At 44.1% G+C, this 140197-nt stretch overlaps 1 protein-coding gene, 22 non-coding genes and 1 pseudogene across 24 annotated transcripts; 6 read left to right on the forward strand and 18 right to left on the reverse strand.

Annotated features, from left to right (window-relative positions):
• Positions 1-15189: 15189 nt before the first annotated feature.
• Positions 15190-15261, reverse strand: trnap-agg (transfer RNA proline (anticodon AGG)). Its single transcript has one exon. It is a non-coding gene; the product is annotated as a tRNA-Pro (tRNA).
• A 2117-nt stretch (positions 15262-17378) lies between these two features.
• On the reverse strand, positions 17379-17450 carry trnap-agg (transfer RNA proline (anticodon AGG)). The gene has a single exon. It is a non-coding gene; the product is annotated as a tRNA-Pro (tRNA).
• Positions 17451-19567: 2117 nt separating this feature from the next.
• On the reverse strand, positions 19568-19639 carry trnap-agg (transfer RNA proline (anticodon AGG)). Its single transcript has one exon. It is a non-coding gene; the product is annotated as a tRNA-Pro (tRNA).
• Positions 19640-21755: 2116 nt separating this feature from the next.
• On the reverse strand, positions 21756-21827 carry trnap-agg (transfer RNA proline (anticodon AGG)). Its single transcript has one exon. It is a non-coding gene; the product is annotated as a tRNA-Pro (tRNA).
• Positions 21828-23944: 2117 nt separating this feature from the next.
• trnap-agg (transfer RNA proline (anticodon AGG)) lies at positions 23945-24016 on the reverse strand. The gene has a single exon. It is a non-coding gene; the product is annotated as a tRNA-Pro (tRNA).
• A 2117-nt stretch (positions 24017-26133) lies between these two features.
• trnap-agg (transfer RNA proline (anticodon AGG)) lies at positions 26134-26205 on the reverse strand. The gene has a single exon. It is a non-coding gene; the product is annotated as a tRNA-Pro (tRNA).
• A 2116-nt stretch (positions 26206-28321) lies between these two features.
• Positions 28322-28393, reverse strand: trnap-agg (transfer RNA proline (anticodon AGG)). Its single transcript has one exon. It is a non-coding gene; the product is annotated as a tRNA-Pro (tRNA).
• Positions 28394-30510: 2117 nt separating this feature from the next.
• Positions 30511-30582, reverse strand: trnap-agg (transfer RNA proline (anticodon AGG)). The gene has a single exon. It is a non-coding gene; the product is annotated as a tRNA-Pro (tRNA).
• A 14410-nt stretch (positions 30583-44992) lies between these two features.
• Positions 44993-45065, reverse strand: trnav-cac (transfer RNA valine (anticodon CAC)). The gene has a single exon. It is a non-coding gene; the product is annotated as a tRNA-Val (tRNA).
• Positions 45066-45510: 445 nt separating this feature from the next.
• Positions 45511-45582, reverse strand: trnae-uuc (transfer RNA glutamic acid (anticodon UUC)). The gene has a single exon. It is a non-coding gene; the product is annotated as a tRNA-Glu (tRNA).
• Positions 45583-52512: 6930 nt separating this feature from the next.
• trnat-agu (transfer RNA threonine (anticodon AGU)) lies at positions 52513-52586 on the forward strand. The gene has a single exon. It is a non-coding gene; the product is annotated as a tRNA-Thr (tRNA).
• A 1012-nt stretch (positions 52587-53598) lies between these two features.
• trnal-aag (transfer RNA leucine (anticodon AAG)) lies at positions 53599-53680 on the reverse strand. Its single transcript has one exon. It is a non-coding gene; the product is annotated as a tRNA-Leu (tRNA).
• A 1678-nt stretch (positions 53681-55358) lies between these two features.
• trnat-agu (transfer RNA threonine (anticodon AGU)) lies at positions 55359-55432 on the forward strand. The gene has a single exon. It is a non-coding gene; the product is annotated as a tRNA-Thr (tRNA).
• Positions 55433-56444: 1012 nt separating this feature from the next.
• Positions 56445-56526, reverse strand: trnal-aag (transfer RNA leucine (anticodon AAG)). Its single transcript has one exon. It is a non-coding gene; the product is annotated as a tRNA-Leu (tRNA).
• A 1678-nt stretch (positions 56527-58204) lies between these two features.
• trnat-agu (transfer RNA threonine (anticodon AGU)) lies at positions 58205-58278 on the forward strand. The gene has a single exon. It is a non-coding gene; the product is annotated as a tRNA-Thr (tRNA).
• A 1012-nt stretch (positions 58279-59290) lies between these two features.
• trnal-aag (transfer RNA leucine (anticodon AAG)) lies at positions 59291-59372 on the reverse strand. Its single transcript has one exon. It is a non-coding gene; the product is annotated as a tRNA-Leu (tRNA).
• A 1678-nt stretch (positions 59373-61050) lies between these two features.
• trnat-agu (transfer RNA threonine (anticodon AGU)) lies at positions 61051-61124 on the forward strand. The gene has a single exon. It is a non-coding gene; the product is annotated as a tRNA-Thr (tRNA).
• A 1012-nt stretch (positions 61125-62136) lies between these two features.
• Positions 62137-62218, reverse strand: trnal-aag (transfer RNA leucine (anticodon AAG)). The gene has a single exon. It is a non-coding gene; the product is annotated as a tRNA-Leu (tRNA).
• A 2764-nt stretch (positions 62219-64982) lies between these two features.
• trnal-aag (transfer RNA leucine (anticodon AAG)) lies at positions 64983-65064 on the reverse strand. The gene has a single exon. It is a non-coding gene; the product is annotated as a tRNA-Leu (tRNA).
• Positions 65065-83554: 18490 nt separating this feature from the next.
• trnaa-ugc (transfer RNA alanine (anticodon UGC)) lies at positions 83555-83626 on the reverse strand. The gene has a single exon. It is a non-coding gene; the product is annotated as a tRNA-Ala (tRNA).
• A 15720-nt stretch (positions 83627-99346) lies between these two features.
• trnal-aag (transfer RNA leucine (anticodon AAG)) lies at positions 99347-99428 on the forward strand. Its single transcript has one exon. It is a non-coding gene; the product is annotated as a tRNA-Leu (tRNA).
• Positions 99429-100441: 1013 nt separating this feature from the next.
• Positions 100442-100515, reverse strand: trnat-agu (transfer RNA threonine (anticodon AGU)). Its single transcript has one exon. It is a non-coding gene; the product is annotated as a tRNA-Thr (tRNA).
• Positions 100516-105445: 4930 nt separating this feature from the next.
• On the reverse strand, positions 105446-118401 carry LOC148662848 (uncharacterized; annotated as a pseudogene). Its single transcript, XR_015936397.1, has 2 exons — positions 117790-118401; positions 105446-110776 (listed from the first exon to the last, which is right to left on the reverse strand). The product of XR_015936397.1 is annotated as an uncharacterized LOC148662848 (transcript).
• A 12759-nt stretch (positions 118402-131160) lies between these two features.
• LOC148662849 (uncharacterized) lies at positions 131161-138540 on the forward strand. Its single transcript, XM_088633017.1, has 7 exons — positions 131161-131411; positions 133430-133542; positions 134185-134238; positions 134434-134505; positions 134610-134825; positions 137589-137795; positions 138076-138540. The coding sequence occupies exons 1-7, from the start codon at positions 131360-131362 to the stop codon at positions 138454-138456; spliced, it is 1095 nt and encodes a 364-aa protein (XP_088489143.1). The 5' UTR covers positions 131161-131359; the 3' UTR covers positions 138457-138540.
• The last annotated feature ends 1657 nt before the right edge of the window (positions 138541-140197 follow it).

A 140197-nucleotide genomic window follows, 5' to 3' on the forward strand; every position in this document is an offset into this window, starting at 1 on the left:
GAGCAGGCCTTTTGAGCTGTAGCACCTGCACCTGAACTGTAGTTGAGTTCCTTTGATAAGCATCACATTGAGTTACCACATAAGTGGCTACTGCTTCAAACACGGTCCCCACCCAGGTGTCCGACAGAGTGCATTTGTCGAGCTACAAAGGGCATTAGGCTGTGAGGGCATGCAGAGCGTCCAGTGTGCTGGCAGCACCACACTCTTTTCTAACCATGTCCTTTTCTCTGCTTTAGAGGCCTGAATATCCTGTAGCTGTCCCCTTTTCACCAACAGAGGTCTCACAGGGGTCTCAGACTCCTGTTCTACGAGTACTGCTCACCTGACAGCTACATCTGCAAAGTTGTTCCCTCGAGTTACTGGAAACATTTCTTTATTATGTGATTTATACTTTACCACAGCTACTTCAGCCAGTAGCTGCAAAGCTTCTAACAGTTCAGAGACAAACCCAGCATTCTTGACTGGAGTCCCTTCCATGTTGGGGAAATCCCTATTCCTTCACTGCCATCCAAAATTGTAGCATACACCAAATGTATATATACAGTCTATATAAATTGCTACAATTTTCCATTTAGCATATTTACAAGTTTCAATTAAATATTTTCATTCAGTCTGGTAGTTCTACACCAGATTATTCACAGTTTATACAGCCAGGCAGGTAGCCTGCACAACACATAAACACGGCCCCTTGGCCACCGCATCAAGGGGTCCTGAATAATAATAACCCACCAGACGATGCCTATCTCCATGCTCCTGCACCAGCACAATGGCTCACAACCCATTTCTTTCACTTACAGACAGATTACATGCAGATGATCAGTCTGAGGGAATACAGTCCAGGGCCAGTGTCTGCAAGAAAGCTTGTTTCAAAACATCAAAAACAGTTTGTGCTGCAGGGGTCAAGGCAATTTTGTCTTTAGACTGCACTACCCCCCTTAAACCAATACGTCACTGGACAAGCTCGTTCTGAGAAGGCATTCACCCTGGCTTTATCATGTAGTTGGTTTTATACTCCTTTTTTTCCTCTTTTTCCTTTTTCCCGGCCTTATGGATTCCCTAATTAGGTAAAACAATCACAATATCACATAACTCTATTGAGTTAGTTTACATAAATGCTATTTCATGCAGTAATTCCTTATAAAATGCTGCAGTCTGGGCCTAAAATAGGTCTGGGGTGTCCCCCACCCACATCAGTAGTTGAAACTGTACATCTTTTCCCAAGCAGACTGTGACAGCTTATATTTGCTTTAAACACAACCCTTGCACCCCTTCTCCTGTAGCCTCCTGTTACCCGTTAGAAAACTTTATATCACATCTTTATGCTGTTTTAGTCTAAAAACAGGACAGCTGTGCTCCTGTGTCCCCCAGTTACTGCACACTGTAAGATTATTTCACTTTTATTTAAATCCTGAGATAAATTTAGGAAGGCTACAGAGGGGTTTACTAGATTAAAACTGTTAGTTCACGCACGGCTCTCGTTTCAGCTTCTGACATGTTCTTTAATTGTGAAATCAAGCCTCTTTCTTACAATTTCTCCAAAAAACACCTTTTTTTTAGTAACTGTACACCAGCTTATTAGTAGTTTTGTCTTTGGGGTTTTATATCTCGGTATAACATTAAAGTCGCACAATAATTTCAACAAACTGGCGGCTCCCTTTTCTCCTCCTTGGGAGTCTTTTTACCCCATTTGCAGCGCTCGCACTTCTGCATGCATGCTTCACGAGTTATTAAATCAAATCTGTCTCCGCTGTCCGTAATATCAGGAAAGCATAGTTGTACATTCTTGGCAACATCAGGTTTTATCATCAGCAACATCAACCCACTCAAGTAAATTTGTTTTATTACTGTGGAAGTATCTTCATTCACTTCCTTCTCATCGGCTAACCCCGAGTATAATATCCATAAAGCTATAAACCTTTCTGTAAAATCTGAAACATCCTCACTTCCTTCTGCTGACATGCTGTCTAATCAGTTTTCGGTGGGTAATGCTCTTTCAAAAATCTCCACACTAATTCCCACCCTTCTCCTAGATTCTCTCTTAAGGCGTTCTATTTCTTCTTTTGCTGTTTCTTTTTCTGCATATATAACTTCGTTTCGTTCAGCCATTGCTTTTAGCTTTTCCATCAGAGATTTTTGTGTCTCATCTATGATATTCTGTTGAATTCTCAAATATTCCTCTAAATATTGTTTATTTTTATCCAAATGTTCATGCACTTTTCTACATTCCTGTTCAGCCTAAATTCCGTCCGACATATTTCTTTGTTTCACTTTGGATTAATCAAACTTTTTTTTTTCTTCACACCAAACCATTTTCACTTCTCCCACGCGCCCCGCGGAACCCCCCAGTCGAGACAAACTGACGAACTATCACAATTCAGGATCACGGACCAGGTTCCAAATCCTGGCTTTAAACACACAGTTGAATCGAGTTACCATTTTCGGCTCTTCTGCGAGTACAGTTCTAGTTACTACCTTCAGCCATACTGCAGTCGTGTACCAGGATGCAACACCTGGATTGTTTCGCACGGGCAGGGCGAGACGCTATTCCTTCAGCAATCCCTTTTTTTCTACCCCACCTTCACAAAACAGGCATCTAAAAACACATACACCATTAACTCATTTTTCTGTTGTACTTGCTTCAGCACCACAGCAACATGGAGAGGACAAGGGACTTTTTAGAAAAGAGGAGTCCTTACCTCTTTTTAGAAGCGGTCGCCTAACTTTTCCTCTCCATGTCCGTGTGGTTTAATTTAGATGGATACTTCTTCATCATTTGGGTTACATATCCGCCAATCTGCCTCCTCCTTTTTAGAGGACGTTGTAAACCTTTAGGAACAATATAATCTAGCAACAAGGTTATGTCACTGTAATTAGGCTTAAGACAATCAAGAACAAGGCTTGCCTTTCTTCGAAATTCTTTACGGTCATCAGGCAATTTAGGAAAAGACTTAACTAATGCAAATAATTCACTAGGAGACCAATGTCAATGTACATATGCTGGAGTTCCTTCTGGACCTGTTAAAGTCCACATTGGCATTTCACGAACAAGTGAAAAGGCTTTGGCTCCGGACCGCTTTCTAGTTTTGGTGGAGACTTTTTCTTTTTAGAAGGCATGGTCATGACTTTAGCTGCAGCTTGCTGTTCTTTAGTTTCAAGACTAGTCTTTTTTGAAGCTTCCCATTATTTCTGTGATTTCTCTTTCCATTACATAAGCTTTCCAATTCGCTTTCTTTCCGTTCTTATCCTTCTCTTCTTAGTTTCCCCTTCTTCAGAAAACTTATTTTTCCTAATTCAACTTTCCTCTGTCCATTCTGATTCACTTACAAAGATCCTTCATAGTTATGGGCCCCTAATTATCATATATAAATTATGTGCAAGTTCCCTTACACCTATTACCCTAGCTTTACAGTTCATGAACATAATTATTTTTTTTTTACTCTAACCCAGGCTATAATTGTTTCTCTGAATTTGTCGTACATGTACTTTTGCTGGACTGCTCGGTCCCATTTTCATCTTTGAATTTTAATTTCCCATTTTTACCAATCGGTGCCTTACTTAGAACCTTATCACATCAACTACTCCGCAGAGCAAAAAACACACGTCTGTGTTAAGATAAGTTCTTTATATGAGTCCCAGACTCATCAAACCCACGTGAGAACACCCCTGTGGCTCGCTTCTCAAACTATTAATTTTTAAGGATCACTTACTGGCGTCAGACAGCTGCCAATTCTCCAGACGCGTCTCTGGAAGGATAAACAATTTATCCTCTGAGGTTCGTCCAATTTTGCTAAAATTGTCAGGGTCCAGATGGAGTTTCAGCAGCCGTTCGCGTTCAGGTTTCTGATCCCGGACGAGCCCCCAAATTGTCATGGAACTATCAAGGAAGCCACAAGAGAGAGTTCTCACCTGAGTAAGGTCTTTATTTCAATATTGCAAGCCCTGCTGCCACTTCGCAAAGTGCAACCAGAGACTCAATTTGTTACAAGCAGTACAGGGTTTTTAAAAGATGTTGCGCTGTAAAAAAGCTCAGCGCTTTGTCCTTTCTAAAAGTTCCCCTTTCCCTAAGAGAAAACTGATTACATCAAAAAGCGAGAGAAGAAGCACTAGATTTGTTATTCAAAGCTAATCAGTTACTTTCAGCTAATTCTAACGACCCAGAAAGCATATATTGTTTTGGTACATTGTCTTCTAAAGTAACCTAAACAGTGTACTTTGTTGATACACTGTTTTCTAAAATTCTGCACGTACTGTAGCACAGCATTTACATCCTTGAAATATATTATCTTTGTAGATTAAGCTGACCCAGGGACGCCAAATAATGTAGGGAAAACCGGTCCAGGGACGCCAAATATGTAATCATAGTGGGTCTGTGAAGGCACCAGTTCTGTAGGGTTTGGGCATTCACTGAGACAATTATTAATTGTAGCAGTAAATCACAAAGTTGATTCTTTTGATGGCTTTAGAATCCAACCATGCGACATAACTCAAACAACGCACACACACAGGTACTAACACACGAGGATACATTTATTAATACATAGAATATGCATGTAAACCTAACAGATCTTATCGAGAGGGTTATCAGAATACAAAAGGTATATATTCAATCAGTTACAAAGTGTTACACATATCAAGAGGACATACATTCAGTATATCATTCATTAAGACCGTTTCGTAAAGTGAACTTGGTTACAACTTCTACATTAGATACTCAAACAAGTACATAACTCTTAGGAATTAAATTGATATCAACTGGTTTGGATAACAATTGAATTCTCGAGCTGTAATGCATTGAAGTTGAATACTCATCCAATCTTTGGGGATTCAGATCTCCTGCGGGCACAAAGAAACAGTTGCAGGCTGTTGCTGTCCAATCCGCGCTCTCTGGCTCCGTGCCAGGCTGTGCTGTGCGGCTTGCGACGGTGCGCTGCTGATGCTCACTGTTGGCTTAACTAGCAAAGTTTGTGCACAGGAGAAAAGATGACTGTGGGTCCCAGCAAGTCAGGAAGAGGACTGGTTCGTTCCTGATGAAGAGCTAGTTCTGAATAGTGATTCAGCTGTCCACAGTTCCGACCTGTTCACGAGGCCTGCTGCTGGTTACTCTCTGGCAACCTCCACTCTAGACTCTTAGAACAAAGGAAAGTTCTGGCACTCGGACACACTGGCCGTTCCGTGGTTGTCCGGGCTGAGTCTCAGGATGGTCAGGAGGCGCGCTGTGAGAATGTCCTGCCCTTGGGATTCTCCTTTGAATTCCCTTTAGAATTGTTGAATCTGAATCTGAATCTTGTCTGAATCTGAATCTGAATCTCAATCTCCCAGGCTCTCTGTGTTGCCTGTTTTACCTGGAGGAACTTCAGCTCATTGATTGGCTGAAAGTTCCATGGGCATCAGAGTCCCACGTGGGTTACTCGGCCCTACCAGTCCCTGATTGGTTGATCAAGGTGAGATATGAGTCACTTAGTCCTGACACTTAGTAATGCAGTCCAGATGTCCAACTGGCACTCCCTAAACAGATAGGCGCCAATGGATGACCATTGATCATGATAGCCAGGCTTAGCTAAGTGCATCCCCCTGTGGGAGCTGTCCTTATCAAAAGAAAACATCTTGCATGAATAGTTTCTCTGTGGCTGCACCACAGAGATGAACAGAGAAATGGGGCCTCATTTGGGAAGCTCAGAAACACTTAATTCTGCCTTATTATTTAAGCCTCACCGCTACATCTTAAAGCACCAATATATTTCTTGCAAAGCTCTCTACATTTTAAGAATCAATTTACTTATTAGATTTCCACTTCAAGACTTGTTCGGCTGGCGTTCTGGGAGTCGCGTTTATCAGAATTGTATTGAAATCGTTTCCCACAGAGCTCAGATGTCAAAGCACAGCAGCAGCTCTCCACAGCGATCCTCTATAGCGCCCTTTCTCCCGCAGCTCCGTCCTCATTGGAAGGAAGCAAGAGTGAAAGGCTGAAGTGAAATTGAGCGGGGACGAAGGCAGTGAAGAGAGAGAACGTGGGAAGAAGAGAAAAACGCAGGGGAAAAAAAGCAGCGTCGTAAAAGAGGTGACAGAGCTGTCCTCTCTATAAGTGGGGTGCCAGCGAGCTTTGCTCTAGCTTACGGCCACACCCCCTTGAGCATGCCTGATCTTGAAAGCTGAACAGGGATGGGCCTGGTTAGTACTTGGATGGGAGACAGCCTGGGAATACCAGGTGCTTTTAAGCGCAGGAGGTGCCCTATCCCCGCTCGCTCGCTCATTCCCCTGTTCACAAGTGCAGTGCGGCTTGTCCGTCTGTTTATTTGTCAGCTCTGGCGAGACACGGGTGCTTGTGTATTAGCGTGAGCGTTTTTTTTATTCTGATCATGAACAGTTTTACAAGTCCGCAAAGGATCGAGGAAAGGTTTATCACCAGCTGAAAAGAGACACAGCGCTTCCGCTGTGGAGACTTGTTCGGCTGGCGTTCGGGGAGTCGCGTTTTTCAGAATTGTATTGAGATCGTTTTCCACAGAGCTCAGATGTCAAAGCACAGCAGCAGCTCTCAAAAAAGCAGCGTCGTAAAAGAGGTGACGGAGCTGTCCTCTCTATAAGAAGAAGAAGAAGAAGAGGAACAGAGGATTTGTTTGTCTTAAGTTAGACTTTGTTTTTTTGTGTTTTTTTGGTGTTTTTGGTTGATTTTTGAAGCCCTCCCCTTCAGCCTAGCTCTGTTTGGGGAGGGGAGAGACTTTTGGTTTTTTTTTGTTGCTTTTTTGTTGCTTTCTGAGTCCTGTTTGTGTTTTAATGGAAGGAAAAAACATGGAGGCAGAGAATGTTATTGTAGTGTAGGTAAGAGAAGGATGAGGAATTTGGACCGACCCCCCCGGCGGGTTTTTGCAAGGGCGCATACTGTTGTGGTGGATGTGAGCGCCGTGGAGAAACCGTCTGCGGGTGCTATTATCGCAGCTGTGTACGGCGTCTGTGGGGAGGGCTCTCTTTTTGCCTGCCGCCCCCAGACGCCAAAAGAGTTTGAACTGACTCTGGACTCAAAAGAACATGCGGACGCGGTGGCTGTGGGGCTGGATGTGCAGGGCACACCCTGCTACTGCCGCTGGCTGGAGCGGAAGGAGGTAGTGGTGTCCTTCCTCCACCTCCCGGCATATATCTCAGATTAGACTATCAAGGAGAAGCTGAGTAGCTGGGGGGTGAGAGTCATTTCGGACATCAGGATGCGCCACTACCCCGGGACCACCATTGCTGATGGCACGAGGTTTGTTCGGATTCGCTTTCCCGATCATGTAGCCTCGTTGCCATACAGCACCCGCTTCGCCACGGCAGAGGGGGGGCAGTACTTCAGGGTCCTCCACGACCAGCAACAAAGGGTGTGTCATGTCTGCCTGGACTTGGGGCACATCGCCAAGGACTGCCCTGAGTTCCTCTTCTATGAGTGCAGACAGCCCGGCCATCGCGCCAGGAAATGCACCGCTGCCAAGTGCCCGGACTGCCTCCATGCGCTCATGAGCTGCAACTGCGAGCCAGAGCCGGAAGATCCAGCCGCCGCAGGAGCAGCTGCCCGCAATGCTGAGGGGGTTGAAGATGGACTACGAGTGGCCACTGCAGCTGAGCATGGAGAGTTGCTAGCAGCGGCGCCCCAGGACCCCAGTGAGCCAGCAACGCCCCAGCCGGTGATGGGAGAGAGGCAGAGGAGGCCCCTCCAATCCTGGGTACAGCGCAGCAGAAAGGAGCCGGGGACCAGCCAGCATCTCCACCAGCAGAGGCGCCCCGTTGCCCTAACAATCCTGCTGCATCCCACTCTGTGCCGCAAGAGAAGCAGAGGGAGGTTGCTCCACAACATGCGGCGGTGCAGCGTGGTGCAGCTGAGATCCTACGGGCACCACCACCACCAGAGGCTGCCCCTCAGCGTACCAGTGGGCTTTTGACACCCAAGCCTGTGCAGGGAGAGAGGCAGAGGGAGGAGGCGACGGCACCAGCACCACCACCACCATCACCGTCAGCGGTTCCCCAGCTGTGGGCAAGCCGGGGTACAACCGCCTGGGCCCTCGAAGGCTGGAATCCAGTGGCACCACGTCAGGCCTCAGCCCAACCTGAAGCCCAGTTCAAGAGTTGTCCGCAGACCCATCCCTGATGTCTCTGCGGTGGCGGAGACAGGAGGTGGGGAGGAAGCGGCAAGTGTTGGCAATGAGAATGTGGCAGAAAGGGCGGGGGAACTGTCGCGCGGGCCGGAGAATTAGTTTCACTCTTATGGCCATATGCGTGATGGCAACTTTCGCCTCTTTAAACGCCAACGGGCTGAGGGACTGAGCAAAGCTGGGGGCAGTGTTAGCTCTGCTGGGGCGGACGGATGTTGTCTGCCTCCAGGAGACCTTCTGGGACGAGGAGTGTGTCCGGAAGGTGCGAGCACAGTGGGACGGGGAGCTGTTTTACAGCAACACCTCCAGCCTGTGCAGGAGGGGGGTGGCTGTGCTGGTGAGGAGGGGAGTGTACGAGAGCGTAAGGCTCCTGCACCGCGACACGTAGGGCCAGCTCCTGCAGGTCTGTCTTGGGTTTCCTGGACAGTCCGTGCTGCTGAGCAACATCTACGCCCCCAATGGGGAAGCTGAGCGGCTCGCCTTCTTCAAGCAGCTGGAGGCGAGCTGCTTTCAGCAGCCAGGGCTGGTCGTCGGAGATTTTAACTGTGCACTGAGTGCGCTCGATGTCGCGGTTGGGATGACCTTTAAGAGCAGTGCTGCTCGCAGCTTCCTGGAGCGCAGTGCGGAAGCTCACTGGTTCGTGGATGCGTGGCGTCAGGCTTAGTGTGCGCGGAGGGACTTTTCTCGGCGGCAGGTCGTCGAAGGTGTCTTGAGACAGAGCCGGATCGACCTGTTGCAGGGGCACATGAGTCTCTTCCCGTGCCTGAGCCAGATGCGCTATGTGTTCATGACCCTGAGCGACCATGCTGTGCTTCACTTTTCTCTAGCAGGGGCACAGGAGGACCGGTGCCCCGGCCTCTGGTGCTTTAATAAGGCGCTCCTGGGGAGGCTTCATTCTGTCAGGGCATAGAAGACCTTATCCGGCAGCAGCTGCAGTGTCCCCTGTATAGGTCAGAAAAGCTGGTCTGGAGGGATAATCTCAAGTACGCCATCAAAGAGTTCAGTATCTAGTATGGCCTGTCCCGGGGGCGGGAGAAGGCCAGGCGGGAGAGACAGCTTCGGGCTCGGATCACCTCAGAGCTCGGGCTCCTGGCAGATCACGGCGGGGGCTGCGAGCTCTTGCTGGAGCTGAGGGGTGAGCTGCAAGCCCTGGAGGAGGAGAAGTGGAGAGGAGCCAGGGTGCGCAGCAGAGCCCAGTATCTGGCCGAGGGCGAGAAGAGCACGAGGTTCTTTTTCGGCCTGGAGCAGGAGAGGCAGCGCAGCTCCTTCATCGAGGAGCTGGTGGGAGAGGACGGTGTGCGGCTCTCTGCCCCCGAGGCCGTTAGGAATGAGGTGTTTTCTTTTTATAGCGCCTTGTTCTGGCCGAAGTGGTGGATGAGCAGCAGACCCGGGCCATGCTGGCTTGGGTGAGTACCCGCCTGTCACAGAGCGATCGTGAGCTCTGTGACAGTGCGCTGAGCTTGGAGGAAGTGCTTGAAGCACTTCGGGGCTCGTCTCCTAACAAGAGCCCTGGGTGGGACGGGCTCTCCTCCAAGCTCTACAGACACTTTCAGCAGTCCCTGGGGCCCCTCCTTCTGGAGGTGTTCCAGGAGATTGCCAGGACCGGCGCTCTGACCCCATCTATGAGAAGGGGGGTGATCTCTCTTGTCTACAAAAAGCAGGGGGATCCCTCCCTTTTGAAAAACTTTCGCCCGATCAGTCTGTTGAACACAGACTATAAGATACTAACTCGTGTTCTCTCCCTCAGGCTTGGGAAGGTTCTGCCCAGGATCCTGTCGCCTTCGCAGACCTACTGCGTCAAGTGGAGAGACATCGCGGACACGGTGTGCTCCATCAGAGATGTTGTGGACCTTATGCGGGAGCAGCCGAGGGGTGGATACGTCCTGAAACTGGACCAGGAGAAGGCCTTCGACAGGGTGGAGCATTCCTTCCTGTTTGAGGTCTTGAAGAGCTTTGGCTTCGGCGAGGCCTTCATCTCCTGGGTGAGGCTCGTGTACAAGGGGATCGTGAGCTGTGTCAAGGTGAATGGTTCCCTCACGAGCTTCTTTCCAGTGACCTTGCCTGGGGGCACCGCCACCTCGTTGATCTACCAATATGCTGACGACACCAGACTGACGTTGGCAGAGGTGGCGGAGATCTCGGCCATTTTAGAGGTGGTGCAGGCCTACTGCGCTGCCTCGGGCGCCAAGGTAAACTTGGAGAAGTCTGAGGTCATGCCGGTGGGGAGGGCAGACCTTGCCCCGCTCTTCGGTTACCCTTTCAGGGTTGAGACGGGTCACCTGAAGGTCCTTGGCATCTACATTAACGCTGATGAGCAGGCCACTGGGCTTCTCCTGTGGAAGGAGAAGCTCATTAAGATGAGGGCAAATTAAATCGGTGGAGACACAGGTCCCTGACCCTAAAGGGAAGGGTCCTGCTCGTTAACACACTGTGCCTGTCCCTCTTGTGGTACCCACTGTCTGTGATGCCTCTTCCTGAACGGGTAGAGAATGAGATTAGGCAACTGGTGGTGGGATTCGTGTGGGAGGGGAAGCCTCCGCGGGTCACTCATGACACCCTCATTGGGAAAATCTCCAGGGGTGGGCTGAAGCTGTGTGATGTAGGCCTGAAGCTGAAAAGCTTTAGGCTGAAAGTAGTGAAGAAGTTCCTTGACCTGGATAATGTCAGCATTTGGAAGATTGGTATGGGAAGCTACCTCGAGACTTGCGGGGGCTTGGGGCAGGAGACTCTCCTGGTGAGGCTGACTCCGGGGTTGATAAAACATCTGCCCTCCTTTTACAGGGAGGTCCTGCTGGCGAGGGGGTAGTTCATGTCCCAGCATGTCTCCTACACGCCGGAGACCCGGGCCCAGATTCTGGAACAGCCTCTGTTCCTCGACCCCCTGCTGGTGTCTCGATGGAACAGGCAGCTCTACGAGGCTGGCATATCCAAGGTCAAGGATCTTCTTTATGAAGTAAAGGACGGATTTCTGCCCACCCAGGCTATTGTCGACGCTGTGCGAGAGGTCGACGACGAGCTGCCTGTCAGTAAGATCCGTCAGGATTACGAGCAGCTCAAACTCGGTCTCCCGGACAGTTGGCTGGAGAAGCTCCATCTACAAGACGGGGCAGCAGGCCCAGCCTGGCCGGAGCTGAGGGTGAAGTGGGGGGACCGTGGGGTGGACCTCCTGGGGTTCACCACCAGCATGTTCTACAGGCTGATGGTGGCGAAACGCTTCAGAGTGCCGGTCTCAGAGGTGTTCTGGGGTAAGATCTTCCCCCAGCTCGAGCCAGGGCATACTTGACGGATCTGCTGGATGGCCTGTTTCGCTCTGTTCGAGGAGCTGTTCTTGACGGGGTGCCCTGGAAAGAGCTGTTCCTCTTTGGGTACCGCGGGTCTGAGAGGGGGGTTAACGCCATTTTAGTAAACCTCCTCCTCAGCCTAACGAGGACAGCTGTCTGGGAGAGGAGGAACCTCATGATGTACAATGGCCTGAAGCCAGACCTTGTCAGGCTGTGCATTGCCAGGGTGAAGGACTGCTTCTCTCTCAGCCTGGCCTACTGCAGGGCTGAGAGGCGGATGGCCGACTTTCGCAGAATCTTCTTAAAAAATAACATCTTTGTGGACCTGCGGGAGGAAGGCCTGTACTTCCGGCTCTGAGATGGGGGTGTCTTTGAACAAAAGACACACACGGCTCCACCCTTTTCCAACCCTGAATAGCATTGGCGAGTTGAATAGCATTCAATTCACATCGAATAGCATTGGCCCCTGAATAGCCCCTGAATAGCATTGGCGTAGCTCAGCACTGGGCCACTGGGCACAATTTCCCACCGTTTCCAGAGTGTAGTGGTTATCATGTTATCACGTTAGACCGTTACACAGACAGTTTCCATGAGACGTTGGACTTCCGATATTTAGAAGGATCCGTTTTTCAAGAAACATTTAAATTGATTCTTTTATCAAGCTCGTAGTTTTCCTTCAAATCTTGAAAGCTCTCAGTGAGAACATCATAGGTTGCAGGACGCCCCGTAACTTGATTACTTCAACAGAAAGAAGAGCAGACAGCTCGACAAATATGTGAGGCGCAGAGAGCGCAAGGCGAGCCGCACACGTTTCGGTGGCTGAGAGAGGGCAGTTTTTGCTTCTGCATTTCCCAAGTAAGGACGCATGACAACAAGCGATCGCGGTGCTCATCTACGACACAGTGGTGATAAGTTTTCAGTACGTGTTCTTTTGAACGAGCAATGAGGTTGCCGCCTTGGACAGCTGACTGCACGCTCTCATTGTGCCACGTGATGAGAATTCACCAGGCTCGTTCAGTCATTAGTCACATTCCATCGTTTGCCATAAGCAGACGCTGCGAAGTGATGTGGATATCAGTTCCCAGTCTTGTGGAAGAGGAGGAAAAGAGCACACGAGGGCTCGTCCAGGAGTTGAACCCGGGACCTTTCGCACCCTAAGCGAGAATCATACCACTAGACCAACGAGCCACAGCAGCACTTTCCATTTCAATTTGTCAGCGAGCTTGAGGATGGGGAGAGGCGCCATTCGCTCGTCCAGTCAGACCTTCATCAATAAGTCAAGAAAGCTGCAATTACACGACTGCCTTGCAGACGAAGGGCAGTGAACTGTGCCCGGTAAGAGGGGAACAAGCGGCACTAGGTGACGCCGAGGCATAAGTCCCAGCGAGGGGGGTTGGCTTGTATGGTACAGCGCTTGCTTTGCATGTGGGAGATAGCAGGATCAATTCCCGCATCCTCCAGGTGTGTGCTTAGAGCTTGATGTGCCGAAAGGCGTCCTTTAGCCTGTGGTCCCGCCTTACATGGAGAGCATCGTGCAGCTGTCAAGCGTTTCGCAGCCACGCCCCCTTTTCATCTTCTCTCTGGCTTAAGCGTCACTCCGCCCCTCTCTCTTGACATTTCATGTCAGCATGTCAGAAGTCCGAGTGACATTTTTAATGGCTGAGTGAGGGCACGATGCTGAAGCAGAGAGGCCACTTCAGCCACAGAGACTTGTGCTAGGTGAGATCTGAAAGACGGACTCGCAACAGAAACAGACCAAAAATGTATCGGTGAGATCAAAAGGCAAATGCAACATTCAGCAGAGGGCGTCTAAAGATTAGGGAACGGGCGACTGAAATCCATGTGAGGCAAACTTTCCGGTGTGTGTACTGCAGCTGGGCTTGTTGGCGTAATTGGTAGTGCGTCAGTCTCGTCATCTGAAGGGCCTGAGTTTGATCCTCACACGGGGCAGGGCTGCTTCCTCTCTTGCTCTTTTCAAACACTTGCGGCAACTGTTCGCTCATAACCACGTCTGGAATGCGTGACCTTTACACGGGCGAGAAGCAACGCCGCATCCCTTTTCTAAAGAACATTCACATTCAGAAATAAGTCAAGAAATTTGCCATTACTTTCGCTCGCACTGCTGTCAGCCTGCCCATGTTGCCAAAGAAAGATTCACTCGGCGTCAACATGACAGAACAGCGATCACTTGAAAACAATGTTCCACACTCCGTAAGCAAGAACTTCAGTGTTTGCAGTCACCCGATATGCCGATAGTCAAAGGAGCGCAAAACACGAAGCGTCAAAAGACAAGATGAGTTGATGGAAAGAGCGTTGAATTGATGAGCACAAAAGTTCAGCTCGTACAATAGGCAACGAAGGTCTCAGCGTCGTCATCGCACTTGAAAGGACTGCCTTGCAGACCAAGGGCAGTGGGCGGTGCCCGGTAAGAGGGGCAGAGGCGGTAAGACATGATGCCGAGACGCATGAAGCGAGGGGGATTAGCTCAAATGGTAGAGCGCTCGCTTAGCATGCAAGAGGTAGCGGGATCGATGCCCGCATCCTCCAGGTCTGAGTTTGGATCTCCGGAAGCCCGGTGCTCTTGTTTAGCTTCTGCGACTTCTGACAGGTGCTCCTCCGTTGCGGAGAGAATGTCCTTCAGTTGTCAAGCGTTGAAGGGCCACACCTCCTTCCCAACTTCAGTCTGCACTGAGTGCGTCTCCGGCATTTTCTCGTCCAATTTGTCAGCTAAGCAAGTGAAAAGTATATCCGAGTGAAAACAGTGCTGATAATACTCTCACGAATTGTTAGAAGACGTGCTTTTGATCATCGATTGCTTAACAATCACATTCGTTCGACTTGAGCCATCAAGCTCGTAGTTTTCCTTCAAATCTTGAAAGCTCTCAGTGAGAACATCATAGGCTGCAGGACGCCCCGTAACTTGATTACTTCAACAGAAAGAAGAGCAGACAGCTCGACAAATATGTGAGGCGCAGAGAGCGCAAGGCGAGCCGCACATGCAAGAGGTAGCGGGATCGATGCCCGCATCCTCCAGGTCTGAGTTTGGATCTCCGGAAGCCCGGTGCTCTTGTTTAGCTTCTGCGACTTCTGACAGGTGCTCCTCCGTTGCGGAGAGAATGTCCTTCAGTTGTCAAGCGTTGAAGGGCCACACCTCCTTCCCAACCTCAGTCTGCACTGAGTGCGTCTCCGGCATTTTCTCGTCCAATTTGTCAGCTTAGCAAGTGAAAAGTATATCCGAGTGAAAACAGTGCTGATAATACTCTCACGAATTGTTAGAAGACGTGCTTTTGATCATCGATTGCTTAACAATCACATTCGTTCGACTTGAGCCATCAAGCTCGTAGTTTTCCTTCAAATCTTGAAAGCTCTCAGTGAGAACATCATAGGCTGCAGGACGCCCCGTAACTTGATTACTTCAACAGAAAGAAGAGCAGACAGCTCGACAAATATGTGAGGCGCAGAGAGCGCAAAGCGAGCCGCACACGTTTCGGTGGCTGAGAGAGGGCAGTTTTTGCTTCTGCATTTCCCAAGTAAGGACGCATGACAACAAGCGATCGCGGTGCTCATCTACGACACAGTGGTGATGAGTTTTCAGTACGTGTTCTTTTGAACGAGCAATGAGGTTGCCGCCTTGGACAGCTGACTGCACGCTCTCATTGTGCCACGTGATGAGAATTCACCAGGCTCGTTCAGTCATTAGTCACATTCCATCGTTTTCCATAAGCAGACGCTGCGAAGTGATGTGGATATCAGTTCCCAGTCTTGTGGAAGAGGGGGAAAAGAGCACACGAGGGCTCGTCCGGGAGTTGAACCCGGGACCTCTCGCACCCTAAGCGAGAATCATACCACTAGACCAACGAGCCACAGCAGCACTTTCCATTTCAATCTGTCAGCGAGCTTGAGGATGGGGAGAGGCGCCATTCGCTCGTCCAGTCAGACCTTCATCAATAAGTCAAGAAAGCTGCAATTACACGACTGCCTTGCAGACGAAGGGCAGTGAACTGTGCCCGGTAAGAGGGGAACAAGCGGCACTAGGTGACGCCGAGGCATAAGTCCCAGCGAGGGGGGTTGGCTTGTATGGTACAGCGCTTGCTTTGCATGTGGGAGATAGCAGGATCAATTCCCGCATCCTCCAGGTGTGTGCTTAGAGCTTGATGTGCCGAAAGGCGTCCTTTAGCCTGTGGTCCCGCCTTACATGGAGAGCATCGTGCAGCTGTCAAGCGTTTCGCAGCCACGCCCCCTTTTCATCTTCTCTCTGGCTTAAGCGTCACTCCGCCCCTCTCTCTTGACATTTCATGTCAGCATGTCAGAAGTCCGAGTGACATTTTTAATGGCTGAGTGAGGGCACGATGCTGAAGCAGAGAGGCCACTTCAGCCACAGAGACTTGTGCTAGGTGAGATCTGAAAGACGGACTCGCAACAGAAACAGACCAAAAATGTATCGGTGAGATCAAAAGGCAAATGCAACATTCAGCAGAGGGCGTCTAAAGATTAGGGAACGGGCGACTGAAATCCATGTGAGGCAAACTTTCCGGTGTGTGTACTGCAGCTGGGCTTGTTGGCGTAATTGGTAGTGCGTCAGTCTCGTCATCTGAAGGGCCTGAGTTTGATCCTCACACGGGGCAGGGCTGCTTCCTCTCTTGCTCTTTTCAAACACTTGCGGCAACTGTTCGCTCATAACCACGTCTGGAATGCGTGACCTTTACACGGGCAAGAAGCAACGCCGCATCCCTTTTCTAAAGAACATTCACATTCAGAAATAAGTCAAGAAATTTGCCATTACTTTCGCTCGCACTGCTGTCAGCCTGCCCATGTTGCCAAAGAAAGATTCACTCGGCGTCAACATGACAGAACAGCGATCACTTGAAAACAATGTTCCACACTCCGTAAGCAAGAACTTCAGTGTTTGCAGTCACCCGATATGCCGATAGTCAAAGGAGCGCAAAACACGAAGCGTCAAAAGACAAGATGAGTTGATGGAAAGAGCGTTGAATTGATGAGCACAAAAGTTCAGCTCGTACAATAGGCAACGAAGGTCTCAGCGTCGTCATCGCACTTGAAAGGACTGCCTTGCAGACCAAGGGCAGTGGGCGGTGCCCGGTAAGAGGGGCAGAGGCGGTAAGACATGATGCCGAGACGCATGAAGCGAGGGGGATTAGCTCGAATGGTAGAGCGCTCGCTTAGCATGCAAGAGGTAGGGGGATCGATGCCCGCATCCTCCAGGTCTGAGTTTGGATCTCCGGAAGCCTGGTGCTCTTGTTTAGCTTCTGCGACTTCTGACAGGTGCTCCTCCGTTGCGGAGAGAATGTCCTTCAGTTGTCAAGCGTTGAAGGGCCACACCTCCTTCCCAACCTCAGTCTGCACTGAGTGCGTCTCCGGCATTTTCTCGTCCAATTTGTCAGCTTAGCAAGTGAAAAGTATATCCGAGTGAAAACAGTGCTGATAATACTCTCACGAATTGTTAGAAGACGTGCTTTTGATCATCGATTGCTTAACAATCACATTCGTTCGACTTGAGCCATCAAGCTCGTAGTTTTCCTTCAAATCTTGAAAGCTCTCAGTGAGAACATCATAGGCTGCAGGACGCCCCGTAACTTGATTACTTCAACAGAAAGAAGAGCAGACAGCTCGACAAATATGTGAGGCGCAGAGAGCGCAAAGCGAGCCGCACACGTTTCGGTGGCTGAGAGAGGGCAGTTTTTGCTTCTGCATTTCCCAAGTAAGGACGCATGACAACAAGCGATCGCGGTGCTCATCTACGACACAGTGGTGATGAGTTTTCAGTACGTGTTCTTTTGAACGAGCAATGAGGTTGCCGCCTTGGACAGCTGACTGCACGCTCTCATTGTGCCACGTGATGAGAATTCACCAGGCTCGTTCAGTCATTAGTCACATTCCATCGTTTTCCATAAGCAGACGCTGCGAAGTGATGTGGATATCAGTTCCCAGTCTTGTGGAAGAGGGGGAAAAGAGCACACGAGGGCTCGTCCGGGAGTTGAACCCGGGACCTCTCGCACCCTAAGCGAGAATCATACCACTAGACCAACGAGCCACAGCAGCACTTTCCATTTCAATCTGTCAGCGAGCTTGAGGATGGGGAGAGGCGCCATTCGCTCGTCCAGTCAGACCTTCATCAATAAGTCAAGAAAGCTGCAATTACACGACTGCCTTGCAGACGAAGGGCAGTGAACTGTGCCCGGTAAGAGGGGAACAAGCGGCACTAGGTGACGCCGAGGCATAAGTCCCAGCGAGGGGGGTTGGCTTGTATGGTACAGCGCTTGCTTTGCATGTGGGAGATAGCAGGATCAATTCCCGCATCCTCCAGGTGTGTGCTTAGAGCTTGATGTGCCGAAAGGCGTCCTTTAGCCTGTGGTCCCGCCTTACATGGAGAGCATCGTGCAGCTGTCAAGCGTTTCGCAGCCACGCCCCCTTTTCATCTTCTCTCTGGCTTAAGCGTCACTCCGCCCCTCTCTCTTGACATTTCATGTCAGCATGTCAGAAGTCCGAGTGACATTTTTAATGGCTGAGTGAGGGCACAATGCTGAAGCAGAGAGGCCACTTCAGCCACAGAGACTTGTGCTAGGTGAGATCTGAAAGACGGACTCGCAACAGAAACAGACCAAAAATGTATCGGTGAGATCAAAAGGCAAATGCAACATTCAGCAGAGGGCGTCTAAAGATTAGGGAACGGGCGACTGAAATCCATGTGAGGCAAACTTTCCGGTGTGTGTACTGCAGCTGGGCTTGTTGGCGTAATTGGTAGTGCGTCAGTCTCGTCATCTGAAGGGCCTGAGTTTGATCCTCACACGGGGCAGGGCTGCTTCCTCTCTTGCTCTTTTCAAACACTTGCGGCAACTGTTCGCTCATAACCACGTCTGGAATGCGTGACCTTTACACGGGCAAGAAGCAACGCCGCATCCCTTTTCTAAAGAACATTCACATTCAGAAATAAGTCAAGAAATTTGCCATTACTTTCGCTCGCACTGCTGTCAGCCTGCCCATGTTGCCAAAGAAAGATTCACTCGGCGTCAACATGACAGAACAGCGATCACTTGAAAACAATGTTCCACACTCCGTAAGCAAGAACTTCAGTGTTTGCAGTCACCCGATATGCCGATAGTCAAAGGAGCGCAAAACACGAAGCGTCAAAAGACAAGATGAGTTGATGGAAAGAGCGTTGAATTGATGAGCACAAAAGTTCAGCTCGTACAATAGGCAACGAAGGTCTCAGCGTCGTCATCGCACTTGAAAGGACTGCCTTGCAGACCAAGGGCAGTGGGCGGTGCCCGGTAAGAGGGGCAGAGGCGGTAAGACATGATGCCGAGACGCATGAAGCGAGGGGGATTAGCTCGAATGGTAGAGCGCTCGCTTAGCATGCAAGAGGTAGCGGGATCGATGCCCGCATCCTCCAGGTCTGAGTTTGGATCTCCGGAAGCCCGGTGCTCTTGTTTAGCTTCTGCGACTTCTGACAGGTGCTCCTCCGTTGCGGAGAGAATGTCCTTCAGTTGTCAAGCGTTGAAGGGCCACACCTCCTTCCCAACCTCAGTCTGCACTGAGTGCGTCTCCGGCATTTTCTCGTCCAATTTGTCAGCTTAGCAAGTGAAAAGTATATCCGAGTGAAAACAGTGCTGATAATACTCTCACGAATTGTTAGAAGACGTGCTTTTGATCATCGATTGCTTAACAATCACATTCGTTCGACTTGAGCCATCAAGCTCGTAGTTTTCCTTCAAATCTTGAAAGCTCTCAGTGAGAACATCATAGGCTGCAGGACGCCCCGTAACTTGATTACTTCAACAGAAAGAAGAGCAGACAGCTCGACAAATATGTGAGGCGCAGAGAGCGCAAGGCGAGCCGCACACGTTTCGGTGGCTGAGAGAGGGGAGTTTTTGCTTCTGCATTTCCCAAGTAAGGACGCATGACAACAAGCAATCGCGGTGCTCATCTACGACACAGTGGTGATGAGTTTTCAGTACGTGTTCTTTTGAACGAGCAATGAGGTTGCCGCCTTGGACAGCTGACTGCACGCTCTCATTGTGCCACGTGATGAGAATTCACCAGGCTCGTTCAGTCATTAGTCACATTCCATCGTTTGCCATAAGCAGACGCTGCGAAGTGATGTGGATATCAGTTCCCAGTCTTGTGGAAGAGGAGGAAAAGAGCACACGAGGGCTCGTCCGGGAGTTGAACCCGGGACCTCTCGCACCCTAAGCGAGAATCATACCACTAGACCAACGAGCCACAGCAGCACTTTCCATTTCAATCTGTCAGCGAGCTTGAGGATGGGGAGAGGCGCCATTCGCTCGTCCAGTCAGACCTTCATCAATAAGTCAAGAAAGCTGCAATTACACGACTGCCTTGCAGACGAAGGGCAGTGAACTGTGCCCGGTAAGAGGGGAACAAGCGGCACTAGGTGACGCCGAGGCATAAGTCCCAGCGAGGGGGGTTGGCTTGTATGGTACAGCGCTTGCTTTGCATGTGGGAGATAGCAGGATCAATTCCCGCATCCTCCAGGTGTGTGCTTAGAGCTTGATGTGCCGAAAGGCGTCCTTTAGCCTGTGGTCCCGCCTTACATGGAGAGCATCGTGCAGCTGTCAAGCGTTTCGCAGCCACGCCCCCTTTTCATCTTCTCTCTGGCTTAAGCGTCACTCCGCCCCTCTCTCTTGACATTTCATGTCAGCATGTCAGAAGTCCGAGTGACATTTTTAATGGCTGAGTGAGGGCACGATGCTGAAGCAGAGAGGCCACTTCAGCCACAGAGACTTGTGCTAGGTGAGATCTGAAAGACGGACTCGCAACAGAAACAGACCAAAAATGTATCGGTGAGATCAAAAGGCAAATGCAACATTCAGCAGAGGGCGTCTAAAGATTAGGGAACGGGCGACTGAAATCCATGTGAGGCAAACTTTCCGGTGTGTGTACTGCAGCTGGGCTTGTTGGCGTAATTGGTAGTGCGTCAGTCTCGTCATCTGAAGGGCCTGAGTTTGATCCTCACACGGGGCAGGGCTGCTTCCTCTCTTGCTCTTTTCAAACACTTGCGGCAACTGTTCGCTCATAACCACGTCTGGAATGCGTGACCTTTACACGGGCGAGAAGCAACGCCGCATCCCTTTTCTAAAGAACATTCACATTCAGAAATAAGTCAAGAAATTTGCCATTACTTTCGCTCGCACTGCTGTCAGCCTGCCCATGTTGCCAAAGAAAGATTCACTCGGCGTCAACATGACAGAACAGCGATCACTTGAAAACAATGTTCCACACTCCGTAAGCAAGAACTTCAGTGTTTGCAGTCACCCGATATGCCGATAGTCAAAGGAGCGCAAAACACGAAGCGTCAAAAGACAAGATGAGTTGATGGAAAGAGCGTTGAATTGATGAGCACAAAAGTTCAGCTCGTACAATAGGCAACGAAGGTCTCAGCGTCGTCATCGCACTTGAAAGGACTGCCTTGCAGACCAAGGGCAGTGGGCGGTGCCCGGTAAGAGGGGCAGAGGCGGTAAGACATGATGCCGAGACGCATGAAGCGAGGGGGATTAGCTCAAATGGTAGAGCGTTGCTTAGCATGCAAGAGGTAGCGGGATCGATGCCCGCATCCTCCAGGTCTGAGTTTGGATCTCCAGAAGCCCGGTGCTCTTGTTTAGCTTCTGCGACTTCTGACAGGTGCTCCTCCGTTGCGGAGAGAATGTCCTTCAGTTGTCAAGCGTTGAAGGGCCACACCTCCTTCCCAACCTCAGTCTGCACTGAGTGCGTCTCCGGCATTTTCTCGTCCAATTTGTCAGCTTAGCAAGTGAAAAGTATATCCGAGTGAAAACAGTGCTGATAATACTCTCACGAATTGTTAGAAGACGTGCTTTTGATCATCGATTGCTTAACAATCACATTCGTTCGACTTGAGCCATCAAGCTCGTAGTTTTCCTTCAAATCTTGAAAGCTCTCAGTGAGAACATCATAGGCTGCAGGACGCCCCGTAACTTGATTACTTCAACAGAAAGAAGAGCAGACAGCTCGACAAATATGTGAGGCGCAGAGAGCGCAAGGCGAGCCGCACACGTTTCGGTGGCTGAGAGAGGGCAGTTTTTGCTTCTGCATTTCCCAAGTAAGGACACATGACAACAAGCGATCGCGGTGCTCATCTACGACACAGTGGTGATGAGTTTTCAGTACGTGTTCTTTTGAACGAGCAATGAGGTTGCCGCCTTGGACAGCTGACTGCACGCTCTCATTGTGCCACGTGATGAGAATTCACCAGGCTCGTTCAGTCATTAGTCACATTCCATCGTTTGCCATAAGCAGACGCTGCGAAGTGATGTGGATATCAGTTCCCAGTCTTGTGGAAGAGGAGGAAAAGAGCACACGAGGGCTCGTCCGGGAGTTGAACCCGGGACCTCTCGCACCCTAAGCGAGAATCATACCACTAGACCAACGAGCCACAGCAGCACTTTCCATTTCAATCTGTCAGCGAGCTTGAGGATGGGGAGAGGCGCCATTCGCTCGTCCAGTCAGACCTTCATCAATAAGTCAAGAAAGCTGCAATTACACGACTGCCTTGCAGACGAAGGGCAGTGAACTGTGCCCGGTAAGAGGGGAACAAGCGGCACTAGGTGACGCCGAGGCATAAGTCCCAGCGAGGGGGGTTGGCTTGTATGGTACAGCGCTTGCTTTGCATGTGGGAGATAGCAGGATCAATTCCCGCATCCTCCAGGTGTGTGCTTAGAGCTTGATGTGCCGAAAGGCGTCCTTTAGCCTGTGGTCCCGCCTTACATGGAGAGCATCGTGCAGCTGTCAAGCGTTTCGCAGCCACGCCCCCTTTTCATCTTCTCTCTGGCTTAAGCGTCACTCCGCCCCTCTCTCTTGACATTTCATGTCAGCATGTCAGAAGTCCGAGTGACATTTTTAATGGCTGAGTGAGGGCACGATGCTGAAGCAGAGAGGCCACTTCAGCCACAGAGACTTGTGCTAGGTGAGATCTGAAAGACGGACTCGCAACAGAAACAGACCAAAAATGTATCGGTGAGATCAAAAGGCAAATGCAACATTCAGCAGAGGGCGTCTAAAGATTAGGGAACGGGCGACTGAAATCCATGTGAGGCAAACTTTCCGGTGTGTGTACTGCAGCTGGGCTTGTTGGCGTAATTGGTAGTGCGTCAGTCTCGTCATCTGAAGGGCCTGAGTTTGATCCTCACACGGGGCAGGGCTGCTTCCTCTCTTGCTCTTTTCAAACACTTGCGGCAACTGTTCGCTCATAACCACGTCTGGAATGCGTGACCTTTACACGGGCGAGAAGCAACGCCGCATCCCTTTTCTAAAGAACATTCACATTCAGAAATAAGTCAAGAAATTTGCCATTACTTTCGCTCGCACTGCTGTCAGCCTGCCCATGTTGCCAAAGAAAGATTCACTCGGCGTCAACATGACAGAACAGCGATCACTTGAAAACAATGTTCCACACTCCGTAAGCAAGAACTTCAGTGTTTGCAGTCACCCGATATGCCGATAGTCAAAGGAGCGCAAAACACGAAGCGTCAAAAGACAAGATGAGTTGATGGAAAGAGCGTTGAATTGATGAGCACAAAAGTTCAGCTCGTACAATAGGCAACGAAGGTCTCAGCGTCGTCATCGCACTTGAAAGGACTGCCTTGCAGACCAAGGGCAGTGGGCGGTGCCCGGTAAGAGGGGCAGAGGCGGTAAGACATGATGCCGAGACGCATGAAGCGAGGGGGATTAGCTCAAATGGTAGAGCGCTCGCTTAGCATGCAAGAGGTAGCGGGATCGATGCCCGCATCCTCCAGGTCTGAGTTTGGATCTCCGGAAGCCCGGTGCTCTTGTTTAGCTTCTGCGACTTCTGACAGGTGCTCCTCCGTTGCGGAGAGAATGTCCTTCAGTTGTCAAGCGTTGAAGGGCCACACCTCCTTCCCAACCTCAGTCTGCACTGAGTGCGTCTCCGGCATTTTCTCGTCCAATTTGTCAGCTTAGCAAGTGAAAAGTATATCCGAGTGAAAACAGTGCTGATAATACTCTCACGAATTGTTAGAAGACGTGCTTTTGATCATCGATTGCTTAACAATCACATTCGTTCGACTTGAGCCATCAAGCTCGTAGTTTTCCCTCAAATCTTGAAAGCTCTCAGTGAGAACATCATAGGCTGCAGGACGCCCCGTAACTTGATTACTTCAACAGAAAGAAGAGCAGACAGCTCGACAAATATGTGAGGCGCAGAGAGCGCAAGGCGAGCCGCACACGTTTCGGTGGCTGAGAGAGGGCAGTTTTTGCTTCTGCATTTCCCAAGTAAGGACGCATGACAACAAGTGATCGCGGTGCTCATCTACGACACAGTGGTGATGAGTTTTCAGTACGTGTTCTTTTGAACGAGCAATGAGGTTGCCGCCTTGGACAGCTGACTGCACGCTCTCATTGTGCCACGTGATGAGAATTCACCAGGCTCGTTCAGTCATTAGTCACATTCCATCGTTTGCCATAAGCAGACGCTGCGAAGTGATGTGGATATCAGTTCCCAGTCTTGTGGAAGAGGAGGAAAAGAGCACACGAGGGCTCGTCCGGGAGTTGAACCCGGGACCTCTCGCACCCTAAGCGAGAATCATACCACTAGACCAACGAGCCACAGCAGCACTTTCCATTTCAATCTGTCAGCGAGCTTGAGGATGGGGAGAGGCGCCATTCGCTCGTCCAGTCAGACCTTCATCAATAAGTCAAGAAAGCTGCAATTACACGACTGCCTTGCAGACGAAGGGCAGTGAACTGTGCCCGGTAAGAGGGGAACAAGCGGCACTAGGTGACGCCGAGGCATAAGTCCCAGCGAGGGGGGTTGGCTTGTATGGTACAGCGCTTGCTTTGCATGTGGGAGATAGCAGGATCAATTCCCGCATCCTCCAGGTGTGTGCTTAGAGCTTGATGTGCCGAAAGGCGTCCTTTAGCCTGTGGTCCCGCCTTACATGGAGAGCATCGTGCAGCTGTCAAGCGTTTCGCAGCCACGCCCCCTTTTCATCTTCTCTCTGGCTTAAGCGTCACTCCGCCCCTCTCTCTTGACATTTCATGTCAGCATGTCAGAAGTCCGAGTGACATTTTTAATGGCTGAGTGAGGGCACGATGCTGAAGCAGAGAGGCCACTTCAGCCACAGAGACTTGTGCTAGGTGAGATCTGAAAGACGGACTCGCAACAGAAACAGACCAAAAATGTATCGGTGAGATCAAAAGGCAAATGCAACATTCAGCAGAGGGCGTCTAAAGATTAGGGAACGGGCGACTGAAATCCATGTGAGGCAAACTTTCCGGTGTGTGTACTGCAGCTGGGCTTGTTGGCGTAATTGGTAGTGTGTCAGTCTCGTCATTTGAAGGGCCTGAGTTTGATCCTCACACGGGGCAGGGCTGCTTCCTCTCTTGCTCTTTTCAAACACTTGCGGCAACTGTTCGCTCATAACCACGTCTGGAATGCGTGACCTTTACACGGGCGAGAAGCAACGCCGCATCCCTTTTCTAAAGAACATTCACATTCAGAAATAAGTCAAGAAATTTGCCATTACTTTCGCTCGCACTGCTGTCAGCCTGCCCATGTTGCCAAAGAAAGATTCACTCGGCGTCAACATGACAGAACAGCGATCACTTGAAAACAATGTTCCACACTCCGTAAGCAAGAACTTCAGTGTTTGCAGTCACCCGATATGCCGATAGTCAAAGGAGCGCAAAACACGAAGCATCAAAAGACAAGATGAGTTGATGGAAAGAGCGTTGAATTGATGAGCACAAAAGTTCAGCTCGTACAATAGGCAACGAAGGTCTCAGCGTCGTCATCGCACTTGAAAGGACTGCCTTGCAGACCAAGGGCAGTGGGCGGTGCCCGGTAAGAGGGGCAGAGGCGGTAAGACATGATGCCGAGACGCATGAAGCGAGGGGGATTAGCTCAAATGGTAGAGCGCTCACTTAGCATGCAAGAGGTAGCGGGATCGATGCCCGCATCCTCCAGGTCTGAGTTTGGATCTCCGGAAGCCCGGTGCTCTTGTTTAGCTTCTGCGACTTCTGACAGGTGCTCCTCCGTTGCGGAGAGAATGTCCTTCAGTTGTCAAGCGTTGAAGGGCCACACCTCCTTCCCAACCTCAGTCTGCACTGAGTGCGTCTCCGGCATTTTCTCGTCCAATTTGTCAGCTTAGCAAGTGAAAAGTATATCCGAGTGAAAACAGTGCTGATAATACTCTCACGAATTGTTAGAAGACGTGCTTTTGATCATCGATTGCTTAACAATCACATTCGTTCGACTTGAGCCATCAAGCTCGTAGTTTTCCTTCAAATCTTGAAAGCTCTCAGTGAGAACATCATAGGCTGCAGGACGCCCCGTAACTTGATTACTTCAACAGAAAGAAGAGCAGACAGCTCGACAAATATGTGAGGCGCAGAGAGCGCAAGGCGAGCCGCACACGTTTCGGTGGCTGAGAGAGGGCAGTTTTTGCTTCTGCATTTCCCAAGTAAGGACGCATGACAACAAGCGATCGCGGTGCTCATCTACGACACAGTGGTGATGAGTTTTCAGTACGTGTTCTTTTGAACGAGCAATGAGGTTGCCGCCTTGGACAGCTGACTGCACGCTCTCATTGTGCCACGTGATGAGAATTCACCAGGCTCGTTCAGTCATTAGTCACATTCCATCGTTTGCCATAAGCAGACGCTGCGAAGTGATGTGGATATCAGTTCCCAGTCTTGTGGAAGAGGAGGAAAAGAGCACACGAGGGCTCGTCCAGGAGTTGAACCCGGGACCTCTCGCACCCTAAGCGAGAATCATACCACTAGACCAACGAGCCACAGCAGCACTTTCCATTTCAATCTGTCAGCGAGCTTGAGGATGGGGAGAGGCGCCATTCGCTCGTCCAGTCAGACCTTCATCAATAAGTCAAGAAAGCTGCAATTACACGACTGCCTTGCAGACGAAGGGCAGTGAACTGTGCCCGGTAAGAGGGGAACAAGCGGCACTAGGTGACGCCGAGGCATAAGTCCCAGCGAGGGGGGTTGGCTTGTATGGTACAGCGCTTGCTTTGCATGTGGGAGATAGCAGGATCAATTCCCGCATCCTCCAGGTGTGTGCTTAGAGCTTGATGTGCCGAAAGGCGTCCTTTAGCCTGTGGTCCCGCCTTACATGGAGAGCATCGTGCAGCTGTCAAGCGTTTCGCAGCCACGCCCCCTTTTCATCTTCTCTCTGGCTTAAGCGTCACTCCGACCCTCTCTCTTGATATTTCATGTCAGCATGTCAGAAGTCCGAGTGACATTTTTAATGGCTGAGTGAGGGCACGATGCTGAAGCAGAGAGGCCACTTCAGCCACAGAGACTTGTGCTAGGTGAGATCTGAAAGAGGGACTCGCAACAGAAACAGACCAAAAATGTATCGGTGAGATCAAAAGGCAAATGCAACATTCAGCAGAGGGCGTCTAAAGATTAGGGAACGGACGACTGAAATCCATGTGAGGCAAACTTTCCGGTGTGTGTACTGCAGCTGGGCTTGTTGGCGTAATTTGTAGTGCGTCAGTCTCGTCATCTGAAGGGCCTGAGTTTGATCCTCACACGGGGCAGGGCTGCTTCCTCTCTTGCTCTTTTCAAACACTTGCGGCAACTGTTCGCTCATAACCACGTCTGGAATGCGTGACCTTTACACGGGCGAGAAGCAACGCCGCATCCCTTTTCTAAAGAACATTCACATTCAGAAATAAGTCAAGAAATTTGCCATTACTTTCGCTCGCACTGCTGTCAGCCTGCCCATGTTGCCAAAGAAAGATTCACTCGGCGTCAACATGACAGAACAGCGATCACTTGAAAACAATGTTCCACACTCCGTAAGCAAGAACTTCAGTGTTTGCAGTCACCCGATATGCCGATAGTCAAAGAGCGCAAAACACGAAGCGTCAAAAGACAAGATGAGTTGATGGAAAGAGCGTTGAATTGATGAGCACAAAAGTTCAGCTCGTACAATAGGCAACGAAGGTCTCAGCGTCGTCATCGCACTTGAAAGGACTGCCTTGCAGACCAAGGGCAGTGGGCGGTGCCCGGTAAGAGGGGCAGAGGCGGTAAGACATGATGCCGAGACGCATGAAGCGAGGGGGATTAGCTCAAATGGTAGAGCGCTCGCTTAGCATGCAAGAGGTAGCGGGATCGATGCCCGCATCCTCCAGGTCTGAGTTTGGATCTCCGGAAGCCCGGTGCTCTTGTTTAGCTTCTGCGACTTCTGACAGGTGCTCCTCCGTTGCGGAGAGAATGTCCTTCAGTTGTCAAGCGTTGAAGGGCCACACCTCCTTCCCAACCTCAGTCTGCACTGAGTGCGTCTCCGGCATTTTCTCGTCCAATTTGTCAGCTTAGCAAGTGAAAAGTATATCCGAGTGAAAACAGTGCTGATAATACTCTCACGAATTGTTAGAAGACGTGCTTTTGATCATCGATTGCTTAACAATCACATTCGTTCGACTTGAGCCATCAAGCTCGTAGTTTTCCTTCAAATCTTGAAAGCTCTCAGTGAGAACATCATAGGCTGCAGGACGCCCCGTAACTTGATTACTTCAACAGAAAGAAGAGCAGACAGCTCGACAAATATGTGAGGCGCAGAGAGCGCAAGGCGAGCCGCACACGTTTCGGTGGCTGAGAGAGGGCAGTTTTTGCTTCTGCATTTCCCAAGTAAGGACGCATGACAACAAGCGATCGCGGTGCTCATCTACGACACAGTGGTGATGAGTTTTCAGTACGTGTTCTTTTGAACGAGCAATGAGGTTGCCGCCTTGGACAGCTGACTGCACGCTCTCATTGTGCCACGTGATGAGAATTCACCAGGCTCGTTCAGTCATTAGTCACATTCCATCGTTTGCCATAAGCAGACGCTGCGAAGTGATGTGGATATCAGTTCCCAGTCTTGTGGAAGAGGAGGAAAAGAGCACACGAGGGCTCGTCCGGGAGTTGAACCCGGGACCTCTCGCACCCTAAGCGAGAATCATACCACTAGACCAACGAGCCACAGCAGCACTTTCCATTTCAATCTGTCAGCGAGCTTGAGGATGGGGAGAGGCGCCATTCGCTCGTCCAGTCAGACCTTCATCAATAAGTCAAGAAAGCTGCAATTACACGACTGCCTTGCAGACGAAGGGCAGTGAACTGTGCCCGGTAAGAGGGGAACAAGCGGCACTAGGTGACGCCGAGGCATAAGTCCCAGCGAGGGGGGTTGGCTTGTATGGTACAGCGCTTGCTTTGCATGTGGGAGATAGCAGGATCAATTCCCGCATCCTCCAGGTGTGTGCTTAGAGCTTGATGTGCCGAAAGGCGTCCTTTAGCCTGTGGTCCCGCCTTACATGGAGAGCATCGTGCAGCTGTCAAGCGTTTCGCAGCCACGCCCGCTTTTCATCTTCTCTCTGGCTTAAGCATCACTCCGACCCTCTCTCTTGACATTTCATGTCAGCATGTCAGAAGTCCGAGTGACATTTTTAATGGCTGAGTGAGGGCACGATGCTGAAGCAGAGAGGCCACTTCAGCCACAGAGACTTGTGCTAGGTGAGATCTGAAAGAGGGACTCGCAACAGAAACAGACCAAAAATGTATCGGTGAGATCAAAAGGCAAATGCAACATTCAGCAGAGGGCGTCTAAAGATTAGGGAACGGGCGACTGAAATCCATGTGAGGCAAACTTTCCGGTGTGTGTACTGCAGCTGGGCTTGTTGGCGTAATTTGTAGTGCGTCAGTCTCGTCATCTGAAGGGCCTGAGTTTGATCCTCACACGGGGCAGGGCTGCTTCCTCTCTTGCTCTTTTCAAACACTTGCGGCAACTGTTCGCTCATAACCACGTCTGGAATGCGTGACCTTTACACGGGCGAGAAGCAACGCCGCATCCCTTTTCTAAAGAACATTCACATTCAGAAATAAGTCAAGAAATTTGCCATTACTTTCGCTCGCACTGCTGTCAGCCTGCCCATGTTGCCAAAGAAAGATTCACTCGGCGTCAACATGACAGAACAGCGATCACTTGAAAACAATGTTCCACACTCCGTAAGCAAGAACTTCAGTGTTTGCAGTCACCCGATATGCCGATAGTCAAAGGAGCGCAAAACACGAAGCGTCAAAAGACAAGATGAGTTGATGGAAAGAGCGTTGAATTGATGAGCACAAAAGTTCAGCTCGTACAATAGGCAACGAAGGTCTCAGCGTCGTCATTGCACTTGAAAGGACTGCCTTGCAGACCAAGGGCAGTGGGCGGTGCCCGGTAAGAGGGGCAGAGGCGGTAAGACATGATGCCGAGACGCATGAAGCGAGGGGGATTAGCTCAAATGGTAGAGCGCTCGCTTAGCATGCAAGAGGTAGCGGGATCGATGTCCGCATCCTCCAGGTCTGAGTTTGGATCTCCGGAAGCCCGGTGCTCTTGTTTAGCTTCTGCGACTTCTGACAGGTGCTCCTCCGTTGCGGAGAGAATGTCCTTCAGTTGTCAAGCGTTGAAGGGCCACACCTCCTTCCCAACCTCAGTCTGCACTGAGTGCGTCTCCGGCATTTTCTCGTCCAATTTGTCAGCTTAGCAAGTGAAAAGTATATCCGAGTGAAAACAGTGCTGATAATACTCTCACGAATTGTTAGAAGACGTGCTTTTGATCATCGATTGCTTAACAATCACATTCGTTCGACTTGAGCCATCAAGCTCGTAGTTTTCCTTCAAATCTTGAAAGCTCTCAGTGAGAACATCATAGGCTGCAGGACGCCCCGTAACTTGATTACTTCAACAGAAAGAAGAGCAGACAGCTCGACAAATATGTGAGGCGCAGAGAGCGCAAGGCGAGCCGCACACGTTTCGGTGGCTGAGAGAGGGCAGTTTTTGCTTCTGCATTTCCCAAGTAAGGACGCATGACAACAAGCGATCGCGGTGCTCATCTACGACACAGTGGTGATGAGTTTTCAGTACGTGTTCTTTTGAACGAGCAATGAGGTTGCCGCCTTGGACAGCTGACTGCACGCTCTCATTGTGCCACGTGATGAGAATTCACCAGGCTCGTTCAGTCATTAGTCACATTCCATCGTTTGCCATAAGCAGACGCTGCGAAGTGATGTGGATATCAGTTCCCAGTCTTGTGGAAGAGGAGGAAAAGAGCACACGAGGGCTCGTCCGGGAGTTGAACCCGGGACCTCTCGCACCCTAAGCGAGAATCATACCACTAGACCAACGAGCCACAGCAGCACTTTCCATTTCAATCTGTCAGCGAGCTTGAGGATGGGGAGAGGCGCCATTCGCTCGTCCAGTCAGACCTTCATCAATAAGTCAAGAAAGCTGCAATTACACGACTGCCTTGCAGACGAAGGGCAGTGAACTGTGCCCGGTAAGAGGGGAACAAGCGGCACTAGGTGACGCCGAGGCATAAGTCCCAGCGAGGGGGGTTGGCTTGTATGGTACAGCGCTTGCTTTGCATGTGGGAGATAGCAGGATCAATTCCCGCATCCTCCAGGTGTGTGCTTAGAGCTTGATGTGCCGAAAGGCGTCCTTTAGCCTGTGGTCCCGCCTTACATGGAGAGCATCGTGCAGCTGTCAAGCGTTTCGCAGCCACGCCCGCTTTTCATCTTCTCTCTGGCTTAAGCATCACTCCGACCCTCTCTCTTGACATTTCATGTCAGCATGTCAGAAGTCCGAGTGACATTTTTAATGGCTGAGTGAGGGCACGATGCTGAAGCAGAGAGGCCACTTCAGCCACAGAGACTTGTGCTAGGTGAGATCTGAAAGAGGGACTCGCAACAGAAACAGACCAAAAATGTATCGGTGAGATCAAAAGGCAAATGCAACATTCAGCAGAGGGCGTCTAAAGATTAGGGAACGGGCGACTGAAATCCATGTGAGGCAAACTTTCCGGTGTGTGTACTGCAGCTGGGCTTGTTGGCGTAATTTGTAGTGCGTCAGTCTCGTCATCTGAAGGGCCTGAGTTTGATCCTCACACGGGGCAGGGCTGCTTCCTCTCTTGCTCTTTTCAAACACTTGCGGCAACTGTTCGCTCATAACCACGTCTGGAATGCGTGACCTTTACACGGGCGAGAAGCAACGCCGCATCCCTTTTCTAAAGAACATTCACATTCAGAAATAAGTCAAGAAATTTGCCATTACTTTCGCTCGCACTGCTGTCAGCCTGCCCATGTTGCCAAAGAAAGATTCACTCGGCGTCAACATGACAGAACAGCGATCACTTGAAAACAATGTTCCACACTCCGTAAGCAAGAACTTCAGTGTTTGCAGTCACCCGATATGCCGATAGTCAAAGGAGCGCAAAACACGAAGCGTCAAAAGACAAGATGAGTTGATGGAAAGAGCGTTGAATTGATGAGCACAAAAGTTCAGCTCGTACAATAGGCAACGAAGGTCCCGGCGTTGTCATCGCATTTGAAAGGACTGCCTTGCAGACTAAGGGCAGTTGGAGGTTGCTGTTTTGAGACGGAGGCATTGGGATGGTGGGCCGAGATCTATTCTTCTTAAGGAATTCTTCATCGTGAAAGATCGGTCCACAGGTCATCCAAAGAACTCAGGGAATCATGTGCTACTGAATGGAGTGAAGTGCTGAAACACATGACATGCCCCCTTGATCTCACGTGCTGCAACATGCACAGCTACCGTCCACACCAGGCAGTGGGGCTTCAGCAGAATTTGCTACGCCACCTGCAATTACATATCCAGCTGCACACATATACATGGCCCTTCTTTCGTTTTCAGGATCTCAAAAAAAAGCTTAGCTTGGTTTTCCTGCCACCTGATTGACCTCATCTCCCTCAGAATGTGCCCCGCCACATTCATTGCTGAAGCAGGACGGAGGCTAACGGACATGTCAGAACAGTGAGGTTCAATGATCTCTCCAAAATATTGTGGTTGTAGTGGAAGAGATATGTTTTAAATTGTACCTTGGTATTTCAAACTCTCTCTAGAATGTTATCCATTTCTATTTTATTTTGACAGGAACTGTTAAAAGGCTAATGACACTAGATGAAAAGAGAAAAAAGAAAACACAACGTTTCAGCCGTGGAGGCTTCTTCAGGTGTGAGGGCTCCACGGCTGAAATGTTGTATTTTCTTTCTTTTCTTTTAAGCATGGAATAGACCTATTACTTGTTCCTTTGCAGCCTACACATGGTGATGCAGCTCCCCACCTGAACTGCTAATGATACTAGATGCCTGGTAGTTTGTGGTACTTGGTTATCGTCTTATGTGTGCTCAAACTGCATATGTGTTGTAGCAGCGAGGCTTATTAATAAGAAAGAATTAAGTGTTCTGAGCCTTCCCAAATGAGGCCCCATCTCTGTTCATCTCTGTGGAGCAGCGGCCCAGCACTGAGCTTCGCCAATGTGATTCAGCTGCTTCCAGTGCCTTTATTGGAGTGCGCTGATGGACCGTGCTCTCTCTCCAGAGACCAGCACACCTGTCATGGACGGAGCAGGAAAGGCGGCGCCACATTCTACAGCCCTCTCCACGCAATCGATGAAATCGGGCTACTGAAGTGGAGAAAATCGCCTCTCCAGAAAGTGCAAATATCATCTTGGAGACTATAAATCCTATTGCCGAAGGTCAGCCCTGTCTACCAGAGTAACCCTCCCAAAGCGATGATCAGCTCGTCTCACACGCGAGAAGTTTCGGTTGGAAACAAGCGCCCCCTCTTCTCGCACGTTTTGCACGTTCGAGTAGTTTTAATGCGGCTCTTTCGTACACGGTGCTGATCTTTTGGAAAGCAGGAGGCAAAACCGAGTCGAACCCGGGCCGCCTGGGTAAAAACCAGGAACCCTAACCGCTAGACCATATGGCAGCGAACAGCCATGCTGTTCCCGGCATCATCCGAGCAAACTACGTAAATATGAGAAAACACGCAAGAGAGTTGTCACTCAGAGTGTCGAAGGGTCGATGTATACTGGGGCTCAGTTGAAATGCAACGTCAGGACTTTTCCAAATTATGTCACACGAAGAGAGCACAGCCTTTTCCACCCTGCCATGCGTGTATCGGTAACTCCCCGTGATCGTATAGTGGTCAGTACTTTGCGTTGTGGCTGCAACAACCCCGGTTCGAATCCAGGTCACGGCAGAATAGGGGCGTCTGCTTTTACTACTTGCACGAATGAAGGCAAAAAAAAGCCAATCGATGTGAACGAACGGCGCTTTACAGAGGAGTACTGCCTGACTGGATCGTTGATGAGCGACAGAGGCCACTCCGACCCCTTCTTGGTTTTCTTCAATGACTTACTAAGGATCTTCTTCACATTCGCCCATGCAGGGGAAGCCAGTTACACCAAAGCAAACGCAGGAAAGTGCATTTCAAGCAGAGACCAGGAGGGACTTGTTTACACTGAGAGTGGGTGGAGAATGGAACAATGCGCCCAGCCCTGTTGCTGGAGCCGATTCTTGATGAGATTTTGGGCTCACTAAGAGGCCCCCTCTGGATGCTATTCTTTCTGTTGTTCTTGCAGGTCCTGCGCTGCTTTTGAGCCGACAGAGCTCGTCCTGGTCTGTCGGCACAGCCCAATTGCAAATGATCAGCTCCGCATACAGAAGGAACGTGCATTTGGTACAAGAGTGCATGAAGGCACCGGAAATACATTGGGAACAAATGACCGGTCGCTCAAGACCTCTGTGAAGTACAGGAGCTTGCAAGAGGCAGCTGTTTCCGCCCGGTCTCGAACTGGGGACCATTCGCATGTGAGGCGAACGTGATAACCACTACACTACGGAAACGGTTGTAAACCGTGCCCAGCGGCCCAGTGCTGAGCTTCGCCAATGAGATTCAGCTGCTTCCATTGCCTTTATTGGAGTGCGCTGATGGACCATGCTCTCTCTCCAGAGACCAGTACGCCTGTACCGGGGTAAAGTTAGCTTGAAGTTCAAAAACGATTTTGGCATGCCTGTAGCGCTTTCGCGAAATCTCTTAGAGTTACAAAAACACATGCTTTGTGTATAAAATACATTGTGAATGCTTTCTCAGCCTTCACTTTGTCATTTTTATGACATTTTTTTGACCATGCTCACATTTTCTCTTGTCCATATCTTTGCAATAGAAGCACAGAACGGCTTCGAACCAAATGCATTTTAAAGACCACAACTTGTGGATATTTCAACAGCCTCTACACCAAACTATCAGTGAGCTAATCATCTTTTTTAAAACCTCCAGTTTTTCATCGATGCGTAATTACACACTAACTGGAACCCGGGGACTGCTGTGTGCACACGTTCACAACGCGAGAAATACTGTTCAATACGGTTTCGTGCGAAAAACCCATATATGACCATAGGAAGCAGAACAGCGCAGTCTCCAATTAGCCAGACTGTAAGCACGGGAATAAAGCTTTGTTTGATTTCTGAAACCCTTCCTTTACGTTCTATTTTCATTCAGGTGTGGTTCAACTATATTGACAATACTACTGACAGCAGGAAGTTTAAAATATTCTTTTCTCAGCAGCTTATTAAAAACAGCTCCCATGATGTTCAAACCGACTTTTTACACAGAACACTGACACAGCTTTGTGTTCTGAATCTCTTTTTCTCGTGCTTTTATTTAATGTGGCACAATGCACTGGTATAGGGGTATTTTGTTAACAAACCAATAGCATTTAAACCACAGCACCCACAATGCTGCAAGTAAGTGTTTTGCACACTAAGCAGGTCCTCTGACTTTTCCCAGCTTTGTTTTGGTTTTTTTAAGATAACAGTACAGGTAAGACACTGGGATAGGGGGGTCGTCTTCATGGCTCAATAGCATTTCAAATACAACAGCCACACTGCTGAAACCAAGTGTTTTACACACCAGTCTAGCCCCCTAACCTTATACAACCTTGCTGTGGCTGTGGCACCTTTCTTTATTTTTTTATGATTTTTTGAAGATAACACTACAGGTAATACACTGGGACAGGTGGGTCGTCTTCATGGCTCAATAGAATTTCAAATACAACAGCCACACTGCTGAAACTAAGTGTTTTACACACCACACAGGCCCCCTAACCTTATGCAACCTTGCTGTGGCTGTGGCCCCTTTCTTTATTTTTTTATGAGGTTTTCAATATGGCACCATTAGACAGGCGGTACATGGGGATAGGGGGGTGCTATTCACGAGTCAATAGCTCTTCAAGCACAACAGCCACAGTGCTGCAACCAGGTGTTTTACACCAGACATTTCACCTAACCTTATACAACCTCGCTTTGAGTTGTAGAACATTTCTTTATTTTTTTTTACTGTAATCAAGTGTTGTGCTCACTAGTCAGGCCTCCTGACCTTTCACAGTCATGCTTTGTTGTGTGCAACTTTAATTATCTTTTTAGGATTTTTTGAACATGGCAACTTCCACCGGAGTAAACAGGCAGGGGTCCGAGTCCGGGAAGGCGTAGTACAGGCATAGGCACAGAATCGACAGGCGAAGGCGTAGTCGAGGTACTGGCAGGGGTCGGAGTCCGGGAAGGCGTAGAAGTTGCGTCGGTAGACAGAGGTGTAAACGAAGAGACAGGCTTGGGTCAGGATCCGAGAAAGCGTAAAACAGGCGAAGGTACAAAATCGAGTGGCTAAAGCGGTAGTCGGAAAAGCGGGGTCGAGGTCCAGGGGAGAAGTCGTAGTAAGTCAAAGGTGTAGTTAGTACATAAGCTCCGGGAGAGAATCTCAATCGTGAGCAATGACCGGGGGACAGATGAGGGTTTAAGTAGAGGACTGATTGACGCATGGACGTTTGGTACGGAGAGAGCTCGAGGGAATGCGGGAGCGCTTGCCTGCGTAAGGGAGATTCGTGGCAAAACCAACAGAATCAACCTGAACTCACAGAAAAACAAGAATGCCCCCGAGACACCTGCACCCCCCCCGGACCACTCTGGTATCAACACTCCAAAACCCATCCATACCAGCTAACAAGACTCAGAATCGGTGCAACCCTCCAACCTGGACCAAGAGCAGGAGGGGACAAGTACCTGCACCACACTACGCACCCCTCATCCAGAACAGCAGGACAGCCATACCACAGACAGCACCATCATGTAACCCCCCTGTTCATTCCAACAGAAAAGCCGAACTGACCCCCACCAGCATGGCGACGCTGCAGCTCTGGTTACACCAGCAGGCCCAATGGGCTCAGAGCTGGGGGACATACAGATGCAGCCATTCAAAATGCGTGGGCGATACCGCATTATTTTCCGGTACGCTGTACGCAGTCTACCGCAAGTTACCATTAAATACCGCGAGTTACTGGTAAATACCGCTAGTTACCGTAAATTCTCCTATAATATGACAAGCAAAATAATAGTATCCGGAATTTCGGCAAGGTGGAGCTAATAAACTCAACCTCTCATGTTTGAGCTGTGGCCATCAAAGTCTTTAACGAAGGTATTACTAAAAGTATTAATAATGAATGACCTTGGACAAGCTGTAAGTGTAAACTCAAAGTATTGCCCTGGTCAACATTCTTTTTTTCATTGACCGTCTTTGTAAAAGTAACACCACAGCATTTCGCAATCACGCATTTGTTTCCAATCATGCAAAGTACAGTAATTTTTGAGAATCGATTCACCATGCCTTTCACATGCTCATAAAAGAGATTGATTTAGGAACATAAACATATTACTGTATGAAAACTGTACTGTATACAGTATGTATATGTATATTTAATGTCTTAACTGTGCCCGTTTAAGTATTGAATATTCATATCTAATTTTACCACTGAAGGGAAATCTTAGTAGCTGAGCATAAAAAGAATAGGAGCATACTGCAACGCGTGTGAAGGCCATAAACGATATTAATTTTGGAACATAAACATACAGTATATGGCTGGTCTCGGTACTTTAAAGAAAACATACACGAAAGATGGTTTCATTATGACCAGAATCGGTCTTGAGATATTTTTAACTTGATTTACAGTATTTGAGAGGTATGTCTTAACACCGATTCTACAGTACGTAAATACTGCTCACGTATGTTTCTAGGTTTATATTATGCATTTCATACGGTCAAATTACTTTTGAGAAACTAATAAGAAGCGCGAAACGGTATGCCCAGGGCGTTTTAGTTTATTTTTACTGGAACTCTGCTTTAACAATGTCGCCGTGGATTGATTAGAGATATCAAGTACATACAAGTAATTTTTTAAATGTTGTAGTTCGTCTTGAAAAAATGTTACGAGTACATCATCTATCAACAATTACACAGGTTCTGTTTCCATATTGCGGATTTTGGTTACGTAATATGATTTTCTAAATTTCACGTTGTGAATATATGATTTGGGCAAACAGAGCCGCAAAGAAGTACATTATGGGTTGTTGTTTTTTTTTTGCAGTTTTATCTAGAACAAGCTATGCTTAAACCTTTGTCTGATTCTTGTGAAACTATCCACACGACAGTTACAGTACCTAGGAGTTGACTTCAGTGATGTCACTGATGGGATGTTTCTAAAAATCCTTCCTCTGTAAAACGTCTTCTCTAGTTGTCCTGCATATGTATTCGGTAATGAAGCTGTGTGTTCTGTCATGGAAATATAACTATCAAGGAAGACACAAAAGAGAGTTCTCACCTGAGTAAGGTCTTTATTTCAATATTGCAATATTGGGAGCCCTGTGGAGACATCACTCCTGCTCTTTGCTCAGTTCGTTTGTGACCTTTTTACAGTGGGAAGCATGAATTCAGGACACCTGGCACCCCCTCCACCTGAGCGAACACCACCTCTTTTTCCTGTCTTTCACCAGAATCCAGTCTCCTTATTCATGCATTAGTTCCTACAGCACAGGTAAATCCCTGTGGGCTGGAGCCCAGCATTTTTCTTAGGGTTTTTTTACAAGATTGGTCAACAGCTGGGTCACCTAAACAGCTGTCTATCACCCTAATAGAGAATGGCCTAAAACTGTGATTATAGCGAGGAGCATACAGTTATTTCCATTCTAATACATCTGAGTTACACTCAGACTGAAAGCAGGGCTATTTACCCATGCCAATAAACCTAAATAATCACCTCTATCAAAGGGGATTACTCCCATGAGCATCTTTTATAGCATTACAATCCCAACATGAGCTCTGGTTATTATTTGTGGCTGACTGATAAAGTATTGATTCCATATCCCCATTTTATGTAAAGTAAAGCTCCTTACACTTAACAGGTACACTGTCGCCCCCCCTCAGGAAGCTCAACAAACACAGAAACAGTGACAATATAATAATTAATGTTCACTCAGTCTCTGGTGCAGTGAATCGGTGTCGGCGCAATGCGTAGATCCAGCGATCTCATCCTGTCACTCAGATGGCAGAGTCGGTAGTCAGTTGCACTTGATATGGTCCTTCCCAGCAGGGTTGCAACATCTGGCAGGGTATATCTCCCTCACCACACCCACTCGCCAGGTATCAGGTCGTGTCTTCCCTCTACTGGAGGTCTCCAAGTGTCCAGCACCTGTTCACCAGCCCCGTGCACCACTTCAATTAACAACCTACAATACTACAATAGAGAATTAGCAAATTCAACAATCCATTAGCCAAATTCATCCCTCCAGGAAGTTTCGTTGATTGGCCTGTGATGATATCAAACAGGCTCTATTACACAGTTCTGTTTGATCCAGCCCGCATCCCATGGCGCTCCTTCAGTCTGATGTCTAGTCGATCTTTTAGAGTTCTGTTCCTTCATTCCACTGTTCCAGCAGACTGAGGGTGATCTCAGTCCATCTCACCCCGAATAATCCAGCCACAGCCTGTCCCTTGATCATAATACAAGCGGTAGGTCAGTGCCCACCGAGGGCTTATCTCCATCATCAAGTGTTTGGTAGACACAGAGGCAGTGACAGCAACCCACTGGGAAAACAGATTATAAGAGCCAAGGTTTCCCTTTACAAATGTAAATTGTAAACATTTGCTACTGCATGAAAGGTTTCTCAGGAGCAGGCCGTTTGAGCTGTAGCACCTGCACCTGAACTGTAGTTAAGTTCCTTTGATAAGCATCACATTGAGATACCACATAAGTGGCTACTGCTTCAAACACGGTCCCCACCCAGGTTTGGGTAACCAGCACACCATTTGACTCGCACCCAGGTGTCCAACTGAGTGCATTTGTCGAGCTACAAAGGGCATTAGGCTGTGAGGGCATGCAGGGCGTCCAGTGTGCTGGCAGCACCACACACTTTTCTAACCATGTCCTTTTCTCTGCTTTAGAGGCCTCAGCCTGAATATCCTGTAGCTGTCCCCTTTTCACCAACAGAGGTCTCACAGGGGTCTCAGACTCCTGTTCTACCAGGACTGCGCACCTGACAGCTACATCTGCAAAGTTGTTCCCTCGAGTTACTGGAAACATTTCTTTATTATGTGATTTACACTTTACCACAGCTACTTCAGTCAGCAGCTGCAAAGCTTCTAACAGTTCAGAGACAAACCCAGCATTCTTAACTGGAGTCCCTGCCATGTTGGGGAAATCCCTATTCCTTCACTGCCATCCAAAATTGTGGCATACACCAAATGTATATATACAGTCTATATAAATTGCTACAGTTTTCCATTTAGCATATTTACAAGTTTCAATTAAATCTTTTCATTCGGTCTGCTAGTTCTACACCAGATTATTCACAGTTTATACAGCCAGGCAGGTAGCCTGCACAACACATAAACACGGCCCCTTGGCCACCGCATCAAGGGGTCCTGAATAATAATAACCCACTAGACGATGCCTATCTCCATGCTCCTCCACCAGCACAACGGCTCACAACCCATTTCTTTCACTTACATACAGATTACATACAGATGATCAGTCTGAGGGAATCCAGTCCAGGGCCAGTGCCTGCAAGAAAGCTTGTTTCAAAACATCAAAAACGGTTTCTGCTGCAGGGGTCAAGGCAATTTTGTCTTTAGACTGCACTACCCCCCTTAAACCAATACGTCACTAGACAAGCTCGTTCTGAGAAGGCATTCACCCTGGCTTTATCATGTAGTTGGTTTTATACTCCTTTTTCTTCCTCTCAAGATCCAATACTTGGAGTAGCCCCGCCTTATGGATTCCCTCATTAGGTAAAACAATCACAATATCACATAACTCTATTGAGTTAGTTTACATAAATGCTATTTCATGCAGTAATTCCTTATAAAATGCTGCAGTCTGGGCCTAAAATAGGTCTGGGGTGTCCCCCACCCACATCAGTAGTTGAAATTGTACATATTTTCCCAAGCAGACTGTGACAGCTTATATTTGCTTTAAACACAACCCTTGCACCCCTTCTCCTGTAGCCTCCTGTTACCCGTTAGAAAACTTTATATCACATCTTTATGCTGTTTTAGTCTAAAAACAGGACAGCTGTGCTCCTGTGTCCCCCAGTTACTGCACACTGTAAGATTATTTCAATCCTGAGATAAATTTAGGAAGGCTACAGAGGTGTTTACTAGATTAAAACTGTTAGTTCACACACGGCTCTCGTTTCAGCTTCTGACATGGTCTTTAATTGTGAAATCAAGCCTCTTTCTTCCAATTTCTTCAAAAAACACATTTTTTTTTAGTAACTGCACACCAGCTTATTAGTAGTTTTGTCTTTGAGGTTTTATATCTCGGTATAACATTAAAGTCACACAATAATTTCTAAAAACTGGCGGCTCCCTTTTCTCCTCCTTGGGTGTCTTTTTACCTCCCATTTGCAGCGCTCGCACTTCTGCATGCATGCTTCGCGAGTTATTAAATCAAATCTGTCTCCGCTGTCCGTAATATCAGGAAAGCATAGTTGTACATTCTTGGCAACATCAGGTTTTAACCCACTCAAGTAAATTTGTTTTATTACTGTGGAAGTATCTTCATTCACTTCCTTTTCAACGGCTAACCCCGAGTATACTATCCATAAAGCTAAAAACCTTTCTGTAAAATCTGAAAACATCCTCACTTCCTTCTGCTGACATGCTGTTACTTTTCTCTAATCAGTTTTCGGTGGGTAATGCTCTTTCAAAAATCTCCACACTAATTCCCACCCTTCTCCCAGATTCTCTCTCAAGGCGTTCTATTTCTTCTTTTGCTTTTTCTTTTTCTGCATATATAACTTCGTTTCGTTCAGCCATTGCTTTTAGCTTTTCCATCAGGGATTTTTCCGTCTCATCTATGATATTCTGTTGAATTCTCAAATATTCCTCTAAATATTTTTATCCAAAGGTTCATACACTTTTCTACATTCCTGTTCAGCCTAAATTCCGTCTGACAGTCAATATTTCTTTTAAATTTCACTTTGGATTAATCAAACTTTTTTTTCCCCTTCACACCTAACCATTTTCACGTCTCCCACGCGCCCCGCGGAATCCCCCAGTCAAGACAAACTGACAAACTATCACAATACGGGAACACGGACCAGGTTCCAAATCCTGGCTTTAAACACACAGTTGAATCGAGTTACCATTTTCGGCTCTTCTGCAAGTACAGTTCTAGTTACTACCTTCAGCCGTACTGCAGTCGTGTACCAGGATGCAACACCTGGATTTTTTCGCACGGGCAGGGCGAGATGCTATTCCTTCAGCAATCCCTCCTTTTCTACCCCACCTTCACAAAACAGGCATCTAAGACACATACACCATTAACTCATTTTTCTGTTGTACTCGCTTCAGCTTCAGGAAAACCCTGAACCCACCACAGCAACATGGAGAGGACAAGGGACTTTTTAGAAAAGAGGAGTCCTTACCTCTTTTTAGAAGCGGCCGCCTAACTTTTCCTCTCCATGTCCGTGTGGTTTAATTTAGATGGATACTTCTTCATCATTTGGGTCACGTATCCGCCAATCTGCCTCCTCCTTTTTAGAGGACGCTGTAAGCCTTTAGGAACAATATGATCTAGCAACAAGGTTATGTCACTGTAGTTAGGCTTAAGACAATCAAGAACAAGGCGCTTGCCTTTCTTCTAAATTCTTTACGATCATCAGGCAATTAAGGAAAAGACTTAACTAATGCAAATAATTCACTAGGAGACCAATGTCAATGTACTGTACATATGCTGGAGTTCCTTCTGGACCTGGAAAAATGCACATTGGTATTTCACAAACAAGTGGCTCCGGACCGCTTTCTAATTTCGGTGGAGACTTTTTCTTTTTAGTACGCATGGCCATGACTTTAGCTGCAGCTTGCTGTTCTTTAGTTTCAAGACTAGTCTTTTTTTTTAAGCTGCCCATTATTTCTGTGATTCCTCTTTCCATTAAATAAGTTTTCCAATTCATTTTCTTTCATTTCTTCTCCTTCTCTTCTAAGTTTCCCCTTCTTCAGGAAACTTCTTTTTCCTAATTCAACTTTCCTCTGTCCATTCTGATTCACTTACAAAGATCCTTCATAGTTATGGGCCCCTAATTATCATATATAAATTATGTGCAAGTTCCCTTACACCTATTACCCTAGCTTTACAGTTCATAAACATAATTTTTTTCCCTAACCCAGGCTATAATTGTTTCTCCGAATTTGTCGTACAATACTTTTGCTGGACTGCTCGGTCCCATTTTCGTCTTTGAATTTTAATTTCCCATTTTTACCGATCGGTGCCTTACTTAGAACCTTATCACATTAACTACTCCGCAGAGCAAAAACCACACGTCTGTGTTAAGATAAGTTCTTTATATGAGTCCCAGACTCATCAAACCCGCGTGAGAACACCCCTGTGGCTCGCTTCTCAAACTATTAATTTTAAAGGATCACTTACTGACGTCAGACAGCTGCCAATTCTCCAGACGCGTCTCTGGAAGGATAAACAGTTTATTCTCCGAGGTTCGTCCAATTTGCTAAAATTGTCCGGGTCCGGATGGAGTTTCAGCAGCCGTTCGCGTTCAGGTTTGTGATCCCGGACGAGCCCCCAAACTGTCATGGAAATATAACTGTCAAGGAAGCCACAAGAGAGAGTTCTCACCTGAGTAAGGTCTTTATTTCAATATTGCAATATTGGGAGCCCTGCTGCCACTTCGCCAAGTGCATCAGAGACTCAATTTGTTACAAGCAGTACAGGGTTTTTATAAGACGTTGCGCTGTAAAAAAGTTCAGCACTTGGTCCCTTCTAAAACTTCCCCTTTCTCTAAGAGAAAACAGATTACATCATAGAGCGAGAGAAGAAAAACTAGATTTGTTATTCAAAGCTTATCAGTTACTTTCAGCTAATTCTAATGACCCAGACAGCATATATTGTTTTGGTACATTGTCTTCTAAACTAACCTGTTTCCGCCCAGTCTCGAACCGGGGACCTTTCGCGTGTTAGGCAAACGTGATAGCCGCTACACTACGGAAACCTGCAGGGGCTGCTGCTGGTGTCTCGCTTGCGTTTCGGGCTGAGAAAGGGACGCGTCACTTTAGGCAGGGGGCGCTGGAGAGAGGAACAAAGGGCGCGATGAAACAAAATGCCGAAACACGGGATCGAACCAGGGACCTTTAAATCTTCAGTCTAACGCTCTCCCAACTGAGCTATTTCGGCGGTGCACAAAGCCCACAGCCACCTGCTCCAGCCTTCCTGTGTTGTGGCATGAGCGCACCAAGAGTAGCGGGAGAGTGTTGCAGGAACGTCACTCAGAAGGAAAGCCACCCAGCTGCGCCCTCTGAGCTCTGTCCAGCGCATCTTCCTCGCATGGACTCCTGCCTGCGACGGGCAGGAAACAATTAGCAAGAACAGAACGACACCCCATGGGTGTCTCATGACCGCACCTTAGGTTGTGACACGTGCAGGTGTGAGGGGTTGCCGGGCTACTTTGGAGCAGAGCTTGGGCGGAGGGGGGGCGGGAAAGCAGACAAAAAGGTGACACCTCAAGGTCTGCACGATCACAGCTCTCCGCCGCCCCAGGCTTCCGCTCGATAAGCTACTGGACACACCCGCCCCTCCTCACACAGACCGTGGAAAAGCCCCCGAGTGGGAGGGCTCTCTCTTCCTCCCAGGAGCTCTTGGACACGACGCACAGACAGGGCGCGGGGAGCCGCCGCCTGCAAACACGGCTCCAGGCAGGACTCCACTCCGCCGCAGCCGCAGAGCAGAGGAGATGAGGGCAGCTTAGCTCCTGTGCAGAGACCTGAGCTGTTGTTGCTGTGGATGCTGTCTTTTCTGCACTCGGGGTAGGAGTGAATGTTGAGTTGCCATAGAAATGAAGCAGAGCACTTCAACGGCACGGGTGTGTGTGTGTGTGCGCCCTGGTGATTCTGGGAGACAGATCGAACCTGGGCTAAAAGAGAGGGGGCTTAGCCCTCTTCCATTTGCTAGTTCAAAGTTGTACAACCCATTTGTATCTGCTAGGCGGCGCAGTCGTCGTGCACAAAGAACGCTTTGAAAAGCGTCAAAGGCAAGTCATTCCGAGTTGGTCGTTTGTGTTTTCAGTTCAGACGCGAAATGCTGAAATGATCTCTCGGCTCCTCGGTTGTCATTTCTGCTCCGTAAAGGAATTACAGCACGCGTCGGCTTCCAGCACGGTGGGTCGGGACACGATGCTGGGGGTCGGAGAGAGCGATGTCTTCCTCGTTAGGACCTGTCACCTGTCCCCACCTGTCACGCGGGAGACTGGGGTACATCAGGACGCGCATTGAAGTGAAAGCAGGATGCGCTGTGACATGCACTGTGCAGATCTCGCCACACTAAGAGGTGAGTGGGTCTGTTCGATCACAGCGCTAGACGAATCCCCAATCCCCTTTTGTGCCTGGCGACAAAAGATGTCTGTTTCCGCCCGGTTTCGAACCGGGGACCTTTCGCGTGTGAGGCAAACGTGATAACCACTACACTACGGAAACAGTGGTAAGACATGCCCAGCGGCCCAGCGCTGAGCTTCGCCAATGCGATTCAGCTGCTTCCAGTGCCTTTATTGGAGTGCGCTGATGGACCGTGCTCTCTCTCCAGAGACCAGCACGCCTGTCATGGACGGAGCAGGAAAGGCGGCGCCACATTCTACAGCCCTCTCCACGCAATCGACGAAATCGGGCTACTGAAGTGGAGAAAATCGCCTCTCCAGAAAGTGCAAATATCATCTTGGAGACTATAAATCCTATTGCCGAAGTTCAGCCCTGTCTACCAGAGTAACCCTCCCACAGCGATGATCAGCTCATCTCACACGCGAGAAGTTTCGGCTGTAAACAAGCTCCCCCTCTTCTCGCACGTTTTGCACGTTCGAGTAGTTTTAATGCGGCTCCTTCGTACAAGGTGCTGATCTTTTGGAAAGCAGGTGGCAAAACTGACACGTTCCCATACAGGGAGTCGAACCCGGGCTGCCTGGGTGAAAACCAGGAATCCTAACCACTAAACCATATGGGAGCACACAACCCTGCTGTTCCGGGCATCATGCAAGCAAACTACATAAATATGAGAACACGCAAGAGAGTTGTCACTCAGAGTGTCGAAGGGTCGATGTATACTGGGGCTCAGTTGAAATGCAACGTCAGGACTTTTCCGAATTATGTCTGTTGTACTTGCAGGTCCTGCGCTGCTTTTGAGCCGACAGAGCTCGTCCTGGTCTGTCGGCACAGCCCAATTGCAAATGATCGGCTCCGGTTACAGAAGAAACGTGCATTTGGTACTGTTGTAACAGAAGGAATAAGGTTCTTGATCCCAAGATGAAGTAAAACAGATGAGTTTATTGCATGCAAGGAACAATAAAGCCGAAGTCTTGTTTCCCGCAAGAAACAACAAAACCGAAGTATTGTTCGATGTGCCGGTACAAACATTTAGGTTTTATAGTCCTTGCTTGCTGCTTCAGACGTCATTCAATGTTATGGTAAGGGGGGGGGTCATGGTATTTGGCCAGTTAAGAGGCCCAAATGGTCAGTTTAAGATTATGCCCCCAGGGGGTTCCTTGTTCGCATCTGGCATCCTTATCAGTTAACCCCCTTTCCTGCCATAAACCCCTGTTGCTTAGAAGTCTAATTTTCAGGCAGAACTGACTTACGTTAACCCTTTTTACATCTTATCTCTTACTTCATTCCCCCCTTATAAAATATGGCATACGTCAGGACTGCCTATTTTTACACATACAATGTCAGGGCAGATCTTTCCTTTTTAGATGTACAGGCATGCATTACCATGACATTGTGTGTTCCACAGTTACAACAAGATGTTATTGATGTTTTTGTACAAGTGATAGTTACAATTATACATATAAAACAGCCCTAATCCTACAAATACATAAAGTCCTACTCCAGGACCCAAACGCAGACCTCAGCCATGTGGAGATCTATCGTCAGGATCTTGGAACAGCAATACTGACCCAACTCCGATTATAACTTTTTGGCTTATAGATATGCCAACACCCGGAATGTATTGATACCATATCCCCAGAAATGCTCCTCAGGCCTAACAAGCACACTGTTGGTCTTAGGAAACATCAGACACAGAAACGGTAACAACATCCTTCTTTCTGTTCACTCAGTCTCTGGTGCCGTGGGTCGGTGAAAGTGCGATACGCGGATCCAGCGATCTCATCCTGTCACTCAGATGGCACAGTCAGTAGTTGGTGGCACTTGATATGGTCCCTCCCAGCAGGATTGCAACGTCTGGCAGGGTATCTCTCCTTCACCTACACCCACTCGCCAGGTATCTGGTCGTGTCTCCCCTCTACTGGAGGTCCCCAAGCGTCCGGCACCTGTTCACGAGCCCTGTGCACTGCTTCAGTTAACAAACCTACAATACTTTAATAGAGAGTTAGTTAATTCATCAGTGCGTTAGCCAAACTTGGCCTCCAGGGAGTTTCTTTGGCTGCCCGTGATGATCTCAAATGGGCTCAGTCTCACAGTTCTGTTTTCTCCAGCCCGCAAACCGCACAGGACTGCAGGTAGAGCATCTACCCACGGTGTTCCTTCAGTTGATATTTCCTTAGTTGGTCTTTCAGACTGTGGGTGATGGGGGCAATGTGACTTCTAACTTACCCCTAGTGAGACAATTACAGCCTGGCACACCTTCCCAGTGTAGTATGCCCCTAGATCAGTATCCAAGGGGAAGGGCAGTCCGTACCACGGGATCATCTTTGTCATACACTTGGGTATGTGCCAGCCCACATCCCATCATTATACAACCCCACATTTTTACACATTTGTTCTAACCACTATTAAACATCTATTAAAGCCCTCAACCTGAATTCTCCCCTTTCCCCAATAGAGGTTTCACAGGGGTCTCAGACTCCCGCTCTCCCAGTGCCGCTCGTCTGGCATCTGCATCTGCATGGTTGTTACCTTGAGTTACTGGAATTCTTTATTTATTGTGTTATTTACACCTTACTCAAGCTGCTTCTGTCGGCAGCTGTAAAACTACAAATCAGTTCAGAGACAAGCCCAGTATTCTTAACTGGAGTCCCTGCCGTTGTGAGAGAATCCTATTTCTCCATAGCCATCCAGAATTGTGGCCTACATGCAACAAATACATACATTATATACATATACAGTAACCCTTTGTCCACACTTACATATAAAGGAATGGTTGATCCATCTGAGGAAACCCCAGTCTCAGCACCTGTAAGAGAGCTTGTTTCAAATGATTACAGGCGGCTTTTGCTGCTGGAACCAAGGCAATCTTGTCCTTGTACTGCACTCCCCCTTAAGCAGATCTGTTAAAAGTTGTGCTCACCCCGTAAAAACATTGCACCCTGGCCCTGTTAAAATTCCACAATGCTCGACACAAAAGGGCCTTATTATAACTGCTTAATATTAGACACTCTAAAGCTGAAGCAACTCAGACTTGTGGGTTTCCTCGTCAGGGGAAGAACTCAGAATACCATCAACATACTGAGTGATCACAGTCAGTTGAAGCCATGTGATACCCTGTTCTGGATAGTCATTCTTTGTAATGCATAATATTCCAACCCAATAGATCTGGGATAAAACCACCCATTAAAATCTGGTACTCGGCAAGTAAAACTTGCTGCCCCAATACTCCTGTGGCCTCCTGCCGTCTCCCCATATACATTACTCTATAGCACACTGTTGAACAGAGGAGTGAAACAAGCATGACAGTAGTGCTCCAGTATCCCCTAACAGAGAAACCAACACTCCATTAACAGTACATTTTTATCCACTGGACTGGGACAGACACTGGGACTGGGAGGCTACAAGGGATTTACAGGATCTAATCGTTAGGTAAACAGATCTTCTCACAAGACGTTATTCTCCCCAGTCTCGATTCTAAACCTACAGCGTTTCAGCATGTCTGGTTTCGAGACATTCGAAAAAATCCAAATTGTTTCCACTATTGCAACTAATTGTATAAAAATACAAAAACTGTTTATCTAACTACTTTTACGTCCACCTGTACTGTACTTATACGTTTCAGACACTCTTATATTTTCCAATCTCCTTACAGATGCAGCCATTCAAAGTGCGCGGTACAGACATGTACCGGAGGTAATTGGCTACGGCTTCGTGCATCGTGACACGCGATGACGCAAAATACCGCGGTGCGTGATTGGTTGACCGACAGGGGCACTCGTGGTCCGTTGGTCTGTCGTAGAAAGACTTACTGTAAACGTCTTTACTGTGCCCGTTGTAGATATTGAATTTTACCACTGAAGGGAAATCTTAGTAGCTGAGCATAAAAAGAATAGGAGCATACTGTAACACGTGTGAAGGCCATAAACGATATTAATTTTGGAACATAAACATACAGTATATAGCTGGTCTTGGTACTTTAAAGAAAAAAATACACACCAGTATTCCATTCCTCCCTAAACATTGTAAGCTTCGAAGTCTTTAACTAACGTGATACCGGAGTCAACAACTTTTAGAATTTGATTAAAAGGGAATATAATATGGAATCGCGTATCTCAAGAATTTAATAACGGTATGATTATATCCATGTACTGCGACAGGGCTCTGTAGGGCTGTTTCGCCTGGGTGTTCATGCGCGCTGTCTTGTAACCTACTGGTCTAGGTGCGTGACTACCAACTGGCAGGTTGTGTGTTCAAATCCAGCTGGTGCTGGACTTTTCATTTGTATTTATTTATTTTTTAATCACGTAACATAAACATATTACCGTATGCAAACTGTACTGTATACAGTATGTATATGTATATTTAATGTCTTAACTGTGCCCGGTTAAGTATTGAATATTCATATCTAATTTTACCACTGAAGGGAAATCTTAGTAGCTGAGCATAAAAAGAATAGGAGCATACTGTAACGCGTGTGAAGGCCATAAACTATATTAATTTTGGAACATAAACATACAGTATATGGCTGGTCTCGGTACTTTAAAGAAAAAAATACACACCAGTATTCCATTTCTCCCTAAACATTGTAAGCTTCGAAGTCTTTAACTAACGTGATACCGGAGACAACAAGCATACTTTTAGAATTTGATTAAAAGGGAATATAATATGGAATCGCGTATCTCAAGAAATTAATAACGATATAATTAAATTCATGTTGCAAAAGAACTGCAATGGACATAAAAACTCCCTTGCTTTTAACAGAGCGTTGCATAATTTCTAACTACGAAAATGCCAGGTGAAAGGATTTGTAAACATATTTTGTTAAAGCAAGTCAGTTTTTTCCGCAACACATAAAATACATTTTTCGAAGAAAGTTTAGCCTTTGTCACTAATGAAACCACTAAATAAAGACATAAATATAGAAATCTTATTTAAATCTTATTTAATGTTGGTAGCAGGATGAACTGTCAGAGTGTATATTTTGTTGCAGAGTTGCTGCAAGATGTTAACAGTGAAAAAGCTATTTAGAAATGAGTTATTTCAAGATGAAAAAGAAAACATACACGAAACATGGTTTCATTATGACAAAAATCGGTCTTGAGATATTTTTAACTTGATTTACAGTATTTGAACGGTATGTCTTAACACCGATACTACAGTGCTTAAATACTGCTCAAATACTGCTTAAATACTGCTCACAAACACTGCTCATGTTTCTAGGTTTATATTATGCATTCCATACGGTCAAATTACTTTTGAGCAACTAATAAGAAGCGCGAAACGGTATGTGTTTTAGTTTCATTTTGTGCTGGGACCCGTGGATTGATTAGAGATATCAAGTACATACAAGTCATTTTTTAAATGTTGTAGTTCGTCTTGAAAAAAATGTTACGAGTACATCATCTATCAACAATTACACAGGTTCTGTTTCCATATTGCGGATTTTGGTTACGTAATATTATTTTCTAGATTTCACGTTGTGAATATATGATTTGGGCAAACAGAGCCGCAAAGAAGTTAATTATTGGTTGTTGGTTTTTTTTTTGCAGTTTTATCTAGAACAAGCGATGCTTAAACCTTTGTCTGATTCTTGTGAAACTATCCACACGACAGTTACAGTACCTAGGAGTTGACTTCAGTGATGTCACTGATGGGATGTTTCTAAAAATCCATTCTCTGTAAAACGTCTTCTCTAGTTGTCCTGCATATGTATTCGCTAATGAAGCTGTGTGTTCTGAGCCTGGATCTCTACATTTCTGTATGAACCAGTTTAGAGGGCTAAAGACAGCTTGTGTTTAAATTGAGTGTAAGGCAATTTATGCTTCTAAAGTCATGGTCAGCATTTATTTTTGTACTGTGCTGTAAACTTGTTCTGTGCCAAGTCACATTATTTTATAGCGTTTTTATAGTGTTATCAAATCCGGTGGCGCTGTGTGTTAGTTTACTGACTCCCATGTCACATGGTCTGTGATTGAGACCTGTAAAACCGGTTTAATTCGTCACAGCCAGCACTCTTCAGGTGTGAGGGTCTTCTGCTCAGAATGAAACGCTAAAATGTTTGTGTATATTCTAATGGTAGTGGGGGCAGGGTGTGTGGGAACAGGTTTGGTTGAAATTGCATTGGAAATCTATGTTCTTCACACCTGAAACATTTTCTCTGAAAGCATTTTCTTCGCAGTTTAACCGATCTTGTTACAGCATGTTACAGTTTACTATTATTAACCATATTAATTTTAAGTGCTTAATGTAAAATCTTGTAAAAATATATTTTCATTGTTCCAATATACATTAAGTCTGACTATCATATAATAAGTTAAATACAAAACTAAAGAAAAAATAGGGTTAAATATAATTCAAAATATTTTGCTAACAATGTTAACTGTTTATGAATAATAAAATGTATTAACTAAGGAGTAGGATGGCACAGTTGTTAGTATGTTTTTTGTTTTGTTTCTTTTTCATAAATACAAAAGTAGTACTTGATGTCTCAGTGGCTTTCAAAATTAAATTATGCATGCAAACCTGTGAACTAGAAAGATAACTAAGATATCCATCCATTATATTCCATAATATCCATGAAATATATGGCGCTGAAATATGTGTGACGCAGTGGTGGCCTGACACGGTGAGGTGCCCTGGCAGCTGTATGATGCAGTGGTGGCTTGGCACGGTGAGGTGCGCTTGCAGCTATGTGACGCAGTGGTGGTCTGGCACGGTGAGGTGCGCTGGCAGCTGTGTGATGCAGTGGTGGTCGGGTATGTAGAGGTGGAATTTCCCGCCAGCGTGGAGCTTGAATTCACAACCTTGAGACTCAGTGTTCAAGAGTCACAGAAGAGGTCAGCCTGGTCTTCAGTTTGCCAACGATAAGCTCCGGCAGTGCTCCTCTGTAAAGCAGATTGTTCGGATCGGTTATGTGGGACGGCACTTCGATACTAAGATCGTTTGCAGCACACGCATGGTTTCCCCCTTCACGCAAAAAACATAGACGAAGGAAGCTCTATTGTCTTGGGCTGCTGACTCCCGGATTTAAAGCGCTCTGGGTGCCAGCTTAGTCTCTAACAAGCACACTATAAAGACAGGAATTACACTTTGCGCACGTCACGCATGGAATGGCGAGGCTACTTGAACCAATATTATCTAGTCTCACCTCATATGGTGCCGATTCCTGGTTTTCATTTAAGAAAGAGCACTGCAAACACCGTAAACAGTGCAAAACGTGTGATGAAAGAAGTCTTTTCCCCCCTTTGTCTAAAGCAGAACACAGCGGAGTCATGCCGAGGGTTGTGAGATCAAGATTTCAGTGGAGCACTGTCGTCTACGTCTTTAGCTACATGAGTTGGACATCCTCTTGTACATGGAAAGCAGATTGAGATCCTCTGACATGAAAAGTGCCAGATAAAAGCCATTTCTCATCCTTTCTCTTAGTGGTGGAGCTATCGCATGTAAATGAGGAAACTTGCAAGGCGAGCAGGCTCGGTGCACACCGAATGCAGATGTCTCAGAGCAGTTGAGACGTGTCCATGTGGCTGTCAAAGGACAGCACTTTGCCGGCGCCGTGGCTTAGTTGGCTAAAGCGCCTGTCTAGTAAACAGGAGATCCTGGGTCCGATTCCCAGCGGTGCCTTTCTTCCTGTCTTACTGTACAGAATTTATCCTTACGGGCAAATCCCATGCCTTTTAATTCAGGTGAATGCAAGTGTTCGTTTCCTTTCTGGAACAACTTGTTTTGAAAGAAATCTATACAGCTTGAGAAAGATGAAACACAAATCTTGCTTATCAGTGAAGAAGAGGTGCTCCCAGCAGGCCAGCTAATACCAGCAAGTTTTTTTTCACCCTGACCCAGAGAATGGAGAAAAGCGAGGCGCCTGTGGCTCTGCAGTGTAATCAGTTCGGGAGTTCGGCGGTTAGCTGAAAGAGTGGTAAATGGAGCTCGCCCCAGCCCGTCCTTATTCTTTTAAAGAGGATAAAAAATTAACTTCGCCGCCACTACTACCAGCTTTAAAAGACTGCCATGGGCACGGAAAAAAACACACCACAGATGACTTTTCTGGAACCGAAGCAGAGATTCCTTTACGAACCAACTGATAAAGCTCAGCCAGTGAATACTATTAACAGAATGTGAAAGCACGATCAACTTTGTAACTGCAACCACAGGAAAAACAGCAAGAAGCAGGCTCCATTCCCCATTTAAATCTGTCGTGCGAGGCATGCTTTTTGGCACGCATGAAGTAAATCCCACGATCGCTTTTGAACTTGGACAAAGTACTTCCAAAGGAGCGCTATGCGCAAAGATTTAACAAGCTCAACCCCCACCGATGATTTGGTGTGAAGAAGCAGAACATTCAAGTTTCACAGACAGAAGCAGCACGCCAGCACAGCCAACATTAAAACGGAGGGCACACTACGATTTGCATTGACACAAAAGTGATCTGGGCAGACGTCGTTCCCTGCATAACGCAAAAAGTGGCAAAGCGCTTTTGGGTTGAGAGGACGCAAGAAGGTTTTTGTTTTGTGCCTTGATGTCAAGCTGAGAAAGTATCTTTAAACACTTTGCTTAGTTTCTCGAGAGACTGCCAAAAAGCAGTTCCCTCCCTTTCGTCTGAAGCCAGCTGAAAGGGGGTCTTGACAGAAGCACCTGGCAGCGGTGGGATTTGAACCCACGCCCCCGAAGAGACTGGAGCCTTAATCCAGCGCCTTAGACTGCTCGGCCACGCTACCCGCTGTGTGTTGTCTCTTTGTCTCATTACTTGCCCGGAGGAAGCCGGGTGGGTTTTGCTCTTGTCGCCCGACTTAGTGGCGTTATGACCGTGGAACCGACTGCACCTGCTTTTTCTGAGATGCTTCCCCTCTCATGGCGAGATCTCGACTTCTTTAACACCTCTGGATAAAGATCTTCTGTGGAGCAGGTTTCAGACCTCTGCGTACAGCACCCTTGATGTCATTTTATTTTTACAGCAGCCGCATCCGGAAAGTTGTGTCTTTTACGTTTTATTTGAACAACAAAACTACATACAATACAAACAAGAGCACATATAACGTATCAAGAAAATCGTCAGGGGCACATGCTATAATACAATTACACTTTATGAAAAACGATTACACAAGGTAAATAAAGATAAGGTCCGCACAGCTTGTTCTTACATTTCAAAAGAGTCCGTAAATACCCCTTGACGTCTATTTTGAACTGTTCAAACGTAGGACTCTTCCCAGACCATTTCACTTTATACCACATTCCTAAACGAGGATGCTTCTCCTGTTTTAGAACTATTTTGGGCGGTTTGGCTTATACAACACACCCACAGTATTCTAATGGTGGACTGCAGATCTGTGCTATAGTTCAGTCGAATTCAAAGGATCCAGCAATCGTACTGGATTTGACTGGGATTCTGAAATGTCTCTTGCAAAAGTATTCGGGTTTGCTTGAACCTTTGATACAAAAAGTGATCTGATCTGAAACTACCCAGCTTACAATCTCTGAGGTAGTTGTCACTAAACTCGGACGTGATGTGGCACACATGTGCCGTGTGCCTTTACTTTTGTAAAAAACTGGTATCGGGAAAAGTTTCTTAATATTTCTTTTGATTAGCATGCAAGAAAATGTGATCATTACCTATGGAATTTCCCGCCAGCCTGGAGCTTGAATTCACAACCTTGAGACTCAGTGTTCAAGAGTCACAGAAGAGGTCAGCCTGGTCTTCAGTTTGCCAACGATAAGCTCCGGCAGTGCTCCTCTGTAAAGCAGATTGTTCGGATCGGTTATGTGGGACGGCACTTCGATACTAAGATCGTTTGCAGCACACGCATGGTTTCCCCCTTCACGCAAAAAACATAGACGAAGGAAGCTCTATTGTCTTGAGCTGCTGACTCCCGGATTTAAAGCGCTCTATGTGCCAGCTAAGTCTCTACCAAGCACACTATAAAGACAGGAATTACACTTTGCGCACGTCACGCATGGAATGGCGAGGCTACTTGATCCAATATTATCTAGTCTCACCTCATATGGTGCCGATTCCTGGTTTTCATTTAAGAAAGAGCACTGCAAACACCGTAAACAGTGCAAAACGTGTGATGAAAGTAGTCTTTTCCCCCCTTTGTCTAAAGCAGAACACAGAGGAGTCATGCCGAGGGTTGTGAGATCAAGATTTCAGTGGAGCACTGTCGTCTACATCTTTAGCTACATGAGTTGGACATCCTCTTGTACACGGAAAGCAGATTGAGATCCTCTGACATGAAAAGTGCCAGATAAAAGCCATTTCTCATCCTTTCTCTTAGTGGTGGAGCTATCGCATGTAAATGAGGAAACTTGCAAGGCGAGCAGGCTCGGTGCACACCGAATGCAGATGTCTCAGAGCAGTTGAGACGTGTCCATGTGGCTGTCAAAGGACAGCACTTTGCCGGCGCCGTGGCTTAGTTGGCTAAAGCGCCTGTCTAGTAAACAGGAGATCCTGGGTCCGATTCCCAGCGGTGCCTTTCTTCCTGTCTTACTGTACAGAATTTATCCTTACGGGCAAATCCCATGCCTTTTAATTCAGGTGAATGCAAGTGTTCGTTTCCTTTCTGGAACAACTTGTTTTGAAAGAAACCTATACAGCTTGAGAAAGATGAAACACAAATCTTGCTTATCAGTGAAGAAGAGGTCCTCCCAGCAGGCCAGCTAATACCAGCAAGTTTTTTTTCACCCTGACCCAGAGAATGGAGAAAAGCGAGGCGCCTGTGGCTCTGCAGTGTAATCAGTTCGGGAGTTCGGCGGTTAGCTGAAAGAGTGGTAAATGGAGCTCGCCCCAGCCCGTCCTTATTCTTTTAAAGAGGATAAAAAATTAACTTCGCCGCCACTACTACCAGCTTTAAAAGACTGCCATGGGCACGGAAAAAAACACACCACAGATGACTTTTCTGGAACCGAAGCAGAGATTCCTTTACGAACCAACTGATAAAGCTCAGCCAGTGAATACTGTTAACAGAATGTGAAAGCACGATCAACTTTGTAACTGCAACCACAGGAAAAACAGCAAGAAGCAGGCTCCATTCCCCATTTAAATCTGTCGTGCGAGGCATGCTTTTTGGCACGCATGAAGTAAATCCCACGATCGCTTTTGAACTTGGACAAAGTACTTCCAAAGGAGCGCTATGCGCAAAGATTTAACAAGCTCAACCCCCGCCGATGATTTGGTGTGAAGAAGCAGAACATTCAAGTTTCACAGACAGAAGCAGCACGCCAGCACAGCCAACATTAAAACGGAGGGCACACTACGATTTGCATTGACACAAAAGTGATCTGGGCAGACGTCGTTCCCTGCATAACGCAAAAAGTGGCAAAGCGCTTTTGGGTTGAGAGGACGCAAGAAGGTTTTTGTTTTGTGCCTTGATGTCAAGCTGAGAAAGTATCTTTAAACACTTTGCTTAGTTTCTCGAGAGACTGCCAAAAAGCAGTTCCCTCCCTTTCGTCTGAAGCCAGCTGAAAGGGGGTCTCGACAGAAGCACCTGGCAGCGGTGGGATTCAAACCCACGCCCCCGAAGAGACTGGAGTCTTAATTCAGCGTCTTAGACCGCTCGGCCACGCTACCTGCTGTGTGTTGTTTCTTTGTCTCATTACTTGCCCGGAGGAAGCCGGGTGGGTTTTGCTCTTGTCGCCCGACTTAGTGGCGTTATGACCGTGGAACAGACTGCACCTGCTTTTTCTGAGATGCTTCCCCTCTCATGGCGAGATCTCGACTTCTTTAACACCTCTGGATAAAGATCTTCTGTGGAGCAGGTTTCAGACCTCTGCGTACAGCACCCTTGATGTCATTTTATTTTTACAGCAGCCGCATCCGGAAAGTTGTGTCTTTTACGTTTTATTTGAACAACAAAACTACATACAATACAAACAAGAGCACATATAACGTATCAAGAAAATCGTCAGGGGCACATGCTATAATACAATTACACTTTATGAAAAACGATTACACAAGGTAAATAAAGATAAGGTCCGCACAGCTTGTTCTTACATTTCAAAAGAGTCCGTAAATACCCCTTGACGTCTATTTTGAACTGTTCAAACGTAGGACTCTTCCCAGACCATTTCACTTTATACCACATTCCTAAACGAGGATGCTTCTCCTGTTTTAGAACTATTTTGGGCGGTATGGCTTATACAGCACACCCACAGTATTCTAATGGTGGACTGCAGATCTGTGCTATAGTTCAGTCGAATTCAAAGGATCCAGCAATCGTACTGGATTTGACTGGGATTCTGAAATGTCTCTTGCAAAAGTATTCGGGTTTGCTTGAACCTTTGATACAAAAAGTGATCTGATCTGAAACTACCCAGCTTACAATCTCTGAGGTAGTTGTCACTAAACTCGGACGTGATGTGGCACACATGTGCCGTGTGCCTTTACTTTTGTAAAAAACTGGTATCGGGAAAAGTTTCTTAATATTTCTTTTGATTAGCATGCAAGAAAATGTGATCATTGCCTATGGAATTTCCCGCCAGCGTGGAGCTTGAATTCACAACCTTGAGACTCAGTGTTCAAGAGTCACAGAAGAGGTCAGCCTGGTCTTCAGTTTGCCAACGATAAGCTCCGGCAGTGCTCCTCTGTAAAGCAGATTGTTCGGATCGGTTATGTGGGACGGCACTTCGATACTAAGATCGTTTGCAGCACACGCATGGTTTCCCCCTTCAAGCAAAAAACATAGACGAAGGAAGCTCTATTGTCTTGAGCTGCTGACTCCCGGATTTAAAGCGCTCTATGTGCCAGCTAAGTCTCTACCAAGCACACTATAAAGACAGGAATTACACTTTGCGCACGTCACGCATGGAATGGCGAGGCTACTTGATCCAATATTATCTAGTCTCACCTCATATGGTGCCGATTCCTGGTTTTCATTTAAGAAAGAGCACTGCAAACACCGTAAACAGTGCAAAACGTGTGATGAAAGAAGTCTTTTCCCCCCTTTGTCTAAAGCAGAACACAGAGGAGTCATGCCGAGGGTTGTGAGATCAAGATTTCAGTGGAGCACTGTCGTCTACGTCTTTAGCTACATGAGTTGGACATCCTCTTGTACACGGAAAGCAGATTGAGATCCTCTGACATGAAAAGTGCCAGATAAAAGCCATTTCTCATCCTTTCTCTTAGTGGTGGAGCTATCGCATGTAAATGAGGAAACTTGCAAGGCGAGCAGGCTCGGTGCACACCGAATGCAGATGTCTCAGAGCAGTTGAGACGTGTCCATGTGGCTGTCAAAGGACAGCACTTTGCCGGCGCCGTGGCTTAGTTGGCTAAAGCGCCTGTCTAGTAAACAGGAGATCCTGGGTCCGATTCCCAGCGGTGCCTTTCTTCCTGTCTTACTGTACAGAATTTATCCTTACGGGCAAATCCCATGCCTTTTAATTCAGGTGAATGCAAGTGTTCGTTTCCTTTCTGGAACAACTTGTTTTGAAAGAAATCTATACAGCTTGAGAAAGATGAAACACAAATCTTGCTTATCAGTGAAGAAGAGGTGCTCCCAGCAGGCCAGCTAATACCAGCAAGTTTTTTTTCACCCTGACCCAGAGAATGGAGAAAAGCGAGGCGCCTGTGGCTCTGCAGTGTAATCAGTTCGGGAGTTCGGCGGTTAGCTGAAAGAGTGGTAAATGGAGCTCGCCCCAGCCCGTCCTTATTCTTTTAAAGAGGATAAAAAATTAACTTCGCCGCCACTACTACCAGCTTTAAAAGACTGCCATGGGCACGGAAAAAAACACACCACAGATGACTTTTCTGGAACCGAAGCAGAGATTCCTTTACGAACCAACTGATAAAGCTCAGCCAGTGAATACTGTTAACAGAATGTGAAAGCACGATCAACTTTGTAACTGCAACCACAGGAAAAACAGCAAGAAGCAGGCTCCATTCCCCATTTAAATCTGTCGTGCGAGGCATGCTTTTTGGCACGCATGAAGTAAATCCCACAATCGCTTTTGAACTTGGACAAAGTACTTCCAAAGGAGCGCTATGCGCAAAGATTTAACAAGCTCAACCCCCGCCGATGATTTGGTGTGAAGAAGCAGAACATTCAAGTTTCACAGACAGAAGCAGCACGCCAGCACAGCCAACATTAAAACGGAGGGCACACTACGATTTGCATTGACACAAAAGTGATCTGGGCAGACGTCGTTCCCTGCATAACGCAAAAAGTGGCAAAGCGCTTTTGGGTTGAGAGGACGCAAGAAGGTTTTTGTTTTGTGCCTTGATGTCAAGCTGAGAAAGTATCTTTAAACACTTTGCTTAGTTTCTCGAGAGACTGCCAAAAAGCAGTTCCCTCCCTTTCGTCTGAAGCCAGCTGAAAGGAGGTCTTGACAGAAGCACCTGGCAGCGGTGGGATTCGAACCCACGCCCCCAAAGAGACTGGAGCCTTAATCCAGCGCCTTAGACCGCTCGGCCACGCTACCCGCTGTGTGTTGTCTCTTTGTCTCATTACTTGCCCGGAGGAAGCCGGGTGGGTTTTGCTCTTGTCGCCCGACTTAGTGGCGTTATGACCGTGGAACCGACTGCACCTGCTTTTTCTGAGATGCTTCCCCTCTCATGGCGAGATCTCGACTTCTTTAACACCTCTGGATAAAGATCTTCTGTGGAGCAGGTTTCAGACCTCTGCGTACAGCACCCTTGATGTCATTTTATTTTTACTGCAGCCGCATCCGGAAAGTTGTGTCTTTTACGTTTTATTTGAACAACAAAACTACATACAATACAAACAAGAGCACATATAACGTATAAAGAAAATCGTCAGGGGCACATGTTATAATACAATTACACTTTATGAAAAACGATTACACAAGGTAAATAAAGATAAGGTCCGCACAGCTTGTTCTTACATTTCGAAAGAGTCCGTAAATACCCCTTGACGTCTATTTTGAACTGTTCAAACGTAGGACTCTTCCCAGACCATTTCACTTTATACCACATTCCTAAACGAGGATGCTTCTCCTGTTTTAGAACTATTTTGGGCGGTATGGCTTATACAGCACACCCACAGTATTCTAATGGTGGACTGCAGATCTGTGCTATAGTTCAGTCGAATTCAAAGGATCCAGCAATCGTACTGGATTTGACTGGGATTCTGAAATGTCTCTCGCAAAAGTATTCGGGTTTGCTTGAACCTTTGATACAAAAAGTGATCTGATCTGAAAATACCCAGCTTACAATCTCTGAGGTAGTTGTCACTAAACTCTGACGTGATGTGGCACACATGTGCCGTGTGCCTTTACTTTTGTAAAAAACTGGTATCGGGAAAAGTTTCTTAATATTTCTTTTGATTAGCATGCAAGAAAATGTGATCATTACCTATGGAATTTCCCGCCAGCGTGGAGCTTGAATTCACAACCTTGAGACTCAGTGTTCAAGAGTCACAGAAGAGGTCAGCCTGGTCTTCAGTTTGCCAACGATAAGCTCCGGCAGTGCTCCTCTGTAAAGCAGATTGTTCGGATCGGTTATGTGGGACGGCACTTCGATACTAAGATCGTTTGCAGCACACGCATGGTTTCCCCCATCACGCAAAAAACATAGACGAAGGAAGCTCTATTGTCTTGGGCTGCTGACTCCCGGATTTAAAGCGCTCTGGGTGCCAGCTAAGTCTCTAACAAGCACACTATAAAGACAGGAATTACACTTTACGCACGTCACGCATGGAATGGCGAGGCAACTTGATCCAATATTATCTAGTCTCACCTCATATGGTGCCGATTCCTGGTTTTCATTTAAGAAAGAGCACTGCAAACACCGTAAACAGTGCAAAACGTGTGATGAAAGAAGTCTTTTCCCCCCTTTGTCTAAAGCAGAACACAGCGGAGTCATGCTGAGGGTTGTGAGATCAAGATTTCAGTGGAGCACTGTCGTCTACGTCTTCAGCTACATGAGTTGGACATCCTCTTGTACACGGAAAGCAGATTGAGATCCTCTGACATGAAAAGTGCCAGATAAAAGCCATTTCTCATCCTTTCTCTTAGTGGTGGAGCTATCGCATGTAAATGAGGAAACTTGCAAGGCGAGCAGGCTCGGTGCACACCGAATGCAGATGTCTCAGAGCAGTTGAGACGTGTCCATGTGGCTGTCAAAGGACAGCACTTTGCCGGCGCCGTGGCTTAGTTGGCTAAAGCGCCTGTCTAGTAAACAGGAGATCCTGGGTCCGATTCCCAGCGGTGCCTTTCTTCCTGTCTTACTGTACAGAATTTATCCTTACGGGCAAATCCCATGCCTTTTAATTCAGGTGAATGCAAGTGTTCGTTTCCTTTCTGGAACAACTTGTTTTGAAAGAAATCTATACAGCTTGAGAAAGATGAAACACAAATCTTGCTTATCAGTGAAGAAGAGGTGCTCCCAGCAGGCCAGCTAATACCAGCAAGTTTTTTTTCACCCTGACCCAGAGAATGGAGAAAAGCGAGGCGCCTGTGGCTCTGCAGTGTAATCAGTTCGGGAGTTCGGCGGTTAGCTGAAAGAGTGGTAAATGGAGCTCGCCCCAGCCCGTCCTTATTCTTTTAAAGAGGATAAAAAATTAACTTCGCCGCCACTACTACCAGCTTTAAAAGACTGCCATGGGCACGGAAAAAAACACACCACAGATGACTTTTCTGGAACCGAAGCAGAGATTCCTTTACGAACCAACTGATAAAGCTCAGCCAGTGAATACTGTTAACAGAATGTGAAAGCACGATCAACTTTGTAACTGCAACCACAGGAAAAACAGCAAGAAGCAGGCTCCATTCCCCATTTAAATCTGTCGTGGGAGGCATGCTTTTTGGCACGCATGAAGTAAATCCCACGATCGCTTTTGAACTTGGACAAAGTACTTCCAAAGGAGCGCTATGCGCAAAGATTTAACAAGCTCAACCCCCACCGATGATTTGGTGTGAAGAAGCAGAACATTCAAGTTTCACAGACAGAAGCAGCATGCCAGCACAGCCAACATTAAAACGGAGGGCACACTACGATTTGCATTGACACAAAAGTGATCTGGGCAGACGTCGTTCCCTGCATAACGCAAAAAGTGGCAAAGCGCTTTTGGGTTGAGAGGACGCAAGAAGGTTTTTGTTTTGTGCCTTGATGTCAAGCTGAGAAAGTATCTTTAAACACTTTGCTTAATTTCTCGAGAGACTGCCAAAAAGCAGTTCCCTCCCTTTCGTCTGAAGCCAGCTGAAAGGAGGTCTTGACAGAAGCACCTGGCAGCAGTGGGATTCGAACCCACGCACCCAAAGAGACTGGAGCCTTAATCCAGCGCCTTAGACCGCTGGGCCACGCTACCCGCTGTGTGTTGTTTCTTTGTCTCATTACTTGCCCGGAGGAAGCCGGGTGGGTTTTGCTCTTGTCGCCCGACTTAGTGGCGTTATGACCGTGGAACCGACTGCACCTGCTTTTTCTGAGATGCTCCCCCTCTCATGGCGAGATCTCGACTTCTTTAACACCTCTGGATAAAGATCTTCTGTGGAGCAGGTTTCAGACCTCTGCGTACAGCACCCTTGATGTCATTTTATTTTTACAGCAGCCGCATCCGGAAAGTTGTGTCTTTTACGTTTTATTTGAACAGCAAAACTACATACAATACAAACAAGAGCACATATAACGTATCAAGAAAATCGTCAGGGGCACATGCTATAATACAATTACACTTTATGAAAAACGATTACACAAGGTAAATAAAGATAAGGTCCGCACAGCTTGTTCTTACATTTCAAAAGAGTCCGTAAATACCCCTTGACGTCTATTTTGAACTGTTCAAACGTAGGACTCTTCCCAGACCATTTCACTTTATACCACATTCCTAAACGAGGATGCTTCTCCTGTTTTAGAACTTTTTTGGGCGGTATGGCTTATACAGCACACCCACAGTATTCCAATGGTGGACTGCAGATCTGTGCTATAGTTCAGTCGAATTCAAAGGATCCAGCAATCGTACTGGATTTGACTGGGATTCTGAAATGTCTCTTGCAAAAGTATTCGGGTTTGCTTGAACCTTTGATACAAAAAGTGATCTGATCTGAAACTACCCAGCTTACAATCTCTGAGGTAGTTGTCACTAAACTCGGACATGATGTGGCACACATGTGCCGTGTGCCTTTACTTTTGTAAAAAACTGGTATCGGGAAAAGTTTCTTAATATTTCTTTTGATTAGCATGCAAGAAAATGTGATCATTACCTATGGAATTTCCCGCCAGCTCGGAGCTTGAATTCACAACCTTGAGACTCAGTGTTCAAGAGTCACAGAAGAGGTCAGCCTGGTCTTCAGTTTGCCAACGATAAGCTCCGGCAGTGCTCCTCTGTAAAGCAGATTGTTCGGATCGGTTATGTGGGAGGGCACTTCGATACTAAGATCGTTTGCAGCACACGCATGGTTTCCCCCTTCACGCAAAAAACATAGACGAAGGAAGCTCTTTTGTCTTGGGCTGCTGACTCCCGGATTTAAAGCGCTCTGGGTGCCAGCTTAGTCTCTAACAAGCACACTATAAAGACAGGAATTACACTTTGCGCACGTCACGCATGGAATGGCGAGGCTACTTGATCCAATATTATCTAGTCTCACCTCATATGGTGCCGATTCCTGGTTTTCATTTAAGAAAGAGCACTGCAAACACCGTAAACAGTGCAAAACGTGTGATGAAAGAAGTCTTTTCCCCCCTTTGTCTAAAGCAGAACACAGCGGAGTCATGCCGAGGGTTGTGAGATCAAGATTTCAGTGGAGCACTGTCGTCTACGTCTTTAGCTACATGAGTTGGACATCCTCTTGTACACGGAAAGCAGATTGAGATCCTCTGACATGAAAAGTGCCAGATAAAAGCCATTTCTCATCCTTTCTCTTAGTGGTGGAGCTATCGCATGTAAATGAGGAAACTTGCAAGGCGAGCAGGCTCGGTGCACACCGAATGCAGATGTCTCAGAGCAGTTGAGACGTGTCCATGTGGCTGTCAAAGGACAGCACTTTGCCGGCGCCGTGGCTTAGTTGGCTAAAGCGCCTGTCTAATAAACAGGAGATCCTGGGTCCGATTCCCAGCGGTGCCTTTCTTCCTGTCTTACTGTACAGAATTTATCCTTACGGGCAAATCCCATGCCTTTTAATTCAGGTGAATGCAAGTGTTCGTTTCCTTTCTGGAACAACTTGTTTTGAAAGAAATCTATACAGCTTGAGAAAGATGAAACACAAGTCTTGCTTATCAGTGAAGAAGAGGTGCTCCCAGCAGGCCAGCTAATACCAGCAAGTTTTTTTTCACCCTGACCCAGAGAATGGAGAAAAGCGAGGCGCCTGTGGCTCTGCAGTGTAATCAGTTCGGGAGTTCGGCGGTTAGCTGAAAGAGTGGTAAATGGAGCTCGCCCCAGCCCGTCCTTATTCTTTTAAAGAGGATAAAAAATTAACTTCGCCGCCACTACTACCAGCTTTAAAAGACTGCCATGGGCACGGAAAAAAACACACCACAGATGACTTTTCTGGAACCGAAGCAGAGATTCCTTTACGAACCAACTGATAAAGCTCAGCCAGTGAATACTGTTAACAGAATGTGAAAGCACGATCAACTTTGTAACTGCAACCACAGGAAAAACAGCAAGAAGCAGGCTCCATTCCCCATTTAAATCTGTCGTGCGAGGCATGCTTTTTGGCACGCATGAAGTAAATCCCACGATCGCTTTTGAACTTGGACAAAGTACTTCCAAAGGAGCGCTATGCGCAAAGATTTAACAAGCTCAACCCCCGCCGATGATTTGGTGTGAAGAAGCAGAACATTCAAGTTTCACAGACAGAAGCAGCACGCCAGCACAGCCAACATTAAAACGGAGGGCACACTACGATTTGCATTGACACAAAAGTGATCTGGGCAGACGTCGTTCCCTGCATAACGCAAAAAGTGGCAAAGCGCTTTTGGGTTGAGAGGACGCAAGAAGGTTTTTGTTTTGTGCCTTGATGTCAAGCTGAGAAAGTATCTTTAAACACTTTGCTTAGTTTCTCGAGAGACTGCCAAAAAGCAGTTCCCTCCCTTTCGTCTGAAGCCAGCTGAAAGGGGGTCTCGACAGAAGCACCTGGCAGTGGTGGGATTCGAACCCACGCCCCCGAAGAGACTGGAGCCTTAATCCAGCGCCTTAGACCGCTCGGCCACGCTACCCGCTGTGTGTTGTTTCTTTGTCTCATTACTTGCCCGGAGGAAGCCGGGTGGGTTTTGCTCTTGTCGCCCGACTTAGTGGCGTTATGACCGTGGAACCGACTGCACCTGCTTTTTCTGAGATGCTTCCCCTCTCATGGCGAGATCTCGACTTCTTTAACACCTCTGGATAAAGATCTTCTGTGGAGCAGGTTTCAGACCTCTGCGTACAGCACCCTTGATGTCATTTTATTTTTACAGCAGCCGCATCCGGAAAGTTGTGTCTTTTACGTTTTATTTGAACAACAAAACTACATACAATACAAACAAAAGCACATATAACGTATCAAGAAAATCGTCAGGGGCACATGCTATAATACAATTACACTTTATGAAAAACGATTACACAAAGGTATTCGGGTTTGCTTGAACCTTTAAAAAAAAGTGATCTGAACTACCCAGCTTACAATCTCTGAGGTAGTTGTCACTAAACTCGGACGTGATGTGCCACACATGTACCGTGTGCCTTTACTTTTGTAAAAAACTGGTATCGGGAAAATTAAAGTCGAAACCCAAAACAGTAACATATTTAAGAGTAAATGCCTCCTAATAGCTAGCAAGCGCTCCTAGTTAGTAAAGTTGTTTGTGTTCCTGCCTGTCATGCGGGAAACCGGGGTTTGATTACCGACGGGGAGACAGCTAGTTTTTTTATGATCAGATGCCAGTCTTTAATGCTGTGTGTGAGAGTTTATGTAACTTTCCTTTTCTCACATTTTCTGACGACTATTCCGAAGGAGCGCCCTGTCAACTCCTAATACTTTTCAAAAATCTGCCTGCATGTTTGATTAGTTTTGTTTTACTTAGAAAAAGTTCAATATCGATCATAACTAAAGAAAATTATGATCAGAAACAAAAACAAAATGTTGAAGATGCAACTCGATCTTGAATCAGAGATGGGTGACATGGGCTTCTGTTCTGATATTGTTGTACGAGAAACAGGAGGAATCTCTTCTCTCCTATGGAGCATGAGCTGAATCAGGAATGAGACATGTCATATATCAACGCATGACCTACATCGTAAAACTAAAACTAAAATAAAAACTAACATTAAGTTATCAGAGACATCCATTTATATACAAACAAGAGACAGACAAAGCAATAATTCTACATTAACTTGTCCTGCACTGATCAGACTAATTGAAATGGTCTGATTCAGAGCCTGTGCAGCTTGTGCTAATACAACAACGCCAGTATTGAACCCTCAGCACCATACTGACTACTGAGCACAAGTTCAGCTGCTCTCCAGCTTTGTTACGCATGTTTTTTTATTGCAAATGGAGCTGATCTCCAGACAGTACAGTGTTAGTCAGCAGCCTCTACTAGTAATACATCGCCCCTGTCCAAAATCTCTAGGTAAAAAAAAACACATTTTATACATTTGTCTGTTTAAAGATATAATCTCTTTAAAAAAGACAAAGGGTTTGTGTGTCAATTGTTTCGAATTAATTTTTAACGCAAAGAAAAGTAGTTTTCTTCCAAGAAATCACACATTTGTCTCAACCTCCATACTATACTTCTCTCTTGTAGTATTAAAACATTTTGATTTAAACTGAACAATATATTAAATGTTTCATCTATACACTTACGATTAACATAGGCAGCCTTGAATGGATTGCGGAAATCAAATATACAGATGGATTCAGAGTGTGCTTTCCAACTTTTGTGTAACATTTTCCTTTGATAGGGCGGAGTTGTTTTTAAAATCTGGATTAAATAAAAAGGAGTGACGTCAGTGTAAAACAGCTTTCCTTCATGGGGAACAACAGTTGTGTTCCATATTTCTAATTATTTTGGTTTCAAGATAGCAATTAAGTATGAAACATAAAAGCCAGCTGGATAAATCTGTTACACGTCATTTACAATGGTCTTTCAACTAATAGCCCGTGCAGGGATCAAACCCCAACTGTTGTTGTGAGTTGCATAAGGCTCTGCAACATGCAGATGAGAAACTAACCTCCGCTTCTTCATTATATACACAGTGAGCTATATTTGCGAGCCTACTGCCCCCTGCGGGCTCTGTATTTGATTGCAGTACAAGACCGGCCGTGGAGGTAAAGTGAGACGGGTGTGTACATTAAAAGGCTCATAGCGTCCCTGGGAAGGCTCAAACCACCACCCTTTTTGTTAACAACCGAGCCACAAAGACTCATGTTCAGCTTAACACTCCTCGATCTCAGTGAAAGTGATACACTGGAGTGAAAGTGAAAGTGATACATTTCTGGAGAATCATTTGTCAGTTTCCCTACGGGACTAATAAAGTATTATCTATCTCTCTTAAAGGAAAATCGCCAACAGTGGCCGATATCTATTGGAGTTTTTTTCATTCTATACTGCAATTTCTGAAGGGTACAGGCTTGGGGAATTGGACCTTATGGTGAAGGCTGCGGGCTCAGCAGCAGCAGAACCTGATCAGTATCGGTTGACTCCGATATACTTTGACAACTTAACTTCTGGATTTAGAGACATTTACCTTTGTGTCGGTATACTAAGATGTTTTGGTATCGAGGAAGGAGGGACAAAGCAAATTGGCAGAATGTGTGCTACTTTGTTGACTACAAGTCCTCACATGCCAGAGGGTCAATATTAAAAAAAAACGTAACAGTATAATCTCTTGTACTTCAAAATTTAATAGTGTCTGTTACATTGTGTCTCACACCTCAGTCTCAGAATTGTGAGACGAGTTTGTAATCAGGAGGGAGGGCAATAGCAATTCAGCAGAAATTGCATTCACCTTTTCCTAATGCATTCTCACATGCCATTTTCTCACATGCCATGCTCAGAGGGTCATATTTTTAAAATGGTATCATAAAATGTCCTGAAGTTCAGGATTTTGACAGTCTGTTATATTGTGTCTCACACCTTGATGTCAGAAATATGAGATGATTTTAAAATCAGGAGGGAGGGCCCTAGAAATATAGCAAACATTGCATTTACCATTTGACAATGTATTCTCTCGTGCCATGCTCAGAGGGTCGTATTTAAAAAAACGGTACAGTACAATGTCCTGAAGTTCAGGATTTTGATAGTCTTTTCCATTGTCTATCACACATCTGTGTCAGAATTTTTAGACATTTTTATAACCAGGAGGTAGGTTCGATCACCCTCTGCTCATCCTCAGTTAACCATATAGTCTCATATGCCATGTTCTAAATGTCCCATTTAAAACGGCTATATTAAAATTTCTTGTAAAATGCAAGAGTTTGAGACTTTTTATGATCAGAAGGCAAGGTCGTGGAAAATATGCAGGAAGTGCCAGTGAATTTACGTTTTGCCTTTGTCTTATTTACTCGTGGTATAACATGCCAGTTTGTTTTATTGTGAGTTGTGTTTCTGAAATGTGTTTCATACAAAAATGCAATTTGGACAGTCTCTACTTACATATTCCCCTTTACTGAGGAAATGTACAATAATACATCCGGATAAGTATTTTTAAAAATGACTGTAGAGAGCCATCTACAGGCGAAAGACGACATAACATCACAGCAGTAGCATTTAAGATGGAACGAAAAACACAAAGCAGCAGCTGGCGAATAAGAAGCCAACTTCAGCCTCGTTAATGCAATAGCATTAGGTGAGGTGGAAAAATATTTCTTGCTCTGAATCTGAACATTCTTATAGGAGGTGTTCTAGGACCTCTTGCCTCAGAAAAAAAACTGCCAGTACATCACTTATTTCTACTCCATCAATAGCAGCAGTGTTATCAGTACTGAGCCCTAAATGTAGGTCCTATCATCATATAAAAAGTCGAAAGTATCGACTGCATTCAACTGATAAAATGTATCTTCTATGAGAGTTATATCTTTATCCAAAATACATCGGAAACAAATTTGCACGTTTTTTGGGGGGGATCCTGAAGACTGAGACTCAAAACTTTTTTTTCCTTCTTTCCAGGAGGAAGGATTATTCAGATGCAAACATTGTCCCAAAATCGATGTACTTTTCAATGATATTCAAATCCTCCATCTGAATGTCGATATTGAAATATGATATCGTACAAATTGTGGTTTTCTTTTTAAAGCAAATTTTATGCTTTAAATTAAATAAATTGTATTTATTATGAATGTGCCGGAATTTTTTCAGTACTTTAGAGGGTTCTGCCATTTTAGATGTTATGCTGTTCCTGTCTGATTTATCAAATGTGTCATTTAAATCTCCAGTCATTTCTATATCAGCCTGAAGGCCTTGAAGTAAAGATTGCAATTCATCCAAAAATGCAATTCATCCAAAAAAAGTTTCCCACTGATGATACATACAAGGAAATGAATGTACATTTTCCCCCCAAATCAACAAATTTAAAATCAAATACCTCCCTCATCTGCAGGTGGAGAGAATAATGTCAGAATAAATACAGGTTTAAAAGTCAGAAGCATTGATAGTGCTATTTTAAAATGACACTAAAATGCTCACAATATATTAAAAAGCTCTGTAAAATAATAAAAAAAAATAAAACAAGGTAAAAAGAAATAATACACAGTTATAAAGCTCAGGAATTATCAATGGGAAGTTACAATGGGTTGATATGATTTAAAAAATAAAATGTTTGAAAAAATCCACTTACAATATGCTAAAAATGGCAAGAATGCTTAAAACAGGTGTGTAAAATTTTAAAAAAATAAATAAAACAAGTTAAAAATAAATACTAAATGGGTTTAAAATTCAGGAATGTGATTGGTCAGATGGTTACAATGAGTGTTGCTGGTGTTTCGTGTGATTTACCGAAATGAAAAAAATATTCAATTTAAAAACGGCAAGAGCTCATATGAAAAAAAAGATCTTAAGTATCTTTGTTGTAACAGCTGCGCCAGAACTAGTGTATTCATATACATCAGAAAAGTAGCTGAACTTGACTGGTTTATATTCAGTTATATGCATTGGGGACGAAAAGGAGACTTACATGGATTTTATTACGTTTGAGGAATCAGAAAATTAATTTTTACATGTTTATGCCTACGAGCAGAAATAACTTCCTGCTTTCAGCACTTTTATTGTTTCTGCTTGTAACCTCGAACAGAGAAACCCAGTACTGACTCATAGAAACGCCCCGGAGTTTCTGTGTTTCTGGGATTTAAGAGGGATGTACTGTATGAAGACAGTAAAGGGAGTTTTTTTTTCCCGCTGTAGAGTATGAAGGCGGTTTGATGAGTCTGGAGGGAGGAGACACACATTCCGCACGGGGAGCGCAGAACAACGAGTTTCACCTGCAGCTCGCCGAGTCCTGTCCTATATAACCGCTGAGCCTGGGACACACTGAGTCTCTAACCAGTGTTCGAGATGTAAACCCAGAAGTCGAGAGTGGAGTTTTTGTATAAGTGGGAATAAGGTTTTGGTGGGTTTGGTTAAGGGAATAGGGTTTTGGTGGGTTTGGTGCACAGATGAGGTTTCGGTTTAGGTTTAGTTTGCTTTTGACACATTTGTAACGGCCATGGCGGCCTGTAGAGTCGGCATGTGCTGTTACTTTTGCGCACATTTGGTGTATAAGGGTGGTGAGGTTTCGGCTCACTCGGGTGATATTTCATGGTTGGCCTTTTCAAGGAAGGTGTTACAGAAAGTCAAATGATGTCAAATGCTTAATCACTTTGCTGAAGGGAATTGGTTTTGACATTAGTTTCAATCGGTGAAGTTACTGGAAGAATTTTGGATGAAAATAGAGGAGGAAAAAAAGATGTGGGCCTGATTAGAATGTTTGAATGGCAGAAGCTGATGGATCTTTCTAATGTGGTGTGAGCCTGGTCAGTACCTGGATGGGAGACCTCCTGGGAAAAACCAAGGTTGCTGCTGGAAGAGGTGTTAGTGGGGCCAGCAGGGGGTGCTCACCCTGTGGTCTGTGTGGGTCCTAATGCCCCAGTATAGTGACGGGGAAACTATACTGTAAACAGGCGCCGTCCTTCGGATGAGACTTAAAACCGAGGTCCTGACTCGCTGTGGTCATTAAAAATCCCAGGGCGTTTCACGAAAAGAGTAGGGGTGTAACCCAGGTGTCCTGGCCAAATTTCCCATTAGCCTTTACCAATCATGGCCTCCTAATAATCCCCCTCTATGAATTGGCTACATTACTCTGCTCTCCTCCCCACTGAAAGCTGATGTGTGGGGAGCGTTCTGGCGCAGTATGGCTGCCATCACATCATCCAGGTGGATGCTGCACACTGGTGGTGGTGGAGGGGAGTCCCCATTACCTGTAAAGCGCTTTGAGTGGAGTGTCCAGAAAAGCGCTATATAAGTGTAAGCAATTATTATTAATTAATAGGACTGTGATTGTTCGCATGTTTAATGAGATGGTGATGAAGGAAGATGTTGTGACATGGTTGTCTAAGTATTGTTTAGTGAAAGGTGAGCTTCAGAAAGTCTTGGATGATAATGGAATCTGGAACTGTGCATGGAGAGTACCTGTTTCATTGCATGAAGACAAAAAATGGTTATGGTGGATTTAAACACATTCCTTCTTTGATTGGATTAGGTGAAAATAGAGGCCTTGTGTTCTACCAAGGGCAGCCAAAACCGTGCAGGAGATGTGGGGAGCTGGGTCACTTTGTGGATGCCTGTACAAAGGTGGTGTGTGTTAAGTGCAAGGAAATTGGACATGCATATACTGAATGTACAAGCGTGAGGAAATGTAATCTCTGTGAGTGTGAAGGTCATGTGTTTAAAGACTGTCCAAATTCCTTTACAAATAAAACAAAACTGGGAAGACCAATGCAAAAACGGGAAGAGTTTGAAGACATATCTGTCATTTAGGGCTGGAGCAGTGGTTATGGATCAGGAACTGGATGTGGTTGATGTTGAAGAAAGTGGTGAAAAAGAGAGCGAGGGTTCAGAATGGAGTGAAGGGGATGAGGGGGAGGTAAAAGAGAATGATGATGTTGCAAAAAGTGAGGTGGAATCTGAATTGATTGGTAGCATCTCTTCCAATAGCCTGCCACCTGTGGAGACTGAAAGTGCTCAAATGAAATGTACAGAACAGAGGGTGCAGTCTAAAAGAGACATTGGATTTAGAAAATGATTTAACTCCAAGCAGTAGAGTGAGGGAAGATCATTTTCCGAGTCCTCAGGTAGGTTCTCCCATGGGTTTAGATGTCTCCAATATATGTGATCTTACTGACCAAGCTTTAGAACCAGAGACTCAAGGAGGGCAGGTGGAGAAATATCCTATGGAGACAATTAAAGCAAAAGGGGGGGGGGGGCTGTATAGTAGGTGTCACCTACTGAATGATTGTAGCCAGAGCTTTTAGTCTCCCCTGGTCCTACTTTAAGTATGGCTCTTAATATTGTGTCAATAAATGTGAGAAGCATTCGCTCCAAGTTAAGGGCAAGGACTATACTATCATTTGTGAGGAAGGTAAATGCTGATATTGTGTTGTTACAGGAGTGTGGGTTACCCTTTAAAAACTGCTATAAGGATATGGAAGAACTGTGGACATTGGGCCCATCAATCTGGAGTGGGTCCAAAGAAAATAAATCTGATGGTATAGCTGTTCTAATTTAAAATAAGATGGTAGAGGTACGTCAGCACCCTGTAATGAAACCAGGGAGAGCACTGGTGGTGTATCTGGGTTTCATGAATGTCTAATTTAAACTCTTAAATATATATTGTCTGAGTTGCTCACATGACAGATATGTCCTAATTCAGGAACTGAGTATATTGATTGGGATGGGAACCAGTGGTTTTAGCTGGGGATTTTAATTCTCTTTTAGAAAGAGAAGGCAGAATGAGGGGCGAGAGGCGGGTCCAATTTGATAAATCATCAATATTATTGCAAACATTATGTAAAGATTTTAAACTGAAAGATGGCTTCAAACTTCATAGTCAGGGGAGGGCAGGTTTCACATGGCACTAGTCTAATGGGACCCAAGCCTCACGCATTTTGTTTTGATACGTGATTTTACTTGCAAGACCACAGGCCTAACCCCTGTTTTTTTTTTCTCTGACCATTGTCTGCTGTCATGTACAATTTCTATTCCAACAGCTGTTACTGTGGGGAAGGGTGTGTGGAAGCTCAATATTTTGCTTCTGGAAGGTGAGGAAGTGACGCACAGGTTCAGGGAAAGATATAAGGAATGGCGGTCTTTGTATGACCTGTTTGGCACAAGAGCACAGCGGCCGACCCTGGGCTCTGACCCCCAGCTTCTCTCCCTGTCTGTGTGTCTCATGGAGTTAGAAAGACTACAAGCTGTGCAAACTTCCAAATCTTTAACATCATTTCAAGGGTGTATGATAGATCATTCACAAGATCAAATGGCTGTTTATTATTGTAAGAACTGTAGTTCACTACTGTTCTTTTTACTCTTTTGCTTGCATTATACAGCCGTTAAGTGCATTTAGAACCTAAGAGATATCCAACTGATTAACCTGTCTGATGAATGTTAAATGGGTTGTGACATTTGGCAAAGTTTTTTGCAACATTATTTGTTTCATGAATACCATTCATCTCTATAACAACTTTCCTGTACCCTGAACATATGTTTTAAATTGCTTGATCCCATTTGGTGCAACCTTTCCCTTGTACTCGTAATGTGTTGTTTGCATTAGGAGTGTGTTAAATAAGCAGAAAAGAAGCCCGTTTCTTCTACTGCTTCTGATCTTATACAGTGGTCAGAATCTCTCATCCAAAAGCTGATGAGTGGGAGGGGGGGAAATTAGTGCGTAAAAAAACATTAAAGAGCATAAGGGTTTTCATCACATGGACTTGTTTGACTGTTTAGGATTAATGTTTTGGTGCCAGATCAATTAAAGGACAACAACCAGAAACACTGGTTCTCAGACTGAACGCATTCTCCTTCAATAATCTTTTTTACCAACAGGTGAGTGGAGTTGCCATGGGCACCAGAATGGGACCCAGCTATGCCAATATCTTTGTTGGCTGGGTAGAAGAACGCTTCTTCGCTTCCTACACTGGCTATGTCCCTGACCTCTACAAGCGATATATTGATGACTGCGTCAGTGCCGCCACATGCTCCAACAATCAGCTTAAGTGCTTCCTGCACCATTTCACCAACTTCCACCTGTCCCTCAAATATATAGTTAACATATCTTCCACTACTCTTCCATTTCTGGACATCAACTTCTCCATCAACTACCCCAGACTCTCCACTTCTGTTCATTACAAACCCACGGATTCACACAGCTATCTCTTGTTTTCAGTTCCTTCGGCTACAACAAATATGCAGCAACGACATCGACTTCCAGAATCAAACCCTCAAAATCTACTCCTTTTTCATCAACAGAGGATACCCCAGCAGTGTTATTGACAGGGCCTTTGCCCGAGCCAAAAACACCCCTCGGACCATCAACCCAATCAGGAACTCCCACCATAACAACTGCATTCCTTTGGTGCTTTCCTAACACACTTCCTATCCCCAGGACTGTTAACGACAACTTTTCCATCCTACAGGATGATCCCTCCATTGGGGCCCTCTTTTCTGACCGCCCCATCATCTCATATCGCCAATCACCTAATCTGTGCAACCTTCGTGTTCACAGCTCCCTTGACCGCTCTCAGCAACCATCCACACCAGGTACTTTCCCCTGCAACAGAGCTCGCTGTATCGCCTGCAAGAACACATCCAACACCACACTCATTCAAGGCCCCTCAGGACAATTCTGGATCACCCAGATGGCATCTTGTACCTCCAGCAACCTTATTTACTGTATCTCTTGCAGTAAATGCCCAGTTTCTCTCTATATTGGAGAAACAGGAAGGAGACTTGGAGACCGCTTCAGAGAACATGTCAGGGCTGTGAAGATTGAAGATCTCTCCAAAAACCATTGTTTCTCATTTCACCTCTGATGGCCATGACCACTCTAATCTCTCCGTCTGTGTTCTCAAAGATGGTTTTCTGAACTCATACATTAGAAAGACTACCGAAACCAAACTTATCCTGCAGCTAGGATCACACCTTCCCCCTTCTCTAAACAACAGACTACTATTCTACTAAATTTTCTCCATTCATTGGAAGTTGTATTTCACACCTCTCAACACCTATTCTGACTTCACACCTCTTGATTGCCCTCTCTTTCTGTCCCCTGCTCCCATCTCTCACTCCTCCTCCCTCCCAGCCTTTGTTCTCCCACTACATTACCTTTGCCTACTGCCTTCTCTCTCTCACACCTGAAGAAGGCTCCACAGCCGAAACATTGTTTTCTCTCTTCTTTTTTTTTCAGCATGGAATAAACCTATTACTTGTTCCTCAGCAACTATTTTTAAAAATAAATTAGCATTTTTTTTTAATTCCTTTAAAGAATTGGCACATTTGGCAGAGCGGTGGCTCTGTGGCTAAGGATCTGCACCTGTGGCTGGAAGGTTGCTGGTTTACATCCCACAGTCGGCAGAGGAATCCTACTGTCACGGACGTCCAAAGGGACTCACCGTGCGGAGCAGGAGAGCGGAAAAAGACCCATATGCGTAGTGGCAAGACGGGAAAAAGGCCCGGGCTCATTAGTGCAAAGAGTTCAGGAATGCCGTATAGAAACCTATGCCCTCAGGGAGCGGACGTGGGGCGCCCTGGTGCTAGGCGGGTCTCAGGACATCCGAACGTCAATGCTGAGTGAGGACAGAGTGCAAGACCCGGAAATATATAGCCCAAGGGAAAGAGAAAGACCGGAAGGACAGCAGACCGGAAACTAGGGACGGGACAGGGCTGACACCTACTCCATTGGGCTCCTGAACAAGGCCCTTAACCCCAACTGCTCCAGGGGTGCCGAATAAATGGCTGACCCTGTGCTCTGACCCCCAGCTTCTCTCCCTGTATGTGTGTCTCAAGGAGAGCAAGCTGGGGTATGCAAAATAGGAATTCCTAATGCAAGAAATTGTATATGGTCAATACAGTGATCATATCTTATTGGCACATGGTAATCTCCAAGGAACAAGTAATAGGTTTATTCCATGCTGAAAAGAGAAGAAGAAAACACAATGTTTTGACCATGGAGCTTTCTTCAGTTATGATTTGATTTTTTACAATCATACCCACACAAACTTTGCAATTTTTAAAAATCTTGCAAACACAACCCAGATATGTTGACTTTAAAAAAAAACAAAAACAATTTGGGGGGTATTTTTTTTTAAGAAACACATACTTCTTTTCTAGTTTTTTATGTGGCTGTGACTGTCAGAAATCCTCAGTGAAAAGGTATGCAGATCCTGTGCTGATGTAAGTAGTTATTGAGACAGGCGAACAATCCAGATAGTCAGGCGAGGTCCAAGGTCGAGAGGCAAAAGAGAGTCCATAACCAGTAAGCGAGATTCAGAGTAAACGCGAGGTAGAGCTCTCAAAGAGAAGACTCAATACCGAGTAGCGGGAAGCGGGTTTGAATGGTTAAAACAGTGCTGCTTGCCGCACAGTAGAGCATGTGCTGGTGGATTAACACATGTTGATCTCCACCAGTTGGCTGGTGGTCGTGACATTGACAGAATGCTGTTTTGTGATTGATGCTATATCAAAATATAGGGTCCCTCAAAAATTAAACACAGAAATAAAAACATTGAATGGATTTGTACATCTGTTGCACTCCTACACTATTAACATCCATTGGGAGTTGAATTTCAATTATGTTTCCACTTCATTCAGATGTGTTCCCTATTTTTCAGATTGTTGGCAATGCCACATGTTAAAGGAGGACAGAGAAGTAGGAGGCCAGACCTGTGGATGGTGGAGTAGGGAATGAGATCAAAGAATTTCTGAAGTTTTTTAAGCTAGAAAAAAAAATTAAGTGGCATGACAATATGTGGTCAACACTGTCAAACAGAGTCCTTGGAGAGGATTGCTCCAGCAACAAGAAATGGTTATCAGTGATTTGGCATGAAGATAGAAAAAAAGTAAGAATCCAAGTGCTTAGGGCACAGAAGGAGGTGAGTATTGGTAAGGATTCAAAACCAGATGACAGTATAAAATCTATAGTCCATATTTCAAGTCAAAGTGAGAGACATAGTTTGGAAGGCAACACAGAGCTCAGAAGTTCATCAGGAGATACAGAAGATGCATGGGCTGCACACGGCAGCACAGACAGTGGTGACATGTTTGAAGGAGAAAAAATCTGTGTAGAATCAGAAAAAAATCCTGAAGAGCACAGTGAATATTCCCAGGGGGCAAGCTCGTCTGGGACGTCACCTCAGGATAAAAGGGGATTAAGAAAGATTATGTCTGTGCCTAAAACTTTCCAAGTATGTCTGAAGGCTGAACAATGGAGAATAATACCACCTTTAAAAGGTACATCTAAACTAAGATGATCATGGACCCATATCTTATATAGAGAGTTCAGGAAGATAAATCATTGCTGCCCAATAGCCTTCAAATACCAATACATCAGGAAAGAGAACAGCAGAAAAAAAACTTTCTTATAATTAAAGCAGTCTGTACTTTCAGTTCCTACCTTCAGTACCTTCAGTTCAGTACTTTCAGTTCCTGTAATGTAAAATACACAATGACAACAAGACAAACCAATGGGCAATGATGACATCACAATTGATGTTGTACTAGTAGGGCAAATACAACACAGTGAAAGGGAAACACAATTTCGACAGGCACGTCAGCCTTATCATTGAAAGATTGCCCGTGCCCTCACAAAAGGAATCAGCAATGTGTACTACAGGCAGCTGAGCAGAACTCCGCTTGCTGAAATTGCAGCAGCCAATTTATCTAGGGCTCACAAGCAAGTATTAAACTTGCTTGGCAAGTTCGGCATTTAATTTATTCTGCGGAAACATCGTATCGGAATGAACTGCCCGAGATAAAAGAGTAATTGCGGCTTCAGATCGTTTTTACAGAGCATTGCGTTGTTCTGTTCATGCTGACTACACGCTTTAGATTTGTCATTTACTGCAAGCGTTGCTTTTCCAGGTTTTTCTGAAATTCCTCGCATTTGAGCCAGCACTAAAATATTTCATTCCCGTCGCTGAATACATCGTGGAAACGGTATTTGCAACGGAATGCTGTCACACATGAAACCTCTTTGTTATTCGGTTCTGAAGTTTGAAAATAAAACGGGGGTCACTTCATAGGCTTGAAAGAAGTCCAAGCAGCATAAAAACCCGCGAATTCTCACAAATTGCATTGTGCTGCACCTTTCTTCTGCTGCTGTTATAAATAAGCCTTAAACATTTGAATGCATACCTTACTGCTGCTAATCACATTCACGTGTTTACGAAGCTTTTTTCTGTCCGTTATGTTTTTGCTAAGCAGTTTCTCCGTTTCCCTCGTACTGTGATTGTCAGTGAGCACAACAAGACTGAAACAGTGTAAAGGCAGGTAAAAAAGACAGGGTAAAACGCCTGACTGTCGGGAGTGGGATTTGAACCCGTGCCTCTATTTGGAGAGCGAAACACAAAGCTTAAAAGACACGAAGCTGTGAATTTGCTGTTTTATACCGCTCGACTATCCTGAAAAAATGTATGTTGATTGCACCAGTCGCATCCGATTTTCCGTAACTTTAGGACGATAGATACGACTGGACTAACACAATTTGTGGCGTTTAGCATGACATGGAAAACGGTACCGGAGCATTCTGGTCCGGACTACCAGACTCAGAAACAGTTTTATCCCTGCACTATCAAACTATTAAACTCCCAGCCTCTCTCACTCTCTCTTCACCTCTCACCTATGATCTGAACCTCACAGTGCCTTCTTTCTTACCAAAAACCCAAACACACATTGAAAATCTACCTCTCCCATACATGTCAAAAGCTCACTCCCCATCATTTCTATCCCTTTATTTCATTCTTTTGATGCATGTTTTTGCACATAACCTGTTACCTTTTTGTTGTTTTGCACACTACCTGTTGTTGTTTTTTGCACATCGGCTGTTGTCTCTGTCTTTCTTTTATTATACAATTGTATTGTTGTTGTGTTTTTTTCTTTTTACTACTTATGTCCGAGAGCTAGCTAAATAGCATTTCGTTATACCATATACCTGCGTATGAGTATAATGACAATAAACTTGAACTTGAACTTGACATAGTCTTGCAGGCAGTATATTATTTTATCGTTTACTCGTTTAAAAAAACACGGTCTTCTCGTATGTTAGTCAGAATTTTTGTGCTTTCGAACGTTACTTTCACCCGAGTTTTCTTTTTAAGACTTTGAAACTAAAGGAAAGCTGTGACAAACGAAACAGGCACGGTGGGGGGGTTGAAACAACAATCTTCGATTTACGAGACCGACGCAAACAAGGGGATAATGTTGTTCAAATTATTGTTTTCTGAATCTGGTTTACATCGCCTGGAGGCAGCAACAACAATAAAAGGGATACTTAACAAGGAGATACGCTGTAGCAGTGCGACTCCAACAGATGCTCCTGAAGAGGGTGGAGGTTTAAGCCAGCTCCTTAGAGCGCTCGGCCGCGTTACTCATGACAGCGGCTCTTCAGCTCTTGTTGTTTGACCTAATGGTTTTATAAGGCGTGGAAACGACCGCAACTTCGTTTTCTGAGATGCTTTCTCTCACGTGGTGAAATCTCGACCTCTTTGGCATCTCTGGCTATAGTTCTTCTGTAGAGCACCTCTGCTTATAGTGCCCTTGAAGTCATTTTATTTTTACAGGAAGACGCATTCCCTAACGATCTCCCCTGTTTTAGAAATGCTTCATAAGGCGTGTTTGATTCAACGGACAAACAGTACACCAATTGTACAATGCAGATTTATGCGGCATTCGTACTGGATTTGAGTGGGATTCTGAAATACTTCTTGCAAAGGTATTCAGACTTTCTTGAACCTATAATAAAAAGACAGACCTGAAACTCCCTAGCTTCCAATCTCTGATGTTGCTGTCCTTAAACTCGGACGTGATGTTCTGCAGACGTGTGCATAATGTCCTGTTTTCTTAAAGTGTAGACATCTTGCTGTTCACGCTCCGCATTCATCAGCTTTGTGCATTGTTAGTCCGCACCTGTAACATGTAATGTCAGCCGTCCCCTGTTCTTCTATATCTCTTGCATGACTGCGTCCTGCTGTTGGGCTTTTGTTTGTAAAGTTTGAGCGAGCGCCCCGTTCAGTGTCACTTTGTCACCGTGGTCAGAAAGCATTCTTGATTCTGCTCGAGCTGCTTCATGAATTCTAGCGACTGTAAGAGCTCTTTCTAAAGTCAGCCCTTCCTCCTGCAGCAATTTATAGTCTCTTATGTGCACATTTTCCACAAGTTGATCTCTTAACATGTCAGTTTCCAATACTCCAAAGTCACAAGATTTAGCTTGTTCTCTTAGTGCAGTCACAAAAGCATCAACAGATTCGTCCTGAGACTGTGTTCCCTTCCTAAATGTATGCCGTTCCAAAACCACATTTCTCCGCGGTGTAAATTAAGCGTCTAAGGCAGCTACAGTCTGTTCATACTGTATGTACCTTTTTCTCCAGGGAGGTTGGCGAAAATCCGCTGCACGGAAGCCCTGATACAGTGCAGTAATGTAGCACGTCTCACGGTATCCTGAGCTTCTGTAGATCCACTGGCTATTTAAAAAAAATCTGTACGACTCCATCCATATCTTGTATTCCGTATACAAATCCGGAGCTCCGAGGTTCAGTGGAAGCGGTGGAAAAAGCTGAGCATAAGCAAAGCTTCTCGGCGCGGCTGCCATATCTTCCATGGCGCAAGCTAAACGAACAGTCCGAATATTCAAAAGTTCGTTTCTACCAGCAAAATCTGCAGTGTTCTGCTCGCTTTGAATCCGTCAAGCACTCATCTCTCGTCGCCATAAATGTTGTGTATCTTAATAAAGAGACGTTTTTATATTATTTTAACTATTTTGTTAACTACACAGATCACGCCCTTACACCATATATTCCTGCCTTCTACTCTCTCGTTCTGTTGTCTCGCGATGTCTACCCACTATACGACATTTAGCATGACTTCTTGTGGCAGTTGAGCTCAAAGCTGTAGATGATCTCCATATTTTACCGCAGTAACCAGTCCCAAACGTAGTACACAGTACACACGTTTTAAGTGAAGTCAGATTGTTAAAAAATTAAACCAGCGCCCTGTCACAGAAACGTACCCAAGTCTCCCGCGCAACAAGCGGGGGTACTCAGCACTATACTAACGAGGAGCGCTTGTCTGCAGCTGAGCGTCAGCTCTGTTTACTGTCAGCAGTCATTGCCTCATTTCAAAAGACTTTTTCACCTGTTCTCAACTTTTAAAGACGGTCATAAACGCTCAAGAAGTAATTCATGTCAATTGGAAGTCTGTTTCTGTTGTCTCAGCTCTTGATAAAGAAAAGCCGTGCGTGGGAGACTCCCTCTCTGAAGAAGTTTGCCGTCACTCTCCGAGGGAGAAGAGCCATCAATCACCGAGGCAACCACTGAGACAGTTAACATTAAACACGTGAAATGCGAGATGTTGTGATTTTTTTCCCGCTTAAGGCTTCTATCGTTTCTACTCTAACAAGAAAGACCTCTTTATTAGAAGTGAGATTTTAACAAACGTCTCCAGGGTTAACTGCGACCTGAACGCAACGCCTTAGACCACCAGCCATCTTGCCTGTGGTACTTAGAGCAGCGCTCAATAAAAATGATCAGAACCCAAAAGCGCTTCTTATGCGGATCAGTATATTCCGATTCCACTGGTTCTGCAGAAGAAATAAGAAAAGCCGAACTCAAACCACTGTGGTGCCATTACGGGTACTCTGCGGCTGCTTTAAGATCTACTCACACCGTGTTGCCATTAAGGCTACCTAGTTAAAAAAAACTTATCGTCATCTTTTTGAACGTGATTATTAGACACCCGTTAAATCTCCACCGAGATTTCTTGAGAGATCTTCAGCGAGCGAGTATTAAAAAACTACGTCGCTTCCAACCTCTGCTCTCACTGTAAACTCGGACGTGATGTTCTACAGATGTGCAGTGTGCCTTTCCTCTTGTCGTATTCGAGAGTACTCACTGTGTGAGCTCCTCACTGCGTGTTCTGTACTCTACTGTGATTTAATTTAGATGATTACGTGGAGTAGAGTGACAAGATCTACTTGAACATTTTCGGTTTGTGAAATGAAACACTAAATACACTACTGTAAATACAAGTAATGGACATTTAAAATAACCACAGTACAGGTAGAAGAGTGAAAGATAAAAGACTATTTAGAATGACATTCACAATAGACTTAAGAACAGGGACTTGAACCCTGGGCCCTCAGATTAAAAGTCTGATGCTCTACCGACTGAGCTATCCGGGCTCTGAAATTTCGACACTGTCGGGATCCTCGGAAGTCACCTGTCTCTTGTGCCAAAGAGCAGTCATACCGGACCCATCTGGAATGACCACTGACAGACTTTATCCAGAAGCGACAACCCTCCCAGTAGAATGAGTGAGAAATACAGCATGACATGGGTAGTTAAGGGGCTCCCACAATCCATCTTTCCTCACATTACTGATTTTTTTCAATAGCATTTTGACCTTTTTTCACATTCAGATTTTTTTCACATTTAATACAATCTTTTAATCAACAACATTAAAAAGAAAACAAATGGAATATTTTTTGGAACAATAATTAAAAAAAAACTTTCAATGCCTTTGTTGTATACGTGTGCACACCCTTTATAAAGGGAGTTGCAACAGTGCTGAAATTTAAAGAGCATTTCTGTAGAGAAAACAGCCTTGATGTTAAGCTTAGGGAGCCTGTCTTTTTGAAATTCTATTTCTTAACACCTTGCACAGTCTCCCGACAGACTAACAAATATTTGTTGGAGAAATTGGCTCACACACCGGAAGACACTAATGTTTATTTACGTTAGAGTATGTGAATAACAGTTTAACCGAAAAAGTTTGTAATTGTGATTTTGTTAAAATTCAATAAATCGTCTATCAACAGTTAGAATTTATTAAGAAATTGTTTTATTTCATAAACTATAAGACAATTCAGAGAGTTTATAGGTCATATCCGTCGCTTATGTTCTTTTAACTCTAGAGTTCAGGATCCAAACCCAGCTGCGGACGATTGTGTTTCTTGAATCTCTTGTAATCATCAAAAGTCGATGTGTAGTCCTTCAGTACTTTCTCGAGTTGTGCCATGGATATTTTATACGATCAATACTTGTCATGCTCTTTTGCATTTTCCTTAACAAACGGAAAAAGTTCAAAGTGTGTTTATGGCTGTGCTTCTACACATCTACACGACAGCACTTGTAACAGTACAGGACACGGAGTGAGGAGTTCATGAAGCTTTCAGTTTAGTGCGGAGTTCAGAAGGAGGATTTGCTCGCTGAATGATCTCTCAGGAAATCCCGGGTGAGATTCAACAGGTGTTTTCTGCAACAGCCACGACAAGTGTGAAGCAATCTCTGGATTTCCTGAATTTGAACTAAATTATTAGTTCAAATAATTTAGGATTTAACAGAACTAAATGAGGTACATTTAAAACAGCAGCGCAACTCTGCAGCACGTCGAGTGTGCCTGCATATAATTTTGTAAACCTGGCTCTCTCTGAACACGAGCAAAGAGTTCTCACTCAACAGAAGATTGCGATGTGAGTACTATAACATAAAGCACCTGGAGATGCCAGGGATCGAACCCGGGACCTCATACATGCAAAGCATGCGCTCTACCACTGAGCTACATCCCCGATGATAAAGTTTATGGAACAGACTAGATGTGCAAATGCTCACTGATCACACCACTCACGAAGAATGCCTGCAGTTTCCCACTTTCGCGTTTCTTCTACTACAGAGTAAATTCATAGGAATGAAGAAATAAGGAAGGAAAAATAATCGCATCGAAGCTTCAAGAGACTGGGCACAAATTAATCTGTTATTTTTGTATCCAGTTACATGGGCGATGGTGGTTGATTCCCAGACGGGGGAGTGCTTTTTTTCTACCTCCTTACTCGACTGTCTTTCAATTCTATCTTATTTGAAAGCTTTTTGCATCTTTTAAGTGCTCTTGATTAAACTATGCATAGAAAAACAGCAGTACTGATGATTTAACGTAAAAGGGTGAAACAACGCCCCAACCACAGGAATGGTAACAGGAAGGATCGTGTTCTTATTTAATATGTCCTTTTGAGATGTCTAATCAATGCACACAGGCGGTAGAGCTGAATAATTTACTTTTAGTGGTGTTTTTAAACAAAGATGGAACACGTTCTTTCTATACCAGAAAGAAAGGAGCAGACTTTACCTTTAAGAGGCAAAAATAACACCTTATCAAAGCTAATAGTAATTAAAATGACATCACAACAAAAGAGTGGAACCTTGAGTGAATAAAGCCTTGAGTGGACCCTTGAGCTTTCATTGGACGTCTGTGTCTCCATAACTTTGTAGGTGAGAGAGAGGAGTGTGATAATTTGCAGGTGCTTCTCGGAAGTGAGTTGGTGGTACAGGCGCCTTCCAAATAATTGAGTCAGGTTTGAATCCCAGCCAGTGCAAACCCAAATCTTTTCAAGATAATCTCTGGTCCGCTAACACATCTTTTGAAACACTACAACAGGTAACACCCGTGTGAAACATCATGAGCATCTGTTAAACCTCTCTACCTGCCCGTTCCTCACAGAGACATGACGGGGGTCTAAAGGGACATTTTGAGCCGTAGAAACATTTTATCATTCCGTACTTTCCTGTGCGGTCAGGCCAGTTCCACTTTAACTGCGCCCGACAACAGAGGTCGTTTTGAAAACAACGAGAGTAAAGGGACACTGCACGTCTGCAGAACATCACGTCCGAGTTTAAGGACAGCAACATCAGAGATTGGAAGCTAGAGAGTTTCAGGTCTGTGTTTTTATTATAGGTTCAAGAAAATCTGAATACCTTTTCAAGAAGTATTTCAGAATCCCAGTCAAAGACAGTACGAATGCCGCATAGATCTGCATTGTACAATTAGTATAGTTTGTCCGTTGAATCAAACACGCCTTACGAAACATTTCTAAAACAGGAGAGATCGTTAGGGAATGCGTCTTCCTGTAAAAATAAAATGACTTCAAGGGCACTATAAGCAGAGGTGTGAAAGCCTGCTCTACAGAAGAACAAAAGCCAGAGATGCCAAAGAGGTCGAGATTTCACCACGTGAGAGAAAGCATCTCAGAAAACGAAGTTGCGGTCGTTTCCACACGTTATAAAACCACTAGGTCAAACAAGAGCTGAAGAGCCGCTGTTGAAAGTAACACGGCCGAGCGCTTTAAGGAGCTGGCTTAAACCTTGAGCCTCTTCAGGAGCATCTGTTGGAGTCACACTGCTACAGCGTATCTCCTTGTTAAGTATCCCTTTTATTGTTGTTGCTACCTCCAGGCGATGTAAACCAGATTCAGAAAAAAAATAATTTGAACAACATTATTCCTATATTTGCTTGAAGGTGCCATGGCCAAGTGGTAAGGTGTCGGCCTTGTAAACCGAAGGCTGTGGTTTCAAACCCCACCTGTGCCTGTTTCAAAGTCTTCAAAAAAACTAGCAATGTGGGAGTCTCAATAGTAAGAGAACATAACTGTTGCCAGTGATTAGTGCATATCCTGCCTTGACTTTTAGTCAACAAAGCTTGTCTCTATTCACACCCATCTTCCGAATGATCGCCTCAGCATTGGGAAGGAACGTGCGCTTGGTACAGCCCCCCACTCCATGGTCTGATCACAAACAGATCCGGTGAGCTGTCAGTCCAGGTTGGAAGTAACTAAAGCACTAAGAATCTGACTTAGGAACGAGAAGACCGTGTTTTTTTAAACGAGTAAATAAAATAATATAAAATAATATACTGCCTGCAAGACTAAGTCAAGTTCAAGTTAAAGTTTATTGTCATTATACTCATACGCAGGTATATGGTATAACGAAATGCTATTTAGCTAGCTCTCGGACATAAGTAGTACAAAGAAAAAAACACAACAACAATACAATTGTATATCAAAAGAAAGGCAGAGACAACAGCTGATGTGCAAAAAACAACAACAGGCAGTGTGCAAAACAACAAAAAGGTAACAGGTTATGTGCAAAAACATGCATCAAAAGAATGAAATAAAGGGATAGAAATGATGGGGAGTGAGCTTTTGACATGTATGGGAGAGGTAGATTTTCAATGTGTGTTTGGGTTTTTGGTAAGAAAGAAGGCACTGTGAGGTTCAGATCATAGGTGAGAGGTGAAGAGAGAGTGAGAGAGGCTGGGAGTTTAATAGTTTGATAGTGCAGGGATAAAACTGTTTCTGAGTCTGGTAGTCCGGACCAGAATGCTCCGGTACCGTTTTCCATGTCATGCTAAACGCCACAAATTGTGTTAGTCCAGTCGTATCTATCGTCCTAAAGTTACGGAAAATCGGATGCGACTGGTGCAATCAACATACATTTTTTCAGGATAGTCGAGCGGTTTAAAACAGCAAATTCACAGCTTCGTGTCTTTTAAGCTTTGTGTTTCGCTCTCCAAATAGAGGCACGGGTTCAAATCCCACTCCCGACAGTCAGGCGTTTTACCCTGTCTTTTTTACCTGCCTTTACACTGTTTCAGTCTTGTTGTGCTCACTGACAATCACAGTACGAGGGAAACGGAGAAACTGCTTAGCAAAAACATAACGGACAGAAAAAAGCTTCGTAAACACGTGAATGTGATTAGCAGCAGTAAGGTATGCATTCAAATGTTTAAGGCTTATTTATAGCAGCAGCAGAAGAAAGGTGCAGCACAATGCAATTTGTGAGAATTCGCGGGTTTTTATGCTGCTTGGCCTTCTTTCAAGCCTATGAAGTGACCCCCGTTTTATTTTCATTTTCAAACTTCAGAACCGAATAACAAAGAGGTTTCATGTGTGACAGCATTCCGTTGCAAATACCGTTTCCACGATGTATTCAGCGACGGGAATGAAATATTTTAGTGCTGGCTCAAATGCGAGGAATTTCAGAAAAACCTGGAAAAGCAACGCTTGCAGTAAATGACAAATCTAAAGCGTGTAGTCAGCATGAACAGAACAACGCAATGCTCTGTAAAAACGATCTGAAGCCGCAATTACTCTTTAATCTCGGGCAGTTCATTCCGATACGATGTTTCCGCAGAATAAATTAAATGCCGAACTTGCCAAGCAAGTTTAATACTTGCTTGTGAGCCCTAGATAAATTGGCTGCTGCAATTTCAGCAAGCGGAGTTCTGCTCAGCTGCCTGTAGTACACATTGCTGATTCCTTTTGTGAGGGCACGGGCAATCTTTCAATGATAAGGCTGACGTGCCTGTCGAAATTGTGTTTCCCTTTCACTGTGTTGTATTTGCCCTACTAGTACAACATCAAATGTGATGTCATCATTGCCCATTGGTTTGTCTTGTTGTCATTGTGTATTTTACATTACAGGAACTGAAAGTACTGAACTGAAGGTACTGAAGGTAGGAACTGAAAGTACAGACTGCTTTAATTATAAGAAAGTTTTTTTTCTGCTGTTCTCTTTCCTGATGTATTGGTATTTGAAGGCTATTGGGCAGCAATGATTTATCTTCCTGAACTCTCTATATAAGATATGGGTCCATGATCATCTTAGTTTAGATGTACCTTTTAAAGGTGGTATTATTCTCCATTGTTCAGCCTTCAGACATACTTGGAAAGTTTTAGGCACAGACATAATCTTTCTTAATCCCTTTTTATCCTAAGGTGACGTCCCAGACGAGCTTGCCCCCTGGGAATATTCACTGTGCTCTTCAGGCTTTTTTTCTGATTCTACACAGATTTTTTCTCCTTCAAACATGTCACCACTGTCTGTGCTGCCGTGTGCAGCCCATGCATCTTCTGTATCTCCTGATGAACTTCTGAGCTCTGTGTTGCCTTCCAAACTATGTCTCTCACTTTGACTTGAAATATGGACTATAGATTGTGTACTGTCATCTGGTTTTGAATCCTTACCAATACTCACCTCCTTCTGCGCCCTAAGCACTTGGATTCTTACTTTTTTTCTATCTTCATGCCAAATCACTAATAACCATTTCCTGTTGCTGGAGTAATCCTCTCCAAGGACTCTGTTTGACAGTGTTGACCACATATTGTCATGCCACCTAATTTTTTTTTTCTACCTTAGAAACCTTCAGAAATTCTTTGATATCATTCCCTACTCCACCAGCCCTTGACCACAGGTCTGGCCTCCTACTCCTCTGTCTTCCTTTAACATGTGGCATTGCCAACAATCTGAAAAATAGGGAACACATCTGAATGAAGTGGAAACATAATTGAAATTCAACTCCCAATGGATGTTAATAGTGTAGGAGTACAACAGATGTACAAGCCATTAAATGTTCTTATTTCTGTGTTTAATTTTTGAGGGACCCTATATTTTGATATAGCATCAATCACAAAACAGCATTCTGTCACTGTCACGACCACCAGCCAACTGGTGGAGATCAACTCACAAAAGAACTAACCAGTACCAGCAGCGGGTTAATAATAACATGTGTTAATCCACCAGCACATGCTCTACTGTGCGGCAAGCAGCATTGTTTTAACCATTCAAACCCGCTTCCCGCTACTCGGTATTGAGTGTTCTCTTTGAGAGCTCTACCTCGCGTTTACTCTGAATCTCGCTTACTGGTTACTGAACTCCCTTTTGCCTCTGGACCTTGGACCTCACCTTCCGATTTGGATTGTTTGCTTCTCTCTGTACTTCAAGTATTTCGATCTACCTTTCACCTAACAATCTCACCTGACGTTCTGGATTGTTCACCTGTCTCAATAACTACTTGCTCCTGCATCTGCATAGGATCTGCATACCTTTTCACTGAGGATTTCTGGCAGTCAAAGCCACATAAAAAAAAACTAGAAAAGAAGTATGTGTTTCTTTAAAAAAAATACCCCCAAATTGTTTTTGTTTTTTAAAAGTCAACATATCTGGGTTGTGTTTGCAAGATTTTTAAAAATTGCAAAGTTTGTGTGGGTATGATTGTAAAAAATCAAATCATAACTGAAGAAGTCTCCATGGTCAAAACATTGTGTTTTCTTCTTCTCTTTTCAGCATGGAATAAACCTATTACTTGTTCCTTGGAGATTACCATGTGCCAATAAGATATGATCACTGTATTGACCATATACAATTTCTTGCATTAGGAATTCCTATTTTGCATACCCCAGCTTGCTCTCCTTGAGATACACATACAGGGAGAGTAGCTGGGGGTCAGAGCGCAGGGTCAGCCATTTATACGGCACCCCTGGAGCAGTTGGGGTTAAGGGCCTTGTTCAGGCGCCCAATGGAGTAGGATTCCTCTGCCGACCATGGGATGTAAACCAGCAACCTTCCAGCCACAGGTGCAGATCCTTAGCCACAGAGCCGCCGCTCTGCCAAATGTGCCAATTCTTTAAAAGAAGTCCCAAAAAATGCAAATTTATTTTTAAAAATAGCTGTTGTACATAACATCAGTGGCTATTGAAGAGTACATACAAGCACAGAGACAAGTTAATAAACTTGGAATGACTACTTACAGCTCTGGAAAGACCTAAGATATTGTTTCCGGTTGTTAAGGAACAAGTAATAGGTTTATTCCATGCTGAAAAAAAAGAAGAGAGAAAACAATGTTTTGGCCATGGAGCCTTCTTCAGGTGTGAGAGAGAGAAGGCAGTAGGCAAAGGTAATGTAGTGGGAGAACAAAGGCTGGGAGGGAGGAGGGGTGAGAGGCGGGAGCAGGGGACAGAAAGAGAGGCCAATCAAGAGGTGTGAAGTCAGAATAGGTGTTGAGAGGTGTGAAATGAAACTTCCAATGAATGGAGAAAATTTAGTAAAATAGTAGTCTGTCGTTTAGAGAAGGGGGAAGGTGTGATCCTAGCTGCAGGATACGTTTGGTTTCGGTAGTCTTTCTAATGTATGAGTTCAGAAAACCATCTTTGAGAACACAGATGGAGAGATTAGAGTGGTCATGGCCATCAGAGGTGAAATGAGAAACAGTGGTTTTTGGAGAGATCTTTAATCTTCATAGCCCTGACATGTTCTCCGAAGCGGTCTCCAAGTCTCCTTCCTGTTTCTCCAATATAGAGAGAAACTGGGCATTTACTGCAAGAGATACAGTAAATAAGGTTGCTGGAGGTACAAGATGCCATCTGGGTGATCCAGAATTGTCCTGAGGGGCCTCGAATGAGTGTGGTGTTGGATGTGTACTTGCAGGCGATACAGTGAGCTCTGTTGCAAGGGAAAGTACCTGGTGTGGATGGTTGCTGAGGGCGGTCAAGGGAGCTGTGAACAAGAATTGATTGGCGATATGAGATGATGGGGCGGTCAGAAAAGAGGGCCCCAACAGAGGGATCATCCTGTGGGATGGAAAAGTTGTCGTTAACAGTCCTGCGGATAGGAAGTGTGTTAGGGAAGCAAAGGAATGCTGTTGTTATGGTGGGAGTTCCTGATTGGGTTGATGGTCCGAGGGGTGTTTTTGGCTCGGGCAAGGGTCCTGTCAATAACACTGCTGGGGTATCCTCTGTTGATGAAAAAGGAGTAGATTTTGAGGGTTTGGTTCTGGAATTCGATGTCGTCGCTGCATATTTGTTGTAGCCGAAGGAACTGTGAAAAAGGGAGAGATTTTTAGTATGTTTGGGGTGAAATGAGCTATACAAGAGATAGCTGTGTGAATCCGTAGGTTTGCAATAAACAGAAGTGGAGAGTCTGTGGTAGTTGATGTCCAGAAACTCAAGAGTAGTGGAAGATATATTAACCATATATTTGAGGGACAGGTGGAAGTTGGTGAAATGGTGCAAGAAGCACTTAAGCTGATCGTTGGAGTATGTGGCGGCACTGACACAGTCATCAATATATCGCTTGTAGAGGTCAGGGACATAGCCAGTGTAGGAAGCGAAGAAGCGTTCTTCTACCCAGCCAACAAAGATATTGGCATAGCTGGGTCCCATTCTGGTGCCCATGGCAACTCCACTCACCTGTTGGTAAAAAAGATTATTGAAGGAGAATGTGTTCAGTGTGAGAACCAGTGTTTCTGGTTGTTGTCCTTTAATTGATCTAATTTAATTGCACTAATTTCCCCCCCCTCCCACTCATCAGCTTTTGGATGAGAGATTCTGACCACTATATAAGATCAGAAGCAGTAGAAGAAACGGGCTTCTTTTCTGCTTATTTAACACACTCCTAATGCAAACAACACATTAAGAGTACAACGGAAAGGTTGCACCAAATGGGATCAAGCAATTTAAAACATATGTTCAGGGTACAGGAAAATTGTTATAGAGATGAATGGTATTCATGAAACAAATAATGTTGCAAAAAACTTTGCCAAAAGTCACAACCCATTTAACATTCATTAGACAGGTTGAATCAGTTGGATATCTCTTAGGTTCTAAATGCACTCAACGGCTGTATAATGCAAGCTCAAGAGTCAAAAGAACAGTAGTGAACTACAGTTCTTACAATAATAAATAGCCATTTGATCTTGTGAATGATCTATCATACACCCTTGAAATGATGTTACAGATTTGGAAGTTTGCACAGCTTGTAGTCTAACTCCATGAGACACAGACAGGGAGAGAAGCTGGGGGTCAGAGCGGGTCAGCCACTGTGCTCTTGTGCCAAACAGGTCATACAAAGACTGCCATTCCTTATATCTTTCCCTGAACCTGTGTGTCACTTCCTCACCTTCCAGAAGCAAAATATCGAGCTTCCACACACCCTTCCCCACAGTAACAGCCGTTGGAATAAAAATTGTACATGACAGCAGACAATGGTCAGAGAAAAAAAAACAGGGGTTAGGCCTGTGGTCTTGCAAGTAAAATCACATATCAAAACAAAATGCGTGAGGCTTGGGTCCCATTAGACTAGTCCCATGTGAAACCTGCCCCCCCCCCGACTATGAAGTTTGAAGCAATCTTTCAGTTTAAAATCTTTACATAATGTTTGCAATAATATTGATGATTTATCAAATTGGACCCGCCTCTCGCCCCTCATTCTGCCTTCTCTTTCTAAAAGAGAATTAAAATCCCCAGCTAAAACCACTGGTTCCCATCCCAATCAATATACTCAGTCCCTGAATTAGGACATATCTGTCATGTGAGCAACTCAGACAATATATATTTAAGAGTTTAAATTAGACATTCATGAAACCCAGATACACCACCAGTGCTCTCCCTGGTTTCATTACAAGGTGCTGACGTACCTCTACCATCTTATTTTTAATTAGAACAGCTATACCGTCAGATTTATTTTCTTTGGACCCACTCCAGATTGATGGGCCCAATGTCCACAGTTCTTCCATATCCTTATAGCAGTTTTTAAAGGGTAACCCACACTCCTGTAACAACACAATATCAGCATTTACCTTCCTCACAAATGATAGTATAGTCCTTGCCCTTAACTTGGAGCGAATGCTTCTCACATTTATTGACACAATATTAAGAGCCATACTTAAAGTAGGACCAGGGGAGACTAAAAGCTCTGGCTACAATCATTCAGTAGATGACACCTACCCAACAGGCCTCCCCCCCCCCTTTTGCTTTAATTGTGTCCTCCTCCACCACCCCCACAATCCATAGGATATTTCACCACCTGCCCTCCTTGAGTCTTTGGTTCTAAAGCTTGGTAAGTAAGATCACATATATTAGAGACATCTAAACCCATGGGAGAACCTACTTGAGGACTCGGAAAATGATCTTCCCTCACTCTTCTACTCGGAGTTCAATCATTTTCTAAATCCAATGTCTCTTTTAGACTGCACCCTCTGTTCTGTACATTTCATTTGAGCACTTTCAGCCTCCACAGGTGGCAGGCTATTGGAAGAGCAATGGTCTTCCCAGTTTTGTTCTATTTGCAAAGGAATTTGGACAGTCTTTAAACACATGACCTTCACACTCACAGAGATTACATTTCCTCACGCTTGTACATTCAGTATATGCATGTCCAATTTCCTTGCACTTAACACACACCACCTTTGTACAGGCATCCACAAAGTGACCCAGCTCCCCACATCTCCTGCACGGTTTTGGCTGCCCTTGGTAGAACACAAGGCCTCTATTTTCACCTAATCCAATCAAAGAAGGAATGTGTTTAAATCCACCATAACCATTTTTTGTCTTCATGCAATGAAACAGGTACTCTCCATGCACAGTTCCAGATGCCATCATCATCCAAGACTTTCTGAAGCTCACCTTTCACTAAACAATACTTAGACAACCATGTCAAAACATCTTCCTTCATCACCATCTCATTAAACATGCGAACAATCACAGTCCTATTAATTAATAATAATTGCTTACACTTATACAGTGCTTTTCTGGACACTCCACTCAAAGCGCTTTACAGGTAATGGGGACTCCCATCCACCACCACCAATGTGCAGCATCCACCTGGATGATGCGACGGCAGCCATAGTGCGCCAGAACGCTCACCACACATCAGCTATCAGTGGGGAGGAAAGCAGAGTAATGTAGCCAATTCATAGGGGGGGATTATTAGGAGGCCATGATTGGTGAGGGCCAATTGGAAATTTGGCCAGGACACCGGGGTTACACCCCTACTCTTTTCGAGAAACGCCCTGGGATTTTTAATGACCACAGAGAGTCAGGACCTCGGTTTTACATCTCATCCGAAGGACGGCGCCTGTTTACAGTCCAGTGTCCCCGTCACTATACTGGGGCATTAGGACCCACACAGACCACAGGGTGAGCACCCCCTGCTGGCCCCACTAACACCTCTTCCAGCAGCAACCTTGGTTTTTCCCAGGAGGTCTCCCATCCAGGTACTGACCAGGCTCACACCACATTAGAAAGATCCATCAGCTTCTGCCATTCAGAAATTGTTCCAGTAACTTCGCCGATTGAAACTAATGTCAAAACCAATTCCCTTCAGCAAAGTGATTAAGCATTTGACATCTAATGCCTTAATCCTTTCTCTAACACCTTCCTTGAAAAGTCCAACCGTGAAATATCACCCGAGTGAGCCGAACCCTCACCACCCTTATACACCAAAAGTGAGCAAAAGTAACGGTGCATGCCGACCCTACAGGCCGCCATGGCCGTTACAAATGTGTCAAAAGCAAACTAAACCTAAACCGAAACCTCTGCTGTGCACCAAACCCACCAAAACCCTATTCCCTTAATCTTACACTTATACAAAAACTCCACTCTCGACTTCTGGGTTTAACCCTTTACATCTCGAACACTGGTTAGAGACTCAGTGTGTCCCAGGCTCAGCGGTTATATAGGACAGGACTCTGCGAGCTGCAGGTGAAACTCGTTGTTCTGTGCTCCCCGTGCGGAATGCGCGTCTCCTCCCTCCAGACTCATCAAACCGCCTTCATACTCTACAGCGGGAAAAAAAACTCCCTTTACTGTCTTCATACAGTACATCCCTCTTAAATCCCAGAAACACAGAAACTCCAGGGCGTTTCTGTGAGTCAGTACTAGGTTTCTCTGTTCGAGGTTACAAGCAGAAACAATAAAAGCGCTGAAAGCAGGAAGTTATTTCTCCTCATAGGCATAAATGTGTAAAAATAAATGTTCTGATTCCTAAAACCTAATAAAATCCATGTAAGTCTCCTTTTCATCCCTAATGCATATAACTGAATAGAAACCAGTCAAGTTCAGCTACTTTTCTGATGTATATGAATACACTAGTTCTGGTGCAGCTCTTACAACAAAGATACTTAAGAACTTTTTTTTCATACGAGCTCTGAAATTGAATATTTTTTCATTTCAGTAAATCACACGAAACACCAGTAACACTCATTGTAAGCATCTGACCAATCACATTCCTGAATTTTAAACCCATTTAGTATTTATTTTTAACTTGTTTTATTTATTTTTTTAAATTTTAAAACCTGTTTTAAGTATTCTTGCCATTTTTAGCATATTGTAAGTGGATTTTTTCAAATATTTTATTTTTTAAATCATATCAACCCATTGTAAGTTCCCATTGATAATTCCTGAGCTTTATAACTGTGTATTATTTCTTTTTACCTTTTTTAATTTTTTTATTATTTTACAGAGCTTTTTTAATATATTGTGAGCATTTTAGTGTCATTTTAAAATAGGACGATCAATGCTCCTGACTTTTAAACCTGTATTTATTCTGACATTATTCTCTCCACCTGCAGATGAGGGAGGTATTTGATTTTAAATTTGTTGATTTGGGGGGAAAATGTACATTCATTTCCTTGTATGTATCACCAGTGGGAAACTTTTTTTGGATGAATTGCATTTTTGGATTAATTGCAATCTTTACTTCAAGGCCTTCAGGCTGATATAGAAATGACGGGAGATTTAAATGACACATTTGATAAATCAGACAGGAACAGCATAACATCTAAAATGGCAGAACCCTCTAAAGTATTGAAAAAATTCCGGCACATTCATAATAAATACAATTTATTTAATTTAAAGCATAAAATTTGCTTTAAAAAGAAAACCACAATTTGTACGATATCATATTTCAATATCGACATTCAGATGAAGAATTTGAGGATTTGAATATCATTGAAGAGTACATCGATTTTGGGACAATGTTTGCATCTGAATAATCCTTCCTCCTGGAAAGAAGGAAAAAAAAGTTTTGAGTCTCAGTCTTCAGGATCCCCCCCAAAAAACGTGCAAATTTGTTTCCGATGTATTTTGGATAAAGATATAACTCTCATAGAAGATACATTTTATCAGTTGAATGCAGTCGATACTTTCGACTTTTTATATGATGATAGGACCTACATTTAGGGCTCAGTACTGATAACACTGCTGCTATTGATGGAGTAGAAATAAGTGATGTACTGGCAGTTTTTTTTCTGAGGCAAGAGGTCCTAGAACACCTCCTATAAAAATGTTAAGATTCAGAGCAAGAAATATTTTTCCACCTCACCTAATGCTATTGCATTAACGAGGCTGAAGTTGGCTTCTTATTCGCCAGCTGCTGCTTTGTGTTTTTCGTTCCATCTTAAATGCTACTGGTGTGATGTTATGTCGTCTTTCGCCTGTAGATGGCTCTCTACAGTCATTTTTAAAAATACTTATCCGGATGTATTATTGTACATTTCCTCAGTAAAGGGGAATATGTAAGTAGAGACTATCCAAATTGCATTTTTGTATGAAACACATTTCAGAAACACAACTCACAATAAAACAAACTGGCATGTTATACCACGAGTAAATAAGACAAAGGCAAAACGTAAATTCACTGGCACTTCCTGCATATTTTCCACGACCTTGCCTTCTGATCATAAAAAGTCTCAAACTCTTGCATTTTACAAGAAACTTTAATATAGCCGTTTTAAATGGGACATTTAGAACATGGCATATGAGACTAAATGGTTAACTGAGGATGAGCAGAGGGTGATCGAACCTACCTCCTGGTTATAAAAATGTCTAAAAATTCTGACACAGATGTGTGATAGACAATGGAAAAGACTATCATAATCCTGAACTTCAGGACATTGTACTGTACCGTTTTTTTTAAATACGACCCTCTGAACATGGCACGAGAGAATACATTGACAAATGGTAAATGCAATGTTTGCTATATTTCTAGGGCCCTCCCTCCTGATTTTAAAATCATCTCATATTTCTGACTTCAAGGTGTGAGATACAATATAACAGACTGTCAAAATCCTGAACTTCAGGACATTTTACGGTACCATTTTAAAAATATGACCCTCTGAGCATGGCATGTGAGAAAATGGCATGTGAGAATGCATTGGGAAAAGGTGAATGCAATTTCTGCTGAATTACTATTGCCCTCCCTCCTGATTAAAAACTCGTCTCACAATTCTGAGACTGAGGTGTGAGACACAATGTAACAGACACTATTAAATTGTGAAGTACAAGAGATTATACTGTTACGTTTTTTTTTAATATTGACCCTCTGGCATGTGAGGACTTGTAGTCAACAAAATAGCACACATTCTGCCAATTTGCTTTGTCCCTCCTTCCTCGTTACCAAAACATCTTAGTATACCGACACTAAGGTAAATGTCTCTAAATCCAGAAGTTAAGTTGTCAAAGTATATCGGAGTCAACCGATACTGATCAGGTTCTGCTGCTGCTGAGCCCGCAGCCTTCACCATAAGGTCCAATTCCCCAAGCCTGTACCCTTCAGAAATTGCAGTATAGAATGAAAAAAACTCCAATAGATATCGGCCACTGTTGGCGATTTTCCTTTAAGAGAGATAGATAATACTTTATTAATCCCGTAGGGAAATTGACAAATGATTCTCCAGAAATTTTCACTTTCACTGAGACCGAGGAGTGTTAAGCTGTACATGAGTCTTTGTGGCTCGGTTGTTAACAAAAAGGGTGGTGGTTTGAGCCTTCCCAGGGACGCTATGAGCCTTTTAATGTACACACCCGTCTCTCTTTACCTCCACGGCCGGTCTTGTACCGCAATCAAATACAGAGCCCGCAGGGGGCAGTAGGCTCTCAAATATAGCTCACTGTGTATATAATGAAGAAGCGGAGGTTAGTTTCTCATCTGCATGTTGCAGAGCCTTATGCAACTCGCAACAACAGTTGGGGTTTGATCCCTGCACGGGCTATTAGTTGAAAGACCATTGTAAATGACGTGTAACAGATTTATCCAGCTGGCTTCTTTGTTTCATACTAAATTGCTATCTTGAAACCAAAATAATTAGAAATATGGAACACAACTGTTGTTCCCCATGAAGGAAAGCTGTTTTACACTGACGTCACTCCTTTTTATTTAATCCAGATTTTAAAAACAACTCCGCCCTATCAAAGGAAAATGTTACACAAAAGTTGGAAAGCACACTCTGAATCCATCTGTATATTTGATTTCCGCAATCTGTTCAAGGCTGTCTATGTTAATCGTAAGTGTATAGATGAAACATTTAATATATTGTTCAGTTTAAATCAAAATGCTTTACTACTACAAGAGAGAAGTATAGTATGGAGGATGCGACAAATGTGTGATTTCTTGGAAGAAAACTACTTTTCTTTGCGTTCGAAATTAATTCGAAACAATTGACACACAAACCCTTTGTCTTTTTTAAAGAGATTATATCTTTAAACAGACAAATGTATAAAATGTGTTTTTTTTACCTAGAGATTTTGGACAGGGGCGATGTATTATTAGTAGAGGCTGCTGACTAACACTGTACTGTCTGGAGATCAGCTCCATTTGCAATAAAAAAACATGCGTAACAAAGCTGGAGAGCAGCTGAACTTGTGCTCAGTAGTCAGTATGGTGCTGAGGGTTCAATACTGGTGTTGTTGTATTAGCACAAGCTGCACAGGCTCTGAATCAGACCATTTCAATTAGTCTGATCAGTGCAGGACAAGTTAATGTAGAATTATTGCTTTGTCTTTCTCTTGTTTGTATATAAATGGATGTCTCTGATAACTTAATGTTAGTTTTTATTTTAGTTTTAGTTTTACGATGTAGGTCATGTGTTGATATATGACATGTCTCATTCCTGATTCAGCTCACGCTCCATAGGAGAGAAGAGATTCCTCCTGTTTCTCGTACAACCATATCAGAACAGAAGCCCATATCACCCAGCTCTGATTCAAGATCGAGTTGCATCTTCAACATTTTGTTTTTGTTTCTGATCATAATTTTATTTAGTTATGATCGATATTGAACTTTTTCTAAGTAAAACAAAATTAATCAAACATGCAGGCAGATTTTTGAAAAGTATTAGGAGTTGACAGGGCGCTCCTTCGGAATAGTCGTCAGAAAATGTGAGAAAAGGAAAGTTACGTAAACTCTCACACACAGCATTAAAGACTGGAATCTGATCATAAAAAAACTAGCTGTCTCCCCGTCGGTAATCAAACCCCGGTTTCCCGCGTGACAGGCTGGGACACAAACAACTTTACTAACTAGGAGCGCTTGCTAGCTATTAGGAGGCATTTACTCTTAAATATGTTACTGTTTTGGGTTTCGAATTTAATTTTCCCGATACCAGTTTTTTACAAAAGTAAAGGCACACAGCACATGTGTGGCACATCACGTCCAAGTTTAGTGACAACTACCTCAGAGATTGTAAGCTGGGTAGTTTAAGATCACTTTTTTTAAAGGTTCAAGCAGACCCAAATACCTTTGTGTAATCGTTTTTCATAAAGTGTAATTGTATTATAGCATGTGCCCTTGATGATTTTCTTGATACGTTATATGTGCTCTTGTATGTATTGTATGTAGTTTTGTTGTTCAAATAAAACGTAAAAGACACAACGTTCCGTATGCGGCTGCTGTAAAAATAAAATGACATCAAGGGTGCTGTACACAGAGGTCTGAAACCTGCTCCACAGAAGATCTTTATCCAAAGGTGTTAAGGAAGTCGAGATCTCGCCATGAGAGGGGAAGCATCTCAGAAAAAGCAGGTGCAGTCGGTTCCACAGTCATAACGCCACTGAGTCGGGCAACAAGAGCAAAACCCACCTGGCTTCCTCCGGGCAAGTAATGAGACAAAGAGACAGCGCACATAGGGTAGTGTGGCCGAGTGGTCTAAAGCGCTGGATTAAGGCTCTAGTCTCTTCGGGGACGTGGGTTTGAATCCCACCGCTGCCAGGTGCTTCTGTCGAGACCCCCTTTCAGCTGGCTTCAGATGAAAGGGAGAGTACTGCTTTTTGGCAGTCTCTCGAGAAACTAAGCAAAGTGTTTAAAGATACTTTTTCAGCTTGACATCAAGGCACAAAACAAAAACCTTCTTGCGTCCTCTCAACCCAAAAGCGCTTTGCCACTTTTTGCGTTAAGCAGGGAACGACGTCTGCCCAGATCACTTTTGTGTCAATGCAAATCGTAGTGTGCCCTCCGTTTTAATGTTGGCTGTGCTGGCGTGCTGCTTCTGTCTGTGAAACTTGAATGTTCTGCTTCTTCACACCAAATCGTCGGCGGGGGTTGAGCTTGTTAAATCTTTGCGCATAGCGCTCCTTTGGAAGTACTTTGTCCAAGTTCAAAAGCGATCGTGGGATTTACTTCATGCGTGCAAAAACCATGCCTCGCACGGCAGATTTAAATGGGGAATGGAGCCTGCTTCTTGCTGTTTTTCCTGTGGTTGCAGTTACAAAGTTGATCGTGCTTTCACATTCTGTTAACAGTATTCACTGGCTGAGCTTTATCAGTTGGTTCGTAAAGGAATCTCTGCTTCGGTTCCAGAAAAGTCATCTGTAGTGTGTTTTTTTCCGTGCCCATGGCAGTCTTTTAAAGCTGGTAGTAATGGCGGCGAAGTTAATTTTTTATCCTCTTTAAAAGAATAAGGACGGGCTGGGGCGAGCTCCATTTACCACTCTTTCAGCTAACCGCCGAACTCGCGAACTGATTACACTGCAGAGCCACAGGCGCCTCGCTTTTCTCCATTCTCTGGGTTAGGGTGAAAAAAAAACTTTGCTGGTATTAGCTGGCCTGCTGGGAGTACCTCTTCTTCACTGATAAGCAAGATTTGTGTTTCATCTTTCGCAAGCTGTATAGATTTCTTTCAAAACAAGTTGTTCCAGAAAGGAAACGAACACTTGCATTCACCTGAATTAAAAGGCATGGGATTTGACCGTAAGGATAAATTCTGTACAGTAAGACAGGAAGAAAGGCACCGCTGGGAATCGGACCCAGGATCTCCTGTTTACTAGACAGGCGCTTTAGCCAACTAAGCCACGGCGCCGGCAAAGTGCTGTCCTTTGACAGCCACTTGGACACGTCTCAACTGCTCTGAGACATCTGCGTTCGGTGTGCACCGAGCCTGCTCGCCTTGCAAGTTGCCTCATTTACATGCGATAGCTCCACCACTAAGAGAAAGGATGAGAAATGGCTTTTATCTGGCACTTTTCATGTCAGAGGATCTCAATCTGCTTTCCGTGTGCAAGAGGATGTCCAACTCATGTAGCTAAAGACGTAGACGACAGTGTTCCACTGAAATCTTGATCTCACAACCCTCGGCATGACTCCGCTGTGTTCTGCTTTAGACAAAGGGGGGAAAAGACTTCTTTCATCACACGTTTTGCACTGTTTGCAGTGCTCTTTCTTAAATGAAAACCAGGAATCGGCACCATATGAGGTGAGACTAGATAATATTGTAACAAGTAGCCTCGCCATTTCATGCGTGACGTGAGCAAAGTGTAATTCCTGTCTTTATAGTGTGCTTGTTAGAGACATAGCTGGCACCCAGAGCGCTTTAAATCCGGGAGTCAGCAGCCCAAGACAAGAGAGTTTCCTTCGTCTATGTTTTTTGCGTGAAGGGGGGAAACCATGCGTGTGCTGCAAACGATCTTAGTATCGAAGTGCCGTCCCACATAACCGATCCGAACAATCTGCTTTACAGAGGAGCACTGCCGGAGCTTATCGTTGGCAAACTGAAGACCAGGCCGACCTGTTCTGTGACTCTTGAACACTGAATCTCAAGGTTGTGAATTCAAGCTCCACGCTGGCGGGAAATTCCATAGGTAATGATTACATTTTCTTGCATGCTAATCAAAAGAAATATTAAGAAACTTTCCCCGATACCAGTTTTTTACAAAAGTAAAGGCACACGGCACATGTGTGCCACATCACGTCTGAGTTTAGTGACAACTACCTCAGAGATTGTAAGCTGGGTAGTTTCAGATCAGATCCCTTTTTTTATCAAAGGTTCAAGCAAACCCGAATACTTTTGCAAGAGACATTTCAGAATCCCAGTCAAATCCAGTACGATTGCTGGATCCCTCGAATTCGACTGAACTATAGCACAGATCTGCAGTCCACCATTGGAATACTGTGGGTGTGTTGTATAAGCCATACCGCCCAAAATAGTTCTAAAACAGGAGATGCATCCTCGTTTAGGAATGTGATATAAAGTGAAATGGTCTGGGAAGAGTCCTACGTTTGAACAGTTCAAAATAGACGTAAAGGGGTATTTACCGACTCTTTCGAAATGTAAGAACAAGCTGTGTGGACCTTATTTTTATTTACCTCGTGTAATCGTTTTTCATAAAGTGTAATTGTATTATAGCATGTGCCCCTGATGATTTTCTTGATACGTTATATGTGCTCTTGTTTGTATTGTATGTAGTTTTGTTGTTCAAATAAAACATAAAAGACACAACTTTCCGGATGCGGCTGCTGTAAAAATAAAATGACATCAAGGGTGCTGTACGCAGAGGTCTGAAACCTGCTCCGCAGACAGATCACTTTTGTGTCAATGCAAATCGTAGTGTGCCCTCCGTTTTAATGTTGGCTGTGCTAGCGTGCTGCTTCTGTCTGTGAAACTTGAATGTTCTGCTTCTTCACACCGAATCGTTGGCGGGGGTTGAGCTTGTTAAATCTTTGCGCATAGCGCCCCTTTTGGAAGTACTTTGTCCAAGTTCAAAAGCGATCGTGGGATTTACTTCATGCATTCAAAAAGCATGCCTCGCACGACAGATTTAAATGGGGAATGGAGCCTGCTTCTTGCTGTTTTTCCTATGGTTGCAGTTACAAAGTTGATCGTGCTTTCACATTCTGTTAACAGTATTCACTGGCTGAGCTTTATCAGTTGGTTCGTAAAGGAATCTCTGCTTCGGTTCCAGAAAAGTCATCTGTAGTGTGTTTTTTTCCGTGCCCATGGCAGTCTTTTAAAGCTGGTAGTAATGGCGGCGAAGTTAATTTTTTATCCTCTTTAAAAGAATAAGGACGGGCTGGGGCGAGCTCCATTTACCACTCTTTCAGCTAACCGCCGAACTCGCGAACTGATTACACTGCAGAGCCACAGGCGCCTCGCTTTTCTCCATTCTCTGGGTTAGGGTGAAAAAAAAACTTTGCTGGTATTAGCTGGAGTGCTGGGAGTACCTCTTCTTCACTGATAAGCAAGATTTGTGTTTCATCTTTCGCAAGCTGTATAGATTTCTTTCAAAACAAGTTGTTCCAGAAAGGAAACGAACACTTGCATTCACCTGAATTAAAAGGCATGGGATTTGCCCGTAAGGATAAATTCTGTACAGTAAGACAGGAAGAAAGGCACCACTGGGAATCGGACCCAGGATCTCCTGTTTACTAGGCAGGCGCTTTAGCCAACTAAGCCACGGCGCTGGCGAAGTGCTGTCCTTTGACAGCCACTTGGACACGTCTCAACTGCTCTGAGACATCTGCGTTCGGTGTGCACCGAGCCTGCTCGCCTTGCAAGTTGCCTCATTTACATGCGATAGCTCCACCACTAAGAGAAAGGATGAGAAATGGCTTTTATCTGGCACTTTTCATGTCAGAGGATCTCAATCTGCTTTCCGTGTACAAGAGGATGTCCAACTCATGTAGCTAAAGACATAGACGACAGAGCTCCACTGAAGTCTTGATCTCACAACCCTCGGCATGACTCCGCTGTGTTCTGCTTTAGACAAAGGGGGGAAAAGACTTCTTTCATCACACGTTTTGCACTGTTTACGGTGTTTGCAGTGCTCTTTCTTAAATGAAAACCAGGAATCGGCACCATATGAGGTGAGACTAGATAATATTGGAACAAGTAGCCTCGCCATTTCATGCGTGACGTGAGCAAAGTGTAATTCCTGTCTTTATAGTGTGCTTGTTAGAGACTTAGCTGGCACCCAGAGCGCTTTAAATCTGGGAGTCAGCAGCCCAAGACAAGAGAGCTTCCTTCGTCTATGTTTTTTGCGTGAAGGGGGAAACCATGCGTGTGCTGCAAACGATCTTAGTATCGAAGTGCCGTCCCACATAACCGATCCGAACAATCTGCTTTACAGAGGAGCACTGCCGGAGCTTATCGTTGGCAAACTGAAGACTAGGCCGACCTCTTCTGTGACTCTTGAACACTGAGTCTCAAGGTTGTGAATTCAAGCTCCACGCTGGCGGGAAATTCCATAGGTTATGATCAAATTTTCTTGCATGCTAATCAAAAGAAATATTAAGAAACTTTTCCCAAAACAAGTTTCACAGTGACTTTGTAGGTGACATTTTCCTGATGAGAATAAGGTTTCGTATGCGATCAATAACAGCACCAGAATAAAATACCGGAAAGAAATGACCTGTCACTAAGAGAATTCATTAAATGACGCCGAGACATAATCAGAAAATCGACATCAAGAAAATGTTAATCACTTTACATATTCTTTAGCATTTTTATATATACACATTCTTATAGACGTTCAAGGTTGTCTAGTCGCTGTACTCTTCGTAGATAATCTAAACGAAATTACAGTACAGTACAGGACACGCAGTGAGGAGCTCACACAACGAATACTCTTGAACACAAAAAAGTAAAGGCACACGGCACATCACGTCTGAGTTTAGTGACAACTACCTCAGAGATTGTAAGCTGGGTAGTTTCAGATCACTTTTTTATTAAAGGTTCAAGCAAACCTGAATAACTTTGCAAGAGACATTTCAGAATCCTAGTCAAATCCAGTATGATTGCTGTATTGATTGTACTGATTGCGGATGCTGTAAAAATAAAATGACATCAAGGGTGCTGTACGCAGAGGTCTGAAGCGTGCTCCATAGAAGAACCTTATCCAGAGGTGTTAAAGTAGTCGAGATCTCGCCATGAGAGGGGAAGTGTTGCGCCCCTGAAGAGGGAAATGATTAAATAATCAGTCACTCAACTTGTTTCCTCATCAGTGGCTTTTAGTGTGATTCTATATAGGATAAATAATTTACAGTAATACAATATAACAAAGAATATAAGCTGAAAGTTACAAAAATGCTTCTTAATATTTTTCTAACTTTACATTAAGAAAATATTCTGCATTATGTCTTATTCAGTCTTCTCCTTAGTATATTCTACATTTCAGTAAAACACAATCTAAATCGACGATATCACGAGACCACATTAGTATTTCTTTAAAAACATAATGTTCACTAGCAATATAAAAATGTGGAGCACTTTGGTTATTATAAAAAAACACCAATAAATATAGAAAACCAGGAACAGTTTCTGTTCCTAAGGCTAAATAATCTAAGGCTATTACCGAACATGAACTAAATTGCTAATTTCAAATTTCATTTCATTTAACATTCAAATTTCATTTCATTTAAAATTAAATTCAAATTTCATTTAACATACCAAATACATGGCCTTTATGCTAACTATGAGGATTGGCGCTACCAACTTTGTTCTAATAACTCGATATAATTTAACAAATACACTCAAATCTGACCAGAAAATACTTTTGACATAATAACAAATCATTGACAACTTTTCTCCAAATCACAATCGTGTTTTATACACTTTTTACCTGAAGTGGGAAATGATTTATAGTTACTCAACTCTTTCTTTCCTCATCAGTAGCTTTGATTAGTTTGAATGAGGAACGGGAGCTCCCTCTCACTGTGTTTCACAGACATAAGTAGTAAATTATCGATTAAAACTGTAGACTCTACGGGTAGATAACAGATAAAAAGATTGAACAAAATAACATCCCAGTGAAAACTATACGAAATGACAGCGTCCATTTTACTTTTACATGTATCTATTTTAACGGCTGTGTAACTTTTAATAAACACAGTATCACGTATTCCATTCAGTTTTTTTCAACAAAGAAATGTTTGTTACTTCCAATCAGATTGCAATCCAATTTTTTTTTTTGCTTATCGTACTTTTGAGCACACGTTCTGTGCTATTGTGTGCTGTATTATTCTTTTTTGCCTCACCAGGGTTATGAGGTGGAAGGCAGAAGGTTATTCTTTACATTTATACTCCAGTTCTTTCTTCTATCACCCATCCAGGCTTATACTTCTGTCCTCTCCACACCTCACATTCTTCTCCGTCATCGCCACCTCTCGCAGCCCATCACTACCTGTTTTTTACCCTTTTTGCTTGTCGCACAACCCTTCTTTTAACTTTTTTTAAAAGTTGTTTGTCTTCTTTTCTTGACTTAGCATTGCTAAACAACATTTGTATTAATTCCCTCCCCATATTCTCATAACTTAAAAACAATACTATCGCCATTCATTTAGCAGCAGCTGCAACTCACAACTGGCAACCCACTGAAGCACAGCAGGTGTGAGCCTGGTCAGTACCTGGATGGGAGACCTCCTGGGAAGGTTGCTGCTGGAAGAGGTGTTAGTGGGGCCTGCAGGGGGCGCTCACCCTGCGGTCCATGTGGGTCCTAGTACCCCATTATAGTGACGGGGACATTACACTTTAAACAGGCGCCGTCCTTCAGATGAGATGTAAAACCGAGGTCCTGAATCTCTGTGGTCATTAAAAATCCCAGGGTGTTTCTTGAAAAAGAGTAGGGGTGTAACCCTGGTGTCCTGGCCAAATTTCCCATTAGCCCTTACCAATCATGGCCTCCTAATAATCCCCATCTCTGCACTGGCTTCATTACTCTGCTCTCCTCCCCACTGAGAGCTGATGTGTGGTGAGCGTTCTGGCGCACTATGGCTGCTATTGCATCATCCAGGTGGGGCTGCACATTGGTGGCGGTGGAGGAGAGTCCTCATTACCTGTAAAGCGCTTTGAGTGGAGTGTCCAGAAAAGCACTATAAAAGTGTAAGCAATTAATATTATTAGGTTTTATTTCAATCTTAATACATAACTTTTGTTTCCATGTTCCCTTTACCTTTAGCCCTTATAATACTCCTCCTTAAGTGGTCTAGAACCGACCCTGTTTTATCTGGACTAGATAGCATCTCCAGATCTATCAGTGCTGCCAGCGGAGCTGCCATCACACTTACAAGTACCCTTGAGGTCAGTGAATATGAGTCTGGTGTTAGCATACAGGGCCAACTCCTCGCTTAACACTCAGCTCAGCAGTCACTGGTGATTAAACTGCTAGCACAACTGGTCTATACTCATATTATTAATAATATTATTAACCTTAGCTTCCTTAGCAGGACACAGTCTTGTGTGGATTCAGTTTTATTGAGCTCAATAAGTCCAACAACGCGCGCTGGGTCTGCCCCACAGAACAGACAAACTGCAAGGGTTTCCCAGCTCTTATATATACAGTCAGAAGAAAGTTTGTTTCACAATCTGAGTGCTTGTCCTGTTCTTTGATATATAATTACTTCTTGTCCTACTCTGTCTTGCTCTAGGTTCTGCCCTTTGATATGCAGCAGACATTGGTCTGGTTTGTCCTGTCTGTGGGTGTTGTTCCTGTCTGTTATTATGTAACGTTAAGTCACTGGGGCTGATAAAGCAAATCAGCTTTATGGCATCTTAGTTTAACTTTTGTTTGAGGCTAAATTAACAGACCCCATCAACACCTTTCACAATGTGCTTAAGTTGAAAGGGTCAGTAACTTTAAATTCCTTAGCGTCCATATCACCGAGGCCCTCACATGGTCTCTCAACACCACCTGTCTGATCAAGAAAGCGCAACAGCGCCTGTACTTCCTAAGACGGTTGAAGAAGGCTAAGATATATCCCCAGATCCTCACTAACTTTTACAGATGCACTACAGAAAGCACACTGACAGGCTGCATCACAGTGTGGTATGGCAGCTGCAGTGCTTCTGACTGCAAAGCCCTACAGTGGGTGGTGAAAACTGCCCAGTCTATCACTGGGGTTGCCCTCCCATCTATACAGGACATTAATGACAGACGGTGCTTGAGGAAAGCTCTAGGCATCATCAAAGACCCCAAACACCTCAGCTACAGACTTTATGATCTGCTACCATCTGGAAAACCGTACCGGAGCATTCGGGCCTGGACTACCAGACTCAGACAGTTTTTACCCCCGCACTATCAAACTATTAAACTCCCAGCCTCTCTCACTCTCACCTATGATCTGAAACTCACAGCGCCTTCTTTCTTTCTTACCAAAAACCCAAACACACATTGAAAATCTACCTCTACCATACATGTCAATGTATGGTAGAGGTAGATCGCCATAATTTCATTCCCTTTATTTCATTCTGCTGTTGCATGTTTTTGCACATAACCTGTTATCTTTTTGCTGTTTTGAACATTGCCTGTTGTTGGTGGTTTTTTTGACAGTCAGTGATATTTATTGTGCAATTTATCAAGCAATTGAACACCAGTGAATTTGAAATTAACACAGGTGTACCTTGTTAATGTATTAAGTGTGATCTCTCAAGATAATTGACCCAAATTAGGTTGTTTAAACAAAGGGAGTGAATACTTATCAATTAAGTAATTTTCAATTATAAATACTTAATTTAATTTTAACATTACAGAGAATTGCTTCTACAAGAGTGGAAAAAATCCCATTCAAATATGATTTAATTTGACTTTGCAACACAGCAGAATGAGAAATAAACAATGGGATGTGAATACTTTCTGAAGGCACTGTATATATTGCTTGTCCTGTAGTGTTTAAAAAAAATAGCTGCAGTGAAAAAAAACATTAAAATATGGAATTATTACTAATGCTGCCAAAATAGATTTTCTTATTAAAAGAGATTCATACAATATCTTATTCTTTATTTTTTACCCTTTATTGCATAAATATTTCTTGTATTTGATATATATCCTCCCTGGGGATAAATACACTTTAGATTGTGCAACAAAGACTTTGAGCTCTTTCTGTAGAATTTAATCAGATGTGTGACTTTTTTTTCCCTTAAGAGTGTTCTTTGCTTAACATGGTAAGTTAAAAGCTGTTAAACAATTACAAGCCTATCCAATGAGACAGTCTTAATTGTAAATTAAACATGACTATAATTAACATTCCAAGGGTATAAGGAATTCAATTCAATTTAGAAATTAATTAAATGTAGACTTAATTCATTTTAAAATTGAATTAAACTAAAAACATTTTACTATACACAAATTAAACTCTGTGACAAGAGCTATTTCTATTTCAGTCAACTGTAAATAAGAGTATAGTCAAAATTTAATGGACCAGACGAACTCAAAAGTGGGTGACTATGACTAATAGATATTTTGGGAACAAGTAAAGGTTTGCTGAAAAGAGAAGAAAATAAATGTTTCGACAGTGGAGCCTTCTTCGGATGTCACATGCTGATAATTCTACCTACTTGCACTAAAAGACATTTTAGTTGACTTGACTGGTGACTGACCTGGTGACTAGATTGGTGTTTTTAAGTCACCTGACTGGAAAAAAACTATTCCCACACTAACTGCAGCTGAATGATCTCTCTCCTGGGTGAATACGCTGGTGGGTTATTAAGTTACCTAACTGACTAAAACTCTTCCCACACTGACTGCAGCTGAATGGTCTCTCTCCTGTGTGAAAGCACTGGTGGGTTTTTAAGACATCTGACCGACTAAAACTCTTCCCACACTGACTGCAGCTGAACGGCCTCTCTCCTGTGTGAAGGCGCTGGTGGGCTATTAAGCTACTTGACTGACTAAAACTCTTCCCACACTGACTGCAGCTGAACGGCCTCTCTCCTGTGTGAATGCGCTGGTGGGTTATTAAGGTACTTGACCGAATAAAACTCTTCCCACACTGACTGCAGCTGAATGGTCTCTCTCCTGTGTGAATGCGCTGGTGCGTTTTTAAGTCATCTGACCGACTAAAACTCTTCCTACACTGACTGCAGCTGAACGGCCTCTCTCCTGTGTGAATACGCTGGTGGGTTATTAAGTTACCTAACTGACTAAAACTCTTCCCACACTGACTGCAGCTGAATGGTCTCTCTCCTGTGTGAAAGCGCTGGTGGGTTTTTAAGACATCTGACCGACTAAAACTCTTCCCACACTGACTGCAGCTGAACGGTCTCTCTCCTGTATGAATGCGCTGGTGGGTTTTTAAGACATCTGACCGACTAAAACTCTTCCCACACTGACTGCAGCTGAACGGTCTCTCTCCTGTATGAATGCGCTGGTGGGTTTTTAAGTCACCTGACCGACTAAAACTCTTCCCACACTGACTGCAGCTGAACGGCCTCTCTCCTGTGTGAAAGCGCTGGTGGGTTTTTAAGACATCTGACCGACTAAAACTCTTCCCACACTGACTGCAGCTGAACGGTCTCTCCCCTGTGTGAATGCGCTGGTGTGATTGTAAGTGATTTATTTTACTAAAACTCTTCCCACACTGACTGCAGCTGAACGGCCTCTCTCCTGTGTGAAGGTGCCGGTAGGGTTTTGAAATGCTAGACTGACAGAAACGCTCCTCCTCCCTGTGCCATAATAGCAGTTTGTGCACTCCATCGGAGCAAGGCCTTGAGTGATTCTTCCTCATCCTCTGATCATGCTGGGGTCTCTTATTCTGCAAATGCTCCATGGAATGGTCTTGCTCTGTGTGATGAAAGTGAGATTTGTTTTCTTCATTATGTCCCTCAGTGTTCTGCTCAGCAGTGTGAATCATCTGGGGCTCCTTCTCCAGCTCTCTGAAACTAAAACCGCCCAGTTCATTCAGTTGTTCCTCTCTTTGCCCAAGAACAGACACACTCTCCAGTTCATTAAAACTTTCAGCAATTTTCTCAGTAACCAGGTTATTAAACCTGTGTGTAAAGTCATCAGATGCTAAGGGATTACATGATTGTTTGAGACTGTGCAATGACAGTCTCTCCACTTGAACAGAACAAGGCCTAATTATCAAGCCCTGTAGGAGCTGCTGTTGCTCCTCCCTGTACTGACTCTCCTCTCGGTGCTGTATCTCAACAATGTTCTCTTCACCAGGTACATCAGTCTGCTGCTCTGCACAGTCAATCAACTGGGGCTCCATGTCCTGCTCTGTAAGATTAAAGACATCCAGTTCTTCACTGTGCTCTTGTACAGAGACACAGCCCAGTTCATTACAGCCTTGTGTAATATTGTTCGAGTCCAGATTATTCATCTTCTTTGTAAAATCATCACATACTAAGAGCCCAGGTGTCTCACTCTCAGACTCCATCTTCATCATGGGCACAGAGTCCAGAACCTCAACAATCTGTCTGCTCTCTGTGTGCTGCTCACTGAGAGTCTTTTTCCCTTCTGGAGCAGTGAGCTCTGTCTCTTGCATCAGACTGGAGCCCCACTCCTCCTCACTGTGCTTTTGTTCAAGAGGAGCCCTTTCCCCAGCCTCAGAGAGAGCACTGGCCTCTGCACCTGTAAACAGAACAAGACAAAATCTTTATAATAATAATAAAAAACTTTATTTTATATAGCACCTTTAAAAGTGGCTTCTCAAAGCATTTTACAGAATGCCAACAACAAAAAATACACAAAATAAGCATGATGAGAACACACAGTTAGAGGAGACAGTAGATGGTGGTACTAAATACAGTAGGAGCAGAGGGGTAAAGAATAGTTCAATGAAGGGTCTTCTAAAGAAGAAGGTTTTGAGTCTGGATTTGAAGGAGTTTAGAGAATGTGACTCTCTGATATCCTTGGGGAGAGAGTTCCAGAGCTTGGGGGCACAACAGGAGAAGGCCATGTCACCCATTGATTGTAGACGGACTTGGGGACAGATAGGAGAACACAATTAGAAGAGTGAAGGTTGTGAGGTGGGGAGTAGGATGATAACCCAGACAGGTACTGAGGTGCCAAGCCATGGAGAGCCTTATAGGTGAGCAGGAGGATTGTTAAGTCGACATGCAACTTGACAGGAAGCCAGTGCAAGGACTCCAGGATAGGAGTAATGTGACTAGACCTAGTCAGGATTCTGGCTACTGAATTTTGGACATACTGAAGTTTGTTCAATGTGGATTTAGAGTCCCCAGAGAGTAGAGCGTTACAGTAGTCTATTCAAGATTAGACAACTCTTTTCAGCCACAGTTAGTGATAACACAGGGCGTAGTGGAGCAATATTTTTGAAGTGAATGAAAGATGTTTTGACAACATGCTGCACATATGGGTCAAACGTCAAATATCATCCCCAAGTTTTTCAATTTACACTGAAGCTCAAGTACAAGACCATCTACAGATAGGGTTACACATTGGTTTTACAAAGTTGATGGGTGGTGCACAGTTAAGATGAAGGACATTTTGAGTCATCCAAGATTTTATATGGGAGATGCAACTAAAAAGAATAGAGACAGACACATCAGCGTTAGGTTTGGTATGGATGTATATTTGAGTATCATCAGCATAGTAGTGATAGCTGAGGCCATGTGATCTAAAAAGCTTTAAACTACACACACGCGTACAAGTACACTCACAATCAATTTGGGTTGTTTAAACATAGCGGAATAAGTGGGTATAAGGGGGTGTTCTGATTTAGCTTTGTCAGAAACCTAACTACCATGTAAAAAGTAAGTCTACTGTAATAATATCACAATCACATTACATTTACATTAACAGTGCACTGAGAGAAAGGGATCAATACAGACTGACTGGACCCCACAGAACATTAACACTGCAATCAGAGAAAGGGGTTAATACAGACACACTGACTAACTGGATACTACAGAGCATTAACACTATACTGAGAGAGAGGGATCAATACAGACTGACTGGACACCACAGAACATTAACACTGCAATCAGAGAAAGGGGTTAATACAGACACACTGACTAACTGGACACTACAGAGCATTAACACTATACTGAGAGAGAGGGGTTAATACAGACACTGACTGGACACTTCAGCACATTAACAATGCACTGAGAGAGAGAGGTGGGTTAACAGACAAGCTGACTGCACACTACAGTACATTAACACTACACTGAGACAGAGGGGTAAATACAGACACTGATTGGACATAACAGCACATTAACACTGCACTGAGAGAGAGGGCACATGAACACTGCACTAAGAGAGAGGGGTGAACACAGACAGACTGACTGGACACTACCGTGCATTAACACTATACTGAAAGAGAGGGGTTAATACAGACACTGACTGTACACTACAGCACATAAACAATGCATTGAGAGAGAGAGGTGGGTTAACAGACAAACTGCTTGCAAACTACAGTACATTAACACTACACTAAGACAGAGGGGTAAATACAGACAGTGATTGGGCATAACATTACATTAAAACTGCACTGAAAGAGAGGTGTTAATAGAGACATGCTGACTGAACACTACAGTACATTAACACAGTACTGAGAGAGGGGTTAATACAGACACACTGACTGGACACTCCGGTATATTAACACTGCACTGAGAGAGAGAGGGGTTGATTCACACACACTTACTGCACAGTACAGTATATAAACAATGCACTTAGAGTACGCTGTTCAAACGTTCCGAGGTCAAATTCTTCCAGCACGGGGGTACCTTTAAAGCGGAGACGACGGCACCGAATTTATTTGGCGCGCCTTCTCTTTAAAGCCCTGGCCAAATATGAAGACAGTACGTACAGTTATAATTCAAACGGAATTAAAAACTACACATCCCAGTAACTATGGTGGTACTTGTGATCATTGCGTTTAACCAACGAAACAGGGCGAAAAATCAGTCACATGACTTTGGGGCAGAGTTTCGAAAGCTTAACCTATCAGCAACAAAGCGAAATTTACACGATAGGCTACCTCAAACTGTCAGTTACACGACTGTGTATGTCGCTTAAGCCACTCCTATTTGGCATTTTAGTTATGGAGGCGAGAAGACGCCCCCCCCCCCCCTCTGGGTGCCTGATTTGCCGCCATCTTTAACCGCTTCGTGTCCAAATCGCAGTAGCTACGCGTACGAAATAAAGTTCATCCCAGCTACAAAACATATATATTTTTGTGGTAAGAGGGAGCAAAACATCAGTATTTACTGCTATTAATTAGTGTACGATTTATAGTTGAAATCTGAGCCTAAATATAAAGTTAAAATCTCGACAAAGCAATGTAGGAAATACAGAGAAAATAAATCCTTTCTGACATCTAAAATCAGTTTCGATCAAGGTCTCTAAAACGAACAAGAAAAAGAGGATTTTCGGAGGGCAATTACGCTGTATTTATATAGCATAAGTGATTTATGAGCAATCTAATTTCTTGTTCGTTTAAAACAGTGAAATGTCAGCTGCAAAAGATCGCACCAGAAACAGCACTCTCTCTGCCCGTCATAGACGTTCAGGAAAGGCTGAATGAAGTCATGTCAAGTACAATAATTCGGTGATCAATAATAACAGTTGTAGGTTCAAGAAACAAAAGATAGTGGAAACTTAAGATTTTTAAGGCTAAAACTCAAATTAATTCTACAAATTAAGGACGTTAAAGTGCTAGAGGTGTAAAAAATACAAAAATGCACATGAGCAAAAAGTTTTAGAAATGGAGCAAACAGAATAAAAGCCATGCCTATAGTGCAGAAGAGGGATGCAGGAACACTTGCTTAGATATACAAAAAAAAAACACAAAAAGGTGTATGTTACAAAAGAACATGCAAACATGTACATCAATTTCCCTTCGCGATCAATAGTCTTATCTATAAACATGAAACAGAGTGAGGAATCAGAAATTAGCATGCATAAAAAACAGCAATTCTGTCAGTGAACCCTAAATGAATTAATAGCAACTATGGTTTCATGGAGGGCTTCTCAGATAGTTGGGCATTTAGGTAAACAGCCAGGTGAAAGGACTTGTAAACATATTTTGTTAAAGCAAGTCAGTTTTTTCCGCAACACATAAAATACATTTTTCCAAGAAAGTTTAGCCTTTGTCACTAATGAAACCACTAAATAAAGATATAAATATAGAAATCATAAGATTTTTTTAATTCAATGTTGGTAGCAGGATGAACTGTGCTAAGTGTATATTTTGTTGCAGAGTTGCTGCAGGATGTTAACAGTGAAAAAGGTATTTAGAAATGAGTTATTTCAAGATGAAAATTTTCAGAATAATTGCAAATCTAGCAGGATAGAGAAAGCACAGAAAACTGGCAGTTAGATTGATCAGATTAGTATGAAAAGTCATTTAGCAAAGGGAATGAGAAGAGTGACAAACTAGTATACTTTAGATCTTTTTTTCTGAACCAGGGAAAATCTGATCATGTTTCCCTATAACAATAATAAAAAACTTTATTTGATATATCACCATTAAAGGTGGCATCTCAAAGCAATACAATAGATGTAAAAACAGATAAAAGGACCACAGATTACAAAGTAAATGCATATAAGAAAGACAAGCAGTTAGAGGTGCTACCAAAATTAGAAAATGAAGCAGATACAGACACTAAGTCTTCTGAAAAGAAAGGTTCTGAGGTTAGATTTAAATGCACTCAGGGTACGTGACTGATATCACTGGGAATACAAATTGAGAGCTCTGGGGTGCAGCTAGAGAAGACCCTGTCACCCACAGAATGTAGATGTTCTTGAGGACAGCTAGAAGACCAGAGTCAGACGGACAAAGGTGGGGGAGTAGACAGATAATAAGCCATATACTGTAGGTACTGAATGAGGATGAGGAATTTGAAGTTGACTCGAAACCTGATAGGTAACCAGTGCAAGGACTTGAAAACAGGTGTAATGCATCCCTGATAGGATTCTCGCTGTCATATTCTGAACATATTGAAGATTGCTCAGTGTGGATTTAATTTCCCCAGTGAACAGGATGTGCATTTATTAATTCTAGAAAAAAAAGCCTTTCTTAATTTCTCTAGTTCTTAGTTTCTCTAGTTCCCTTTAAAATAAATTATTATCCCACAATGCAGAGTATTAAATGGCCAGTATTTACACATGATATTTGTGATTTAAAGAAATTAACACAAGCAGCTTTTGGGGATTTAAGTGTTGGCTGAGTTATTGCAGGATAAAAGACTAGAGATGTTGGTAAGAAGAAGATAATTTTGGGAAAGCTAAGGAATACACTGATAACAAGAACACTTTCTAATGGGGTTAGGCATACTTTTGATGAAGATGATGAAGTTAACAGACTGTATGTTTACATAGATACTGAAATGAGGATTGTATTTTAGATTTTGTGCAGTTACTAGCATTGAACTGTGTGTTGGATGCACATGAATTGAAGGAATGGGCAAACATAGCTGATGCGGATCCACAGAGCCAGCATATTAAGATGTTTATAATTAGAGGCAATTTGTTTAAATAACTAGGTATGGATACTGATGTGCAAGAGAGGTGGAAAGGCCAGCACTATAAAATATTTTATTCTCAGTGAGATGCTGCCATTTCATAGTGGGTTTCTAACACTGTGTATAGTTCCATCTATTTCTAATCTCTTTATCCAGTACAGAGGATTTGGAGCCTATTCCAGTAAGCAATGGACACAAGGCAGAATACACCTGGACATAGCGCCAGTCCATCACAGGACAGACACAAACACACACACACCAGGGCCAGTTTTCCCATAAACCAATTAACTGACCAGTATGTTTTGGAGTGCGAGAGGGAGTCATATCACACATATGGAGAAAAACCATGTAACCCAGAGAGAACATGCAAACCCCACACACACAGGATGGCAGGAATTGAATCTAGGACCCCAGTGCTCCAAGATAGCAATGCTAACCACTTTGCCACCATTATAAATGGATGGATATCTTAGTTATCTTTCTAGTTCACAGGTTTGCATGCATAATTTAATTTTGAAAGCCACTGAGACATCAGGTACTACTGTTGTATTTATGAAAAAGAAACAAAACAAAAAGCAAACTAACAACTGTGCCATCCTACTCTTTAGTTAATACAATTTATTTATAAACAGTTAACATTGTTAGCAAAATATTTTGAATTATATTTAAACCTATTTCTTCTTTAGTTTTGTATTTAACTTATTATATGATAGTCAGATTTAATGTATATTTGAACAATGAAAATATATTTTTACAAGATGCGGGGGAAAGTGCAACAACTTATTACAGTGCTAAATTTAATATTGATTGGTAATAGTTTATGCTAACACCTAACTTTCTTAATTAGGCGTAATTAAAACAGTGAACTAAGTGTAACATACCATTCAGAAATACAATCGAGAATAGTTTTGTGGTGTTTATATGGATGAAACGTTTCTAAACTGTATAACGTAACAAAATTAAAGACGATTAAATTCTGTAATCTTTTCACTTGTAATGTCATTAGACAGAACAAGAAGTTTCTGCTTTGTCTAAGGATGGTATCAAAAAGTAGTCTAAGTGGTGAGAAAATTGTGCTTAATGATAATTAAGTGACTTAAAAGTAAAAAGAGATGCTTCATATTGCTTGATTAATTTTAAAAACTAAGTTATAAATGCAGACGCGATCGCTGCCATAAGCGCTCCAGGCAGCAGAATGTTCGTTCTGTACTGCTGAGCTCCGCACCTCCTCCCTCTCTCGGTGCCGCGCCCCTCTCTGACGGCGCGCAGTGGGCGGTACGCTATTTTCAGAGCCTCTGATTGGGAAAAAAGACCTGCTGATCAGTTTCACACACCAGGAAGAGAAAAGAATGGGATTTTTTCTCTTCGAAACGTGTGTTGTCTTTATGAAATTCGTGTATTTTAAACGTTTAATTAAGAAGTAAAAACCTTACAGCGTACACAAAGATTCTGAGCTGATCACGAGGAAGAAAAATCACCCATTTTTCGCGCATAAAAAGTGGTTTTTAACTCTCGAAACCTATTTTTATAGGTTTTAAAGTCGTGCCATGTCTAAGTTAAGCAGGAACACATCATTATATCTCATTTTTTATTTCTTTTTTAAAAAAAATTAAAAATCGTTTGCCCAGCCTACTTAGAGAGGTTAATACAGACACACTGGATTAATATTCCAGAGGAGTTAATACAGACACAGACCGTGGAGGACGGTAATACTTAAACCAATTGAAATAATTTTTATGTACACAATCATTAGTATACATATAAAATCTAGACCAATACAACGTAAATACAATATTTATAAATGTTGTTTCATAATGACGTTGGATTACAAATTGATTCAGTGGAACAATTGTTGAATGTGAACGAGGTGTTTTCAGCACCGTAACCGGACAAAACAGTTCAGTTTCCAGTAAAGAATCCCGTTGCTACATCACACAAGTCTTTCCCACTTCACTCTGCATCTCTGCACTATATTCTCACCAGTGAGGAAAGTTTTTTGATGACAGTTTCATAGTTTGTTAGATAACGAGAATGTTTACTCTTACGAGATGTTTTCTTTAAAATAAAGTTTGTTATTTAAAAAATCTCACCAGTGAGGAAGTTATAGACACTGGTTTTAAACACACATACTGACTTCATACAAGTCACCACACTGACCTGAGAGCTGCAGTTCTGTGTCCATTTCTTCTTTTATTTCTGCAGAGACTTCACAGGGAAGCGTGTGTCCAACACTGTTTGTCGGTTCCTGATCTCCTCCTGCTCCCGACTCCTTCTCCCTCAGCTGCAATCTCCACTTCAGGCTCTCGTTTTCCTTCTTCAGTTGCGCCATTTCACTCCCGACACTGTCCTCCACACACTGTGTGATTTTAAACACGGCCCGTCTCACCAGGATCTGGGAGACGCTGCGGAGTTTGTCTTGAAACTCGTCCTCCGAATCACACATCCTGTTTCCAAAAACTTCTGACACTTCATACACGATCGATTTGAGCAAAACGTGCATGAAAGAGTCAAGCTGGGTTAGCAGATTTAACAAGCACTCCGCCATCCTTCTTCAGAGTCGGTCAGAAACAAAGGCTGACTTCCGGAGTTTAAACAGAACAACTTATTTTTTATTCTTCACAGATCCTGTTGTCAGGGCTGTGCTCTGTTCAAGCATAAACACAGTCGACAAGACGTTACGTATTCAGAACCTGAAGTTATTTTAAAGAAAAACAACAACTTTCTTTAAAGAAAATTATTCAGTCATCCACACGTGGGTGAAATACATGCAGAGTCGCGCAGTATAATGACGTCATTCGTTAGCGCGGCCACAGCTTCAAAACAATAGAGAAGCGGAGCTGAGAAAGATGAGTTTCTTCAGCCGGATATAAACTTCTCTGCACCTCCTAGCGCGACCTAGTCAAGAGGAGTGAATCACCTGCGACCTTAGCCGTTCGTAACGGAACAGATTTATTTGTTTGCCCTTCCACAACCCTCCTCCCCAACGAAAAAATCTCAAGTGGATTTTTTCAAGTGGATTTTGATCTCCCTATGCAGGTTTTTGGTTAGAGAAAAACAATGCTGTCGTTTCTTGCCAACTGGCAGTATTTCTTCTGCACTGATAAGCAAGATTTCTATTTCATATTTCATAAATTGTTTGAATTTGTCCATATTCCATAATTGTTTTTTTATGTTTGATTATCAGACAAAATATGACAACCCCTCTATTGAGCATATACTTTATTTTCCTGATGTACTGTAGCAGCCCTGACACTGAGAAACGAAGAGAAAATGACTTTTATCTAGCATTTTTCATGTTCAATGCGTTTGACATATCCCAACAGCGACAGAGTTCTTTTGCGACACTGTTTCTACTTCTATCTTCTTTCTGTACGCTTTGATAAAAAAACGAGAAATCGTGCAAGGGGAAAAATGTATTTTTTCATAGAGAAAACGTGCACCAGGAACTGTGGTGTTGAGAAGAAATGATTTAACACGATACGTGACCTTATTTAACGGAGCAAATGCTCACCCAGCAAGGTCTGGAGAACTTGGAGAGTCTGGTGGATGTGATAATTTCACGGTATTGTGGAAGAAAACAGTCTTTCTTTGAATTCTCAATCAATCGGAATTTCAGTGCGAAATATAAACCCTTTGTCTGATTTAAATATATTATATTTTAAAACTCATAATAAATCAGAAAACACACGTTTCTCACTTTGAAATTTTAGACGGGGCGGTGTATTACTAGTAGCGGCGCTGAGCACACTATGGGGGAATTCAGGTTATGTGATATACTAGAGTTTTAATAAATAACGCATCTGATTTCGGATCTTAAGATTGTAGGTTCGACTTCTAGCTGGTTCGTGTAAATTTTAATCAGGCTCTTCAGTAATAGATTATGTAATGAACCGCACCTGAAAGCGAACGTTGGGTCTGTTTCCTTTGTTTTCCAGCATGAAATAACAAATCGTTACAAAAGGCACCAGCTAATGTCTAATAGCGGTTTTTTTTTCAAATTACATTTTCAGGTTTAAGACACTGTTCAATAAAACACAAGTGTCCTTAAAATCTTCAACTTTCAGGTTTGTTTTACTCTGTAATAAAGGAAATCTGAAACTGAGATCTGATGTAGCTGTCTCTAAAGACGGAGGTGATGATTCGCAGATGTGAACCGTGCCTTTTCTCCTGTATTCAAGGGTATTCGCTGCGTGAGCTACTAAATGCGTGATCTGTATTACCCTATTTTGTTCAGATAATCTATGTGGTGTACAGATAGAACTCAACTGCATGGTGTGAATTCCGTGTTAAGCATAAGCAGAACCTGAAAAACCTCGACGTAGCCTTTTGATGTGAAGTCAGACGCGCTTCCGTTGAGCCACGAGGTCACGCCAAAGAGTTACTTTTAAGCCTCCATCAGCGTCGCGATTTTTTTTTTCCTCCTGTGAGGAGCGCCGCTCTTCCAAACAGAGTCTCTTCTTCCCAGACCACATTTTATTCTTGCTGCGTAGCTCTTGAGCAGGTGTTGTTCTCGACAACAGATCCAGGAACACTGATTGTTTTTTTTTTCATTAAGGACCCCATGGTGCAACGGTAGCACGTCTGACTCTAAATCCGGAAATTGAGTGTTTTAAGTACATGGGAGTCAACTGATACTGAACAGGTTCTGCTGCTGAACCTGCAGCCTTCGCCATAAGGTCCAGTTCCCCAGCCTTCTGACCTTATATGTCCATCCCTTCTTGTCAAAACTCGTATTTTCACAGGGTACCCTTCAGAAATCGCAGTATAGAATGAAAAACTCCAATAAATCTCGGCCGCTGTTGGTGATTTTCCTTTAAAAACAAATGAATCTCCGAAACGTTTATGGAGTGTATCACTTGCACTGAGACCGAGACGTGTTAAGCTGTACATGAGTCTTTGTGGCTCGGGTGTTAACCAAAAGGGTGGTGTTTTGAGCCCTCCCAGGGACGCTGAGCCTTTTAATGAACACACCCTCCTCACTTCATTTCTCCACGGGCGGTCTTGTACCGCAATCAAATACAGAGCCTGTACGGGGCAGTAAGCTTGCAAATATAGCTCGCTGTGTATATAATGAAGAAGCAGAGGTTAGTTTCTCATGTGCATGTTGCAGAGCCTTACGAAACTCGTACCAACAGCTGGGGTTTGATCCCTGCACGGGCTATTAGTTAAAAGGCCATTGTAAATGAAGTGTAACAGATTTTCCAGCTGGCTTTTATGTTTCACACTAAATTGCGATCTTGAAACTAAAATAATAAGAAATATGGAACACAACCGTTGTTCCCCAAGAAGGAAAGCTGTTTTACACTGATGTCACTCCTTTTAATAAAATCCAGATTGTGAAGACAACTCTGCCTTATCAAAAGAAAATGTTACACAAAAGTTGGAAAGCACACTCTCAATCCATCTGTATATTTGATTTCCGCCATCCATTCAAGGGTGCTTGGTGCTTCGCAAACAAATCATTTCAGGGAAGAAACTTAGTTTAGTGAACTACTGTTGTATTTTCACTGATTGAATTTGATCTTTGTACTCTCTTTGAATTCTCAGATATAATATTTCAGAATTACAGTTCAAATTTGTTGGAAAACTTCACAGGCATTATTAGGTTAGCACTGTACAATTGTATTTTAACATCTTGGTATATTTACCTTCATTTTAATATAGAAGTAACCATAAATGTTATTTTGTACTTTTGTCGCACTTTTTAAAACATTTTAGCGGAGGATGCACGGCGACAATTGTATGATATTATTCCTTGATATCAATGATCAGTTGAAGGATTTGAAGAAACTATCAAAGAAACAGCAGCAATAGCAGATGATTTTGTTTTTTGAATCCATCTTTACACCTCAATAATCCATTTGTCCTTGAAAAAAAGAAAAGACAGGCATGTTTTGAGTTTTGAGAGGAATGATCCTCTTCTCGATCGAAAAGAAACGTATAAATTTGATTGCTTCAGTAGAATTTTGGATTTTCTTTCGAAGATCTCACAAAGTATTGCCAGGATCTATATTTAGCGTTCGGTAGTGATAACACTGCTGATATTGATGGAGTAGAAATCTATGATGTATTGACAGCTTTATTTGAAGCAAAAAGTCCTAGAACGCTGCCTATGAAGTTTTGGGATTCATACCAAGAAGTACTCTTTGTTTTCCACCCCAAATGCTACTATTACATTACACATTATGCAAACATTACCAGTTTTAGTAGCTTCTGGGCGCGATTTTCCAAAACTGAAACTAATTACAAATTATTTAAGATGAACCATGTCCAAAAATTGTAAATCAGGATTAATATAATATCAACTGAAATTACTACAGAAGAAAAGATTTAACTGAAATATGAATAAGACTATGCAAGCCTAGAAAGTAGAACAATTCAGTTTATATAACTTATTTTTTTATTTTTTGAGAAATGGGCTCACACACCGGAAGACACTAACGTTTCTCTTCGTTAGAGTATGTGAATTACAGTTTAACCCAAATGTTTGTAATTGTGAATCTGTTAAAATTCAATAAATCGTCTATCAACAGTAAGAAATTATTAAGAAAGTAAGAAATTGTTTTATTTCATAAACTATAAGACAATGAAGAGAGTTTACTTCGCTTTTGTTCTTTTAACTTAAGCGTTCAGGATCTGAACCCATCTGCAGACGATTGTGTTTCTTGAATCTCTTGTAATCATCGAAAGTCGTTGTTTTGTGCTTCAGTTTTTGCTCGAGTTGTACCATGGATGTTTTAAACGATCAATATTTTTCATGCTCTTTTGCATTTTCCTTCACATACAGAAAAAGTTCAAGGTGTTCATGTCACTGTGCTGCACATTTACGCTTGACCACCTGTAACAGTACAGGACACACAGTGAGGAATTCGTGCAGCTTTCAGCTCAGTGCGGAGTCCAGAGGGAGGACTCGCTCGCTGAATGATCTCTCAGGAAATCCTGGGTGAGATTCAAAAGATTAACCTGGCTTTCTATGAACACGAGCAAAGAGTTCTCACTCAACAGAAGATTGCGATGTGAGTACAGTAATATAAAACACCTGAAGATGCCAGGGATTGAACCCCGGGCCTGTGGAGCAGTAAGTGACTTGGAGCGCTAATGTAAGAGATACTCACATAAAGTGCTTTTACTGACCATATTACAAATCACAGGAAGTAAGGTCTTAAAACATTGGGCAGTAGTGGGATTTAAACCCACACGCCTGAGAAAGTGGAGCCTAAAATCCAGCATATTAGACCATTCAGCCACACTACCTCTGGCCCCCTCTCCTTTCCTCACATTGCTGAGTATAGGTGCCTTCATGCAATTGAGCCAGGTTTGAATCCCAGCCAATGCATCTCCAAATCTTTTCAAATAAATCTGTGATCTTGTAGCACATCCTCTGAAACCAGCAATCGAAATTGGAAACGTCTTCTTCAACACTGAAAAGCTCAATTAGGACGAAGCAGTAGTACTCAGGACAGCAGTACCATATGTGTTCTTTATTGATTCAGACTCGTTCTCAGTGGTTCTTGCTCACCAAATAACTTAAAAGCTGAGGAAGAACGCTATGAAAAATACTAATCAAAATACAAAATAATAATCATTATTAACCAGAAACAGCAGAAAAACTGGTCACATTTGTGATTATGTCGCTTCTCTGCTTCAGCAAGGTCAATAAAGGACTCTCTGAAAGTAGTGTGGTGTCTCCGGGGGATAGTTTATGTAAACGAAGGTAGTACTTACACCACACTTTACTGTCCTCAGATCCGTGGCGTTTCTTCCAATAACTGTCTTCCTAATACAGTCCGTAATCCGTTCCCTTAGTCCTGATCCGTTCCGAGTTCCAAAAGTTCGTAATAAAGCCAATCTGCGATGTATCCTAAACCTGTGTCCGTAATCCAAAATCATAAACCTTTCTCCTTGCAGTAGTTCGTTGTTCTCTTCCAAGTCGGTCCATTTTATTTTCTCCGGACAGCTCATCTTCTTCAGATCGTGTAGAGGGGCGGCCACGGCTGCAAACCCTGGGATGAAACGTCGATAGTAATTTGCCAGTCCCAAAAACGTTCGAATTTGCTTCTTGGTAGCTGGTTTGGGCCAGTTCTTGATTAAGTGTACCTTCTGATCTTGGGGCATGATCAATCCTCTCCTGATCGTATAACCCAGGTAATTGGCTTCCCTAGCCCCCAGACAACATTTACTTGGGTTGGCCGTTAATCCTGCTGCTCGCAACGCTCCAGTTACTGCTTCCAGGTGTTGTAGATGTTGTTCCCAGGTTGTGCTGTGGATTACGACGTCATCCAAGTAGGCGGCTGCAAAATTCTGATACGGTCTCAGAATTCGGTCCATCAATCTTTGGAATGTTGCGGGAGCGCCATGCAAACCGAAGGGTAGGACCCTATACTGATATAGTCCCTCAGGTGTGGCAAAAGCGGTTTTGGCTTTATCTTCTTTGGCCAGCAGCACTTGCCAATATCCCTTCGTAAGATCAAGGGTGCTGATGTATCGAGCGTTACCTAATCGCCCGATTAGTTCATCTATACGGGGCATGGGGTATGCATCAAACCGCAAGATCTCATTTAACCTTTTGAAATTGTTGTAAAATCGAATAGTTCCATCCGGCTTTGGGATCAGAACTATCGGGCTAGCCCACTCACTATGGGATTCCTCGATTATTCCCATCTCCAGCATTTTTCCCACCTCTTCTTTAATCAATTTCCTTTTGGCTTCTGGTACTCGATACGGGGGTAGCCTTACCTTTTTCCCTGATTCCGTGACAATCTTATGTTGTATAAGGTGGGTTCGACCAGGTGTCCGGGAAAAAACATCTTTGTTTTGGTTTAGGAATTCTTGTAGTTCCTGTTTCTGTGCCGGAGCCAGGTCTCCCACGGCTACCGCACCCGTTTCTTCTTCCAGAGGGTCTGGGGAAAAGTTGGTGAGCAGAACTTCGGAGCCATGCCATTTTTTCAGCAAATTGACGTGGTAGATTTGATGCTGCCGTCTTCTGTCATGTTGCTTGACCTTATAGTTGACTGGCCCCACCTTTTCCACCACTTCATAAGGTCCCTGCCAGGATGCCAAGAATTTACACTCTGGGGTTGGAACTAGAACCAGTACTCTGTCCCCAATCTGAAATTCCCTCGCAACTGCTCCCCTGTTATAAATTTGTTGTTGTTGAGCCTGGGCTTTCTCCAGGTTTCCTTTCACTATGGGAACAATAACATTTATTCTTTCTCTCATCTGTTCCACATGCTCAATGATAGTTTGTAAAGGGGAAGGTTGATGTTCCCACAATTCTTTGACCACGTCCAATAGGCCCCTTGGTTTCCGAGAGTATAATAATTCAAAGGGGGAAAATCCAGTCGAAGCCTGCGGTACTTCTCGAACCGCAAACATGAGATACGGGAGCAGCTGATCCCAATTTTTCCCATCCTTTTGCATCGTCTTCCTAAGCATGCTTTTCAGGGTCTTATTAAAACGTTCTACTAGACCATCGGTTTGAGGGTGATAAACAGAGGTTCGGATCTGCTGTATACCCAGTAGCTTACATAAGTCTCGCATGACTTTAGACATAAAAGGTGTACCTTGATCAGTTAGGATCTCTTTAGGAATTCCGACTCGAGCGAACAGTTGTACTAGCTCCCTAGCTATGTTTTTGGCGGTGGCAGCTCTCAACGGAATGGCTTCGGGGTACCTGGTAGCATAGTCTACTATTACTAAAATATACTGGAGACCTTTGGTGGTTCTGATCAGGGGCCCCACCAAATCCATCCCAATCCGTTCGAAGGGGGTTTGAATAATTGGGAGGGGAATCAAAGGGTTCCTATAATAAGGTTGTGGCACACTTTTCTGACACTCAGGGCATTCCCGACAGTACTTCTCGATGGCCTTATAGATCCCTGGCCAAAAGAACCTAGAGAGGAGTCTCTCAGGAGGGGGGGAAGGGCTGTGGAACTATATGCATCCTTAGCATTGGCGTATAATAAGTCCAGTGTTTTGTTTTCTCTGGTCGGGCACTTAACAAACTGGTGGAAAGTAGGCAGAGTGGTGGAAATAGATACGTGGTTAAAGTCCCCTGAAATAGCTATAAAAGCGCTAGGGTGCTTTGTTTTTAGCCTGGCTGTGACTGTGTTTATGACGTCACGCGCTACCTCTGCATTTGCCGTAGGTGGAATGTAAACAACGACAAAGATGGCGCATGTAAACTCCTGCGGCAGATAGTAAGGACGCAGTCCTATGGCTACCAGTTCGATGTCTGGGTTACAGACGCGCTCCTTAACATGAGTATGTCCAGGATTACACCATCTGTTGTTGACAAGCACCGCGAGCCCCCCTCCTTTCCTCTTGCCGCTCTCGGTGTTTCTGTCCGCCTGCACCGTCTGAAAGCTGCCGATGGTAACATTCGAGTCCGGAATAAGTTCCTGCAGCCACGTCTCGGTGAAACACATGATACTGCATTCACGATACTCCCTCTGGCTCCTCACCAATGCTCCCAGTTCACCCATATTGTTCGCTAAGGACCTCACATTTCCCAGGATGATCGAAGGAAGGTAGGGTTTAAATCTCCTTCTCTTCGCCTTTCGCCTCGGCTTCTCCTCCTCAGCTCCTCCGGCACCAATGGCTTTTCTCCAGTGAGTAGAGCCAGACGCGCTAGCGCGATCAGCTGGTCCCGCGTGTAGACAATGCCTCTGTAGCTATTGGCATTAGATAGAAAAAGAGGTACGAGTATCAGAAAAAACAAGAAAAAGTTTCTCAGCTTCCTAGTATCCATTATGTTGTGATCGCAAATCTAGTTGCCGGCAAAGGTATGAAGAAAAAACACTAACACACTAGCATTTACTAACTGAAAGAAACAAAAAGACACAGAGCTGCTGTAGCAGGCTGCCACTAACACGGCGGCATCTTGAATTTGTACCAGTCTGAGCTAGTATTGTCCTACTCCCCACCTCACAACCTTCGCTCTTCTAATTCTGGTCTCCTGTCTGTCCCCCAAGCCTGTCTATGGGTGACAGGGCCTTCTGGTGTGATGCTCCAAAGCTCTGGAATTCTATTCCTAAGGATGCCAGAGAGTCACCTTCCCTGAGCACAATTAAATCAAGACTTAAACCTTCATTCAATTGCTTTGCTCTTCCACTGTATTCCAAACCCTTATTGTAATGGTGTAATTCTGTTGTCTCCTCTCATTGTGTATTTTTTTTCTGTAGAGTGCTTTATTATTTATGTACACAGCAAGCAAATGTTCTCTTTCACAGAGCACACCATTAGCATTAAGCCTTATTAGCTACTAGCCAGCAGCCACAGTGGCAACCCACTGAAGCTAATCAGGTGTGAGCCTGGTCAGTACCTGGATAAAAATAATAATAATAATTATTAATAATAATTGCTTACACTCATATAGCGCTTTTCTGGACACTCCACTCAAAGTGCTTTACAGGTAGTGGGGACTCCCCTCTACCACCACCAATGTGCAGCCCCACCTGGATGATGCGACGGCAGCCATAGTGCGCCAGAACACTCGGATCGGAGACTCCTGGGAAAAACTAAGGTTGCTGCTGGAAAAGGTGTTAGTGGGGCCAGTAGGGGGTGCTCATCTTGTGGTCTGTGTGGGTCCTAATGCCCCAGTATAGTGACGGGGACACTGTACTGTAAAAAGGCGCCGTCCTTTGGATGAGACGTAAACCAAGGTTCTGACTCTACATGATCATTAAAAATCCCAGGGCGCTTCTTGAAAAGAGTAGGGGTGTTACCCTGGTGTCCTGGCCAAATTTCCACCTGGTCTTTACCCATCATGGCCTCCTAATAACCCCCATCTCTGAACTGGCTTCATCACACTGCTCTCCTCCCCACTGAGAGCTGGTGTGTGCTGAATGTAGGGCTGGGCTATGTGGCCTACAATTTAAATCATGGTATAATTTTAATTTGTAATTTTGGACAGTAATGATATATACAGATGCAGCCATTCAAAATGCGCGGGTGATACCGCATTATTTTCCGGTACGCTGTACGGAGTCTACCGCAAGCTACCGGTAAATAACACGAGTTACCGGTAAATACCGCTAGTTACCGTAAATTCTCCTATAATACGACAAGCAAAATAATAGTATCCGGAATTTCCGCAAGGTGGAGCTAATAAAGCTCAACCTCTCATGTTTGAGCTGTGGCCATCAGTCTTTAACGAAGATATTACTAATAGTATTAATAATGAATGACCTTGGACAAGCTGTCAGTGTAAACTCAAAGTATTGCCCTTGTCAACATTCTTTTTTTCATTGACCGTCTTTGTAAAAGTAACACCACAGCATTTCGCAATCACGCATTTGTTTCCAATCATGCAAAGTACAGTGATTCACCATGCCTTTCACATGCTCATAAAAGAGATTGATTTAGGAACATAAACATATTACCGTATGCAAACTGTACTGTATACAGTATGTATATGTATATTTAATGTCTTAATTGTGCCCGTTTAAGTATTGAATATTCATATCTAATTTTACCACTGAAGGGAAATCTTAGTAGCTGAGCATAAAAAGAATAGGAGCATACTGCAACGTGTGTGAACGCCATAAACGATATTAATTTTGGAACATAAACATACAGTATATAGCTGGTCTTGGTACTTTAAAGAAAAAAAATACACACCAGTATTCCATTTCTCCCTAAACATTTTAAGCTTCGAAGTCTTTAACTAACGTGATACCGGAGTCAACAAGCATACTTTTAGAATTTAGATTAAAAGGGAATATAATATGGAATCGTGTATCTAAAGAATTTAATAACGGTATGATTATATTCGTGTACTGCGACAGGGCTGTGTAGGGCTGTTTTGCCTCCCTATTCATGTGAGTTCCCCTGTAGCCTACTGGTCTAGGTGCGTGACTAACAATGCACAGGTTGTGTGTTCAAATCCAACTGGTACTGGACTTTTCTTTTAACAAACATTTCTTCGAAAAAATAGAATAGCGATATTATGGACAATCAATTGACTTTTATATTTCAAAATATCGCAACATGATCGATTCTAAGTCATTTTTGATAACAATGAATAGTCACCTTCTTCCCTTCTGACAGCGGTTCCTGCTTCTATTGTGTGTGTGTGTGCAACAGAGTAAATTTTTATAGAGAAATGGAGGCTGGACAGTATGCGTTACAATATAAACATTTATATTGATTTAAATCGTGTTCTGATTTAAATCACAAACGTGTGTTTAATTATGTGTTTTTTAATCATAATCAGGCTAATGCATTTCTACATTTTCTGTATGAACCAGCTTAGAGGTTCATACAGAAAAACAGCTTGTGTTTAAATTGAGTGTAAGGTAATTTTACTTACACTCAATTCCCTTACACAAAGCAGAAGGGAAATCTTCTGCCCCTTATGCAAAACCCTTATGCAAAACCAAACCCTCCTCCCATCCCAGTTTACCCTCTTTATCATCCTCAAAATCTACCTCGGTTTTCAACTTAAAGCATTACTGCTTACATGGTTTTTGAGGGGGAGGTGTCTTTCGCTGGAAATCTCGCCTGCCTCCACTACTCAACCCCCCTCCCTCCCGGAGTGCTGGCTGTGACGAATTAAACCGGTCTCACAGGTATTCAAAGTAGGAAGTACAGTGTTAAGTGGTAGCTGGGCTACTCCCTCAATAGAATCGCTTTAACATGCTAATGCATTGGTTTAACAGTACGCTGGGCAAACGTTCCAAGGTCAAATTCTTCCAGCACGGGGGTACCTTTAAAGCGGAGACGACGGCACCGAAATTTTTTGGCGTGCCTTCTCTTTAAAGCTCTGGCCAAATATGAAGACAGTACGTACAGTTATAATTCAAACCGAATTAAAAACTACACATCCCAGTTACCATGGTGGTGCTTGTGATCATTGCGTTTAACCAACGAAACAGGGCGAAAAATCAGTCACATGACTTTGGGGCAGAGTTTCGAAAGTCCCTTAAATACATTGAGCACAGCTTTCTCACCACTTAAGATTGCTTTTGATACCATCCTTACACAAAGCAGAAGGGAAATCTTAGTGCCTGAGCATAAAAAGAATAGGAGCATACTGCAACGCGTGTGAAGTCCAGAACACGATTTAAATCAATATAAATGTTTATATTGTAACACATACTGTCCAGCCTCCATTTCTCTATAAAAATTTACTCTGTTGCACACACACACAATAGAAGCAGGAACCGCTGTCAGAAAGGAAGAAGGTGACTATTCATTGTTATCAAAAATGACTTAGAATCGATCATGTTGCGATATTTTGAAATATAAAAGTCAATTGGTTGTCCATAATATCGCTATTCTATTTTTTTGAAGAAATGTTTGTTAAAAGAAAAGTCCAGCACCAGCTGGATTTGAACACACAACCTGTGCATTGTTAGTCACACACCTAGACAAGTAGGCTACAAGACAGCTCGCATGAACAGGGAGGCGAAACAGCCTTACACAGCCCTGTCGCAGTACACGAATATAATCATACCATTATTAAATTCTTGAGATACGCGATTCCATATTATATTCCCTTTTAATCAAATTCTAAAAGTATGCTTGTTGACTCCAGTATCACGTTAGTTAAAGACTTCGAAGCTTAAAATGTTTAGGGAGAAATGGAATACGGGTGTGTATTTTTTTCTTTAAAGTATCAAGACCAGCTATATACTGTATGTTTATGTTCCAAAATTAATATCGTTTATGGCCTTCACACGTGTTGCAGTATGCTCCTATTCTTTTTATGCTCAGCTACTCAGATTTCCCTTCAGTGGTAAAATTAGATATGAATATTCAATACTTAAACGGGCACAGTTAAGACATTAAATATACATATACATACTGTATACAGTACAGTTTGCATACGGTAATATGTTTATGTTCCTAAATCAATCTCTTTTATGAGCATGTGAAAGGCATGGTGAATCACTGTACTTTGCATGATTGGAAACAAATGCGTGATTGCGAAATGCTGTGGTGTTACTTTTACAAAGACGGTCAATGAAAAAAAGAATGTTGACCAGGGCAATACTTTGAGTTTACACTTACAGCTTGTCCAAGGTCATTCATTACTAATACTATTAGTAATATCTTCGTTAAAGACTGATGGCCACAGCTCAAACATGAGAGGTTGAGCTTTATTAGCTCCACCTTGCGGAAATTCCGGATACTATTATTTTGCTTGTCGTATTATAGGAGAATTTACGGTAACTAGCAGTATTTACCGGTAACTCGCGGTATTTACCGGTAGCTTGCGGTAGACTGCGTACAGCATACCGGAAAATAATGTGGTATCGCCCGCGCATTTTGAATGGCTGCATCTGTATATATAACCCTGACCCGTGCTGAGAAAGGCAGAGAGATACTGATACTCTAGACCGGTCAGGAGCTACAACAGTGCCTCATACAGACAACTACAGGCCACGGACTAAAGAGAAGCAGTTCCTTCAGTCTGTTAGTGTGGGACACTCCTTTTGGATTAAAAAAGACTCTGTTCCTCCAGCTTGGCAGTGTGGGACACATCCTTCAGACTAAAGAGACTCAGTTCCTTCAGACTGTCATTTTGGGACTCAAGACTAAAGAAACCCCCTCCAGAGCCTGTTCCTTCAGGCTCAGAGCTGCATTATTTTAGACACAGAGGGATGGGATCCTACCCCTTTCCTGTCGACATGTCTGTCTGTGCTTTCAGCGCTTGGAGGAGTCAGGGACAAACAAACAGGTTCTGAGGATCCTCAGGGAGAAGAGGCCATGCTGCCACCTCATGCCCTTTCCTGGGGACCGACTGCTTTGGAGTCAACAGGGAACCATGCAAGGTAAAAACCGGACAGTTCCACTCCCAGAGCAGCTGCCCTAATCTTGTAGACAGGTGTTCTGGTCAACCACAGGGAGGTACTGTTGAGTAGCAAACCAGCTACAGGTAGCTCCGGGTGGTAAAGTTCTGCAATGCTGTGAGTTTGTTAATGGCCTGGAAGCATGTGTGGTACAATGCAGGGAGTGTTTGGTGTGGAGGGTGGAAACTCGGATTAAGGAAGACACGTTGCCATGGAAACCACACCAGACTTGAATAGGTGAATGAACTGCAGCTGTAGAAGTGGTTTAAAAGGGGGGGGACATCCAGCAAGAACATAGTGTGGCTGTGGCTGCAGTAGTGAAAGGACAAATGTGGAGGCTCTGCTGTGGGAGAGCCGGGCTGAAGCTTGACAGTAGCGGCTGTGAGCTGCTGTGAGCCCCTACTAGTCGGGACGATGTTAGAAGAGTGTGCCGCCATGTCTAGTATGAGTGAATAAAGAATGATTCGCTGATGAATTAACCTTGTGAGGGGGTGGAGACGAATGACAATTCCAGCGGGGATTATGAGAGGAATAGCCTGCGGGGAAAAGAGTGAAAACGTCAGTCTGTGAGGAGACTGACAGAAGAAACTGAGCTTTATGAGATCATAGAAAGATTTAAAGGGACAGCATCCTGCTAGTGTGTGAGAGCAGGGCTGTCGTGTCCACTGTATGTGTGAGTTGTGAGTTAGTGTGTGTGGATCAGAGAGGGTTGTGTGGTAGAGGGACCCTCCCCCTGGCAATACATTGTTATCGGGGAAGCGAGTGGGGTCTATCTAGTTGCACCCTCTGGGAGATAGTGCGGTGGTGGCTGGGCACAATGAAGTGAGCTGGCAGCTACGTAGGTGTAACACAGTGGTGCGCTGGCAGCTGTGAGTTCATTACCTAAAGGTGTGAGAGTGAGAAACCAGAGAGGTTGTGAGTGTGTGTTAGAGAGGGAAAGTGTGTTGGGTCTCGGCACAGTGTGTAGTGCCGAATAGACTCTGTGATGTAGGTAGTGTGAGCTTGTGTGAGCCACCAGGTTGTAACTCAACCTGGTGGCGTCAGGGGAGGACATCATGGCTGGAGGTGGACCTGGGAATCTGAGGCACCTGTTGAGTCTGAAACAGTGACCTAATGGAGTAGAAGCATGAGGCTCTGTGTTGGGGTCTGGAAGCAGGAGGTTCCTAGCAGTGAGGAGAAACGGATGAACTGGAGACTCTGAAGTCAAAGGGCCCAGATGTAATGGATTATGGATTTATGTGTTACGAGTTCGGTAATAGGGACCGAACTAGTGAGTGAACCCACTTGCAGGAGCGAACAAAGCCAAGTCGTAAACCGAAAGTAAACCGTAATCGTAGGAACGAGCCGAGAGTCCAGGGGGAGCAAGATATCTGAAAGGGAACGTGTACCGAAGCCGAAGTGTGATCCGAAGTCGTAGTCCGTAGAGCAATCCGAGAATCCAGAGGTAGCCAGTTATCCAAGACAGAGCGAAAGTACCAATCCAAGCCGAGATCCGAAAAGCCGAAGTCCAAAGGGAAAAACCGTAAGCCGAAATCCAAGACAAACACAGAGTAGAAGAAGCGCAACCAGGAAGCTCGATAGGGAAAACCAATACTGAGCAACGAGGTAGGGAAGGACAGGTGTTTAAGTAGGATGAGACGGGGGTGTGGTGGTGAATGGGAAAACTGATAGGTGAACTGATGGATAGGGGCTACACCTACTTCTGCCTCTTCCGTTGCCGAGAGGCACGGATCGTAACATTATGTATCCTGCTACCTCAATGATGTGGTTAGTGTGATTGCCACCCTCAGTGGAAAGTGTGTGTATGATAAAGAAAAGAAACCCCAAAGAGCTTATAAAGGAGTGTGACATCTGGTTGGTGGTTTAGTGTTCATTTTGAGGAAATCCACTGGGTTGCATGTGTCAGAGTTTGTGAGGATTGTGAATAGCAAAAATTAATAGTCTAGTCTAAATTCAAGACTAGCTTCTATTACTCATTTGTTTTCTCGTGTTTTTCTAAGAAATGAATGAACAGTTTCAGCACTGCTTGAAAGAGTACATCAACCACATTGTCCAGGTCCTGCAGACAATACAGTCAACTGTGACAGGAAAGACACTGGCAGAGATATTCAAGGTAAGACATTATTCATTGAACCAATCAACAGCCATCAATACACCACTAGGGTAAAACACATCAAAGATCATGTTAAAAAGTTAAAAACCAGTACAGTGCAGTAAAGCCCTATATACTACAAGCCATACAGTGGATACAGTGTGATATGAACTGTTAGTTGTTCTGATGTGTTGTCTGTCAATTATTGAGAATGAATTCAGAAACCTTATTCATTAATTACAAAATGTACAATAAATTTCTCTTGGTGCAGGTATTGACATAAATTCCAATAACATAAAAGTAATATCTCTATATATATATTTAATGGCACATGCTACTGATATTTTCTGTAAATAAACACAGTATTAATTTTACATTTTATTACTTAACTGTGTGTATCGTTAAATTGTACATATCACTTTTTATCTGTAGATTTTGTTTTTGCACTACAAATGAAGATGTACAGCTGATCACAGAGGAGGGATGAGAGAAGTGTCCTTGTTTATAAGAGTTATGGCCTGGGGGAAGAAGCTGTGTAGGTGTCAGTCCCAATTTGACAGAACTGGGGCTAACTAACACCTGCATAGCCTGTGATGGAAACTGTGAAGCTGTGACCCCACACTACACAACGAAACCACACTGAACTTGTTCTTGTCTTCACAGGAAGTGGCACAAGTGATTCTCACAAGCACATACAGAATTTCCTCTCCTGCAGAGGTGTGTCCCTCTCTTCCCTGCTGACCCAGAAAACCTTTTCAACTGTTCTCTGTTCCTGTTTTCAGTTCCTTCAGAATAAAGAGACTCAGTTCGTTCAGCCTGTCAGGATAGAACATTCCTTGAAATGTGTGTTTCATTCCAGAACATCTCTATCAATGTCAGTTAAATCGGTAACTCCTTTGCTTCCTCCTCCAGCTAATCCATGCCCTCAACAAGCTCACTCTCCGGCATGTGAAGCAGGAGTTCACCATCTTTCTGAATGAGCAGGTAACAGTGTGTGAAAGTGTGTGACAATGTTAGTATAAAGGTGTCAGAGAGTGTGTGTGTGCTTGAACTCCTGGGCTTGTTGACCTTGCTCCCCCTTTCTTCAGAGAATGATCATCCACAACACCACACAGGGGATGAGGAGGACTGTGGAGCTGAAAGAGGCTGAGCTGAAGGCCCGTGTGCAGGGTGAAGTCAGTCAGCAGGATTTCCAGAAACTCTTGGAGATCCTGGGCTCTGAGCGTGAGACATTCCTGAAAGAATATACTCTCCTCATCATCATGAGGGAGAAGCAGGAATTCACCAACTTTCTGAATGAGCAGGTGAGTGTGTGTGTGAGAGTGTGTGTGTGTGTGTGTGTGTGTGTGTGTGTGTGTGTGTGTGTGTGTGTGTGTGTGCATATAAGAAACTGGAGGGGGGAAGGGGAGAAACAAGGAGGGTGTGGAAGACTGAGTGACATGGGTCTAGACAGTGACGATGCACAGGAAAGGTTTTCTGTTTGCACCTAAGACCGAAGTCTTTCTGCAACTAAAGCCTGTATTCAACTAGAGACAAATGGCATCTTCCTGTCCTGTTTTGTTTATGCTTGAAACACTTCTGACACTGTCTTTTCCCTGTATATTTATTTAATATGTTAAAGTCTAGCCTACTTTTAATGTATAATAAGGAAAGTGTAACTTCAGTTAACTGAGCATATCTTACTGAGTGCTAGGAGAAACCCATTCTCTGTGATATGCTCCCCTTCAGAATATTGAATTAAAGATCTCTGTTTGACAATCTTCTGACAAGCTTGTCTGGAAAGCTGAGTGAAGACTGAGTTTTTTTCTTTGAGGGTTTGTGAATGAGAAACAAGGAAGGTTTGTGTGTGAGAGTGAGAAACATGGAGGGTCTGTGAGTGATGAAGAAGAAGGGTATGAGAGTGAGAAACGAGGAAACAAGGAGGGCATGAGAGTGTGTGAGAGAAACAAGGAGGGTGTGAGACTATGTGAGAGAAACAAGGAGAGCGTGTGAGTGTGTGAAACAAGGAGGGTTGAGAGGCTGTGTGTGAGAGAAACAAGGAGGGTGTGGGACTGATGAAGAAGGGTGTGAGAGTGATGAAGAAGGGTGTGAGTATGAAACAAGAAGTGTGTGTGTGTTCTACTTATAATCCTTCTGTTTTCTTTTTTTGAAGTTTATTATTCGGAGACGAAATACTACAATGAAGGGCAAATACATATAGACTCTGCAAAATATTACAAAACAACATCAAATGTATTAACTAAACTGCAAAGACAGCCAGCACATTATAAATGTTACATTAGGGGTCACAGAAAATAATAAGGTTCCACGCAACAACATTTGTGTAAACTAGTTTTCCAAGAGCATTTTTAGATTGCAGGCAGAAGACAGGGTACTCCCAGCATGGGAAGCCAGTTTATCTACCAGCATGTCTTTGGACTTTGGGAGGAAACAGGAGCACCTAGAGAAAACCCACATGAACACAGGAGAACATGCAAACTCCACCCAGATAGAGCCCCAGGACCAGAACTGAAATGAAGGCACCAGCGGCGCGAGACAGCGATACTAACCATGGGTCCCCTCATCTTTTTCAAGATTTGATGTTTTCACACTCCTGCTTTCAAGCTGTTGTGCAGCAATGTCCTCTCTGTGTTTCTCTTTCCCCTAATGTTAAAGTCTTGTGACTGCTAGAGGTTTTTCAAGAACCTACTGGTTCTGACCTACAGCATGCAGCAACAGAATTATCAGTTATGATCAGTAAGAATTTCTTTATTTTCCATTATTGTTACTACAAAGCAATCCTACTTCTTTTCTGTCACAATATCAGGGAGCAGGGTGTCACAGGGAGGGCAGGAGGGGTGCCCAAGTTAGTTATTTTAAAACAGAACAATGGCTCGGCCACAATAGCACTTAGGTGCAAAAGTGATGATTTATTAGGACAGTGCTCCCCACAAACCAACAAACAATTATATATAGTGGAAAAGTAAAGAAATGAAACAAATATACACAAAAAATAATAAGCCCTTCCTCTGATAATTACAAACAAGGAGTCCCAACACACTTAGCCCCTATCAGCTCTCTCACACAGCTAAGTACAAATAAACAGAAAATATAACGTTAGCCCTTCAGAGTTTGTGTTTGTGTCTGATTTACTACAGATAACAGGAAACCGATTTCAAAATAAATTCTGGTAATGTTTTGCATGTATGAAATGGGAAACTGCCAGCCAAGCCACAAGGGTGCACCCTCAATAGCTAGCTAACTGACAGGAAAGTGGATGCAATACAGGTGTAACTTGTGGGATAATGTGTGTTGTGTACTGTACCGTCCGTGGACGGTGAAAGAGATCCCTCTGTCACACAGGGTTTTAAAAGAACCTAAGATTTGAAAAGGTTCTGCTTGAAGTCAGATCTTACTGTCTCTGCGCTCTATGTGTCCTAGATACTGAGACAACCTGACCTCCAGAAAACCATTTACTCCTCTGAAAGCTCCAGTAGAGTTTATGGCTCGCTCCCAAACCTCAAGAAAGAAACATTACCCCAAAATGTTCTCAGACATCCCTACAAAGGTTCACCTTGCAGACAATATTGCGAGGAACTGAGGATCCTTTGATATGTTAAAGTCTTGCAAGGAGGGTGTGTGTGTTAGGGTGAGAAACATCGAGGGTGTGAGAGTGAGAAACAAGGAGGGTGTGAGAGTAATAAAGAAGGGTGTGAGTTTGAAACAAGGAGGGTGTGTTCGTGTGAGAAACAAGGAGTGTGTATGAGAAATGTGGAGGGTGTGAGTGTGTGAAACAAGGAGGGTGTATTAGTGTGTGAAACAAGGAGGGTGTGAGAGTATGAGAAACAAGAAGCATGTGAGAGTTAGAAACACGGAGGCTGTGAGAGTGTGACAAACAAGGAGGGTATGAGAGAGTGTTTGTAAGTCACATTGTCTGTGTATTTTACTGGATGCCACTGGGATGTCTTCTGCTTGTTTCTGGGGTATTTTGGGGTTGGCTCCTTTTTGTTTCTGGGAGCCCTGTGCAATTCAGAGGGTGTAGTGTGATGCCCTCTGCTCTAAAGTGAACCTGTGCTCTGTTTCCTCAGAGAAGTATCATGCCCGTCCCCACACAGGGGATGAGGAGGACTGTAGAACAGAAGGAGGTAGAGCTGCTGTCCCATGTGCAGGGTGAAGTCAGTCAGCAGGACTTCCAGGAGCTCTCACAGTTCCTTGGCTCTGAGCGAGAGAAGTTCCTGAAGGAGTTAATTCTCCTGCAGGCGCAGCAGGAATTTGATGGCTTTCTGCATAAGCAGGTAAATATATGATTGTGTGGGAATATTTTGAGTTTATAGATGTGTGTGGGAGTTTAATTGGGGTACCTCTTGCTTCATTCTGGGCTGTCCTGATGGACACTCCTTGTTTCTTTGTGTACATTTGCATTCTGTTTTTGTCCGGGGTGTTCTGGCATAGGCTCTTGTGTCCAGGGTGTTCTGGAGCAGTCTTCTGCTTGTTTCTGGGGTGTACTGGAATGTTCAAAAGATATATGGAGCTATCCTTTACTCTGAAGTGTACTTACCCCTCAATGTTCTGTAGAGCAATAACATGCTGAAACGTCCAAAGAAGATGAGGGAGATGTTGGAGGTAAAGAAGACAGAACTGCTGGACTATGTAAAGGACAAAGTCAGCCAGTGGGAGTTTGAGGAGCTCTGCGAGTACACAGCCACTAAGAGTGAGAAGTTCCTGCAGATCTATCAGATCAAGTTTGGCCTGACTGTGGGCTGTGTGGTGACCATACCTGTGCTGACCGTGGCTGGGGGTGTGGCTGGAGGCGTGGCTGGGGCCTTCTTGGTCGGGGGCGCTATAACTGTGCAGGCTGGGATCGCCACAGGAACTATAGTCGGCACTACGGCCAGTGTATGGGTGGGTAGAGCAGCGTCAGACGTCTACGAGCGGATCAAGAGGAACAGGCCATAACAGTGATACCTATCCTCTCAAACACTGAGCCACGGCTGGTGAGAGAGGCACTGCACTCTTTATCTTCAGGTGTCCTGTCTTGACTATGGCCACTGCTACAGGGTGCACCAGTGCAGACAAGGGAACCACTGTGCGCTGTGCAGATGGGTGAACGCCAGGGGGTGCTACAGCATCTGGCAGAGTTTTCAGTAATGAAGAAATATCCACCAGTAGCCATTCCTGGTGCTGACTCTCTGTCCACAGTGTCCACAGAGCCCAACATTCCCCTACAGAGTGTGGATTCACACCCTGCACATTGGCCTTCCTGCATGGGGGGGTGGGTAGGAATCCTCTGGATTTCTCTCCTGCATTCAAGAGCCAAGTCTGCTTCGCCTCTTACAGAGACTCAAAACCAGAAAAAGCCCTTAAACATTTTTCTTACTCAATGGTGCAGAGTAACTCCTCAGGTCTACAGTCTTAATTAGTGGAGGTCTACAGCTAATAGGAACTATGAGCCTGCCTGACTGTTCTTTGAACTCTAGTGCAGACAAGACTCCTTGTGTACTTTGTGTCAAGCTGATTGTGACTTTCAGAGATTTAAAGTGATATTACATATCCCGGTCGTCTGTGTTATTTCAATCTGATTCTGTGTCAAAAAATTAATTTCCCATCAAGTTTGAAATATCTCTGTTGTGTATCTTAATAAAGAGCCGTTCTTATATTATTTTAACTATTTCATTAACTACACAGATCACGCCCTTACACCATATATTCCCACCTTCTACTCTCTCGTTCTGTTGTCTCGCAATGTCTACTCACTAAACTACATCCCTTCCTTTGTTATTTTTAAAGTCCATAACTTTACCATACAATTGTAACAATTCTATATCAACAAACAGTAAACGGTTATTAACTATTACAACAAAATGTATGTAAAACCTTCCATTTCTATTCAACACCTACAACTTTATTTTTCAACTATTTCTATGTGTTCCAACTCAAATTTTAGTTCAATTTCTACTTAAGTCATTTCTAAATATCACCTCATTTCTAGCAGTCTAAGCAACATCTACTGTACATAGATAACACAAACAAAATAGGGCAATTTAACATTTGGAGAGCTGTGCAAGTCTTATATTTTTAAATGTCTCTGAAATGAGCCAGTTTCCTGATAACCCTGCCACTTCTGGTTGTTACTTCACTTCTGGGCAAAGTTACTGGCTCTCCTATGGATGTACTCTCCACTGTCTGGGAACTCGGCACTTCCTGCACATCAGAAAGTCCAGTATTCTCAGCATTTTCTGTTTCTGCAGATTCAAAATCATGGTCCAATGGAGGAGCGTGTCGAAGATGTTTTACATTTCTCATTATTTTTTAGCCATCTTCCACATTCACTAACTCAAAAGACTTACAAGAGCTGTTTCTCAATAACATATAGCGAGTGTCTTTGAACTTGGCATCCAATTTACCATTGTCTAGGCCAGCTACAAACCCTACATCACCGACCTTGAAGTTGTGATCCCTTTGATCGATGTGTCTCGTCTGCATATAATTTCATTTTGTGTGCGTACTCCTCATGATGTCTATGGAAATCTTTTGTCTTTTGAATGTCCCTTGGCTCTTCTTCTTTCTTTTCCACGTTTGGTAGTTTAGTCCGGATATCACGTCCAAAGATACGATTAGCTGGGGTTTCTCCAGATGCCCTGTGAGGTGTTGATGAATAAGCCAGCAAAATCTTAGGGAGTTCCTCTCTCCATTTTTT

The sequence above is a fragment of the Lepisosteus platostomus genome, chromosome 5 (genome assembly GCF_059453375.1).
Source record: "Lepisosteus platostomus isolate fLepPlt1 chromosome 5, fLepPlt1.hap1, whole genome shotgun sequence".
NCBI classification, from domain to species: domain Eukaryota; kingdom Metazoa; phylum Chordata; class Actinopteri; order Semionotiformes; family Lepisosteidae; genus Lepisosteus; species Lepisosteus platostomus.

Bases quoted from the DNA above. Each gene is read 5' to 3' on its own strand.
- LOC148662849 (XM_088633017.1), top strand. From the start codon at position 131,360: ATGCCCTTTCCTGGGGACCGACTGCTTTGGAGTCAACAGGGAACCATG. The intron at 133,543-134,184 runs GTAAGACATTAT...TTGTCTTCACAG, and splicing joins CACTGGCAGAGATATTCAAG to GAAGTGGCACAAGTGATTCT. The intron at 137,796-138,075 runs GTAAATATATGA...AATGTTCTGTAG, and splicing joins ATGGCTTTCTGCATAAGCAG to AGCAATAACATGCTGAAACG.